The sequence below is a fragment of the Hylobates moloch genome, unplaced genomic scaffold (assembly GCF_009828535.3).
Source record: "Hylobates moloch isolate HMO894 unplaced genomic scaffold, HMol_V3 SCAFFOLD_23, whole genome shotgun sequence".
In the NCBI taxonomy this organism is placed as follows: Eukaryota; Metazoa; Chordata; class Mammalia; order Primates; family Hylobatidae; genus Hylobates; species Hylobates moloch.
In genome coordinates, this window is record NW_026652298.1 from 41,117,922 (window position 1) to 41,234,642 (window position 116,721).

At 57.0% G+C, this 116,721-nt stretch overlaps 1 protein-coding gene across 3 annotated transcripts; it reads left to right on the top strand.

Moving 5' to 3' along the window:
• The first annotated feature begins 8,845 nt into the window (after positions 1 to 8,845).
• LMF1 (lipase maturation factor 1) lies at positions 8,846 to 80,328 on the top strand. 3 transcript variants are annotated; one of them, XM_032144847.2, is made up of 9 exons: positions 8,846 to 8,897; positions 31,029 to 31,177; positions 45,938 to 46,003; positions 58,034 to 58,201; positions 64,823 to 65,003; positions 65,277 to 65,430; positions 66,078 to 66,261; positions 67,082 to 67,194; positions 79,233 to 80,328. In XM_032144847.2, the coding sequence occupies exons 2-9, from the start codon at positions 31,166 to 31,168 to the stop codon at positions 79,405 to 79,407; spliced, it is 1,053 nt and encodes a 350-aa protein (XP_032000738.1). In that variant the 5' UTR covers positions 8,846 to 8,897; positions 31,029 to 31,165; the 3' UTR covers positions 79,408 to 80,328. The 3 variants fall into 3 exon arrangements, with proteins under 3 accessions (XP_032000738.1, XP_058290031.1, XP_058290030.1); XM_058434048.1 differs by lacking the exons at positions 8,846 to 8,897; positions 31,029 to 31,177; positions 79,233 to 80,328 and adding exons at positions 41,838 to 41,966; positions 76,679 to 77,383; XM_058434047.1 differs by lacking the exons at positions 8,846 to 8,897; positions 31,029 to 31,177 and adding an exon at positions 41,842 to 41,966.
• The last annotated feature ends 36,393 nt before the right edge of the window (positions 80,329 to 116,721 follow it).

Below are 116,721 nucleotides of genomic sequence, written 5' to 3' on the forward strand. Positions count from 1 at the left end.
TTTTTTTTTTTTTTTTTTTTTTTTTGAGATGGAGTCTCGCTCTGTCGCCCAGGCTGGAGTGCAGTGGTGCGATCTTGGCTCACTGCAAGCCCCACCTCCCGGGTTCACGCCATTCTCCTGCCTCAGCCTCCCAAGTAGCTGGGACTACAGGTGCCCACCACCACACCTGGCTAATTTTTTGTATTTTTAGTAGAGACAGGGTTTCACCATGTTAGCCAGGATGGTCTCGATCTCCTGACCTCGTGATCCATCTGCCTCGGCCTCCCAAAGTGCTGGGATTACGGGCGTGAGCTACTGCACCTGGCCAAGACTCTGAATCTTTAAAGAAGAGCCAATTGGACATTTTAGAACTGAAAAGTACAGTATCTGTACTGAAAAATCTGTTGCATGGGCTTAATAACAGGTTGGAGATGGGTAGAAGATAGCCTCAATGAATTTTAAGAGAAATCTGTAGAAATTATCCAAGCTAAAGAACAAACAGAAAAAAAGATTGAAATGAGCAGAGCTTCAGTGACATGTGGGATAGCACCAGGTGGTCTAACATACCTGTGATTGGAGCCCCACAGAGAGAGGACACAAAGAATGGGGCATATAGCACCAGGTGGTCTAACATACATGTGATTGGAGACCCGCAGAGAGAAGACACAGAGAATGGGGCATATTAGCACCAGGTGGTCTAACATACATGTGATTGGAGCCCCATAGAGAGAAGACACAGAGAATGGGGCATATAGCACCAGATGGTCTAACATACATGTGATTGGAGCCCCACAGAGAGAGGACACAGAGAATGGGGCATAAAAAGTATTTAAAGAAATAATAGCTGAATGATGTAAATGTGTAAATCCAAGAAGCTCAGCACACTCTAAGCAGTAGAAGTAAGAGAAAACCTTGTCTGGGCACATTGTAGTCAAACTACCGAACACCAAAGACAAAGATAACACCTGGAAAAAAAAAAGACGTTACACTCAGAGAATAAAGATTCAAATATCTCTGGCTTCTTATAACCACTGAAGGCCATAGGATGATGGACTGGCATCTTTAGAGTTCTAAAGAAAAACAATTGTCAACCCAGAGTTCTGTCCAGTGACAATATCCTTCAAAAACGAAAGCAAAATAAAGACATTTTCAGATAACGGAAAACTGAGAGAAGGCTTTGCCAGCAGACACTACAAGAAATGTTAAAGGAATATCTTCAGGCTGAAGGAATTATTGCTAGGCAGAAAGTCATCTGTAGAAAGGAGTAAAATCCACTGGAAATGGTAAAGGTAGGGAAATATGAAATGTTCTCTATTTCTTTTTTTCTTCATTTAATATAGACACAACTAAGGCAAAAACTGTAATACTGTAATATACACATTAGTGCAAAGAAGGGAGGGGATCCTTCCTGAATCTGTAACGTCACTGGCTCTCTAAATTCTACATGAAGCGGGGAAATACTAATCCCAGGTCTGTTGTGAGTAGACGAGATACCTATTGTTGGCCTTAGGGCAATCCCTAAAAGTAGTGCAAAGATATGTAGCTGAGGAGCCCACTGAGTGATTGAAATGGAGTAGTAAACATATTTGCTTCCAGTAAGAAGGCAGGAACAGAGGAACAGGATGAAAAACCAGGTGAGACTCTGAAAACAAAAAATAACCAATCAGCCATATCAATGATTACATTAAATGTAAGTGACTAAATCTTCCAGTTAAAAGACAGAGATGGCCGGGCACGGTGGCTCACGCTTGTAATCCCAGCACTTTGGGAGGCCGAGGCGGGCGGATCACGAGGTCAGGAGATCGAGACCACGGTGAAACCCCGTCTCTACTAAAAAATACAAAAAATTAGCCGGGCGTGGTGGCGGGCGCCGGTAGTCCCAGCTACTCGGAGAGGCTGAGGCAGGAGAATGGCGTGAACCCGGGAGGTGGAGCTTGCACTGAGCCGAGATCGCGCCACTGCACTCCAGCCTGGGCTACAGAGCAAGACTCCGTCTCAAAAAAAAAAAAAAAAAAAAAGACAGAGATTTAGAATCAGGCCAGGCACGGTGGCTCACACCTGTAATCCCAGCACTTTGGGAGGCCAAGGCGGGCGGATCACCTGAGATCATCAGGAGTTCAAGACCAGCCTGGCCAACATGACGAAACCTCGTCTCTACTAAAAATACAAAAGTTACACGGACATGGTGGCCATGCCTGTAGTCCCAGCCACTTGGGAGGCTGAGGCAGGGAGAGTCACTTGAACCCAGGAGGCAGAGGTTGCAGTGAGCCACTGCACTCCAGCCTGGGCAACAGAGTGAGACTCCGTCTCAAAACAAAAATCAATTTAAAAAAATCAAGTATCAAGTATATGCAGTTTTCAAGAGCTATGCTTTAAATATAAAGGTACAAATGAGTTGAAAGAGGAAGGATAAAGATAAAGAAGGATAGACTACATAAATGTACTGGAAAGCTAGAGTGGCTGTATTAACTTTAGACAAAGTAAAGTTCAAGACACGGAATATTACCAGAGGTGTACAGAGACATTTTGTGGTAATAAAAGAGTTAGTTGATCACAAAGACATAAAGGCACCACACACTGAACCTCACAATATATGAAGCAAAAATTGCAGAACTCCAGGAAGAAATACACAAATTCACAATTCTGTTTGGAGATTTTAACATCAATCACTCTTTCAATAATTGAAAGAACAACTAAACAAACAAAAAAAAGAGGACATAGAAGATCAGAACGGTACTATCAGCCACTTTGACATAATTGATGAACCCCTTTACCCTGCAGTACTTCTGGGTGTGTTTCCTAAGAAGAGTGTTCTTTTCATTCCCACAGGGATCAGCTGCAGTAGGTTTAACACGGTTGCCGTTCTGGGACCGCATCTCCCGCTCATTTTCCAGTTTGTCATCTGACCTAAGAATAATCTTTATAGCATTTACTTTCCAGAGTAGGGTTCGGTGTTGGGTTTAGTTGTCCGTTCTCTTCTGGGACGTCTATCTTTTATGATACTGATATTTTAAAGTTATGCGTTCCTTTAAATAAATGGTGTTCCTCTTTGGGGTTTGCCAGCTGTTTCCTGTGGTCGTCGTCCTGGGCAGGATGCTGCCTGCGGGGAGGACCCTCCCACACCACCTGCCTTGTCCTCCATGGTGCTGGTCTCCGGTGGGTGAGCCTGTGCTTCGAGGTGGTCAATGGGGAATGGAGATATGTCCAAACCACTTCCCATGGCCCCGTGAGAGACGCACGGCGGCATTCTGCAGCCATGACAGTGACCACGTGGGGAGGCTTCAAACAAGAAACATTTACTCTCCCACAGTTCTTGAGGCCAGAAGTCCGAAATCAGGGTGTCAGCAGGGCAGGTTCCCCCCAGTCTCTACGGGAGGGTCCTTCCTCATCTCTTCCAGCCCCTGGAGGCTCCGGGCATCCCTGGCTTGTGGACACATAACTTGGGTCCCTGCCGCTTTTCCTCCTCCTCTTTGGTCTGTCAGAGTTCCTGGTACCTCTCTCTGATAAGGATGCCTGTGATCAGATAGTCCAGGAGGCCCTCACCTTGAGATCCTTAATTACCTCCACAGAGACCCCTTTTCCAAATAAGACAGGGTTCAGGAATTAAGATGTGGACCAGTCTTTCTGGGGGCCTCCTTTTAGCCCACTGCCCCGGGCTTCTCTCTAACAAAAATGGGCTCAGACTGCACATTCTGTTTTATTCCCTGTCTATTTGCTTAATTCTTAAACAATTTTCATTACCTAGTCCTTATGACAATATTGGAAATCACAACTTTTTTTACTTCCCATCAAATCACAAGTATCTTCCTGTCTCGCCGACGTCGTCTCACAGCAGCTTTGGTCAGCACGTACTGCTCCTGACAGAGGCAGAGGCCGCGTGGAGAGTGGTCTGGGTCGCCACAGAGGCAGCAGGGTCGAGGCCTGGTGCCGCAGTCTCAGCAATGCACCGGTCAGTGCCTCAGATGCCATGCGCCCGTCTGGGCCGCTGCTACTTGGCGGCACGTGTGGTGGCCACAGGGTAGTCTGTTACATGTGTTTGCTCGTTGTGCCAAGCCCACCGGCCGGCACGTCGGTGGTTGTTCCTGATTTTTATTGCTGGAAGTGGTGCCTCAGTGGCCAGCTTTGTGGCACAGGGATATTTTGCAGGGCTGTGACTTACTGGGTGAACTAAGCTCCTGAGGTGGGCTGCTGGGTCAGGGTGTGCGTGGTGGACGGGTGCCGCCAGCCTGCACCCAGGGTTCGTGCTCACGGTGGAGGCAGCGTGCTGTTGTCCTGTTCCCTACTCAGAACACCCCATTTCCGAAAAACCAGTGAGAGTTTATAAGTGAAAATAATGTTATTTAAATACACATTTCTCTGCCAAGTTATTTTTCTCGGTTTTGCTCTTGTTGTTTCTCTGGGGATTTGTGTTTTGCCCTTGCCGTTCCCCTTTGGTGTGAATGTTCTTTGTTTATCCATCTGTAAGGGGCCCTGCTATCCAGGAAGGTAAATGCACGTGGAAGGTGTAACCCCTTGGCCGCATCCCATTCTGTATGCACAGACTTTGCTTTCCGCACAGGGTTCCTCTTGTGTCCAGTCTGCCCATCTTTCCCCATTTTCATTGCTGCCTTTGGTGCTTCATTGAAACGGCCTCCAGCACTTTTTCCTTACACTTTCAAGGGCTATTTACATCCCGTTTTAAACTGCTCACCTGTAGTGAATGGAACATGTACTCTGAGGTCGGTTTTCGCACAGTAATGGGAGCATCGTCCATCCATCCCTTCGTCTGTCTATCCATCCGTCTGTCCGTGGGAGCTGCGCATACACTTGGTGCTCCCTGCGCTGCCTGGCTTCAAAGCCCGGGTCCTCCCAACAGCCCTGGGACCTGGACTTCCTCTTGGCAGCTCCAGTAAGTGGCAACAGGCGACAGATGTTTGCAAAGACACCTCTTGTTATTACCATTTTATTTTCTCTGTTGTATGAACTTAAACATTAGGGTGGCAGTGGTCGTGTCTTCAGTGAACCAGTTGCCTCACTGGCTCTGCCGACCTGATATGTGTGGTCCAGCCCCATCCCTGCCGTCCCCGCGAGCCGCCATCCAGCCCCGTCCCTGCCGTCCCCGCGAGCTGCCGTCCAGCCCCGTCCCTGCTGTCCCCACGAGCCGCCATCCAGCCCTGTCCCTGCAAGCCACTGTCCAGCCCTGTCCCTGCCGTCCCCACAAGCCACCGTTCAGTCTAGCGCTTCCCTGTGCCAGGCAGGCCATGGCCCTGCACAGCAGGACCCAGCTCCTGGCCTTGCCAGTGCTAGCTGGCACCCCATCCCGTGACTGGGTGGGAGGCACAGTGGTCTGGTGGGTGCTCCACCCCCTCTCCTGTGAGGCGGGTAGACACGGAAGCCCCCCAGCTGCTCTCACCCAAAGGCGCTCCTCTTGTGGTATTTTTTTGGTAACTTCTATAAATAAATCCACATGTTTGGCCTTCACCACATGACAAAGACTTCAGTCTTGATGATATGATCAGCTGCAGACACAAGTCAGGAACCCTGGCGTGGTTCAGGAGGACACGGTTGATGATGTGATCAGCTGCAGACACAAGTCGGGAACCCGGGCGTGGTTCAGGAGAACATGGTTCATGATTAAGTTCCTGCTACACACTCTAGATAGGCCTCCAGCAAAGTTCTTTGTGCTAGGCCAGAAAGTAGATTTCTTACAAATTTACAACTAGCCTGCCCCAAAATGGGGAGCATAAAATTTAACAAATATTTATACATGAAGCCTTTTTACATATGATAAGTAGCTGGAACCAAATGTGCTTTTAAATCAAAGGCTTCCTATAGAAACGGGAGCCCCCTTCAAGTGCAAGGGGCAGGGCCTGTGCTGGGGCCGTGTGCAGCATATGCAGGGCATCGGGGATCTTGCTGCCTCCCTAGCACAGAGACCCCAACGGCCTGTCAGTCAACAGGGACCCCAGCGGCCTGTCAGTCAGCAGACACCCCAGTGGCCTGTCAGTCAACAGGGACCCCAGCGGCCTGTCAGTCAACAGAGACTCCAGTGGCCTGTCAGTCAGGGTGGGGGCTCACAGGGGAGCAGGTTCCTGACCTCACTAGGCAGTCAGAGGGAGCACGTTAACCCCGACCATCCAAAAGCAAAATCTACATCCCGCTGTCCAAGGAAGGACTTGAGTTTCTTTAAAGAACAAAACAGCAGAACAAACCCCAGAAGAACTCCATGGAGTCGGTATCTTCTAATGTGAGTTCCAACTGTTGAAAATATAATAAAAGCTATGAAAGTAATAAGACGTTTTAGTTTTTCATGTCATTACCTTAGCTAAAACCTGCTATTTAAAGAATCTTTTATCAGGCAGCCTTGAAATTCAAAATTCAAAGCAGGTGAAGTGACAGAAGAATGCGTTTTCAAACGCCCTGAGCCGATGTGAAGGCAGCTGCGTCTGGACTTACCCGTTCTCCACACGACGCTTGTATTTTGGTGGCCCTGAGTCACTGAAACTCTTCCAGGCCTTGGTCCCTTCTGATAAAAGCGTGAGGCTGCGTCTTTTTAGCTGGGATCTCCTGCCCTGTCGCCCAGGCTGGAGTGCAACAGTAGTGCGATCTTGGCTCACTGCAGCCTGGAACTCGTGGGCTTAAGCCATCTTCCAGCCTCAGCCCCAAAGTCACTGGGACTACAGGCGTGCGCCACCACACCTGGCTAATAAAAGAGCAAAGCTTTTATTCTCTATGGATTTTAAAAATCAGCTCCTTTTCCTTTCTCCATTCAACTAAGGTTATGTATTGTGAACATTTTGGGGGTAAATTTATTTCTAGCATTAGCCAATGTGTACAGCGGCTGCTTGGAAGATTTTGGTCATGGAAAGGGGGGCAGGGAGTGCAGTCTGCAGCCCACGAGGTGCCCTGTCTCCCAGCCTCCTTCCTCAGCTCACAGGGTGCCCTCTCTCCCTCGCAGCCTCCTTCCTCAGCCCATGGGGTGCCCCCTCTCTCCCTCGCAGCCTCCTTCCTCAGCCCATGGGGTGCCCTCTCTCCCTCGCAGCCTCCTTCCTCTGGAGTGAAAAGCAAATCTGGACTTCGTACTCTGTTACCTATAAAAAGTGTGGATCTCTACCGGGTAAGGGATGATTTAAAAAGATATCAGAGCCACTGGGGCAGCCACACACCTGATGCGGTTGAAGAATGAGCCCTCCCGTGCTCTGTCCCCGCCCACCTCGCCCACGGCTCAGATGTCGTTTGTCATGGCCCTTGCTGTGCTTTTATTGTAATGTCAAGGTGGAAAATCACAGACATATTTAAAGGTTGGACGGTGTAGGGAGCCCTGGGATGGGCAGTGGGCCCTGAGGGCCGTCCCACACCCTGTAGCCTTTCATTCCTGTGGATTTCATTAGGCAACGTTGCTTCTTAATGTCTTTAGTGAGATGTAATTCACATACCATAAAACTGCATTTAAAGCGCTTGTCCACACGCGGCTCAGGATGGCTTTGAATGAGGCCCAACACAAATTCATAAACTTTCTTAAAACGTTGAGTTTTTTTTTTTTTTTTTTTAGCTCATCAGCTGTCACTAGTGTTAGTATATTTTATGTGTGGCCCAAGACAGTTTTTCTTCTTCCATTGTGGCCCACAGAAGCCAAAAGATTGGACAACCCTGATATAAAGTGTGTAAGTCAATGTACATATTGATGGACTCTGAAGCCATCAGCACCAAGTTTAAAACATTCTGGCTGGGGCAGTTCACACCTGTCATCCCAGCACTTGGGGAGACGGAGGCAGGAGGATCACCTGAGTCTAGGAGTTTGACACCCGCCAGGACAACATGGCAAAACCTCTACAGAAAATACAAAAATTAGTGGGGCATCATGGTGTACACCTGTGGTCCCAGCAACTTGGGAGGCTGAGGCGGGAGGATTGCTTCAGCCCAGGAGGTTGAGGTTGTAGTGAGCTTATGCACCACTGCACTCCAACCTGGGTGATAGAATGAGACCGTGTCTCAAAAAAAAAAAATTTTGATCAACCCCAGAATAAACCTGGCAATCTACCTCCTGTTTCTGTGGACCAGCCTCTTCCGTACATTTCATGTCCACAAACCACATGCTGTGCTTTCTGTGTCGGGTGTGGCACTGAGCACCTGAGGCAGGGCTCCTCACGTGGGCTCCTCACGTGGGCATTTGTGCATCCTGGCCGCCTCTTGCGGGACCATAGGTGGCAGAGGGGGTTTCTTCTAGAGCCAAGGGTAGGTCTTGCTGTGAGGTGGGGTGGGGTTAGAGAGGCCAGAGGCTGAGGCAGGTGTGGGATGCGTTGGTGCTGCTTGCCCGCAGCTCTCCTGCCTCCTCTAGACATGCGTGCTGCTTGCCCACGGCTCTGCTGTCTGAGGGTGAGAAGCGGGTCACAGCATCACTGAAGCCCCTTTTGGTTGTGATTCAATAGTAAAGACACAGGCCTTTCCCAGCCTTTCCCACCAATTCCTTTCATTAAAGATCCCTTTTCTAATGATCTGTGCTTGAGGTCATGTGATGTCCTTAAATTTTCAGATTCCAGAGTATGACATTTTCCATGGCATTTAATTGATGCTGCAAAAAAATAAGTATTTATTCACTCATTCGCAAAATACGTATTTTTTAATTTCTGTGGGTACTTAGTAGGTGTATCTTGGAATATGTCTTGGTTGCCTGTTCTGGGCCTGCCTGCCTGTGTGTAAGCTGTGGGGAGGGGCTTCTGTTCCCCTAATGCCCAGCGGGCAGGTCCTCCTGGCAGGACTTCCCTGACCCCACACCGTGCTGGGCGCCAGGGTGGGCTTCACTCAGTGGGGAAACAGTGGGTTGTTGGTTGAGATAAGCCAGTGTTAATACTCGTTTCTTCTTTTGTTTTTCAGGTACTCTTTCGGTAAGTGAGATGCATTTAGAGAAGGCTCTGCGAGAGTTGAGCGTTGTGTGTTTGGTATGTATCTTCACGCACTTTTCCTGGCCTCTCCCGTTCCGTAGCCTCTGCCATCAGCCTTCCCAGTATGCACGGATGGCACTGGTGGGCGCTTGTGATCTGATCCGTGCCTCCTCTCTGGATGTGGGAGCTCCTGGGCTTCCAGGGCCCGGGCACCTAGAGATGGATGGCCGCATGCGTGATTGTGGGCATCTCACAGGTGTGATTACCACCGCTTCCCTGGGGCAGAGGGAAAGCACCCACAGGCCCATCCCCCGTGGACGCTCAAGGCTGTGTGCCCCTCGGCATAGAGAAGGTTCGCGGTGCTCACGGCGCTCACGCTGGCGGGCACTTTGGCTTGTGCTTTGTTTGGTGGAGGGGACCGGAGGTCTTCCCCATCCCACACAACGCAGTCAATACTGGAGGGTGGGAAGAGGGCAGCCACCCAGTGGATAGGACGGGGCCAGGAGGACAGTGGATGTGACCTCCATTGGGCCCGGAGGCCTCCGGAATGTCATGGGACACACGGTGGCTTGGTAAGCGGACCTGACTCCAGGACCTTGGGAAGGATGACCACCCTCCACGCCTGCCTTTCTCCCTGACCTCAGGGCGCAGGCGGAAGGGCCGGTCTTTGCTGGTAAAGGCCCTGGCCTGGGCCTCGCACTCAGGTTGTCTCTGCCCTGACCTCTCTGGCTCTCGGCGCCTTTCCCAGGAGAGCAGGGCGTGGATCTTTGCCTGCCTCCTTCACAGTCTCAGGCCTCAGGTCCTTGTGGTAGAGGTCACTTTCTTCATGCTTTTATTCCTCACATATTGTCATTCCTTCAATATTGAGTACCAGTGATGCTGGAAATTTGGATTGAATCAAAGGAAGAACATCAGAATCTGTTAAAATGTAAATACAAAGGAACCTTATTCCTGATTTTAATCACCTTGAAAGGCAAGTTCCTGTAATTGCAGCTGACCAGGCCACCTTGGGCCACTGTCACTCATGGGTTTCCTGGCTGCTGGGTGCCACCTGGCTCGGGGTGCACCATCAGGGCGTGCGGCTCTGCGTGCTCGCATCTGTTCGTTGTTTCCGTGTTTTTCTTAAAGCAAGAAGCAAAGAATTATTTCAGGAATTCCTTTTCCATTTGCAAATCTGACACAACCTGGTTGGAACCAGCTGGTTTTGGGCCCGCCAGTCCTATGGCTGCATCAAGGGAGCAGAGTGCTCACGAGTGTGGGAGCGAGTAGACGTGAGGAAGCGTGTGCGACGGCCTGAGTCCCCGGGCCTCCCCTGGAGTGCGCCAGGATGCATTCAGTATCAAAATGCCCACAGAGAAAACTACATTCTTCAACATTTAGATAAACAAATCTTTTCTTAGGAAATTTCATTTATTGAAAATTACAGCAGGCTGGGTGCAGTGGCTCATGCCTATAATCTTAACAGTTTGGGGGCTGAAGCAGGATTGCTTGAGCCCAGGAATTCCAGACCAGTCTGGGCAACATAGCAAGACCCTATCACCACAAAAAAAATTTTAAAAATTAAAATCATACAATTACAACAGTATTATTCTTTCCCAGTTCTTATGAGGAGGGAAACATTTAGGTCCTGACACCTGTGTCTAGCAGGAGACGTCTCTGCTGTCTGTTGTTGGGAACTCTGAGCAGTGATCGCAAAATCGAGTCCGTGAGCCAGGAGCCCAGTGCGCAGGTCAGAGGGTCAGCACCGCCAGGGCCGTGAGCGGGCGGGCCGGGGCAGGCTCGGGAGCCGCGGCTGAAGCTTGTGTGTTCCCTGTGAGAGATGGGCCTGCGAGGCCACGGTGCTGCCCTGTCTCAGCACCGAGGCCACAGGACCCATCGCTGAGGATGGGAAGGTCTGGAGCCCACCGTCCCCGTGCCCTCGCCTGTGAGGCCTCCCGGGGAACACAGGCTCTCCTCGAAGTAGGGTGTGGGGGAAGCGCCTGGGGCAGTGGACTCCCAGAGGCAGTGCTGGAGCGGCAGAGGCAGTCGAGGGGCCGGTGACACTGGAGCCAGCCTCCCGTGCTCCCAACCACTTGCTGGAGCAAAAGCAACGGGGTCTGCATCGGGGGGTGGGACGGGAGCCTGTGTGGCCGCCATCAGGGCTGCGCTTGCGCTCCCCGCCGAGGGAAGTCCGTCTTCTGCGTTTGCATCTCCCTGGGGGTTTTCAGGTGAGCGTCACACATTCTAACTGATTCTTTGGTAGCAGGTGGTAATTGTAGGGACTCAGAAGTGAATCCTTGACTCATTAATGTTAATGTTTTCTGCCTGAGAGCCCTCGTGAGCCTGAGTTTCATGTTGTGTCTGACCCTGCAGCGGCTCAGCACGTCCCTTTGGACCGTCGCACAGAAATTCAGAAGACTCATAGTAGCTTCGGCAGTGCTCTCCCTGCCTTCTGAGCAGCCATGCGTCTTTGAACTGTCTTCCCTTCCCTGATTTTGGAGAACATAGAGCTGCCAGTTACTGAGGTGTGACGCCGGGTGCTGGACCTCAGAACAGCTAGACCAAAGGTACTGGAAGGTCAGGCTTCCTGATCTGAGAACTCTGGGGAGGCTCCTTTCCTGTGGCCTCGTTCGGGACGGCCTGGGAGAACGCAGTTTGTGCGTGTGTTCCTCATCTCGTCCGCCACGCGTGTGCTTCTGTGTCCGTCTCAGTGACCGTTCCTCATCTCATCCGAGCCGCGTGTGCTTCTGTGTCCGTCTCAGTGACATTCCTTGTCTTCATTTTGCCCAGTGGGCTTTAGTGGAGGTCAAGTGGCTCAGGGGCGGCGTGGGGTCGGTCACTGGGACCCTGCAGCCCACAAAGCAGCATCCTCGGGCAGTGCGTGCCCCCAGGCAGCAGCCAGCCAGCTCCAGGTGGGCCAGGCTTCCAGGGCCCCCACCCAGCCCGGCCACTGGGCACATGTGTTTCTAAAATTAATTAAAACTAAATGAAATAAAAAGCTGTGGTCCTTGGTTGCGTTGGCTGCACCTCCGTGGCCGCGTGTAGCTGTGGCTTCCCCACTGGGCGGTCCCAGACTTTTTTTTTTTTTTTTTTGAGACGGAGTGTCGCTCTGTCGCCCAGGCTGGAGAGCAGTGCCACGGTCTTGGCTCACTGCAAGCTCCGCCTCCTGGGTTCAAGCGATTCTCCTGCCCCAGCCTCCCGAGTAGCTGGGATTACAGGTGCCCGCCACCACGCCCAGCTAATTTTTGTATTTTTAGTAGAGACTGCGTTTCACAGTGTTGGCCAGGCTGGTCTCCAACTCCTGACCTCAGGTAACCCGCCCGCCTCAGCCTCCCAAAGTGCTGGGATTACAGGCCTGAGCCATTGCGCCCGGCCCCAGACCATTCTCAGCCCAGCAGTCTGCAGAGGCTGCCAGTCAGAGATCCTAACATTTCACCAGCAGCAAACCCTGTCTGCTGAGGGCTCCCGGCTCGGCGTGGGCTCCCCGGGACGTGCTCTCACAGTGCTGTGGGCATGAGCGGGACCCGCCTGAAATACACACAGCTGCTGTTAGTGAACGGCTGCTGGCCGGGGAGTGTGCACAGGCCCGTCCCTGGTGTCTTCCTTTTTCTCAGGATGACCACACCCTCCACAGAATGTTTACCTTTCTTTTCTTTTCAAGGCAGGGTCTTGCTCTGTCACCCAGGCTGGAGTGCAGTGGTGCAATCTCAGCTCCTCGACCTCCCGGGCTCAGGCGATCCTCCCCCCTCAGCCTCCCGATCAGCTGGGACTACAGGCGCACTGCCACGGCCAGTTAACGTTTAACTTTTTGTCGAGACGGGGTCCCACTGTGCTGCCCAGGCTGGTCTTTGGGTCTCCGTTCACATCTCTCTACTGTTGTAAGAGCCCCTCCAGTGAGCTCGCCTGCTGCTGTCCTGGGCCCTGCGTCCCCGTTCAGACGGACACGACCGCTGCTGTCCCGGGCTCTGTGTCCCAGGGCCCTGCACCCCCGTTCAGATGGACTCAACTGCTGAACAGGATGAAGCTGCGTTCGTCAGGGCCGCGCTTTCCAGGACGCAGGAAAACCACAATATTTGTTAAACCCCATTCTGCCGTCTGTGTTTCTGCTGGAGTTTAGATAGAACTGAGCTTTGAGGGCTGCTGAGTTTGGTAACATTCACTTCAAAGAAGGAGCCTGACGGTAATGAATTCCGCAGCCCTGAGTGCGGCCGCTTCCTGCTGCCCTGCAGCGAGTGCACCTTTTGATATTCAGTGAGCCTGGATCTGGGGGTCTCTCAAGCCTCCAGCCGCCCTTGCGCATTGGAAAGGATGCAGGAACCCGAGAGGACCCGCAGCAGCGGGTGGCGGGGCTCTGTGGCGCGGCCTGCTTTCCCTCCAGGACCGGACTGCCTTTGCTGGCGCCCTCCCGACAATGCACTGTCCCCCAAGTGTGGGCCTGACCCCCAGCTTGGCCCCATCCCCCGAGTGTGGACTCTGTCCTCCAGCGTGGTCCCCATCCTCCCCGTCCCCCATGGGGCGCCATGCCTAGCACCTGGTTCTGTACGGAGAGCAGGCTCTGGGAAGGGGCTCCCATCTGCAGAGTTTGGTGAGGTTGAAACAGCAAAGGCCACGGCCGTTGTTCTGGGACTGAGACCAGGGCCTGTCCCCAGTGCTTCTGGAGACGCTTTCTGGCCCCTCCCAGGCCTGGGGCAGCTGGGAGGGATGGCTGGGCTTTCAGGCGCGGGATGGGACAGCATTGTGACCCCACTGGCCACTGAGATGTGACCAGGGGAAGGAGACACTCGTGGTGAGGGGTTCTGGAATCGGGGCAGCCTTGTGTGAGGAGGGGGCGGAGGCCACAGGCGCCAGGGCAGGGCAGGGCTTCCTCAGGCTCAGCTCCTGGGCCATTTTGCAGGGTCTTTGTGCCCAGATAGAGTCCCAGAGGAAGACCAACAGGTTCCCAAGGCCTTTGGAGTGTTTTAGGCTCCCAAAATCGTTTTGTAATTTCTTTGTGATTTTAGCCTGATGGACTTGGGTGTGTACAGGTGTCTACCTCCAGGCGATCCTACCCCCATCTTGCACCACTGGGCCCCATGGGGGTGTGGGGATGGGCTCGTGGGGGCATGGGGTGGGCCCATGGGGGTGTGGGGCGGGCTCTTGGGGGTGTGGGATGGGCTCGTGGGGATGTGGGGAGAGGCTCGTGGGGTGTGGGGATGGGCTCGTGCAGGGGACCAGGCTGTTGATGGTGACTGCCTGTGGGAAGGGGCTAGAGGCCTTTGCCCCCCTGCTCCCTCAGGGTAGTGAAGTGAGGGTGTCAGCTGGGGGCGTGCAGAGGAGTGAGGGTCCCAGGACCCAGGGAAGTGTTCTGGAAGTCTCCACCTTCCCAGGATATTTCTTTGTAGGAAGTGGGTTCTGTTTCTTACTACAGTCCCATCCAGGTGAGAGTTGGACAGGTCAGGGCCTGAGGGAATTTGGGGTCCTTGGAGTAAGAAGCTTCGTTAATGAATGGTTGGTTTATCCTCATCTTCTGGAAGGCCAGTGCTAGCTGACCTGGGGCCTTCCTCCATGCTGGGCCAGGTGTCAGCACCGACACACAGGCGGCCTGGGTCTCATTGGGATTGGACTGTGGTTACGCTGAAAACACGTAGAGGCTGTGGGGGCACGTCCACGTAGCGGGTGTGAAGAATGAATCTCAGCGGCAACGGGCGCTCCTGTGTGAGCCGCGGAGGCGGGACGGGCGGGCTGTCCCAGCGTCGGGGGCCTGTGTGGGGCTGCGGCCCGGGTTTCATTGCAGGTTGTGCTGGAATTCGATTGTTTGTTGCTACATTCGGAGGCTTTCCAAGCACACCAGGCCCCTCCTGGGTTTTGCTGCCGTGCTCTTGCCAAGGGGGAAACTTCCCCACCTCTCAGGTCTGCTTTCTAGGCTGTCCCTGCACAGGCCAGGTGCCACCGGGCGTGTGCAGGGCCCTAGACACTGGGCTAGGGTGTTTTCCATTGCGGCAGTACCTCCCGCCAGCTGTTGTGAATTAAATGCTCTGTGTGACCCTTCACCCTTGCCGCTCTTAAATTCATGCTTTAAAAACAGCTTAATGAGGGGTTTACTGGCCCAACTGGAAGTTTTTATTAAGCCCTATTAGTGCTGGAGCAGAACCTGCCTGCAGGAAGCGATTGCCGGGTGAGCTCCGAGCCGCCTGAGCTGCACCAGGCTCTACCAAGCAGCCCCAGTCCCTGCCCTCCTGTCCCTGCTTTAGCTGATGGTCCTTCCCTCCCCTTCCTAGCTCCCAGGGTCAGGAATGCAGTTTCTTTTAATTAAATTATTCCCAATCAGAGGCAGCTTCGATGGCCTCTGCTGTGAGCTCACCCAGCTGCCAGGCTGCAACTGGCAGGCTGAGCCAGCTCCTCTCTGGGTCCTTTCTCTTGCATTCCTGTGTTGATTTAATTGCACGGCCCCTCCCTGGGGGAGAAGCATCCTGTAGAGTGTGGTTCCGGAAGGTTCCCTCAAACTGAGAGGCAGAGCCCTTCCCTGTCACCTGGGGCTGGAGCGACCGTGGTCCTGGGAGGCAGAGCCCTTCCCTGTCACCTGGGGCTGGAGTGACTGTGGTCTTGCGTGCCTCTGGTCTCAGTGTCTGGTCGTGTTCTTCATAGGAAGGACAGGGGAGCCCACTTGGGTGACTTTTAGAGCCCCCCTCGTGACATGGGCTAGCCGTGAGCCAGCTCCACAGGCCATTTCCAAGGTGAGAAAGGGCTCTTGAACGGCTTCTGCCGCGTCCTCGCCGCGAGCGGCCCTTGGCTGGCCATGAGAGGAGGAGAGGCAGCCCTCAGACTTGGCTCCATCTCTGGCGGCCGCGGCCTGAGTCTTCGCCGGGGTGCAGTGGCCTTTCTGGACCCTCCAGTGCTCTCCACTGGGGTCTCGGGGTCTTTCTTGGCTCCAGGAGTGGTGTTCTCACCTAGTGGCTTCTCTGTCACTACTTGCCAGGCAGTCTTCTTGGGCCACAGGGACCCCAGCGTAGGCCCGGGGTGCTGCCCAGGGAGGACTCCTGTGGCTAGAAGGGGAGGACTTGCAGAGAGGAGAGGCGGCAAGTGGGGACGCGGGGAGCAGCTGACATCCTGGCTGTGACCTGCAGGGTCCCTGGGGTCCTGCATGCAGCCAGCACAGTGAAGGAGAAGAGGAAGGCTCTGGGTGCACGCCGGGGCCCCTTAGGGTGTGTGCCGTGGTGCCGGGTTCCACCTTCTTCACACGTGTGCATGCACAGCTTTGGTGGGCACTTGTTTTCAGGGTGGTCTTTTTTCATCTAATTTTCATCCACCCTGTGTTAACCTCCTGGTTCTGTCCGTCCTTATCTTCATGCCAACTCAGATGTGTACCCAAGCACAGACATATGCAAACATGCATGCGCACATGCGCACACACAAACACACGTATGCAGATCCTATGCAAACACACGAGCACACATGGACACAGGCACACATGCAGATCACATGCAAACTGCACGCGTGGACACAATGCAGATCGTAGGCAAACACGTGCACACATGCACACACGTATGCAGATCATATGTGAACACACGTGCATGTGTGCACACACCGATGCGTACATAGATCGCATGTAAACACGTGCACACATGTGCGCACACACTTATGCAGATCATATGCAAACATGTGCATGCATGCATATAGACATGTATGCAGATCATATGCAAACACGTGCACACACATGCAGATAATATGCAAACACGTGCACACGTGCACACAGACATGCAGATCATTTGCAAACATGCATGCACATGTGCACAGATACATAATTTTTTTTCAGAGACAGGGCCTTGCTCTGTTGTCCAAGCTGGACTGCAGTGGCACAATCACGGCTCATTGCAGCCTCGACCTCCCCAGACTCAAGTGATCTTCCCACCTCAGCCTCCCAAGTAGCTAGGACCACAGACATGAACCACCACACCCGATTAATTCTTTTATTTTCTTTTTTATAGAGACAGGGTCTTGCTATGTTGTCCAGGCTGGTCTTGAACTCCTAGGCTCAAATCGTCGTCCTCTCTTGACCTCCCAAAGGGCTTTAGGAGATTACAGGCATGAGCCACCACGCCCACCCAGAAAATAGATTTTAAAGGCCATTTTGTCTCATTCACATGGTCATTAACATTTTGTTGGTTTTGAATTTCTCCCATCACCTTGTTACCCATTTCTATTTTGAAAACATGGTTATCTCTTTACTATGCAGAATTCTACACTACTGAAGAACTGTTTTGTTGCAGTAATTCATACTTCCTGTGCTGAATCCACTTGGGTGGCTTTAATCTAGAATCTTCGACATTGCCTTTTAATTGTTTTTGTTAGGCTGTGTGGATGCAGGATGTTTGGTGGCATCCGCTATTCATTCGTAGTGGATTAGTGACAGTGACAGGGAGCATGGAGGTTCCTGTGTGGCCCTGTGGTGGCTGAAGAGGGCGGTTTCATCACCACCTATTCTGCAGGGGGCAGCTGAGCCCAGCAGGCGTTAGGGGACTTGCTGTCAGCACTCTGCAGACGAGGGTCTGACTGCACGCGTTCCTCCCCTCCACCCTCCCGCCGCCGGCTGTAGGGCACAATCTGTGCGGTGGCCTTGCCACCCCCAGCAGGTCTGCGTCCGTTCTCCCGCCTGGGGCTTAATACTTGTTTCCTCCTTTTCCTCACTCTCCCTTGCCAAAACCGCCATAGATCATCCCCTTTATGGGTCTTTTCAAAGAGCTGGTTTTATCTATCAGAATTTTAAAATGTACTCTAGCTCATTAATTTTTGCCTCTTGTAGGTTGCTTGCTTTTTCTGGGAGAAAGTGGTTTATCATTTCCAGTGCCTGGAGTTGGTTCAGCTATTTTCTGTCTCTTCTTCTCTGCTAATGAAAGCCACCTGGAGGGCTGCTACCCGCTTCTGGCTATGTCCCTGCCCTACCCCATCATCTGAGACCCCCGGCTGCCCTGACAGTGGCCGATGGTGTGGTTTTATACCTTCAGCCCTAATGCCTCTAGACCAAGGACCACCTGGAGAAATCCTTCGAAACTGCCACATGCTCAGGGTTTTACAGGTGGCCTTTTGTTTCTCAACTTTGATTTTACTATGCTGTGGCCAATGTGGCCTGAAGATTGTTCTTTTAATTATTAAAAAAATTAGGCATGTGCATGAATAGTCAAATTGTATTAGACGACTTATAATAAAAACAGAAGCACCTGCTGTACCACTTCTCAGCCACATGCTGTTCTCCAGACAACCCTTTTATCACTTCCCACACTTATTTGCCTGTCTTTCTGACCGATAGGTTTATATGGATTATTCTTCCCGTACCATGGTTAGACACTGTATATACATGTCCTCTTATGAACGACAGGGATTGCCCTCACACACCCTAATGTTCTTCTCATCATCATCATCAGTATAGCTGTGTCACAAATATAATTTTTATTCGTTTAATTGTCTTTACATTATTTTGACTCCGTAAATATTGTGACTGCTGAGCCAAATAGTGAACTGTAGTAACTTTTTCTCTAATAACTCTTCATTTTTCCTGGAGTTAATAGTTGCCTCTTCTTTTTTGATTGGCTTAGTTTTTCATCTCTGATCATATCTCACTAATTTGTTCCAACTTTACCAGCACAACTGGTCAACCCTTTCCAATACTGTTGTTTTTACAGAATCAAACCCATTGGACAATCCATCAGTTTTTTCTCTCCACGTTGTGAAGATTTCCACTCAGGACCTCATTGTTACTGCTTGGAGCAGATGCTTTGTAGGCCTCTGGATTTGGAGGTTGTGGGGCAGGTTAACTCTGCCAGATTGGGTGCCACTTATGAGTTTGTCCCTCTGCCCATCACAGGGATCCTAAGATGGTTCCCAGGAGCAGATGACCTCATTGTATTGAGGGTAAGGCTCAGAGTCCACAGCCCCTCCTCCACTTCCTTCTAAAGCAGTGTTCTTGAGGATTTCTCTTTTTTTTAGAGCCGGGATCTTGCTCTGTTGCTCAGGCTAGTCTCAAACCACTGGGCTCAAGCTATGCTGCCACCTCAGCCTCCTGAGTAGCCGGGACTATCGGTGCAAACCACCAGGATCCTTTTTGACTCTTTGCTTGATCACATTTATAGAAAGACATGTAAAAGCAGCTGCTGAGATGGGTCCCTCTCTGCTTGTCCAGTGGTGGTGGTCACTGTCTGGTAGGGTGAGCCGTCGTTGTCCTCACGCTGCCCTGTGGGGCTTCCCTGCTGGGCAAAGGCATGTGCACCTGGAGTTGTGCGAGCAGCAGAGAGGCCAGAAGTGCCTTTGGTCTTATGAAACACTGTTGTGGCCATTGGATGGGGGAGACACAGACATGGGTGCAGATTCAGTGCATGGCCCCCAGGCCGGGGGAGACACAGACAAAGATGCAGACTCTGGTCCCCACACCCTCTGCCGCCTGTCCCATGCTTCCCCTGCTGTCTCTGACTCAGGCCCCGCGCCCTCTGCCACCCGTCCCGCACTCCCCCTGCTCCCTGACTCAGGCCCCGTGCCCTCTGCTGCCTGTCCTATGCTCCGCCTGGTTTATGACACTGCCAGACAACCATCTCCTGTTTTTATCTTTCCAGCCCTGGATCAAGCTCTTCCCTGAGAAGCCTGATGTTTTAGTGGGGAAGGTGTTTAGAGACCAAGACATGGGTGCTGGGGTGCCTGTTGCTACCGGGGTGCTGCGGCTTCTCAGCCCCTCAGTGGGCAGAGTTAGGAAATACGTGGCTGTTCAGGAAGGCACGCAATGGGGAGGAATGAACTATGGACAGCTGGGGACCCTCGTAGGCCACAGTGCACCGTGCTGGTGTTAGTGGCTGCCACATCCGCCCCACCCTCCTTGCCCCTGCTCTGTTTTGCCATGAGGCAGATCCCAGGCATCACATTCCCACGTTTGGAAATGCCTCCTCATACACCTGAAGACAGGGCCTTTGCAACAACACGACACCAACACCACATCACACCCGAAAACCCAGGCGACTTTCTTCACGTCCATGTTAGTGATGCCTTTTCGCAGCTGTTTGTCCACACAAGGGCTGGCCACGTTGGGTGGACGCCCTTGCGCTGTGTCCCTGCTTCAGGTCCTGCTGGATCAGTTCCCCGGTGGCCACTCTGCCTGCCACTCTGCCTACCTGGCTACCAGTCGCTGTGGGCTGGGGGTGAGAGCTCACGGCTGGATCAGAACCCCCTCTGTGGCCCCCCTTGGGAGGTGGCTGCCTTCTCCCACCTTGCCGTGGAGGCGAGATTGTGCAGGGACCAGGGGCTGCCCTGATCTGCCCGTGAGAAAGCCCCTGGGTGGTTGCTGCCAAGGAGCACGGCTGGGCCTGCGAGACAGGGTGCCCCGATCTGCCTGGAAGTTTTCTGTCCAGGCCGCCCTCCCTCTATCCCGTGTTGGCTGCTTGGAATGCGTCTCTCTGGACCTCACCTGGGATAAACGGCGGCTTCTCTCCCCTTACTCCTCAGCTGTGGGGGAGCGCTGGTTTCCAGGCCCGCTCACAGGATGGTTAATGTTCCGCCCAGACCTTGCTAACACCTCTCAGCGGCTGAGCCTATTTCTGTAGATTCTCTTACTTATGTTTTGTTTGTAAATTTTCTATGTAGTCAATCTTTTTTACATTTCAAACCTTTTAACCTTTGTTTTTCTCCTAAGAATTGTATAGTAAAACCTGCACAGGGACCGCCTGGATGCCATAGGTTCTGCTTACAGGGTTTGCTGCGTCGTTATGTAGCAGGTCTCCTTGCCCGTGTCCCCCGTCACTGCGTCGGTGCATTGTATAGTAAAACCCGCACAGGGACCGCCTGGATGCCGTAGGTTCTGCTTACAGGGTTTGCTGTGTCGTTACGTAGCGGGTCTCCTCGCCCGTGTCCCCCGTCCCTGCATCGGTGCTTCAGCGCGCATCAGGGTGGGGCTGGTGTCAGCACTCCCCCAGGGGCTTCAGCCTGCACATCGTTAGCTGGAACTCACGGCGCACTGCGTCTTTCCCTCAATAAAGAACTTGCACGAGCCCCATCAAGGTATAGGGAGTGACCGTCACCCCAGAAAATCCCCTCATCCCCCCTCGTCCCCATTTGTACAGAGATACAGCTGTCTTGTTCTGAGGTCAAGCCCCTGTGAGAACGCGTGGAGCGTTTTGTCTCTGCCCCCACACACTCCGCCAGGGGGTTTGGCTTTGTGCCGGTGCCTGGCTCGTGGGTGAACTTTCCACAGGGCCTGTCTAGTCCGCGTCTCTGCAGGGAGCGCAGGTCTGTGTGCCCACCCAGGAGGTCTTGGACCCAGCGGCCCCTCAAGAAAGGCTATGGCGACTGTGTTCACCGCAAGAGGGCTCTGCGCTGTCTGAAAAGGGGAACAGAATGGCCCAGGGGAAGCAGATTTGTAGGTGATATTAGGAAAGCTTCCTCCTGCCTTCTACTTACCCGGACTTCTTATCCTCCCAGGCACTTGACTCACAGTCTTACCTCCTTGAGCTACCTCCAGAGAAAATGGTCTTTGTTTTACTGAGTTCCTTCTAAGCGCAGTCTGTGATGGGGCCCGTTCTGTCCTGTCCTCGCCCTGCTGAGTACTCAGAGACCCGGGCCACCTGCTGACCGAGGCCAGCTCCCGCCACACCTGCTCTGGGCCACGTGGTGCCGAGTTGCTTCCTCCTTCAGGATCTGATGACACTGGAAGTTCCCCGGGGAGAGCAGCGGTGTCCTTTGCTGCTGGAGACGCCTGCAGATGCCCAGACTGCTCTGGGCGTGCAGGAGCCCCTGGGGAAGGATCCGCACCTGGCTCCCTCTCTCCATCTGTCCCTCGTTTCGGACGGGAAGTCGACTGTCATTCCTCGTGTTCCAGTGTAACGTGTTATTTATCTCTGATGGCTTTGGGGATTTTATCTTCGGTTGCCAGTTTTTTGACTATGATATGCCTACTTTTTACCAAATTTGGATAATTTTTGCCAGTATTTGGGGGGGTTGCCCCATGTTCTGTCTCCTCTCCTGTGGCTCCATGGACGTGGACGTCAGGCTTCTGCCTGCCTTCCACGAGCTCCTGGGCCCTGTGCTTCTGTTTGGTGTTTTCTAAAAGCCTCTCGTCTCTAGAGTAAGTCACTGTGGCTCCTGTGTCTTCACGTTCACTGCCTTTTCTTTCTGTTCTCCACTCTGCTGCTGAGCTCAGCCAGGGGCATTTGTGCTCTGGAGATTTTAGTTCTCGCTCTGGAGTAGGCTTGGCCTTCCTCCGAGGCTCTGTGTCTCTGCTCAGCTCTCCGGCCTGCCTGCCTGGCAAGCACGTTTTCCTGTGCTTTCCGGTCCTGATGCTTTCCTGCATCCGTGTGGAGCCAGCGCTTGGGGTGTGGTGTGTAGAGAGGGGAATGTGGACATGCAATGTGTGCTGTGGGGGCTGACAGGCCGGGGCCAGTGTGGATGTTGTGTTGGGGGTTGAGCCGATGGGCTGGGGCCAGTGTGAATGTCGTGTCGGGGGCCAAGCCAACGGGCCAGGGCCAGTGTGGATATCACGTTGGGAGCCGACGGGCTGGGGCCGGTGTGAATGTCGTGTCGGGGGCCAAGCCAACGGGCCAGGGCCGGTGTGGATGTTGTGCTGGGGGCCGACAGGCCGGGGCCAGTGTGGATGTCCTGTCCAGCAAGGCCCTGGAGGTGGCGTCCAGGCAGAGTCTTGACCAAGGCTGGAAGGATGGTGCCAGGGGCAGGAGCCTGACTGCCTCGGAGGAAGGGAGTCCCGGGGTGGAGCTGTGGGGTGGGGAGACCCTTGTGGGTGCTGGCTGCCTCACCCTCACCCCCAAGTTCTGTCTGTGGGTCCCCGTGAGGCTCCTCCCAGGGCGGCCCTGCCACCTCATGTAGCTGAAACCCAGTCCTCTCTGCACGCCAGTGTTTCTAGGAAAACACTTCTGTCTTTCTCCCCAAGACCTCCAGGACGTAGGCCTGAGGATGTCCCTGGCTTCGTCAGTTGCTGCTGCCCGAGGCTCCCCGAGAGTGACCCACATGAGACTGCAGCCCAGACGGCCTCCCTGCCTCCGAGGGCGCACACTGTCCAGAGCGGGTCTGTGGGTGGGACGCCCCCAGCGGCCTCTAGGCCCCTTGTCTGCGGGGCCTGTGCCCTGGCGCTGCCGGCACTGCTGTCCTCACGCGAGCGCTGGAGACGTGAGCTTTCCCGGGGGGCTCAGCGGTGATGGAGGTGGGGTGGGGAGCTCTGTGTGTCCACCATAGGTCCTGACAGAGATGAGGCAGAGGCCACAGGGCTGCCCTGACCCCTGCCCTGGGCATGTGGGGTGATACCAGCCCACTTCTGAGGTGTGCCAATCCCCACGTTCCTTCTCTGTGAGTGTGTGAGCTCACATTACCCCTGGACACACTTCCCTCCACGTGGGGTGGGTTGTGCCTGTCGGCCACACTGAGCACACCTGGAAACGCCGACTGCCGAGTGTCAGGGGAGGGTCTGGAAAAGCCGGGAGTGAAAACAGACTGTCCCCCGAGACTGTGCGGTGAGGGGAACACCTGCTTCTGCAGCCTGGGGGTCCACGCTGACATGCCGACTGCCCACACAGGTGTCACAGCAGGGATGTGGATGCTGCCGGGCTGTGCAGGCTCCAGCCCAGGAGGCCCCGTGGGAGGAGCAGGCAGGTGCCGTGAGCTCCTCCCATGGCTGCTCGGGAGTGAGACCCACATCCCACAGGTGTCTCTGAGCAGGCGCCCACCCCAGGAGTGGCTGAGAGTCAGGGTGCACCCCGGGACATTGGCCCCACATGGTCACTTAAATTCACATCCAACTGAACCAAAGTTAAATGCAATTTAAAATGTGCTTCTCAGCCACGCGGGCTGCCTTTGCGTGCTTCAAGGCCTGAAGGGCTGGGGCCCTTGAGGCACACTGTGACCCAGGACAGCTCCGTGGGCACAACGTCCCCGCAGCCCACGATAGCCAGCACTTTTCTGGGGTCTCATGAGTCGCTTGGAGGCTCGGCACACTTCAGCCATTTTTCATGCCCGGGGCACAGAAGACAAATAAATGGTAATGTGTGGTGCCTGCCAGCCTGACTTAGGTGAAATACTTGGAATACATTAATCCTAAACACTCTTGGCCGTGAAGTCTAATTTCCGTGGACGGGAAGCATTTTGGTATTTATCCAAAACCAATAAAGATAGCTAAGGTCATTACTGCGGATTTGTTTCCCGAGAGCTGGTGACACCTGCACAGAGCTGAGCTACAGGGACACCTGGGGCTAGGAAGTCTGGTTGTCACAGCAACCAAGTACGAACAAGCCGCGCGGCCGGGCACAGGGGTCACTGAGGCCACTTCCTGTTTCTTGGCAGCGCCCACGGACAGCCTTAAAATATGTAACAGTCTGCTAAATTCCTCGTAACTGAGAGCGCGCAGTTAACGTAATTTTATCTAAAGTACAGAAGCCCTTAACCAGCACTTTCAGAGATGTCTGGTTACTAGAAAATGCCCTCCCGTTTGCCGTCTGATCTCTGGTTTAACCCAGCCAGCCACCCCGCGCCACATCCCTACGCCACGTCCCCAGCTCTGCAGCTATATGTCTTGCAGGCAGCAGAAAGGCGGCCGTCCCATGAAACGTCCTCAGGACATGAGACATGGCCAGCGGGCAGATGCAGCTGTGAAGCTTAGGCCGGTTCTGGAGGTTCCCGTGCAGAGCTTGGCTCTGGGTGACCGCAGGCCAGAGGGCTGCAGTCCACTTCCGACACAGCCTGGGCAATCCCAGAGGAGGGAAGGAGCCCACAGTCAGGAGGAGGCTGGGGGTGCCGGGCGAGCACAGCAGCACTCCTGTCCCCTGGGACACCTGTGGGGTGGGGCTGACATCAGGACCTCCCAGCACCCCTGCAAACAGCCCCGGTACAGGGGCGGGCATGTCTCTTAGGGGAGGGCAGCCCTGCCTGGTCATCTCCGGTGAGCCGGAGGGGTCAGCGGGCCTGGACAAGCCCCCAGAATGGCGCCTGCCCACAGTGCACACTTGTGGCGTTTCCTCACCTGGGCCTGCGCCCGCCCACAAGGCACATGTGTGGCATTTCTTCACGTGGGCCTGCACAGCATGTGCTCAGCGCGGCCACACCATGGCTGTGTGTTGCCCGTGTGCTTGGGGGAGGTGAGATGGTGGTGACCTGTCCCCCATGGTACCGGCATGAGAGTGGCTTTGGGCCTGGTTCCCCACAGGATTGCTTCTGTGTGCTGGGCTACAGATGGGCCCAGACGCGTGACTTTAGCTCTGCCTTCAAGATAAGTTTGCAGCATGGCAGCCCCTGGGTGGCGTCTCCCTCCCCGAAGCTGAGCAGTACTCAGGCTCTCAGAGTACTGGCTGTGCAGAGAAATCGCCTAACAGACCCGGAGCTCAGTATTCAGGGGATCCCAGAGCTGGTTGTGCACAGCAACGGCCATAACACACCCAGAGCTCAACACTCAGAGCATCTGCCAGGGGACACCCAGGATATGGCCAGTGGCCAGGAGAGGGGTGTTCCTGACATAGCTTCAGTTGCTGCCAGGGAGCCAACAAGGCACCCCAAGGCCTCAGGCCTCCACGGCAGAACCTGCACTTGCCCCTCTGAAGCCTTTTCAAACATGGTCACAAAAGATGTTTTCCCCATGGCCAGAGACATGGAGAAGTGGGGGCTGGGGCTCTGCATGTGGGCGGATCACAGGCAAGGCCACCTGGTATCCCAGGGCCATGTGGGTGTGGCCTACCAGTGCCCACCCCTGCCACTGGTGCACGGCGAGAGCCGAACTCCCCAGCCCCCATCATCCAGCCCCAGGGGCATCTGTAGCCCACAGCCCTTCTGTTCCGTGATGGTGCAAAGTAAGATTTGCAGTGCTATTTCATAACTTTTCAGCCTAAAATATAACCTGTAAAAATGAAGGAAACTTTTAAAAGCTCCCAGCTCTCTCTGGGGCCGCCATTAGAAGCCCCTGGGGTGGCAGAGGGCGGCCCGGCGCAGAGCTGAGTGACAGGCAGTCAAGAGGGAAGCGCTTTGCTCCCTCGTCCCCGATTTTAACAGCGAACTTAATGGATTTCCTGTTTCTAACGTGGATGGTGGCTGTCATTTTTGAAGGATCCATCTGTGCTATATTTAATGACTCTAAGTAACTAAAATAGTTTCCACAGAGTTAATGAGGCCTCAGCTGGCTTTCTCTCCTACAGTGGCCATCGCAGTGAATTGCACCTCCAGAACGTTGTGTTAAATCACGTTTCTTCCTTGGTCAGAGGCGGCTCAGCCCACAACCCAGTGGCCTCGCATCCCTCCCTGTGCCTGAGGCTGCCCCGTGTCCCTCCCTCTGTCCTGAGGCTGGCTGCCCCCACCCTGCACACTTTCTGCACCCTCCGAGCCTCTGCCCCTCGCTGGTGGCCAAGCAGCGCCTGGGTGTCACCTGCCCCAGGCCCCCGCATCTCACCTGCCGCGGCCCCTGTGTCCCACGTGCCCCGGCCCCCGCGTCTCACATGCTCTGGCCCCCGGTGATGGTGCTCGTCTCACCCGCCTGAGGCACCGGCAGTCACCCCACCCTGCGTGTCTCATCCCACACAGCTGCTGGCCTCCAGGACTTTCATCTGGAAAACCCCAGCTCAGGCTCCACCCCAGCACTCTGCCTGGCCAACAATGCACCCTGTCCCTAGGCTGGCCTGGGACCCTCCATCCTCTGATTGGGGTCCCCAAGGCTGGCGGTGCATGAGTGTGCTGCTGGCCGCCCAGCCCAGTCTAGCCCAGAGCAGCCGCCAGGCGCCCCTCCACATGTTCCCATGTGTCCCAGGCTGCCAGGCACAGATCTCGCCTCTTGGTGGCGAATCTTCTGGTTCTTCAGTGGCAGAGGGTCCCTCCTCAACCTCTGATTCCCATAAATAGAAAAGAAAGGTGAGCACGGACCTCTGCCTGGGTTTTATTTGGGGAGCAGGTGCCTAGGAGATTGGCCGCGGAGTGAGGCCATTGTGAGGATGAAGAGGGCTCTCCGCACCACCCTGTGGTCTCTGCCTGCCCTCTGCCCCCATCCTGCGCCTGGCTCCTCTGGTGTTTCAGACCCATCTATACCCATGCCTCACACCTGTGCACCCAGGGCTCGCTCAGCCTGAATGTCCCCGGAGTCACCCCTTGGTTGCCCCTTGGCTCTGCAGAGCCGGATCTAGGGTGAGTTTTTCTTTGGCTGTTTTTAAATCGGTGGTATTAAAACAAGTAACCCAGGACCCTGCCATCTAGGAAGCGAGCACGGGACAGTGAAAACCCTACAAGCCCTCAGGACTCGGGGGATGCCCTTTCTGGGCCAGCCAAGCAGGCAGCAGCGAGGCCAGAGTCCTCAGAGACGCCGATTTAGGGCTAAGAGCTGTGTGGCCCTCTGCGTCAGTCACTACAGAACATTAGTGATTAGCACTCGGAGATTTAGTTCAGAGAAACCACATTTCCATCTGATTTCAAGGCAATGAAATTTTGTCACCAATGGTCATGGGAGGGAGGGAGGGAGTGTGTCACCAAGGTGTGTCACCAATGGTCATGGGAGGAGGAGTGTGTCACCAATGGGCATAAGGAGAGAGGAGTGTGTCACCAATGTCATGGAAGGAGGATTTGTCACCAATGGTCATGGAAGGGAGGGAGAGTGTGTCACCAATGGTCATGGAAGGGAGGGAGTGTGTCACCAATGGTCATGGAAGGGAGGGAGGGAGGTTGTGTCACCAGTGGTCATGGGAGGGAGGGAGTGTGTCACCAATGGTCATGGGAAGAGGGGGAGGGAGTGTGTCACCAGTGGTCATGGGAGGGAGGGAGGGAGTGTCACCAGTGGTCATGGGAGGGGGAGGGAGTGTGTCACCAATGGTCATGGGAGGGAGGGAGTGTCACCAGTGGTCATGGGGAGGGAGGGAGTGTCACCAATGGTCATGGGGGGGGGAGGGAGTGTCACCAGTGGTCATGGGGAGGGAGGGAGTGTGTCACCAATGGTCATGGAAGGGAGGGAGGGAGTGTCACCAATGGTCATGGAAGGGAGGGAGGGAGTGTCACCAGTGGTCATGGGGAGGGAGATTGTCTGGTTCTGCACTTGGAGGGCTGGAGCGATCACGGGGCTCAGGGCCCACCGTGGTGTGCGTTCTCTCGTGGACCCTACAAGTGAGCGTCCGGTCTGTCCTGCAGAGCAGGAAGGTCGGGTGTGGGGAGCCTCCCCGAGTCTTGGCCTCCCTGACCTTCTCCGCATTTGGGTCAGGGCTGTCTTCACAGGGTGCCGGAAGGGTTTGTACTGAAGCAACCTGCAGTCCCCCTTCAACGTGGAGACGTTTGCTCCCCTCCCAGGAGGGGTCAGGGGCGGCCCAGGTTGCAGTGGTGGGGATGTCCCTGTCCCCAGGGCTCAGCATCTCGTAGGGCCTCAGAACACTGTGCGTGCAGCTGTAGCCGCCCAGGCCTCGCGGCCCATCAACAATGGTGAGAACTGATTCCAAAGTCTAGAGCTCTGGGAAGCCACTCCAAGGGGCGCCATGTGGCATTCGCCATTGTCTGCAGATTTCTCTTCCGAGTATTTCATCTTATAGTTCCATCATAAACCGAGGCCTCAGAATCCCTGTTGGGGTGTCAGAGGCCTGCAGGTCTGACCCTGGCCTCGCCATGCGCCTCGGGCTGCCCCACGGTGAAGCCTCTCTCTGTGTGCCCCACACCTCCTGTGGCTGCAGACATCCAGAGCCTTCAAACCCTAAACTGTCTCCAGCAAGGCAGTTATGAGGCTGCGTCCTCATTTCTGCCTTTTCTGATGCCCCGAGACGCCTGTGAATGGCACGGTACAGTTACCTGCAGCGCTGGCTGGGCCTGCAGGCCGCAGGCTCCTGCCTTGGGCACTAGCCTGGCTGTGGATCTGCGTGAATCCTGAGGGGGAGGGCAGCTGAGAAGCACCAGTGCCCACCTGTGCCTGGGTGCTGAGGCACCTGCATTTCCTCCGCACCAGCATCGGGGCATCCAGCAGGCAATGAGCTCTTAACATGGGTGCAGCGGCGAGGCGCCAGGGCAGGAGTGGGGCGTCGCACCCTGTCCAGCGGGCAGGGCTCAGCCCTGGGCCCTGCACACGCAGCTTCTCCAGTGATTGGGCCAGCGCTGTCTGTGCCCCAGGAAGGAGAGCAGCGGCCATGGAAGTGGATGTTCCCCACGAGAGCTGCTGCCCAGTTCCCCAGGCAGAGCGCACCAGGCTCCTCACAGGGCTGTGCTCAGTCTCCCGGAAGGCCCAGCGCAGCACGAGGTGGAAACGACGCCGGGGCACTGGAGTGGAGCAGGGGCCCTCCCGGAGCCGTCCCCCTGGCTAAAGGGAAGGGAGGTCCCTGGGGAAGAGCAGGGCGTGCAGATGCTGGCGCCCAGCAGGCAGTGCGTGCGGATGCGCAACGGGAAAGGCGCTGAGGAGGGGGCGAGGATGGCTCCTCTCACGGGCAGCGGCAGCGTGTGCTGTGGCCCTGTGTGTTGCCGCCTCGTTCGGGTGCCTCGGGCTCGCTTCAGGCAGCGCTGGTGTTTGCTGGGTGAGAGCTGCCTGGAGAGCCCTGGCCCTGGCCTTGGCGCTGAGGCCGCCCTGGCAGCGCGCTGCTTATTGACTTTGCTGGGGACGCGTCGTCCGCCACGCTGAGGCGGAGAACAATGGGAGCCCTGTGCACGCTGCGCAGCTGCTGGAATTCCACAAGACCCGAGCAAAGAAAACAGAAGCAGGTGGGCCCAGGGCAACCCTTTCCTTCCCAGGGCGTCCGCAGGGCCCAGCCAGCCAGGCGGCTCTGGCTTCTGTGGGGAAGATGGGGCCCAGTGAGCCTGGGGCGTGAGCGAGGTGGAGGGGGTCCCGCTGAGAGACCAGCGGGCATCAGCTTGGCAGCCTGTGCCCTCCACAAGCCGGGACAGCATAAGGACCGACCGTCTGTCCATTCGGAGACCAGGGTCGCGCTGCCTCCATGCACGCCGATCTGTTTATTCAGTAATTGGTGCACGTCAGTGTGGACTTGCAGGCGTTTATTTTTGTACTTTGGGTTACAATCCAGTGCTGCTGTAGCAGCTTCTTCACAGGCTTTTGACTTCACCGTAGTATCTCAAGTAGAGATGAGTCGCACCAATGGTTGGAGGAAGCTCCCCGCGAGCCTCCCTCCGCTTCCACTCCGCACTCTCCCGTCCTTTCTGTGGCGCGTAGACACTGTGGTGTTGTGAGTCCTGTGATCATTGTCATGCTGGGCAGCGGGTGGCCTCTGTCCCATCCGGCATCCTCAGAGCCCAGGAGGGAGCCCGGCCTGTGGGGTCTCTGGGGCCCTGGGATGTGACCTGCCATGGACAGACGCGAGCTGTGGGCAGTTTCCAGCAGCCACATTCACGGTGGCTTCACCTCTAGAATAGCACTGGGATGGCGACCCGCATCTGCGTTCTTATGCGGGGTTTCCAGTGCGAAGAATCTGTTGGGCCCCCTCATGTCCCCCACGTCCAGCGGCAGAACTGCTGCCTCATCCTGGGCCCACGAGGGGCTGACCGGTGTTGGTTCCGTGTGGACCCACCATGACCTGCCTCTGCATCCTTGCCTGGCTTTCATGCCCGCCTGGGAAGGACAGGGCCAGAGGGAGACGCTGCCTCACATGGAGGCTGAGCTGCCTGCCCAGTGCTACCGCCCCAATGCTGTCCCCCCCAGTGCCACCTCCCCAGTGCCGCCTCCCCAGTGCCACCCCCAGTGCCACCGCCCCAGTGCCGCCCCCCCAGTGCCACCACCCCAGTGCCGCCACCCCAGTGCCACCCCCAGTGCCACCGCCCCAGTGCCACCCCCCAGTGCCACCGCCCCAGTGCCGCCCCCCAGTGCCACCGCCCCAGTGCCGCCTCCCCATGCTGCTTCTGGGCTGGGAAGAAAGTGAAAGCTGTTTTCATGCAAACCTATGGGAGGGGAAAGGCTTCCCCCAAGGTCTGCCAGCAGCACGTGTGCAGGGCGCATTCTCAGATGTCAGGTCCATGCAGTCTCCTGCGGGGTGGCAGGTGGCGGACCTCAGAGTGGGGCCTTTCCCTCCAGGGCGAAGGGTGCCGAGGTCACGGGAAGCTCCGACCTAGGCCCCGGGTCCCACGCCAGAGCTCCCACTCCTGCAGACCTGACCTTGCATGTCGACGTTGAGACTAATACGTGGGGGCTGGTGCCTCTCAGTAGCAAGGTCAGCCCTGTCTCAAGGACCGTTTCCATTAAACTGAGTTTCTGAAATGATTTCTTTGTGAAACATGTGGCTTCCATTAACTCAACTTTGGTGTGTCTCGTCGTTTTAGGATGGGAGTCCCAGCTTCTGGAGACGGGGTTCCTGGGGATCTTCCTGTGCCCGCTGTGGACGCTGTCAAGGCTGCCCCAGCACACCCCCACATCCCGGATTGTCCTGTGGGGCTTCCGGTGGCTGATCTTCAGGACCATGCTCGGAGCAGTAAGTGGAGCTCTTCTGTGTGGTGTTTGGGAATAACGGTGGCTCTTCTAACCTGTACGGCTTCTAGGAGAGGTGAGGCTGTTTCCCTCCTCCCCCGCCGCCTTCTGTCCTCCTGTCGGCCTGGCCTGGCCAGCTGCGCACTCTTCTGCCCCTTCAGGGGCCTGTGTTTGAATGCTGGGGACCCGGCTGGCTTTTCCCCGGCATGTTCATCATCCTTGTTTCTGGGAAAGAACCACACCTCTGAGTCCGTTTCAGGAGGAGACTCAGAGAGGAGCACTGGACGCCCTGCTTCCCCCACCAGCCCTCCTGAGCTTCCCCCACCAGCCCTCCTTTGCTTCCTGGAGTGTCTGAAATATTTCAGAACTCGTTTTTAAATGACAGAGTCTCAGGCCATGGTGGGCGCGTTGGCAGACATACTCAAGGGTGAAGGAGGCATGAGACCTGCCATCCTGACCGTCAGGGAAAGCGCGGCCTCCTCATGGTCTCTTGGCTGTGTCCTTCCTCCCGGGTGCCTGGCCTGCTTGGCTTTGGTGTCTCTTAGGACAGCCAGACTGTCCGGGTTCCCTGCCGAGCCCCGGCGTGGGGGTGGCAGGTTCCCTGCTAGTCCCTGGTGTGGGGGCGGCAGGCTGTGCATGCTTCCTGCCCTGCCAGGAGCTGCTGATCTGCGTCTGCTCTGCAAACGGTGAAGACACATGCCAGCCCCCCTGTTCAGCTTCAGTAACGTGACCTCTGAGTTCACAAAAACATGATTGCACTTTAAAAACTGGAACGGCCGGGCGCGGTGGCTCACGCTTGTAATCCCAGCACTTTGGGAGGCCGAGGCGGGCGGATCACGAGGTCAGGAGATCGAGACCACGGTGAAACCCCGTCTCTACCAAAAATACAAAAAATTAGCCAGGCGTGGTGGCGGGCGCCTGTAGTCCCAGCTACTTGGAGAGGCTGAGGCAGGAGAATGGCGTGAACCCGGGAGGCGGAGGTTGCAGTGAGCCGAGATCGCGCCACTGCACTCCAGCCTGGGCGACAGAGCAAGACTCCGTCTCAAAAAAAAAAAAACTGGAACGACGTGGTCCTTTTGACGTCGCCACACTGACCAGAGCTACGCAGCTCTCACCTTCTCTTCCACTTCACATGGTTTGGTAGTAAGATTTAAATTTTGTGCTGGAATGATAAAATCTTCATGTTTTTGTGTTGGAAACCATGTCATACAGATATGCTCTCTGAGCATGTTTGCTTAAGTGTTTTGTGAAGGATTCGCTGAAGACGTACAGAAGAGTTGGGCACTGCCCCAAGGAACTTGTCCCTGCCACACCCGACTGCGCTCACGCCAGGGCCATGGCCAGAGTGTGCCACCGTTTCAGCCACTCCTTCAGTCCAGAACGTTCCTCTTCTCTCCCTGGCCTTGAGGCATGGCTGCTGTGCCTGTGTTCAGCTTCAGGTCATGTTGCAGGGAGGGGGCCCAAATGCTGGGCAGTTCCTCTCTCACCCTGTCCCCCCGGGGCAGCTTTGGACACTTTGGACACCCAGTCCTGAGACGGCACTGGCCGCGGACTCAGGAAGCGATGACTCCACATGGTTTGGGGTATCATGTAGCGTGAAGCGTGGCTTGGTGTAGCATGTAACGTGGTTCTGTGTAGCGTGGCCCGGTGTAGCGTGTAGCGTGGTTCTGTGTAGCGTGGCTCGATGTAGCGTGTAATGTGGTTCTGTGTAGTGTGGCCCGGTGTAGCATGTAGCGTGATTCCATATAGCGTGGCTCTGTGTAGTATGTAATGTGGTTCTGTGTAGCGTGGCCCGGTGTAGCGCGTAGCGTGGTTCTGTGTAGTGTGGCTCGATGTAGCGCATAACGTGGTTCTATGTGGCATGGCTTGCTGTAGCGCGTAGCGTGGTTCTGTGTAGCGTGGCTTGCTGTAGCGTGTAGCATGGTTCTGTGTAGTGTGGCTTGCTGTAGCGTGTAGTGTGGCTTGCTGTAGCATGTAGCGTGGCTTGCTGTAGCGTGTAGTGTGGTTCTGTGTAGCATGGCTTGGTGTAGCATGTAGTGTGGTTTGGTGCACTGTGAGGGGCTGTCTGGGCCCATTCCTCACCGTGTGTTCCCTGCACTGTGACGTCCATGTCTGGGCATAGCTCTTTCCATCTCGTTCAGCTCTGGGCTCTGTCCCCCTGTGGCTCCCATCTTCCCAAACACCTTCCTTTTCCCTCCCCCTCACTCACATCCCTTGCATCTCACCAGCGCCAGCCCTTAGCCAGTGCTGCAGAAACGTCAGCCGTGCATGGAGTGGATTGGCCATTTCTTGAGGAAAATGGGGCTCCCTGGTGGTATGCGAGCACCTAATTCCCTTTATTCCTTTTCTGGGAGGGTTACATGGCCTCTCATGATGAGCACTTGCCGGGGTTGGGAGGGGTCACTGCAGGCTCAGCTGCGCTAGCAGGAGACCCACAGAGAGGGACCTCAACACCAGGGCCCCTGTCACCCCCCAGGACAAGGTGTCCAGAGGGTTGTCCCAGGCAGGGAGCCTCCAGCTTTCCTCCCTGCCCTCTGTGGCATGCCAACTTCAACCCACGTGTTCCTGCCCCAGCCACCCGGGGGTGGTGGGCACCCATCCGCGATGTCACTGCACACCTGTGGATGGTGGGCACCAGGGCATCCCTGACAGGTTGGCTTTCTGGGGCTGTGGGGAGTCTTGGGTGCCTACTCTAGGTCCTCGCTGTTTTTACTGTGTCAACCCTGCAGGCCGGCTCCGCCTCCCAGGAGCCGCTCTTGCGTGCTGCAGTACCACCTGCAGCATGGTGACCTCTGGGCTGGTGAGCTTGGCCTCTGCCCATGAGGCCAGATGTCTGGGGAGGGCACTGAAGCAGCTGGAGGCAGCAGGGCCTGACCTGCCCCATCCCCTCGAGGGCACGAGCAGGCCCCCAGGGCTTGTCAAGGGCCAGGGCCTTCCCATCTCTGCCTCCTTGCCTGGTCGGGTGTGCTCGGGGCTGTGGCACAGCGGGAGGGAAACATGGTGGGTGGGGTCTTTGGAGAGCTTTCTGGACGTGGTGTTGGGCAGGGTCCTAGCTGAGGGGTGGGTGAGTGGCTGCAGAGCCTTCTGGACATGGCAGGGTCCTGGCTGAGGGGTGGGCGAGTGGCTGCAGACAGTTGGCCATGGCTTGTTGGAGGAGGGCAAGAGGGCATAGCTGCAACCTGGCATCCAGATCCCACAGGAAAGTGGGATGCTGTCTCCAGGTTTATTTTTCCATTTAATTAGAAATACTAGAGATGTTTCCATGGCTCCTTTTAATGGGACATTGAAATTCTTCATTGTCTCCAGCCAGAATACAGATACTGTCAACAGGCTGTGGGTCCTGATCTCTCCAGGACTTAGTTTTAGGTTCCACCCTCTGCTGGCTGGAATATGCACAGAAGCGTATGCGGCATTTCAAAGGACTGTGTGGACAGCAGTCGTGCGGGGGAGGCAGTGTTGGGCCGAAGCCCTGGGAGAGAAGCAGAGTTCCAGGGCGAGGAGCCGGCCTCCAGAGGAGCCACCAGGCGGTCATATGCAAAGCTCCTGGTGCCAAGAGTTGAAGAGCTCCCACAATGCCTAGTGGATGCAGGGACTCATCTGCTCATCGGAAGCACCTTTTATGGCATTTCGATTGATTGTTAGTGCCAGCTGGAGAAGAAATTATCAGGTGCACTAAAAGGTATAATTACTTGATAGACTCTTATATTGGGTGTGATGAATGTTCCTTTGGTGGAAAGCAGAGGGCGAGTTGATAAGAAAGAGTGACAGCAGCAGAGTGTACACCTGTCGATGAGGAACTGCCCTGTGGACAGAGCCAGCAAGGAAGGCATGCACACCCCTTCCCCCACTTGTGCACTTGGGTCAGAACCAGCGCCGCACTGTCAGCTTGGCGGATTCACTCAGAAACCAGCACCTGTGGTTCTGTGGCCTGGAGGGTTTCAGATGCCCTAACCATTGGGTTCCTCAGAGCCATCTCAGGGGGAGCTCCATGGCCCTCCAGGTGAGGGTGCCAAACAGAAGGGAAGGAGAAGCCACAGCCTCGGTGCCTGCCTGAGCTGGACGTCAGCTGCAGGCCTCAAGGCCACCACACAAAGTCAGTCACATTTCTTTTTTTTTTTTTTTTTTCTTTTTGAGACGGAGTCTTGCCTTGTCACCCAGGCTAGAGGGTAGTGGCACGATCTCGGCTCACTGCAAGCTCTGCCTCCTGGGTTCACGCCATTCTCCTGCCTCAGCCTCCCGAGTAGCTGGGACTACAGGAACCTGCCACCACCCCCGGCTAATTTTTTGTATTTTTAGTAGAGACGGAGTTTCACCATGTTAGGCAGGATGGTCTCAATCTTCTGACCTCGTGATCCACGAGCCTTGGCCTCCCAAAGTGCTGGGATGACAGGCATGAGCCACCACACCTGGCAAGTCAGTTATATTTCTATATGCTAGGAGAAAATGTTAAGTATAGCATTTATAATAACATTCAGAACCATAAAATAGGAAATTTTAACAAAAGAAATGCAGTCTGTATGCCTCGAAAGATAACCACACATTGCTGAAAGTAAGGAACACTTCAGTAAACGGAGAGGTATACCATGTTCATGAATCAGCCTTCATGTGGTTAAACTGCCCATCGTCACCAATTTGAGCTATAGATTCCATGACACCCCAAACAATCCCAGAAGGATTATTTTTTCCAGAAATAGATAAACTGACTCTTAGATGTATATGGAAATGCCAAGGACCTAAATAGCCAAAACAATTTTGAAGAAGAATAAAGATGCAGGAGTCACACTACTTGATTCCAAGATTTACTGAAAAATGATGATAATGAAGACAGTGTGACACAGGTGTGTGTAGGGTTCCCTCGCGGGACAGAACTAACAGGATAAATATATATATATGGGGGGGTTATTGAGTGTTAACTCCACAATCACAAGGCCCCACGATAGGCTGCCTACAAGCTGAGGAGCAAGGAGAACCAGTCCCGAGTCTCAGAACGGAAGAACTTGGAGTCCGACGTTTGAGGGCAGGAGGCGTCCAGCACAGAAGAAAGATGTGGGCTGGGGGGGTAGGTCCGTCTCACCTCTTCTCCTTTTTCTGCCTGCTTTATATTCGCTGGCAGCTGATGAGATGGTGCCCACCAGATTAAGCTTGGGTCTGCCTTTCCCAGACCCCTGACCCAAATATGAATCTCCTCTGGCAACACCCTCACAGACACACCCAGGATCAGTACTTTGCATCCTTCAACCCAATCAAGCTGACACTCAGTATTAACCATCACAAGGCGTGAGGACAGATAGCTGCATCCGTAAAATAGAGAACCAAGAAATAGTCCCACACCAAAGTCAGGATCAAATGATTTCTGGACAAGCCACCAAGTCAATTCAACTGAGAGAAAGAGCCTTTGCAACAGTTGGTGCTGGGAGTTCTGGATATGCACCTGGATAAGTGAACCCCCCTCCATCACCACACACAAACGTTAATTTGAGATGGATTGCAAACATCAAAGCTAAAACTATTAACACTTCTTGAAGGTAACATAGAATATTTTGTAATGTTATGATAGGCAAAAGTCTCTTAGGACACAGAAAACATTAACCATAAAAGAAGAAAATGGCTGGGTGCAGCGGCTCACACCTTTAACCCCAGCATGTTAGGAGGCCCAGGCGGGAGCGTCCCTTGAGCTCAGGAGTTCAAGCCCAGACTGGGCAACATAGTGAGACCCTGTCTTTACAGAAAAAGAAAAAGAAACAAATACAGACATTGGACTTCCTCAAAATTAAAGTCTTCTGTTCTTCAAAAGACACCATCGAGAAAATGACAAGGCACAGATCAGGAGGAAATATTCACAATGCCGTTATGCCTGACAAGGAACCTGTACCTGGACTACATAAAGAATTCATAAAGTTCAATAATAAAGATAATTTGATTTTTTAAAGAGGGAACGGATTTTAGCAGGCACTTCAGAAAAGGAAATATGCAAATGGCTATCACAGCACTTGAAAAATCCCTCAGATGCATTGGCTGTTAGGGAAATGCCAAGCAAATCTACGTTGAGATAATTCCTCCCCGCAAGAACAGCTGAAATTAAACTGAGATACTTCCTCCCCACAAGAACGGCAGTGCAGAGGTCACCACCACGCAGCAGAGACGGGCGTCCGCACAGGCAGTGCAGAGGTCACCACCACGCAGCAGAGACGGGCGTCCCACGCAGCAGAGACGGGCGTCCCCGCGGGCAGTGCAGAGGTCACCACACTGAGCCAGACTGTCCTCGGCCTTCCGTGGGTTGAGCACCAGATGAAAACCATGTGCTTTGAGCCTTGGAAAGACAATTAGCCCAGCCAGAGCCTGAAACAGGCAGCCCCCAGGGCGCAGCTGCAGGAAGCTGCATTGTCTCGTGGGCTCGAGCAAGGCGGGGGGACGCTGTGTTCCCTCAATGGCTTCTTGGTGCCCCTTGACGTCCAGGAGTGTGAGGTGAGGTGAGGGCTCTGAGCTGGGAAGCTGACAAGTCAGGGAGAATGCCAGGCAAGATGCATCGGCCTGTGGGGGCTGGAGCAGAGCCTGGCACTCACTGTACTTCGTCTCACTCCGGCTGCTGCGCTGGCCCAGGGCTGCCCACCCTGGGCGTGTGGCAGAGCAAGCCTGGCTCCCAGAGCTCCCCTCAGAACAAGAACCACCCCCACCCCACCCCCCACTGCTCTCCACCTGGCTCGGGGCCAGCCCTGGCTGGGCTTTGTGGATCCTCAGGTTGTGCGGGTCATGGCTTCCTGGGGCCGGGCCAGAGCCATCATGGAGTCACCAGGGTCCCTTGCAGACACAGGCGGGGCAGGCGGCGCCTCTCCACCCTCCTTGCCTCAAGCTGCAGGGGCAGCACCGAGAAGCCACGTGGACCCCGATGGCCTCGCCTGACTTCCTGACTCAGGGCCGTCTGCAGCCTGCGTCCCACCGGGGCTACACACAGACGGCTTCTCCTGGAGCCCTGGAGCATTTCCCCCGTATTTCGGCCAGGTTTTCTGCTTTAAATGAGTTTCTTTCAGTCGCGTCAAAGTGAAAGTCTCTTTCACTCAGGACGTGATCAATGGCGTGGCCATCAAGTCACAGTGTTTAAGGCAACAGATGGCCTTTAACGACTCTATTTAAAAAAATAATTTCCTCTTTCTTTCCCCATCCTGGTTTTGTGAGGAGAGAGCATCGGCGTCTCAGGGAAGGGGTGGGTCTGCCTACTCTGTGGCCAGCATGCAGCAGATACCTGTTGGTGGAGCCCACAGCTCTGTGTCCTGGCACCTCTGTGCCACCTGCACAGGGGCAAAGGGTGGGTTTTCCGTGAGGCGCCCTGGAGCCAAACCACCGTTGATCACTTCCTCCTGAACTGGGCTGTGTTGGGGTGCAGAGCTCTCGGTTGCGTATGTTCTGGGAATTGAGCCAGGGTCCTTGTTGCTGGGAATTCTCAGACCTGGACAGTATCAGTAGAGGAGACCACTTGATTTTTAGTTTGACCCCTGGAGAATTGAAAAACTGGAAATCTGTTTTCTGTACCTTCCCCCTCCCAACCCTCCCCCCACTCCCCCCACTCCCCACCTGACTTCTGTCTGGAGGGGGCGTCTGCATGGCTGTCCTGGGTGGCTGCAGGTGTGTGGACGCTCACCGCCACTGTCTCCCCATTCCTGCCGGAGCCCACTTTGGCATGAGTGTTGCCTGGCAGAGGCATCGCAGGCCCACAGGAGGATAAAGAGAAGCCACAGAACTCATAATTCCAAAAACTGGCAAAGTTATTAAAACGTGATGTCTGGCTGGGTGCAGTGGCTCACACTTGTAATCCCAGCACTTTGGGAGGCTGAGACGGGCAGATCACCTGAGGTCAGGAGTTCGAGACCAGCCTGGCCAACATGGTGAAATCCCGTCTGTACTAAACACACACATACACACACACACACACACACACTAACGGGTATGGTGGCGGGCGCCTGTAATTCCAGTTATTCAGGAGGCTGAGGCAGGAGAATTACTTGAACCTGGGAGGCAGAGGTTGCAGTGAGCCAAAATCGTGCCATTGCACTCCAGCCTGGGCAACAGAGTGAGACTCCAGCTCAAAAAAAAAAGAGAAAAGAATAAAATAAAATAAATAAAATAAAATAAGATGTCCAAACTCACACCTGTGCAGCTCATGGCTCCGCGGGGCTCACACCTGTGCGGCTCATGGCCTGGAGGGCTCACACCTGGCTACAGCACCCAGCTGTAGGGCCTTCTGATGCTCCTTGTGTGCAGACTGTCTTGGTCCTTATTAACACAAGAAGGAAAAGGCAACCACTGAAATGTGGAATAGGTAAGCCCACAGTGTCAACAATTTTTAGGTCAGAATCGAGCAAAGGCCAGGGAGCCACAGCCAGGCTGTGTGATTGCAGGCGCCGTGGAAACTCCAGTAACTAAGATGGCACCATGAAGAGCTGCCTGGGATATCACAAAAGCCTTAGGCCAGTCAGTGTGACAACTTAGATCAGATGGACAAAACCCTTGAAGAAGGGTGCAGGGGGAGTGCTGGGTGCACTGACTTCTTTCCTCAAGGAAAGCCAGGATTTGGGACCCGCATCGGAGCTGAGCCCCACGTGTCTCATTACACCCAGACCCGCTCACCTTTTGTGGGATTCAGGCCCGAGTGCGCAGCATCGTGCAGTGGAGCCTCCGACCCTCACGGGCAGGGCAGGAGGTCTCCTGCGTCCAGGGCGCATGCCTCCCACGTGTGTGCTGCCGCCCCAAGCCTCATGGGGTCGGAAGGAAGGTGTCAGGGGCTCAACAGGTTTGCGCCTTCGATGTCTACTCTTTTCCCACAGGCCCAGGACTGGCTGCAAAGCGCTTTACGGCGAGTGTTCTTCACCCCCCGAGCGTCCCAGAGGGTCCGCAGCCCATGGGAGGTTTGGGTCATGGGCAGCGCTGAAAGGCAAATGTGGAGCAGTGCTGCCGACACCAAGAGCTGACTTTGAAGTCCACAGGCTGCTGCTTGGCATCAGAGCCACTGGTGAAATCACATTAAACGTAATGGAATCAATATCAGCATGCAGCTCTGTGAGGCCAGGATCAGGCAGATGTGCTGCCGTTTCCCGGACAGGCCTTCCCTGGTCCTGGGCAGCCATACTCCAGAACGAGAGTAATTATCCTCATTGCTTTATTGCATCAGTGTGGGGACAGCTCAGGCAGCTCAGAGGAAAAGGGGCTTCTTTCAGGGCCCATCGCCTTCAAGGCGACATGCACCACCCGGAAGGGGCAGACCTCTGACTCCGGCACGGAGGCGTCGTGGGAATTTTTAGAAAATGATGTCTATGGCATCCTGACCTCTGGCCCCCAGCTGCAGCCCCCTGTGAGGTTGAGGCCCAGACCAGAGTCCCTGAAAGCGCTTTGTGCCTCTGACCTCTGGCGTTTGTGGACAGAGCTGGGGCAGGAGCCAGGGTGCTCCTTGCGGCTAAAGCACATCAGCCTCCAGGGTGAGGGTGTCTCAGATCCCCGCGAAGCCCCTCACACGGCCCCTGGGACGATCACACAGGACAGTGCTCTCCTGTAATCTTCAAAGGATCTCCTGGGTTGTGGGGGTGCAAAATGAAACTCGGCTACAAAGAGCATTAGTAATTCCTCTTCCCAACCACACAGTTCAGCTCAAGCGATCTCCCGGTAACAGAACCAGCCGCTGTGCTTACCGTGAACACGCGTTTCTCGGTTCACGCCGAAGGTTTCTATTGAAGTGCACGTTGTTTGCCAAAAAATAAAAATAAAAATACAGTAAGTCCAAAATCTCTTCTGTCCGATTTCTAACTTAAAACCGTGATCACAGCAAGAGGAATTGACGTGGTACGGTGACTAGGGCAGCAACTTCCAGAAGGCAAACCGATCCCGTCAGAGGGACAGGCGGCTGAGAGTCTACAGCAGACCTGTGCTTCGGAGACGCCACACCGTGGCGAGAACTGCCCTCCTCTTAATTCCCCAACTGAGCTGCCAAGGCGTGGCGATCCTTGGGGTCTTTGTGGTGTCTGGTGACCTGACAGCATGTGCCCCAAATCCTGGCCCCTGCACGGCCTGGCTGCCACCCCTTGGCTCTGCCCCCGCCTGGGCTGCCCTGGGCCCCAGCGGCCAAGGCCTCGAGGGCACCCAGAGCCAGGGGAACGAGCAGTTCAGGTGTTTGCAGACAGACAAGCCTCTGAGAACAGGCCTTAGGTCCTAGAAGCCCGGCCTCTCCCGGCCGGCATTGGTCAGAAAGTCAGTGCCCTGCCCGCAGCATGGGTCCCCCTAGGCTCTGTGGCAGCCCGACTGTCAGCTTGGGACAGCCTTTTCCAGGTGCTTGGGGAGGAAACAGCTGCCCTCAAACTCATGGGAATTCACTTCCAGGCAGCAAGCGAGCCCAGGGCGTTTGTCCAGGCCCAGGTCCCTTGGTCTGCAAGTTGGAGCCCAGCCAGTGTCGATGAGCCAGTCAGCTGCGTGTCTGAGGGAAGAGCTTTGTCCTCAGTGTGAAGCCACGGGGCACCTGGGTCCCCTTCATCAGGAGCCGTGGAGACCCCAGCCCACCGCACTTTGATGCTCAGCCCACTGTTCTGAGGCATGAAGTGACCCAGAGGCGAGGCCTCTCCTCCAGAGGACACCTGCCACGCAGAGGACGCTTGCCATGCACACAGCTCCTGGTGCAGCTGTGCCACAAGGAAGTCTGCATGCTGAGCTGAAGCACTCGGGGGCGGAGCCCACCTCCCATGCCAGTTCTCTCTTGCATGAGGGCAAGAAAGTGCGGACACCGTCCCAGGAAGACAGGAGAGCCACGGAGCCAGGTGGGACCCCAGGCGCCACCCCTGCTGCGACTGGGCCCCCCTCAGATACGGAGACGAGAGGGTCTTGATAGACCCCGCAGTGCCTCTGCCTACGGAGCCTGCCAGTGGTCCCCTCACCCTGAGACATGGTTTCCACCCACCCCCAGATCGCAGAGCGCTCGGGGAGAAGCAGTAGCTGCTGCAACAAGCCTGCAGCTGCTCACAGGGGCACCGGGCTGTGACCTGGCTCCAGGGCAAAGCTTTCCCCTTTGAGTCTCTCCTGCGGAGGCAGGACCTGTCGCAAGTAATCCCCTGTGTTTACAGGTGGGGAGGAAGGGCCACTGATACGGGTAAGGGGATCCTAATGCCAGAAGGGTGGAGGAGGTTGTGGCTCGGAGGGAGGCCTGGCGGCGCCCCCTCCTCAAACACCACGTTAGCCGGTGCTTTCAGGGACTAGGGGCTGGGGGTCTGTCCTGAGCCATTGTGCAAGGGTACACAGGGGGCTATCACTGCAGGGTGGACTGCAGGCCACTGGGGGCCAAGTGAGAGAAACGGGGTCTCCACAGAGCGTCTCCTTCTCCGCATACGGCTATCAGATGCTTCGAGTTTCCAGATGGCAGATTTGGGGAAGTGTGTCCCAGGACACACGGGCATCAGGAGAGGAGCTGCTGCAGCCACACACTGCAAGGTGGGAACATTGTTGATGGGCCTGGAAAGTTCCGGCATTCCGAGCAGAGCGGGAGGGTGCCACGGGCAGCGTGGGTCCCCGGCTCCCTTTGGGTCTGGTGCGTTTATTGGCCTGTCTCTGCCATTTTTTTTTTTAGAATTAATTTTGGGCTGAAAAGCCTCAAAGAAGGCTTTGTTCCTTTGACACTTGCTCTGGAAGAAAAAAAAATCCGTGGAAAATCTGACATCTGCAATGTAGAGAGAAATCAATAGATGGGAGGAATATAATTATCTTCCACTCCTGAAAGAATTTTTCAGATTTTTAAGTGTCTCATATCAGCTTAGAATTTGAATGACATTTTAATTATTTTGTTTTTTTCTTCTTTTCCTGGTTTGAATCTCCATAGAGTTCCACTCTCGGATTCTGCAGGGAGCAGAGCTGGTGCTCATGCGGGGGGAGCAGGGGCGGTGGCTATGCCCCTGCCCGGTGGAGCCGTGCATTTCATCAGAAGCAGCAGCTCCCCTGGGTATGCGCAGTGCCTTGAGGAGTGGGGCCTGCTCCACCCGGTCAGCTGGACACCCTCGGCTGTTTTCATGCATGTTTGCAGAACAGGAGCCCAAGCAGGAAACAGTCGCCAGTGCTTTTGTGATCTGAGCAAACCTAGCTTCCAGAAGACCTGACTCTTGGTTTTTAAAGCAGTTCACCCTTCAGGTCTTCAAACAGTAACACTCGTGGGTGTTCGGCACCCTCCCTGCCATTGGGGGCGCAGGGCATGTGAGGGCGGGGGCGTGCAGCAAGACCCTAGAGACGGTGATGCTGGACCCAGACGCGGCCCCGCCAGACGCAGCCTTCACAGCGCGCTGGGTGGCTGAGCCTCTGAGGCCCGTCTGTGGACCGCGCAGCCTGCGTGTGGGTGGCGTCCCGTCTGGCTCACACGAGGAGCAGGTGCCTGTTGCTTGGTGTTCCTGTAGGGCCGGGCTGGGCTCTTGGTCCCACTCCCCTGCCGTTTCTCATTCGTGTCCCTCTCGGCGTCGGTCACTTCAGCCACGTGCCATCCTTCAGGGCGCGGCGCATCCTCTCCTGGCTCTCCCACTCCCCCGCCAGTCTCGCGGGCCCCATGTTCCAAACACGTCGGAATTGGACACGCCCCTCCTCTGCCCTGGTCGTCCTGCACAGACAGCAGCAGAGCCTTCTGCCTTCTCGGTCACATGTAGCCAGAGAACCCAGCGGCTCCCGTGCTGCCTGGCCCCGGCTAGAGGCCCGCAGCCGTCCCGAAGGCCCTGCCGTGTGTGGTTGGTTTTGTGTCGGCCTGGCTGGCCTGGGGTCCCTGGTCCATCACCAAACACTGGCCTCCGTGCTTCTGGGAGGTATTAATGTTGCAGATGTGGCTCCAGCCCGTGATGGGCTGACCTGGGGAGGAGGATTCTACTGGGAGCCTGAGGCTGACCCGACCAGGCAGGAGACCGAGGCTGGAGCTGGGGCTCCCTGGAGAGGAGGAAATTCCATCCCAACAGCAGCTCCGGCCCCTGCTCTGGAAGTCCTGATGGCCCCCACAGACCTCAGGCTGCACCCCCCACCATCTGGAGGCCAGTCTCCCGCAATGGGACTGCAACTGGCGCCGTGGCGGATGGGACCCTGCATTCCAGGGGCTCCTGGGCCTCCCCCTGCGGCCTCCTCAGCCCTGCTGTACCCCACACTTCTGCCTGACGAGGGCGCCCTTACCCTCCTCTTCATCCCTCATGGCCATCCCCACCCCGCCCCCGGGCTCCCTGCCCAGGCCAGCCCTGTCAGCTCTGTCCGGGTCCAGGCTGGCCTCTGCTGTGAACAGATCATGTTCCCCAAATTCCATTTCACGTGGAAACCCTGAGCCCAGTGTCATGGTACCAGGATCTAGGCCTGACACCCCAGCACGCCCACGGAGGGGAGCATTCGCTGATGGGAGGCAGCCGTTACGAAAGTGTCCCCAGAGAGACCCTCACCCCCTTCCCACCGTGTGGGCAACAGCGAGACGGCGCCACCTGCAGCCCAATGCAGCTGCCCCAAAGCCCACCATGCTACACCCACCACAGCCGTCGGCTCCAAACCTGTGGCATGGATTCCTGTCCTTTATGTGACACTGTGTCTGCCACGCCTGGTGGCTGTCCTGCCTCTCTGCACCTTGCCGCACCTGCGCCTGCACCATGCGGCCTCTGTGGGGTGGAGCGGGGCCCGGCACCTCAAGGGCACTCAGTGCTTATGTGCCAGGTGGAAGTCGGGTGGACAGGGGGACGGGTGGGCGGACGGCCAAGTGGACAGGGGGACGGGTGGGTGGACAGTCTGGTGGACAGGGGACGGGTGGGCGGATGGCCGGGTGGACGGGACGGGTGGGCGGACGGTCCGGTGGACGGGTGGGCGGACGGCCAGGTAGACAGGTGGATGGAGCCCAGGGGATTTGGCAGGGAGTGGTTGTGCAGGAGAAACCCTGTCATGCAGGAGGCGGGACTCAGTTCCACGTCTGTGCAGTTTCACCTCCCACGCGCCAGTGTGTGAGAGACACTGGATGTGAATGTGTGTCTCAGCGGTGATTTTAGGGTGAGTGGGAGGAGGGGACAATTTGTTTCTGACTTGTGAAGGAATCATCTGAAGCCGTGAGTGCCCCAGGGAAAGCGGACGGGTGTGGGAGCCGACCCCTCCCTGGATGCTTCACTGTGGCCCTGGCACTGCAGAACCCCCAGCCTCCCTGCCCAAGTCCCACCTTCCCCAGTGCTGACGGCTCCCTCTGCAGGCCCCTGGAAGCCTCTCCCATGCCCCAGGCGTCCTCACAGCGGGCGAGCTGCAGTGTGTGGGAGACACACGGGACCTGCGCCTGGGCTCCCTTTGTGCCGCAGGGGGCGGGGCTGAGACGCGTGTGCACTGGGTGCTCGCTCTGACTTTGGGCTCATCCTGGAGGCACTGAGAAGCTTCCCTCTGACACTGTCCATGGGGTCTGTGCAGGGCATGGTGCATTTGTCCTCTTTAAAGACACGAAACTTCTGTAGCGTGATGATGCGTGGAGCTCTGAGAATGAGTGTTGGGGAAGGCGCACCAGGTGCTGACTATAAAAAGGAAGCCGCTGTTGTTCACGCCCGCGGCGTGCACTTAACTCCTGTTGATCAAAGCAGCCCTGAATCTGCCCTTCTCAAATTCTGCCTTCCTGTTTCATACATAAGGTCCCCTCCCTCACGGCGCCTGCAGCCCAGATCCACGGCCTTCGTGGACGGTTCATCTTCCTGGGAAGCTGTTTCTGTCGGGGCTGCGGCGTCCCCAGCCCCCGTGACTGACTCTCCCTCTGCTCTCTTCCTTGCAGGGCCTGATCAAGATCCGGGGGGACCAGTGCTGGCGGGACCTCACCTGCATGGACTTCCACTATGAGGTGAGCGTGCCACACAGTGTGCAGGGTGAAGGCAGGGCACCCGGCCTCACGCCGCCCTGCTCCCACTCTTGATGGGGCTCGGTCCTGCACACCCTGGTGAGCTGTCGCATCACAGGGTCACCCGCATTGATTCAGGACATTCTCTCCCACCCTTCTCCGGGTGGGTGGTCACATGGGGGCTTGCAGGCGACCCCCACTTGCTGGGGCTGCGGGGACGGGGTCTGTGGCCCTCCATGGTCTTGAGTGCAGCTAGTTTGCTCTGGTTCCTGCACTAGCACCCTCTGCTGCTGTCCTTGGTCCTGCCCAGGCTTCCGGGCCGGCCTCTCCTTCCTGGAGTCCACAGCTCCCCACCGTCCCCTGACAGGTGCCTGGCTGCGTGCCCAGCCCCTGCCACATGGAGCTGTGGCTCCATCATTACCTGGACACGGGGAGGTATGTCCCACAGGGCAGGTGTGAACCACAGCACAGTTCCACTGTGCTTGGCCCCCAGGCCCAGGCTGAGTCCCTTCAGACACTCCGGTTCCTGCCAACTGCTCACGTGTTCATGTGGGGGCTGGGAGTGGTCTGGGGCCTGGAGCTTGGATAGTCATTTGCCCTCAGTCCATGTGGGAGCCTCCTGGTAGCACCGTCCCCACCCTGGGCCTGTCTGGTCATGGCCACGGTGCACCTAGAGCATCTCAGGCCTGGACACCCCTTCCTGCATTCGGCCTGTCGCTCACACCTGCACGTGGAAGCCATCATTGTCTGTGTGCCGCCGACAGCCAGTGACAGCTGTCTCATTGCCTTTGCGTTTTCTGCCAGGGTTGCTCTGGCACTCACCGCCTCCAAGCGTGGAGCTGGCGCCGTCCTCACGTGGCGCCTCTGCTGCGATTCCGGGTCTTGGTCCACTTGCCGGCCTGGGACAGGCATTTGTGCCTGCATTTAGTGGCTGTGTCCTGACTGTATTCTTCAGGCTGTTGAGATGTTTCCATACCCCATCAAATGCCCCGCCTTGCTGAGGACCCGTGAGCTCCTCTCTTTGTCCGAGAGCAGGTTCAGCTGATGGTCTGTGAAATACCAGAAGGTGAACACTCTCAGCTCCGTGGCTGGATGGTCCCAACACAGCCGTGACGGGGAGCAGCGGCACAGCACGCGTACATGAGAGGCTGTTGCCAACACAGCTGTGCACACCGCAGCCCACGCCAGCCACCCTGCCCCCGCCAAGGTCCAGCACCCTCAGCCCAGGTCAGGAAAGCTGAGGGGACCCGTGTCTCCAGACACCCTCAGGATAGGTCAGAAAAGTGGGCAGGGGGGCCTGTGTCTCCCCCATCACCCTCAGGACGGGTCAGGAAAGTGGTGGGGGGGTCCCGTGTCTCCAGATGCCCTCAGGACAGGTCAGGAAAGCTGGGTGGACCCCTTGTCTCCAGGCCAGAAGCTCCACAGCGCATCTCACTGAGCCCCCTGGCCCAGCACCGGTGGTGACGGCAGTGGTGCAGTGGGCTCAGGTCCACGAAGGCTGCATGCTGGTGAGGACCATCCCACGCAGGTTTCCATTGGCAAGAGACGCTGAGGCGCCCACTGTGTCCCCACAGACAAACACTCTGATGCCTTCTCTACGGAGTGGCTGCATTTCAAAGCCGGCGTCAGGCATCCTGGGCTGCGTCTCTTCAGTGAATGTGGCTGCTCTGGGCCCAGGAGTGTCTCAGGATCCCCAGGACTCGCCTGGCCAGGACCACCAGGGTGCGGTGTTTCTGGGGGATGGGTCATGCCACAGTTGCGCTCTGGTGAGGATGCAGGTCGCAACTCGGGGAGGCGAGCTGGGGGTGCCCACAGCTGCCTGTCAGCACTGCCTTCCCCTGTGTCCACGTGGCCAGCTGGGATGCAGTGGGTCCCGCCCCCATGAGCACCCAGTTCTTCCTGTGCCTCAAAGGCCCAGGACTGCCCCTCACCAGAGCTCTCTGCTGTGCTGCGTGTGAGGAGTGCTCTGTGTCAGCCATCAACTCCACCAGTTCAGACGTGGCCCGAGACGGTGGTCAGGGTGGGCCCGGCCTGGAGCACACAGGCAGGGGCAGCCTGGGCCTGAAGGATGGCCCTGGATGTCTCGAGTCACCCTCGGTGTCACTGCCACCCAGAGGGTTGGCCGCAGCAGTGTCAGGGCCACAGGCAGGGCCCAAACCTACTCTCCCTGGAGCTTGGAGCGTGGCTTTATCTGGGACCTCCTTGTGATTAGTTAAGATGAAGTCAGAGTGGACTGTGCTGAGCCACAAATCCAGCGACTGTGTTCTTAGAAGAGGACCAGACATATGGGGGGTCCTGTGCCCAGGTGGCTGAGCTTCTGGAAGGTGGAGCCTCCTGGGAGGTTGGATTGTGGCTAGGGCCACTCCCATCTCCAGACACTGAGGCTGCAGTGCAGGGTGTGTGAGGTCAGGGCTGTTTTCATCCACATCTCAGGACAGGCTGAGCCTTAGCTCACAGAGAGCCATGAGCCTGATGTCCTGATGGTCACACAGGGTCCAGGGCCAAGCCGGGCAGCGTGAGGCTCTGGCAGCAGCTGCTATCCCGGTGGGCGGGGCCGGCTCCCTCCAGCTGTGGAGGCTGTCCTCGGGGAATCGCATTTCAAAACCCACTGTGACTCGAAGAGGCATGAGGGAGCCCCGCTGAGTTGGGAGAGGGCCCAGGAGCCCTTTTTCTTACTTCCCGGGGGCCCCTTGGGGCTCCAGGAGCGAGTACCTGGAGTAGCCAGTGTTCAGAGCAGTGCGGCGCCATGCCTGCAGTGGGTGGATCACCGTGACATGGCTCTTTGGGGTTCACTGTGTCTCCTGGGGCAGGAATGGCCCATGTACCGACCTCAGGGGCCTGGACTCCACTCGACAGACGGAGCAGTGGCCATGCCCAGTCCAAGGCCAGAAGCACTGGGGGGTCCTAGGGACAGGGGGAGAGCGAGGACACCACATCTGGGGTGGGGTTTTAGGGACAGCTACATGGGGACCCCGGGAGAGGGACGCACAGGTGGGCAGCAGGGCCAGCCAGTGTCAGGCAGCAGCCGTGAGGCAGGGGGGTCCTCAGCTGGGACGGGAGCTGCATCCCCCCCCATCTCAGACTTGTCTCTCGCACAAGGATGCTCCCTCCCGTGTGTCTTGATGACGAGGCCCTGGTGACGGTTTCAGGAAGTCAGGGTGTCATCTGCGAGTCCAGGGCCCTCCGTGAATCCTCTCTCTGAGGAGGACCTATTCTGGAAGGTGGCAGGCCCCTGCCTGCAGCCCCGGAGCCGTGCCCTCTGCCTCACAGCATTGTGGGCGGGGGCCTCAGGCCCTTTTGCTGTCTTTCCACTTCTTGCTGGTCAGATAAGGAGTCAGAGAGGGGTGCCCCTTTCTCGGAGAGTTGTCTCTATGCTGTGGGGGACGCTGAGCCCCTTCAGGAGCCTGGAAACCTCCGGAAGTTTCAGCAGCACAGAGCAAGAGGCAGCCATGCACCGCGGGGACACCTCCCTCAGGACTCCTCCCTCCGGGCTCAGGAGTTCTGAGTGTGCAGACTTCTCTCCCCAGAAGGAACTGCTCCACCACGGCCATCCACAGCCTCACACCCACACACCCACACTCACCGCTTTTTCATCTGCTGGTAACGAAAGGCAGTTGCCGGCAAATTCAGTCGGTTAAGCCAGAAGCAGCGGGGAAGGTGTCCCCAAGTTCCAAGAGAAGAGGCCAGCCCCCCAGAGGGTGAAAGGCGACCAGGCGGCTCTGCCTCAAACTCCCAACAACAAGCCTGTGGCTTTCCTCGCGTTGTGTTCCCAGATCCCTGTGGACTCCACCGGGTGCCCTGCAGCTAACTCAGTTCTGACGACCTCTACCCAGAGTGAGTGCAGACCCCGCAGGCCAAGGGCTCAGTCCCATGAGACACCAGGGATGCACGGACGGCCACTTGCTCTCAGCCAGCAGAGGGACCAGAGCCATGTCCTCAGACCTGTCGCGAGGACCCCCAGGATCCCAGGGCCAGCACAGGACAAGGGTCGGTGACCAGGGACGGGCGCCGTCCGGAATGCAGCAGGCTGTGGGGAGGGTTGCTGCGGTCCCCACGTCGGAGCGGTCGCCTGACGATGCGGATGCAACAGCAGGTTGTGAATGTGGGGGTCATGCAGCTGCTTTTAGCAGCAGGGATGGCACTGACTGCCGAAATGGAAAATCTGGGCCTGTCCTCTGTCTCCACTTGGGTTTTAGGAAGTCAGCTGTCGTCAAGAAGGATGGAGTGAGGACTCCCACAGATGGCCTTGTTGCAGAGAAAACTCACTGGTTCTGGAGTACATGGACCCTGAACGTTGCAAACAATTCTCCGTTGCTTTTTAGGGGAGTTGAACGTAACTCTGTTGCCAGAGAGCTGCGGGAAATCCAACACTGTCATTCGGTCCCACGGCGCTCCTTCCACTCCCCTTCTGGAGCCACTTCCCAGACGCGGCACAGGGCAGCCCCTGCCAGGGCCTGGGCGGACAGGGACCCACGGCCACTTCCCTTGCTGCCTGCAGGAGTACCCCACTGAGCTCCACCCCGTGCACCCCAAGGCTTGGCCTGAGGCGGGGTCTGTCTGCTGAAGGATGCTCTCAGGGCTACAGACAGGCCCCGTGACGGGCACGGAGCCCCCCAGCGTTGGCTCACCGCCAGGGACCAAGCCATGCACCACAAACCCTCAAGGAGCTGCCTGGCCAGGGCGGGGGTCCCCTGGATCTGCCTGGGGCCACCTACACTCCTGGAGCAAGGGTGTCCCAGCCTGTGGCTGGCAGCCTGCGGCCTGGGGGTGCGTCTCTCGGCTCCCACACATGCAGGGGGAGTTTTAGGCCAGTGGTTAAGTAGAGTGATCCGGAAGCACTGCCCCTGCCTGAGGTCACGGTCTGCACCCTGACTCCGGGCTCAGGTCACGGCCATGCCTTCCAGGGTGCCTGCGACCACCCTGCTCACCCTGAGGTGCTCACGGAGACTAGGGGCCATTCCTGCTAGGAGCACACACACTGCGTGGGGCAGACCACATGGAGCAGCCCTCTCTGGACTGGGCTCGTGGAGTTCTGCGGGGCCTCCAGGTGTGGGTGGGAGTGACTGAGGGGGTGCAGAGCTGCTGTGGACACCCCCGGGGGACATGGCCCTGCTGCCCAGAGCAGCCTTGCTGACGGAAGCCTCGGCTCACGCCCCCCTGCCCGCCGAGCTCCCCCATGGGTACCGAGGCCGCGTGTGCCCCAGCACTCCCAGCGGGCTCTGCAGGAATCCGTGTTGAAGTGCTCAGCCTGGCCCGGTCAGCTTCCACGCAGTGTATCTTGTGGCTGGTGCATCCCCGTGTCAGGCAGGCGCCCCTTTCCAGCCTGCCCCCTCAAGGCTCACACAGAGCACAGCGGCTGGGGCTGCTCCTGGCGGACTCCCAACAGGGAAGCTGAACACAGCCTTTTATCCTCCCGTGTCCCAGGACCCACCCGGCAAGGATTTGGGCCAGGAGATCCTGTAACGCCTTTAACTGCGACCAGGGGCTGTGGGCTGCCAGCCCGCTCAGGCTGTGAGTCACCAAGCGCCCTCAGATACGGGGACTCGCTAATGTGGGAATAATACATACTCAGATTGGCGTCGCCGTGAAGACCGTAAATGTCACCATTAGGGGAACCACGCCTGAATCCCATCCGGCAGGCTGGGAGCCGAGGCTTCTCGCCTTGTCTGCTGGCTGTTTTATTGGTTTTTGTAAGAAGAGAATGTTTTCTCCATGTGCTGGGGGCTGGGGAGGAGGGGCAGTGCCGGCCCTGGGGAACGTCGGGGTCTCGGGTGGGAGGGGCCTGGGGAACGTCGGGGTCTCGGGTGGGAGGGGCCTGGGGAACGGGGTCTCGGGTGGGAGGGGCCTGGGGAACGGTGGGGTCTCGGGTGGGAGGGGCCTGGGGAACGTCAGGGTCTCGGGTGGGAGGGGCTTGGCCTGGCAGGTGGCCCGCTACAGGGTGGTTTTGGCTGGGCCCGGCTCACAGCCCCAGGCCCGTGCCCTGGCATCACTCAGCAGAGCAGCCCACTGGGCAAGTGCAGGCCTGAGGAGACACCGACCTTCCGTGGGCCTGGATTTTCCGCTTCTCCTGGGGTCCTCTTGCCAGGGACAAGCCGTGTCTGGGGGAGACAGGGGTGGAGCCTCAAGGTCAGCAGTGCTCGTGGCTGTTCTACCCACGCAGCCGAGGACAGCAGCGCCTGCATCTGAGCCCTGTTCTCACGCAGCCCTGTGCTGCCCACCCTCCATGCGCCCCTTACTGGCTTGTGTGAACCTGAGTAGGTTCTGTCTTTCCAGCTTTAAACTGATCACCCACTACCCTAGGGCGGTTGTGAGAATCAAATGTCATAACATGCCGTGGAATGAAAGTTCCTTAAAGGCTCCAAAGAGACGGGGATTTTCCAGATATCTTTCTGTTACTGGTTTCTAATTTAATTCCTTTATTGTCAGAATATACTTGATATGCCTTGAGTCTTTTAAAATTTAGTCAGATTTGTTCTGTAGTCCAGAATATGGTTTGTCTTAGTGAAAGTTCCGTTTGAGCTAAAAATGAACAGACAGTGTTCTGTCAGGATTCATTAGATCAAATTGGCCAGTAGTGTTTTTCAACTCTTCTGTACTTCCTCATTTTCTGCCTGTTTTATCAATTATGGAGTTAAGGGAGATTGAGATCTCCAACTATAATTATGGATTTGTCTGTGTCTGCTTACAGTTCTATCCATTTTTGCTTCATGTCTTTGGAAGCTCTATTATCAGGTGCATACGTGTTTGAGAGTCTTCTAACCTCTTGACGAACGTTGTGAAATGGCCTCCTAACTCTTGATCATATTTTCTGCTCTGAATCGTGCTTTGTCTGGTGTGAAGGTGGCCAGTCCAGCCTTCTTGTCACTCGTGTTCATATGGTATGTTTTTCCGTCCTTTACCTTTTGGCCTGTGTGTGTCTTTGTGTTTGAAGCGGATCTGTTAGAACCGGCGTATGCTTGGGTTTTACGTTTAAATCCAGTCTGACAAGTCCTGCCCTTTATCTGGGTGTTTGGGCCGTTTGCATCCAATGCAGTCTTTCCTGGGGAAGGTTTCAGCCTGTTGTCTTGCGATTTGTTTTCTGTTTCTCCCATGCGTTCTCTGTTCCTTTTTGTTGCTGTTATTTTATACCTTCCTCTGGATTAATTGAATATTTTCGTGACTCCTTTTTATTTTCTGTCTTGGCTGTAACTTTTTTGTCTTATTTGTGTGGTGGTTTTAGGGTTTATAGTATATGCCGTTAATCCATCACAGCTCACCTTCAAGTTATACTATGCTTATCTCATAAATGCTGAAAGAATTTTACAACAATATTCTCCCAACAGTATTTTCCCCTCCTGGCCTTTTGCTGTTATTGCCAAACAGTTTGATTAAACGGTCCAGTTATCTTTCGGAGACATTTCATTCAATTGGAAGAACAGCCTCATTGTGTATCCATATACTTAGCATTTCCAGAGCTCTTCACTCCTGCGTGGAGATCCAGGTTTCCATGCATGATCGTTCTCCCTCCACCTATCAGACTTGACATTTCTTCCAGCATAGGTTTGCTGGTGACAAGTTCTTTCAGCTTGTCAATGTCTGACAAAGTCTTTATTTCACCTTCATTTTTGAAAGAGATTGTTGTTGGGTATAGAATTCTAGGTTGACAGGCTTGGTACTTTAAAGATTGTACTCTACTGTTGTCTGATTTGCATTATTTCCTATGACAACTTCTTATCTACATACTCTGTAACATCTTTATTTGCCTGTAAGATTTTTATCACGAGTTTTAAGCAATATTCGATTATGATGTGTAGTTTGTAACACTGCTCTAAGAGATCTGCTTCAAATATGAAGACACACACAGGCTGAAAGGAAAAGGATGGAAAAACATACCATACAAACGCGAGTGACAAGAAGGCTGGACTGGCCACCTTCACACCAGACAAAGCAGAATTCAGAGCAAAGAATATGTCAGGAGTAAAGAAGCCATTTCACAGTGTTCATCGGGAGGTCAGAAGACTCTCATACATCTATGCGCCCGATAATAGAGCTTCAAAAGACATGAAGCAAAAATGGATTGAACTGCAAGCAGACATAGACAAATCCGTGAAGTTGGAGATTTCAATAATAGATAAAGCAGGTAGATAGAAAATAAGGAAGGATATAGAAGAGTTGAAAAACACTACTAACCAGCATGATCTACTTTACATTTATAGGCAGTTTGTGACAATTTGATTCTTTGTCAATCAAACTACAATCAAAGTGATCAATAGTGTCATATTGTCATGCAGCAAAATGTGACCGTTTGGTTATTTGGTGTTGTCTTCCTCATATTTTTTTGTGCTTGGAGTTCGCTGAGTTGCCTGAATCTATAGGTTTATCATTGTCATTACATTCGGAAAATACTTGGCCATTGTTTCTTCAAATATTGTTTCTGTACCTCTCCAGGGTGTGAGGAGGCTTACACAGGTGCGAGTGCTGAGCCCTGTCTGGGGTGGAGGGTGTGTGAGTCAGTACTAAGTATCTGTTACCGAAAGACTCAGAAAAACTTTTACTTTGGTTTCTCTAAAATGGGGTTTTCCCACTAACATCAGAGTTCAACACTGTTTGGCTTCTGGATTCAGGCTGTTTCAGAGATCTGCTATTGCCCAACACACCCCAAGCCTCAGTGGCTTAGAGCAGCAGCATCTTTCTCCTGGTCCTGCGATGGGCTCCGCTGCCGGCTCCTCATTCTCCTGGTCCTGTGATGGGCTCCACTGGCCAGCTCCTCTTTCTCCTGGTCCTGTGATGGGCTCTGCTGGGCGGCTCCTCTTTCTCCTGGTCCTGTGATGGGCTCTGCTGGGCGGCTCCTCTTTCTCCTGGTCCGGCGATGGGCTCCGCTGGGCGGCTCCTCTTTCTCCTGGCCCTGTGATGGGCTCTGCTGGGTGGCTTTTCTGCTGAACAGCAGCAGCTTTCTCCTGGTCCTGTGATGGGCTCTGCTGGGTGGCTTCTCTTTCTCCTGGTCCTGTGATGGGCTCTGCTGGGCGGCTTCTCTTTCTCCTGGTCCTGTGATGGGCTCCGCTGGGTGGCTCCTCTTTCTCCTGGTCCTATGATGGGCTCTGCTGGGCGGCTCCTCTTTCTCCTGGTCCTGTGATGGGCTCTGCTGGGTGGCTTCTCTTTCTCCTGGTCCTGTGATGGGCTCTGCTGGGTGGCTCCTCTTTTTCCTGGTCCTTTTATGGGCTTTGCTGGGTTGCTCTTCTGCTGCACGTGGTGTCAGGTGGGGTCATTCATGAGGTGATAGCCAGGCTGGGAGGTCCAGGAAGGCTTCACTTGTACTGGAACTTAGTGCGTCTCCCAGTGGCCTTGCGACTTGGCCATCATGGGCTTCCTCACAGCTTGGTGGCCTCAGAGTAGAGGGACCTTTAATGGGGCTGGATCTGCCTCTTCAAGGACTGAGCTTGAGAGTTCAGAACATCACTCACACTGCATTCTCTTGGCCAAAGCTGAGTCCCAAGGTCGGCTGGGATTGCAGGGGAGGCGAGCCACGCTCAGGAGGGGCAGTGGCCACCACAGCTGAGCCTGATGCTCTTCTCTTTTTAACACAGCATTGGGTCATGTCAGCCCCATGTCTGTTATATTCGTCACTGTCTTTATCACTCAGTGTTGTTTTTCTCTATCTGCAATTGCCTTGGTGGAAAGGGAGGGTTGCACGTCCACAAAGGCGTTGCACGTCCACAAAGGCTTTGCACTGTGCCCCTGCTGTGGCCCCTTCCCAGGTGAGGTTCTGAGAGCCGGTGGCAGTTACCACTTTGGGACACAAACATCCAAGGGCAGCTTCCCACAGAGACCCTTGTGATTGGCTTGTTCCTGGGAACACATGGGACCTTCTTCTTCATCCCAAGACCCTCACCTAATAAGCATAAGCAGCCTCCCCTCCCCTCCCCATCGAAGCTCAGCCGACACACGTCAGCAGCGTGCAAGAGGGAAGGAGAGGTTAAAGTCCCCTACCCCAAAAGCCAGACCAAGAGCTGGGACTTCGGGTGTGTGGGCCTAGCCCTGGAGATGCTTGTTCCCAACACCTGGCCAAGACTGCCGCCTCCTGCGTGGGTCTTGCCGCAACCCCAAACACCCAACGAGCAGCCTCAAAGGGAGGTGGTGGACCAGGTGTTGTGGTTCTTCTCTGGCTTCTCCCTGTGGGCACTGGGGGGTGGGTCCCACACGGGGCGCTCAAGCCCCAACAGACGACGCTCGTTCTCCCCCAAGATGTGCTGCCTTCCAAGTCCCTAAACAGGTGTCATCCCCTTCACTCTTTCCTCATGTTTTTCTTATTTAAAATTGTCTTTTTAGGAGAAGTTTGCAGGCTGTTTCCTGAGGTCTGGGCCAGCAGCCCCGCCATGCCCTGACCCACCATTCCCCTGGCCACGGGCTGAGTGTCCCGGCCACACGGGAGCTCCTGGCCTTGCCTGCAGCATGCGACACTGCCACACCCACCTCATGGCTCACAGCCGAGTTTCAGGTCGTGATGTTTTCTCCCAGCCTCAGTGTAAACAAAAATAACTCTTTGCTCTCCAAGCAAATGAGCAAAGGCCTCAGGACCCTCCCCAGCCCACAGCTCTTGGGGTGCACTGAGGCCCTGTGCCCGGACGCCCCCTTGGGTGTGCACGTGGCCGCCTCTCCTGCGCTTCCCACACCCCCACCCTGGAGCGAGTGCTGCCCAGCACAGCCCCTATGTGTGCTTTCTGCCACCTGGGGGCCCCGACCTCCACGCAGCCTGTCTGGACCCCGGGAGTCCCAGGACCTGGGTGCGGACTCTGAAGCATCTGGGGGCCGCCTCCCTCCCTGCAGGGCATGTTCACTGTTGTCCCTAGTGGAGTTTCTGCGGCTGTGCCAGGCCCCATGGCTCCCACGGGCTGTGCTAACAAGGCCTTCAGCCCTGAGCAGCACGCAGGCAGGCCCCTCTGCAAAGCCAGGCAGAGTGTGCAGCATCATCCATCTCGGGCACTCTTCCCACCACCACCCTGGGCTCACCGACTCACGCGGCCCTGGCTGTGCCACTCCGGGTCCCATCGTTGGGGGCTTCCAGGAAACAGCGTGTGGGGGCCTGGGCCCCGTTTGCCAGTGGGGCGTTCTCACTCCAGACAAGTCTGCACAACTGCTCTGACCTGATTGATGGATCGACTGACTGATACAAGGTCTTGTTCTGTCGCCGAGGCTGAGTGCCGTGGCACAGTCATGGCTCACTGCAGTCTCCACCTCCTGGGTTCAGGCGATCCTCCTGACTCAGCCTCCTGGGTAGCTGGGGCTACAGGCACACGCCACCATGCCCAGCTAATTTTTTATTTTTATAGAAATGGGGTCTTGATAAGTTGTCCAGGCTGGCTTCAAACTCCTGGGCTCAAGTGATTTGCCTGCCTTGGCCTCCCAAAGTGCTGGGATCACAAGCATGAGCCGCCGTGCCTGACCTTGATAGTTCTGAATTATGGCGCAGGGCAAGTTCCCGCCCTTCCTCCTGGCAGGGCTGCTGAGTGGGACCCTAGGTGTAGGGACTCCTCTGTGCTTTGGCCTGGGAGGCTTCAAGGTCCCCGCAGCCAGGTCCTGCGGGGCCCGGGCCCCATTCCTGCTGGTCCCCAACCGGCACGTCCCCACCCACGTGCCCATCCCTAGGGAGAGGGCATCCTGAGCCTGAGGGGCCGCCTGTGGACCCTGGCTCTTGGGGGTTGCAGCTTGGCTGCCTGTGGGCAGCAGGCGGCGCGTTCTCCGACTGCCTGTGTTCTCGAGTTGGGCACAGAGGGTTCACAGGTGTTGTCTCTCCTTCACCTGGGGTGTGTATTCTTGGCCTTTAGATTGTAAAGATTTTAAGACAAAAATGAACACTTTGCCTTCGCTTCAAAAACTCCCTGAATGTCCCTTGGCCCCTCTCAGCCTGGCAGGTGGTCTCCACGGGTGCAGGCCAGGCGAGCCGGGGGGGTCCTGTGTGCAGTAGGGGCCGGGGTCAGGGCCAGGGAGCCACACGCCTATCCGTAGCCCCACCCCCCGAGATCGGCCAGGCACCTCACGGCCCTCCTGTCCCTGCAGACCCAGCCGGTGCCCAATCCTGTGGCGTACTACCTGCACCACTCCCCCTGGTGGTTCCACCGCTTCGAGACTCTCAGCAACCACTTCATCGAGCTCCTGGTGCCCTTCTTCCTCTTCCTCGGCCGGCGGGCACGTATCATCCATGGGGTGCTGCAGATCCTGTTCCAGGTGAGCCCACGCCGCCCGCCCTGCCCCGTGTCCACAGAGACGCTGCCCCACTGTCTGGGAGGCCCCTGGGGCATTACAGGCCCCCTTTCTTGGGGACAGCCTGTCCTCCCCAGCCTTCGTTTGTGTCAGGGGCCCCACTGCGGCGCTGTCCGGGGCTGGAGGCTGAGGGTTTCCTTCCCAGGCTTCCTCTAAGGACTGGCTCCTCCCAAGAGCGTGTCCTGCAGCTGCAGGAGGCCCGGCCACGTCCTGGGCTCAGCAGTGGGACAGGGTCCGCACGCCAAGGCCATGTGTGGACACCCCCACATTTCTGGGATCTGCTCCTAAGATTCTTTCATTCTAGAGGTTTCCTTTCACGTGTTCATCTCAGTCCACCGGGAACCAGAGTCTGAGAGAGGCCAGGGTCATTCGTCTCCATGAGGGTGAGGGGCTGCCTCCCCCAGCCCCCGGAAACCCCCTAACCCCCGTCCTGCCCACGGTCACTGCCATCCCTGCCCCACAAGCCCCCTGCATTGAGGGCGCCTCGAAGGGCAGGACACCCCCACACCGCCTCCAGGGGGGCTGGGCCAGTCTCGGGCCTTTGCTTTTCCCTGTAAACACTACGTTCCGACTGTCGATTCCCAAGGAAAACGTGGTGGGGATTTTAAAGGTGGTTCTCTCTCTCTCAATTGTTTCGATGGAGGTGTAACATACAGCCAGGGCAATGCACAGGTCCTGGGGTGGCGTTCATGTGCTCTGGAAAACAGATGTACCTGGGTGCCCCATGCCCCTTCCCCTGCCCTGCCCCCGCCATACCCCTTCCCCCACCCTGCCCTGCCCCCGCCATACCTGCCCCGCCATGCCCCTTCCCCCACCCCGCCCGCCCCCCCCCGCCCCGCTCACCCCCACCCCCACCCTGCCCTGCCCTGCCCACCCCTGCCAGAGCACCGCCACCTTAAGGGGCAAAGCTCCGTCAGCAGGCATGGGTGCCACGCCACGTTGGTGCATGTGGGGACGCCCACGGTTGTTGGCCGGGTCCTGTTTCACGGTGCACGCCTGTGGTCGGTTCGTCCGCCTGTCTGTGCACTTGTGGTTTCTGGTTTTCACCACAGCCTGCCATGCACACGCGCAATCTCGTCATGCTGTGGACGTGTTTTCAAGGGCGCTACTATATCATGAGCAGGCCTGTGATTCACTTTACTGGAAGCTGCACGTGTCCCAGGGTGGCTGTGCTGTTCTAGACCCCACCCCCTGGCCGCCGGGGCCCTGAGCAGCTCCTGAATGCCTCGGGCTTTTCCGCATTAGCTGCTTGGAGGCTGGCGCCGGTGCCCATCGGGTGATTTCCCTGCGGGCATCGATGTCGCTGTGAATCTAAGTGGGAAGAATGGACTTGCTCACAGATCGTCCCCCATCCACGACCGCATGTTTCTCTGCAGCTGCTCAGGGCTCCTGGAATAGCTTCAGTTGATTCCGTGTAGCCGGACCCCACGCGTGTTTGGGGGCTCCTGGAATAGCTTCAGTTGATTCCGTGTAGCCGGAGCCCATGTGTGTTTTCAGAAAAACTGCAGAGACTACAGAGGTTCCCTTATCCCCCCTCCCAAACAGTTTTCCTGCTCTCAGCACCTTGCATTGGCCGGGACCTTGTATAGTTGATAGGCAGGACTGATAAATTGTTGCCAACTAGAGTCCCGGGCTGACAGGAGAGCCATTTGCAGTGTTGCTCATTCTGTGAGCTCCGACAAATGCGTGTCCCCATCACAGCTTCATGCAGAGTCGCTTGTGGCTCTGGAAGTCCTCTGTGCCCCGCCGACCCTCCGTCTCAACGGTGCTGCCTCTTCCGGACGTCCTAGAGTGGGAAGCATTGTGCGGCCTTTGCGGACTGGCTTCCTTCCCTCCGCGGCAGCACGTGGGCTCCCCGTGCCTCCTGCAGTCTCCACCGCTCGTTTCTGTTCGGTGCCGAGACACCCGTGGTCCGCACGTGCCCCGGTTTATCTCTCCACTCAGCCTCGGAAGTGCCACAGACGGAGCCCCAGACACATGTGCTTCCCACACGGGGCACAAAGAGGGTTGTGCTGAGCACAGGCATGGGGCCAGGGCCAGCTGTGCCAGCCCCGGGTCCCACTGCCACCCAGGGAGGGGTGTCCAGCCTGAATGGAGGAGTGTGTGCCAGGATTCCTAACCTGGGTGGGGCCACGCCCACGGGTGACCCCTGAGCCGCCTTCAGCCATGGGGTCCCAGCTGCTGGAGGAGGGCAGGGCTGGAGACTCCGGGAGTCCCCCCGACCCCCCGCACCTCCTGCGTGGGCTGTGCTGCCCCAGGGTCCTGCCTGCCCCTGCCGGTGGAGAACAGAGAGCTGCCCACGCCAGGCTCAGGTCTGGTTCCGAGGCTGGTCCAAGGGCACCCCTGGACGCACGGCCCAGGCAGGGGTGTTGGTCCGCTTAGCTCCGTGGTTACCTGGCAGTGGGGGGTGCTCAGCATCCCACCTCCCGCTTCCATGGCCCGTGTACCCTGTAGCGTCCCTCCCTCAGGCCGTGGTGGCGGGTTCCACCACTGCCTCTCTCCAAATAAGCCGATGCTGGCTGGGAGAAGCTCTCATGAAAAGCAAGGTGCTGAGTTACTTAAGTAAATGGAGCATGTGGGAGTCACTTGAGGGCTGAGCTACCGTGACATGGAATGGGGAGGTGACCCTTGAACCAGAGGCTCAAAAACGTCCTTGTTTATTCAGAACGCAGGAACCTGGCCAGAGGGTGAGATAAGAATTGGACCAACGGGCCCCGGTGCGGGGAGACAGGGACCCTCCCAGGCATGACAGCCGGGCTGCGGGTTCCCTTAGTGCCGGTGCTGGCCCAGTTTTGGAGTCCGCTGCCTGGTGGGGTGAGTGGTGGTGGACAGTGGGGATGCTGGAAGGGGAGGGGACAGAGCTGGGCCTCACTGCACCTGGGACTCTGAGCACCACCCCCAAAGACCCGGCACAGGCAGCGCCTCCCTTCCAGGCCTCGGAGGTCCAGCCGTGTCATCCTCTCCAGCCCCACACCGTGTCCAGGATGAGGTGGAAGCACCAGGGTCGTGGTTGTGCTCTGCGGCCTGGCCTGGCGTCCCCCTTGGAAGAGAGGATGGTCGGCCGGCTGTCCCGGCTGCGATGTATCCTGCCCCCTCACAGGCAGTGTGGGGTCTTGAACTAGGGCTTTTGCCCCCACAGGCATACAGGGCAGAGGGTGTTTGGGGGATGATGCAGTGTGGGGCTGAGAGTGACCCGCGTCCTCTAACATTGTAGTGTCCTGGCCAGGGCCACACCCTCACCTGTGCCACGCTGTGCCAGCCGAGTGCCCCGAGCCCTCCGAGCGCTGCCTCCCTGGAGCCCGTCCTGGTTCCGTGTGTTCCCATCTGAGCGCCGCCCCCCTGGAGCCTGTCCTGGTTCCCGTGATCCTTCCGTTGGGGAATTGAGGCATGAGCAGCCTCCCTCCTCCCACGCAGTTTACACAGCTGTTCCGGAGGGTTCCGCAGGGCCCTGGGGCCACTGCCTGCCTGGAGAGGTGCACGTGAGCAGTGACCACAGAGCCCGGCCTCCCAGCCAGCACCCCATGGGAGCCATCAGCCGCCACTAGGGCACTGGGGACAGGGAGACGAAGCCCGGGGCCGCCAGGGCAGGAGGGGCAGGGGCGAGCTCAGGTCTGGAGCCTCTGAGGTGCCTGCTCACAGGGGGCTGTCCAGCCCCACCCCACCCCGCGCTGTCCAAAGGGCTCCTTGCGCTGTGGTGGCTGCACCCGACGCCCCCTCAAGACAGAGGCCCAGAGGCCCTGCCAGCCCCGCACACGCAGGCCGGCTGTCCTGAGGCTCTGTCCCGGAGCTGGGCTGACGGGCCCTTAGCTATGTTTTGGTTGTGATGAAACAACACAGATAACGCCAAGTTCATGCTTTTGAAGTGAACTCGGGGGTGTCCAGTACGTTCACAGCGTGACGCAACCACCACCTCCACCTGGTTCCAGAAGTTCCCATACCCCCCCACACCCCCCGCCGGGCCTCCACCAGCCACTGGGAGCTTCATCTCTGGATTCCCCTGACCCGGACGTTCCATGCAACCGGCATCCTACAATGTGCGGCTTCCGTCCAGCCTCCCTCCCTGAGCACCATGACCCTGGGCCCGTCCCTTTCGGGGCACGTGCTGAACTCCGATTCCTTTGCAAGGCTGGATGTGTTTCTGTGGGTCAGGCACAGGGCTCTGGGTCACTGCTGTCGTGGACGCTGATGGACTTGTGTTAGACCTCAGCAGATTCTCTACCTCCCACCATGTTCTCCATGTTCTTCCGCCCTCATCTCCTCTCCATGACACCGGAGAGAGACCTGGGTTCACGCCCACCAGAGTGCCCACCTGGGAACACAACGCATGTCCTCGGCGGAGGGTCCCCGTGAGTGCAGGCGTGTCCTCGGCAGAGGGTCCCCACAAGCCACCTGTTCTCTGTGGCAGCTGACAGGCAGGAGGCTGCATGCAGAGACCCTGCTCTTCCTTCTTGGGGCCATGCGCCGTTGGCCTTGGAACACCTGTTGCTCCGTCTCTTGGGCCCAGGATTCTATCACCTCCAGCTCCTCTTCCTGTGCCGGCCTTGGGGACCCCCTCTGGCCTCGCCTCCGCTCCCAGCCACAGGCGGGGTCATCTGTGGGCTGCACAGCCTTGTGAGGACTCCGCCGGTGAGGGCGAGCACAGATGGGCTGTGAGAAGATTGATTTCCCTCTGAGGAGATGGCTCAGTGACGCTAGAAGAAAAACAAGGAAGACGAGGTCCCCCAGGAGCGCTCAAGCCGTGCACTCTACGTGGAACTGCGTTTTCGTAACAAAACAGCTGACCAGATGGAGGGCGAGAGATGCACCAGAGCAGCTGAACGGGGCGCAGCTGGGGATGCCTCCACACGGAGCAGGGCCCCGAGCCCTGAAGCTTTCTTAGAAACAGGATCTGACGCCCAGATCTGTGCTCTGTGGAGCCTTAGTTCCCTGAGGCTAGAGTTTCCCACTGAGCCCCACATCAGGATGACCCAAGGGGGCTTTGGAAGTACGCTTAGGCGGGGCCCACCCTGACCAACGCAGGCAGGCGCTCAGGGCTGGGTGCTGCTCAAAGCTCCTGATGGTTCTGGTGTGGCCGAGCATCAGAACAGGCGCTGGCTCAGGCTGTGCCCCCAGCTCGCTTTGGTCCCATCTGCCGGTCAGGCTGACCACAGGGAAGGGCCAGAAAGGCCCGAGCTTTTCCCACCAGGAACAGATGGCAGGACATTCCAGTGTCACCTGGGGCATCCCCTCCAGAGCATCCCCAAGAGTGGGCCCAAAGGTCAGACCTCAGTGCCCAGCCCTGCGCCCTCCCTGTCACGGGAGCTCGGGGGCTCCCAGCCACCCCGCCCCAGACCAGCCCTGGTCACACTCAGGACAGAGGGCATGGGAGTCTGGACTGGCTGAGGGGAGCTGGTGGCAGAGGTGTCTAACCCCAGCCAGGGCAAGGCGGGGCTGTTTTTGGCATTGGGGTTTAGTAACCTTGTAGACAGTGGAGACTAAGATACAACTATTTTGGGGCTCAGAACCAGGAAAGCTATTTTTCCAAATTCACCCAGGGAGAGCCATGAATACACAGTTCATAAAATACCATCATCGCCCATAAAACTGGTGTGGCTGCCCCCGCGAGACCCTTCATTAGACATCGGTATCCCTGCCCTCAACCTTCCTCCTGGGTTATGGGGATAAAGGCTGGACTTTGATGCATCAAATCTGGCCGACGGAGCCATCTGAGGAAGCCACGCCTGGGTCATGCCCGCCCAGGGTCCGCCGGCTCAGCCGCAGATCATCACCCATGCAGGGCCGCCCATCTCCCTGACGCCTCCGCCGCAACAGCAGGGGTGAAGTTTGGCAGCGCACCTGTGACTGACCTCGCCCGACAGAGCTGCAGGGACAGCGGCTCAATCTCGTTTCGTCACCTAACCATCACTGGCCTGCAGGCGTGTCCAGAAGCGGGTCCCTCTGAGTCCCTCCTGCCGCAGGGTTGCCTTTCCTGCCACGGGTTTACTCGCTGCTGCTAAGTCTTTCCCTGGAGCTCTCCTGGCCGTGCTGCTCAGCCAGCCCTGCATGCAGCCCCTCCCCTCTCTTGCTGTTCATCTCTGTGGCACAGGGTCCTGTGCCCGTGTCTCGCTTCCTTGCATTTCATATTTTGGAGTGGGGGCATTACTGGTGGCCCCCCCCATGGCCCCTGTTGTCCGTGTCACCCATTGGCTGAGGGGCGTCCCCGGTACCCACTCTCCAAGCACAGCCTCCTCTGTTTGGACGCACCAGCCCTCCCCGGGCATGACCCCGGCAGGCGCCCTCTGCAGGTGAGGAGTTCCAGGAGGGCACAGGGTCTGGTGGTCTAAGCGAGGGACAGAACCTGCACAGAAACGTGCAGTCATGGGAGGAACGTTCTGGAGGCACCTGCCGGAAGGCACCTCTGAGGCGTCTGCTGTCCCCTCCGTGAAGGCACAGCTGGGTTTCAGTTGTGATGCTGGGGCTGGGGGACAGCAAGGGCAGAGCTCAGAGCTGGGTGCAGGGCCCCCCCTGCTCCGGGAAGAGAGGCGCCAGCCGCCCGGGGGCCCCACCTGAGGCCCTGCACAAGGCTCAGCTGCGGCGTCTCCACAGGCCGTCCTCATCGTCAGCGGGAACCTCAGCTTCCTGAACTGGCTGACCATGGTGCCCAGCCTGGCCTGCTTCGATGACGCCACCCTGGGATTCTTGTTCCCCTCCGGGCCGGGCAGCCTGAAGGACCAAGTTCTGCAGATGCAGAGGGAAATCCGAGGTGCCTGGCCCAAGCCCAGATTCGGTAGGTGGCTCAGCCGGGGGGGCCCTGCCCCAGTGCCCACGGGCATGAGAAAGTCGAGTGGTGCCAGCCCCACAGCCTGCCCGTGTGGTTTGGGATGCCAGGGTAGGCGGAGAGTCAGCGCTGTCCACTGTGTAGCATGCCAGGAACAAGGTGTGTGACGTCGGGTGCTGTTCCGTCCCTGGGACCCAGGACAGCTGGCCCTTAGGGAGCAGCAGCGGGACAGGCCAAGGGGCAGCTGGGAGCCCCACCTGGAAGATCTCACTCCCCTGCCAGGCTCTGTGGTGCGGCGTGCAGCCAACGTCTCGCTGGGCATCCTGTTGGCCTGGCTCAGCGTGCCCGTGGTCTTCAACTTGCTGAGCTCCAGGCAGGTCATGAACACCCACTTCAACTCTCTTCACATCGTCAACACTTACGGGGCCTTCGGGAGGTATGGGCCTAGGGCACCCGTCCCCCGGAGCTGGGTATGTGGGGAGACTCAGCCCTGACCAGCCACATTCAGGCGGGATTAGAGTGCAGGCCCCCATGACCCAAAGTGTCCCCAGCCTGACCCAAGCACAGGCCGTGCTGTCCCCATTACCGGGCCTAGACATGCAGGCCTCCTCCATTCTGGTCCCATGAAGCAAAGGGGCAGGGCTCGAGGTCACCAGGCAGGTGGGCTGCGGCCCTGGAATGCCTACTGGGGGCATAAGGGAGAGGTGACCAGGCCCTGAAACCCTGGGTGGGAATGCCGGGTAGTGCCAGCTGAACGCAGGTGCCCTCCCTGCCCTGGGGCCAGCCCCTTGGCCTCTGCCCCCTTCCTGTCCACCCCAAGCTGCCGAGGGTCATGGGGCACGTGCCGGCTGTGGCTGGGTCTTCAGGGGCAGGGAAGGTGCTCTCAAATGAGCCCCTAGGGCCACAGTTCCCAAAAGTTCTCCTCAGCCCCACCCAGCCTCGCAGTAGCCCCTGACTGGGAGGCAGGTGGAGGCTGTAGACCCTCCACCTGGGCCAGGATGGACAGTCGGGGAACACCCCATCCACCCCACTCAGCCCAGCCGGTGTGTGACGTGGGCCTGGCCTGCCTCGGTCTCCCGGCAGCATCACCAAGGAGCGGACGGAGGTGATCCTGCAGGGCACAGCCAGCGCCAACGCCAGCACCCCCGACGCCGTGTGGGAGGACTACGAGTTCCAGTGCAAGCCGGGCGACCCCAGCAGACGGCCCTGCCTCATCTCCCCATACCACTACCGCCTGGACTGGCTGATGTGGTTTGCGGCCTTCCAGGTGGGGGACAGTCCCTGGCGGGCACATGGACCTGCCTATACCCCACCCTCTTCTGCCCGCAGATGGCAGGTTTCTAGAACGCCCACCGAAGGGGCTGGTGGGGAGGGAGGCAGGGGGAGATGGGACGCTGCCTGAGCTGAGACCTGAGCCCACACGACATCCAGGCCCAGCCTTAGGAGGGAGCCCAGCCCTGCCGTCCCCCAGGGTCTGCCAGGTAGTGTCTCATGCCAGGAATCCCAGCCTGGGTACCATAGCGAGACCCTGTATCTATGAAAAATACAAAAGTTAGCCAGCAGGTGAGGGTGGCGCCTGTGGTTTCAGCTGTGCGGGAGGAGGAAGGATCGATTGAGCCCAACCGCTGCAGCCTCAAATGATGGCAGCGTTGCACTCCAGCCTGGGGGATAGAGCCAGACCCTGTCTCAGAGAACAGGAAAGAAGGAATCCCCAGGGCTGCGGGTAGCACAGGCACCCACGGACAGAGCTGCTGTTTCTGACCTCCCGGTCCCGTCTCAGTCACCAGAAAACTGAGCCTCAAGGAGGCAGGGCCCAGACAGAGGGTGCTGGGGCAGACAGGCTCTGAGGCACCCAGGCAGGGGAGTGAGGCCAGCGGCCGGCATGGGAATGAGTGATCAGGGCCACGAGCACGCGAAGCAGGCAGCCCCTTAAGGGGACCCCAGCCAAAAAACTGGGGTGCGGCCGCCCAGGGAACCCACCTCCAGGAGAGCCTCAGGAGGGAGTGGAGGGCACAGCCGAGCGTCTGGAGGGGCTGTGCCTGGACAGCGAGTGGCACAGCCGTCTCCAGCCCGACCTCTCCTCCCAGACCTACGAGCACAACGACTGGATCATCCACCTGGCTGGCAAGCTCCTGGCTGGCGACGCCGAGGCCTTGTCCCTGCTGGCACACAACCCCTTCGCAGGCAGGCCCCCGCCCAGGTAGGACGCCCTCCCAGCCGCTGCTCAGGGGTCTCCCCCAAATCCAGGTGTCTGCTGGGATCCCACCACCTGTACCCGCACCCCCACCTGCTCACAGGAAGCGCCCCTTCCCTCCCGCAGAGGCAAGAGGTGGGGCCTGCTGGGAGCAAAAAGGGTCCCCCCACATCAGCCTTGGCATCAAGGCTGGTCCCACCCCTGCATCATAGCCCACCTCAAACCAAACCTGCCGTGGTGAGAGGAGCCCAGGACAGTTGCTCTGGGCAGGGTGTCCGCGGCTCATAGCTTTGTTGAGGCGTCCTCCGGGTGCCAGCTCTGCCCCTGGCCTGGAGAGGCAAGAAGGACAGGCAGGGGCCCTCACTCCAGGAGCCCTAGGAGTCCATGGTGAACTGGGCAGGGGACTGCAGTGAGAGCCCTGTGGGCCCTGCAGCCTGGCCCACCCGGGGCAGTGACATGGTGACATTCCAAGGAGCCCTCCGGGGTCAGAGTCTCAGGAGCCAGAGGTGGCAGCTATGGGGGAATCGCCCTCCTCCCCATACCGGGGATGACTTTCCCGGACTCCACGCAGGGGAGCCGGGGTGCAGAGGGAGACACTAAGGACCCTGACATTGTGACCAGAGGACAAGGTTTTGGGGAGAGCTGGGGCCTCCAGAAGAGGAGCAGGAGGCAGGGATGGGGCCCCACTGGGGTATGGGGATCTGAGGACAGTGTGGGGTGGGGTCCGGGGGGCGCAGAGCGTGGAGGACTGGAGACGCCTACATGACCAGACCTGGGGTGGCCGCTCTGACAAGCGTTTGCATCCCCTGCCCCACATGGTTGGGATTGAGCAGCCCCCTGGAAGTAGTAGGAACAGAGCAGAGTCTGGACTGCCCGCCCCTCCCCTGCGCCATCAGCCGCCAATTCTGACGGAAAACACAGCTCTGGATTTTCCCTGCAAGAACACTCGGGAGCCGGGACAGCTGCACCGTCTGGAGTTGCTCCCAGCTGTCTAGAGGCCCCAGCCAAGGAGCTGGAGGGCGGGGATGGGAGGGGGCGCCGAGGTCCACAGAGGCAGTGAAGCAGCTGGGCCCCGAGTCTGGCAGCCCAGGCAGGGTGCTCCTGGCCAAGCGATGCTTCCAGGGCTGCTTCCCCAGCACTGGTATTATAGGGAGCTGGGGCAGAGGGGCGATGGGGTCCCTCTTCATGGGCCCGGCCTCAGGCAGTCCAGGGGAGTCTCCATCCCAGAGCCTCTGGTGGGGTGGCCGCCCTCCTAGCTGGCGCCCTCAGACAGGGCCACCTTCCCGTGAATTCACATCAAGCCCCAGGTGACTTGCCTGCCGTGTGGCTACCAGCAGCCCTGGGAGCCTGAGACCTTGGAGGTGGGACAGGCAGCCGTTCACCTGGCTCACTGGGGACCAGGCCCCAGAGCTCGTCCTTCCAGGCTCAATCCGGGTCTTCTCTGTTACTACCCCATCTCAGCAGCCTTCAGAGCCCCCCAGCCCCCACCCCAGATCGCAGCCTCCTCGGTGCCTGGGGACCCTGGAGCTGGCCCGGAGGAAGGTTTACCATCGTCAGGTCATGACGGAAGCCTCTTCTGGCGAAGTGCACAGTCAGATCATCTGTTTCTCAGCCACGAGGTGTTGGAAAAAGTAATCACGTCAGAGCAGTTTCAGGTCCATCCGTGGGTCCCAAAGTCCACCTGAAAGGATGGATACTGTGAAAACCACGTGTGAAAAGCAGTAACTATTTTATATGAACCAGTAATGAGTTAACATTTAGGGAAGACATTTAAAACATCTGAAATATTGAACATCGCCACACAGCACATCTCTCCCGTCTCCATGATCCACGTGTTTGGCAGCTGGAGCAGGCGGTACCATGACAGGACGTGGCCTAACCGTGGGCCTGCATTTAGTTCATCATCGACTTTAAAACTGGAAGATGGAGAAGACACTTATCCCTGTTCCTCCCACTAAGTGCCACCAAGATCCCTGGATGTTACACATAAAACAGGAAGACTGAAGGTGAGCCACCAGCAGGGCCCTCGCGATGCGACCACAGCCCCAAGATGGCGGGGATTGCCTAGGCTTGCCTTCGGCCTCATTTTCTAGACTTGGAGGTGAGGAAACTGGAAACCCAGTAATGCCAGCAGATACGGACAAGAAACACCTCAACAAAAATCTGCTGTCTCTGGCCAAAGGGCCAGAAAAGAGCAGCCTAGCAAGACAGGAAATGTACAGAAAATAATCACCACTCCAGCCAACACCACAGAAAGATCCATGGCCCCACCCACACCGGCAAGGTATGGAGTAGGGAGCCTGGACTCTCCTCCAAACAGCTCGCTGGGTGCGACCAGAGGAGGCCAAATAGGAAGCTGAGATTTTCATCCAAGTGGGCAGGAAGGACCCCCCGCTTCTGTGGTATAAGTGGACAGGAGGAGCCTGGACTCCCCCAACCCCTGGCAGTACTGAAGGGCTCTTCCCCTCCAGAGTGGTATTACGTAATAACTAGCAGAAAGTCAGGACCTTCACCACCACCCAGCAGTGACTAGGCCACCCCCGCCTTAGTGTCATGGGGGCCTAGTGCGGAGCCACGACTCCCACCCTACCCAGAAACAACAAGGAATACCCCCAATGCGTCCACTGGAGTTCTACCCCAACCTGGCAGGAGCCAGGCAATACCCGTCTCTACCAGCATGATGTCAGAAGTCGTCGTCTAAAGCAGAAGGTTTAAATAAGATCCAAAATCTCCTAATACACAAAGTGTTCAGTTTTCAGTGGAAAAATTACTTGTCACAGCAGGAAACAGGAAGACATTGAACTGGTGAAAAAGGGCAGTCGACGGGTGTTAGCACCAACGTGAGAGAGGTGTTAGAGTGACTTCACAGAGATGTGAATGCAGCCGTCGAAAATGCATTCAGTAAGCAATTATGAACACAACTGATAAAAAAATACAGCCTCAGCAAAGAAATAGATTTTTTAAAGAACCAAATGAAAAGTTTAGAAGTGAAAAATATAACTGATATAAAACACTCAACATCTGAATGTCGAGGACAGAGGAATCAATAAACTTAAACATAGAAAGTACCCAGTGGGAACAAGTGAGAGGACATAGATGGGGAAAAACAGCAAGAGCCTCAGGGGTCTGTGGGACTGAGACTGTAACAAAAGATCCAGAATTAATGTCATCAAAGTCCTAGGAGGAAGAGAGTGAGCTTTAGGGCTGAAAATGTACTTGGAGAAATAAGAACTGAAAACTTCCCAAATTTGGCAAAAGGGACAAGCCTACCGAGTCAATAAACGGAGTAAACCCTAAATAGGAAAAACCCAAAGAAATTCAAACCTAAACACATCAAAGTCAAATTTCTAAAAACCAGAGATAATCAAACATTGCCAGCCTGGCCAACATGGTGAAGCCTCATCTCTACAAAAACAAAAAATTAGCGAGTATGGTGCCACACGCCTGTAATCCCAGCTACTCTGGAAGCTGAGGCAGGAGAATTGCTTGAACTTGGGAGGCGGAGGTGGCAGTGAGCCGAGATCACACCATGGCACTCCAGCCTGAGCAACAGAGTGAGACTCAGTCTCAAAAAAAAAAGAAGAAACAGAAAACATGGGTAAATACAATAGACGTTCCTTCTCTTGAGTTCCCAATCATGTTTGATGGTTAAGCAAAGGCTATAAAACTGTCTAAAGTAGTTCAAAGTTTATGTAGAGGAAGTATTTAAGATAATTATAAATGGATGAGGGCAAGTGGACATAGAGGTGAGGTTTCTCTACTTCACTCGAAGTGGTAAAATGGCATCAGTAGACCGTAAGTTATGTGCCAAGAACAGCCAGTAAAAAACAACCTATACTAAGAGATGCATTGGAACACACCTACTGACAAATCAAAATGGAATTCTAAAACACTTAACATAACGCATAGGAAAGCAGGCTGGGAAAAACAAATCAGAAACAGAACTAATGACAAGAACTAAAATGATGGCCTTTATATTCCATGTAAATGGTCTAAATAAGCCAATTAAAAGATAAAGATTGGCCAGGTGCAGTGGCTCACTCCTGTAATGTCAGCACTTTGGGAGCTGAGGCAGGTGTATCACTTGAAGTCAGGAGTTCAAAATCAGCCTGGCCATCAAGGCAAAACCCTCTCTTTACTAAAAATACAAAAATTAGCCAGGTGTGGTGGTGCATGCCTGTAATCCCAGCCACTCAGGAAGCTGAGGCTACAGTGAGCCAAGACATGCCACTGCACTCCAGCCTGGGCGACACAACAAGACCCCTATCTATCTCAAAAAAAAAAAAAAAAGATAGTAACTTAAATATATGCATAATGAGCTTATGGCCTGATAAATCCAGCATAAGTTGAAAACGTAACTAAAAAATGCGTTTAGTACACCTACCAAACATCAATTGTAGCTTAGCCTAGCCTACTACCTTAAATGTGCTCAGAACACTTACATTAGACTACACTGGGCAAAATCATCTAGCACAGACCTGTTTTATAATACAGTGTTGAATATCTTTGTAATTTATTGAATACTGTATGAAAGTGAAAACAGGATAGTTGTCTGGGCACTCAAAGTGCGGTTTCTACCGAGTGCGTATCACACCACCATAAAGCTGAAAACTGTCCGTTGAACTCTCATAAGTTAGGGACCATCTGTATAGGCAGGTTGAAAGTAAAAGGATAGAAAAAAATATGTGAATATTAATGAAAATAAAGGATTCATTGTATTAACGTCAAAGTAGACCTCAGTGCAAAAATTATCACAGACAAAGACGGACAATGAGAAAAGAATCAACCTGCCAAACAGACGTAGCAATCCTAAGTGCGTGTGCACTAAGCACAGATCTGCAAAACGTGAAGAAAAAAAAGAAGTGAAAGGAGAGCTCGACAAATCAACAATTACGGTTGGATGTTTCAACACCCTTCTCTCAACAGTTGATAGGAATTCAGCAAGAACATAAAGGAGCACCGTCATCGACAGACAGGGCCTAACGATGTTTATAGAATATGCCACCCACTGCACTGAATGACAGGTCACATTTTCTGAGATGTAGTTAAACTAGTGATGAGAGAGAAAGCACCAAATGCATACGTTAGAAAAGAGACGCGAGAGGTTAGAAAAGAGGAAGGATCTCAGATCAACAATCTGACCTCAGCTGGGTGCCGTGGACGCACCTGTAGTCGCAGCTCCCCAGGAGGCTGACGTGGGAGGACTGTTTGAACCCGGGATGTTGACGCCAGCCTCTTGCCATCAGGCAACACAGGAAGACCCCATCTCTTAAAAAAAAAAAAAAAGAAGAAGAATCAAAGCTCAAGATTACATGTATAACTAGGAAGAATTTAAAGCAAGGAGCAGTAAGAAAATAATAAAAAGCAGAAAATGAAATTGAAAACAAACAATAGAGAAACTTATTGAAACAAAGAGATGGTTCTTTTAGAAGACCAATAAAATCAGCAACCCTCTAGTAAGAATAACAAAAGGAGAAGATAAGATTGCCGATATCAAAGATGAAAAAAGAGGTTGGGTGTGGTGGCTCATGCCTGAAATCACCACACTTTGGGAGGCCAAGGCGGGTGGATCACCTGAGCTCAGGAGCTCAGGAGTTCAAGACCAGCGTGGCCAACATGGTGAAACCCTGTCTCTACTAAAAATACAAAAACAGCTGGGCGTGGTTTCGGGCGCCTGTAGTCCCAGCTACTCGGGAGGCTGAAACACGAGAATCATTCAAGCCGAGACTGCACCACTGCACTCCAGCCTGGGTGACACCACGAGACTCTGTCTCGAAATGAAAAAGAGATACCACTACAGACCCTGCAATCTGAAAAGGATAATAAGGGAATACGACAAACATCTACATACATAAATTTTATAAATTGGATGAAATACACCAGTTTCTCAACACAAGCTACCACAACTCACCTGGTATGAAATAATAATTTAAATAGCCCTATAAGTAGAAAATGAATTTGTAATTTTAAACTCCAAAAGGAAATATCCAGGCTCAGATGGTTTCACTGGAGAATTCTAAGATTAATTTCCCAGAAAGTAGCAGAGAAGGAAAAACGTCTATTTATTTATGTATTTATTCAGTGAGACAGGCTCTCATTCTGTCACCCAGGCTGGAGTGCAGTGGCACAAACATGGCTCACTGCAGCCTCCACCTCCTGAGCTCAAATTATCCTCTCGCCTCAGCCTCCCAGGTAGCTGGGACCACAGGCCCACACCACCACACCTCACTAGTTTTTTCAGTTTTTGTAGAGACAGGGTCTTGCCATGGTGCCCTGGCTGGTCCCAAACTCCTGGGCTCAGGCAGTCCTCCCACCTCAGCCTCCCAAAGTGCTGGGATTACAAGCATGAGCCACTGTGCCCAGCCTCAGTTTATTTTATGAAGCTAGTGGTTCTCTGATACCAAAACCACACAAAGATAATACGAGATAATAATATTACAAGCCAATATCCCTCAGTGATATAGACACAAAATTTTTTAACAAAATATTACTAAACAGACTGGGCACAGTGGCTCACACTTGTAATCCCAACACTTTGGGAGGCCGAGGCGAGCAGATCACCTGAGGTCAGGAGGTCAAGACCAGCCTGGCCAACATGGTGAAACCCCATCTCTACTAAAAATACAAAAATTATCTGGGCATGGTGGTGGGTGCCTGTAATCCCAGCTACTCGGCAGGTGGAGGTTGCAGTGAGCAGAGATCGTGCCACTGCACTCCAGCCTGGGCAAAAGAGTGAGACTCTGCCTCAAAAAAAAAAAAAATTACTAAATAGAATTTGGCAATATATAACAAAGAATTCTACACCATGACCAAGTAGGGATTATTCCAGGGATAAAGGTTGGTTCCGTATTTGAGAATCAGTTGATGTGATCCACATGTTACCAGCTAACGAAGATAACTCACATGATCACATTTGTCACTGTGGAAAAGCACTTGACAAGTTTAACATCTATTCATGATTTAAACTTGGAAAAATAGAGAAGGAGAGGAACTTCCTCAGCTGGATAAAGAGCATCTGCACAAGCCCTGCAGCCAGCATTCTGCTCGAGGGGAAGCAATCACCCTTCACCATTCAGATCCAGAACAAGAAAGGACGTCTGCTTTAACCATCGGATCCAGCATGGTGCTGGAAGCACTGGCCGCTGCAGTACAGCAGGACAAAGAAAGAAAAGGCATGTAGATCACAAAGGAAGAAACGAAACTGTGCCTGCTTACAGATGACATCGTTGTCTTTGTAGGAAATCCCAAGGCATCCACCAAAAACACTCCTAGAATTATTGAGGCCGGGCACAGTGGCTCACACCTGTAATCCCAGCACTTTGGGAGGCCGAGGCAGGCCAATCACCTGAGGTCGGGAGTTCAAGACTAGCTTGACAAACATGGAGAAACTCCCTCTACTAAAAAAGAAATACAAATTAGCCGGGCGTGGTGACGCACTCCTGTAATCCCAGCTACTCGGGAGGCTGAGGTAGGAGAATTGCTTGAACCTGGGAGGCAGAGGTTACAGTGAGCTGAGATTGCGCCACTGCACTCCAGCCTGGGCGACAGAGCGAAACTCCATCTCAAAAAAAAAAAAAAGAAAATAAGTGAGTTCAGCAAAGTCAGAAGACACAAGATCAACATAAATGATTCAATAGTATTCCTGTATACCAGCAATGAACACACAGACACCTAAATTAAATACGCAGAACCACCTAAAACCACTCCAAAAAGTGAAACACTTAGGTATAAACCTGACAAAACATGCGCAGAACTTATATGCTGAAAACTCAGCAATGCTGCTGAAAGACGTCAGCACACACCTAGAGAGACGGCCGCGTTCATGGGTTGGAAGGCACAACAAAGTGGAAGTGACAGTTCCTGCCAGATGGATGGACAGGTTTCATGCAATTCCTAAAACACCCTAGCAAGATGTGTTACTGGGTCAGGACAAGTCATCCCAAGTTCTCTATGGAAATGTAAAGGAACGAAAAGAGCTAAAACCATTGTGAAAGAGAACACAGTGGAAGGAATCAGTCTACCCAGTTTCAAGACACAGAACTACAGTGGTCAACACAGTGTGGTATTGACAGAGGGACAGACATGCAAATCCATGGAACACAACAGAGAACCCACAAATAGACCCAAACAAACATGCCCGGCTGAGTTTTTTTGCAAAAGCGCAAAAGCAATTCCACGGACAAAAACAAAACCTTCAACCCAAGTCTCACCCCACACACAAATAACTCAAAACGGATCCTGGACTTCAACATAAAGCATAAGACAATCAACTTTCAGGGCCAGGCATGGTGGCCCACGCCTGTAATCCCAGCATTTTGGGAGACCAAGGTGGGCAGATTGTTTGAGCTCAGGAGTTTGAGACCAGCCTGAGCAACGTGGCAAAACCCCGTCTCTACTAAAAAATACAAAAAATTAGCAGGGCGTGGTGGCGCATGCCTGTAGTCCCAGCTACTCGGGAGGCTGAGGTGGGAGGATCACTTGAGCCTGGGAGGCGGCGGTTGCAGTGAGCCGAGATCACACCACCACACTCCAGCCTGGGCAACAGAGCGAGAGCCCATCTCAAAAAACAAACAAACAAACAAACAAACTTTCAGGAAAAAAAATAGAAGAAAATCTTTGGGATCTAGGGCCAGGCAGAGTCATTATACTTGATACTAAAAAGATGACCTGTAAAAGGAAAAATTGATAAATTGAAATTCATTAAAAGTAAAAGCATTTGCTCCATAAAAGACCCTGTTAAGAGGACAAACATAATTTTTAAGCTGCAGACAAAATATTTGCAAGCCACGTATCTGACAATAGTCTAAACTCTGGAATATATAAAGAAGTTTCATAACTTAACACTAAAATAATGTCATTAGAAAATGAGCACGGGTAGAAAGAGACGTTTCACCAAAGAATGCACAGATGGCAGATAAGCCCAGGAGAAATGCCTATCATGAGAGAAGCAAGAACCACTGTGACACCACTGCACACCCATCCCGTGACACTACTGCACACCCATCCCGTGACACATCACACACCCATCCCGTGACACATCACACACCCATCCCGTGACGCATCACACACCCATCCCGTGACACCACTGCACACCCATCCCGTGACGCATCACACACCCATCCCGTGACGCATCACACACCCATCCCGTGACGCATCACACACCCATCCCGTGACGCATCACACACCCATCCCATGACGCATCACACACCCATCCCGTGACATATCACACACCCATCAAAATGGCTGGAATAAAAGTAGCAACAACCCCACATGCCGGCAAAGATACCGAGAAATCAGGTCACTCGGCCGTTGCTGGGAGGGTAAAATGGCTCCTCAAAAACAACACCCGAAGTTGCTGTGGACTCAGCAGCTGCTTCCATGGACGTTTAAGCCAGAGAGTTGAAACCCAGGTTCATGCAGAAACCCTTGCAGAGGTTTACGGCAGCTGTAATAGACAAAAACTGCAAAGAGCTCAGCTGTCCTTCCACAGGAGAGCGACCGCACAAACTAGGGTGCGCTCACGCCACGGACGCTGGTCAGCGAGAGGAGGAAGGAAGCCTCCATTGCACGACCTGGCGGAACCTGAGAATTGTTCTGAGAATCGCCTGCCCTGCGGGTACGTGCCCTGAGAATTGGCATGAGTGAGAATCGCCTGCCCCGCGGGTATGTACCACAGGGTTCCACTCATTCTTGAAATCATATGTTCTTGAAATCACACAAGGACCCGGAAGGCCGGGGGTGGGTGTGAAAGGACACGCGGGTCCGGGCGTGGATGGGGCCCGTGTCAGTGGCCTCAGTGTCAGGCCCTGGCTGGGATCCCTACTATAGCTGTGCAAGATGCCAAGCTGTTGCCAGTAGGGTCTATTGCAAAAGGGCTGACAGATCCCCTATTTTCAACACTCTCAAGCCCTCTGGGGCGGTGCCATGGCCTTCTTGGGTACTTTGTCTGCAGGAATGAAATGCAACCCTTCAGGCCGCTGGGGGCCTGGGGCCCCTTCCCACCAAGAGGGTTCTGACCCTTTCCAAAACCCTTTCCAAACTGCAGTTCCAGCTCTTGATGTCAGAGACCAGGCCCCAGTCCCCCCAGGCCTTGACCCTGTCCTGGGAAGGAGCAGAAAGCAAGAGCAGGAATTTGGGAAAGATGGGCGATCCCCCTGCAGGAGGCCTTCCTAGGACCCTCACCCTCCCGGCCTCACTAAACGCAGGGTTTGGGAGAGGGTGGGCCTGCGTGGGGACTGCATTGCCCCAGGCGATCCCCCTGCAGGAGGCCTTCCCAGGACCCCCACCCTCCTGGCCTCACTAAACGCAGGGTTTGGGAGAGGGTGGGCCTGCGTGGGGACTGCATTGCCCTAGCAAGGCCCAGGAGTGTGTGCAGGGACCATGCTACCAGCACAGCCCAGCGCCCTCACGGCTGCACCCCAGCGCGTCCCCTCAGCCTGCTGCTGAGCTGCTCAGAGGTTGACCTTGGGGTCCAGTGTGACTTCTCTGCCTGGCACCACCTGGCCTCAGTCCCCTTGCTGGCCGCTGCAGTCCATATAGCCGAGAAAAACCATGGTGGCCTCAGGCCCTGGGGGCCCAGGGCAGTGCCCTCCTGGAGTGGACGGGGACCACCAGCTGCCAGCATCGCCCTCAGTCTTGGCTGCCCGGGAGGTTTTCCGAAGGCCCGACCCCGCTCCTCTCGGAGCTGCTGATCCCTCTCTCCCATCAGGCGCCTCAGGGACCCTCCTCCACCCAGAGGGTCTCTGTCTTTCCGGTTTTCCTGGCGTCATTCAGACTTGGAGAGAGAAGAATCATCATCCATCACACAACCAGACCAAAGAGACCCAAAGCCCCTCACCCTGCCAGCCTAAGGGGCATGGCCCAAGGTCTCCACCCACAGCCCCCAGGGCACAGCTGTATGCAGGTCACTAGAAGCCCCAAATAATGACAGCACCCCAGACAGTCGGCACCGGCCCCTGGTGCAGCGTGAAGCCGCTGGCACCTGCCTGGGTTCATTCCAGGGGCCACGAGAGGGTCCTGTCACGGCTGCATCGTCACACCCACCGGGCAGCTGGGGCCCAGCTCTGCCGTGGATCCCAGCCAGGCAGCAGCCGCCCTGTGGGCTGAGAAGCTTCCACTCCTGCTGCACAACTGCGACGGGGCCCGGAGGGCCGGGAGCTGGTGATGGTGACAACTCTGCCTGGCGCCTCCTCCTCCTCCGGGGCAGCCGAGCAACCCTGGACACGAGGGGGCTTCATCCCACCCCCAGGAGAAAATGCCCAGTCCTCCGAGAGTCCACTGCGGGCTTGCCAGCCAGGGACCAAGACCCAGTGTGGCCTAAACCAGGCCTGGTCACCGGGGGTCAGGCGGGACCTTGTACAGGGCTCAGTGGAGAGACCTGCCCGCTGCCCCGGTCCAGGGCAGATGGGGGTGGGAGCCTTCATCCCACTCAGGCATGACGGAGGAGAGCAGGCAGCCAGCGTCTGCACGTCTCAGGCAGGGAAGGGCCTGAAGCCCTGGGAAGCAGAGGCTGCGCCCTCAGGAAATAGGACCCGGCCTGGCTCCCTCACAGCCTCGGGCTGCCCCGTGGACCGAAACCCCCAGGCACCTTGCGCCAGGGCTGGCCCGATGGTGGAGACACCACACTGAGCAGCAGGTTCCTCTCCGTGTCTTCCCAGGCGGGGGCACTTGGGGCTCAAACTGGGGCCTTGTGAACAGTCTAGGGCCTGCTCAGTGCCACCCTTGAAGCCCCTGGCCTTCCCCAGGCCGGTCCCTCTGCCGTGTGGGCTCTGCCGAGTGGGCCCTGCTGGGTCTCCTCTCCCGGAGCTGCCCCGCGTCCACCCTTGCCCCTTGCTGCACTGTTCACTGCCGAGAGTGTGGACTGGAACAGTCACCCTGCCCGGGTCTGCTGGAGGTCTGCCTGTGCTCAGGGTGGGGGTTCCTCATGCAGCTCCTCTGTCCGTGGGGGACCCCTGTGAGCAGCTGCAGCTCAGCAGCAGGCTGAGGAGCCGGGCTGGGGGCTGGGAGTCCCAGCAGGCCCTGGGCTGACACGTGCCCTCTTGCAGGTGGGTCCGAGGAGAGCACTACAGGTACAAGTTCAGCCGTCCTGGGGGCAGGCACGCCGCCGAGGGCAAGTGGTGGGTGCGGAAGAGGATCGGCGCCTACTTCCCTCCGCTCAGCTTGGAGGAGCTGAGGCCCTACTTCAGGGACCGTGGGTGGCCTCTGCCCCAGCCCCTCTAGATGTGCACAGAAATAAAGGCAAAGACCGAGCCCCTCGGCGGTTCAGCAACGTCTGCCCGGCCCAAGCTCGGCATCGCCAAGAGAGACGTGGAGAGGAGAGCGGTGGGACCCGGCCCCCAGCACGGGGGTCTTGGGTGGGGTCTGCTGTCACACACTGTGGCGGCTCCCAGGCCCTGCCCGCCTGGGTCCGCACATCCAGGCCAACCCTTGTCCCAGGCGCCAGCCTTCTGAGGGGCTCTGATCTCCGGTCCCTCCCACCCTCCTCCCAGAGGCCCAGCCTGGGGCTGTGCCGCCCACAGGAGTTGAGACAATGGCCATCACGACACCTTCCTCCACTACAGCCCTGACCGCAGACCCCGCCAGGGAGCTCTCGGGGTCCCTAGCGCCCCAGGGGCTGGTTTCTGTTCCCCCCTCAATGGTGTGTTCCCAGCCAGGTCCTGACCCTCAGAGCCGAGTCCCCGTCATGTCTGGGGCAGCCGAGCCCTCGCCCCACAGGGACCTGGACGTGCCCGGCTAGGATGTGGGGTTGGACAGGCCATTTTCTGTCCTGTCCCTCGTCTCCACGCCCACCACAGCCTACACGCATCCCACACGTACAGGCACCCACAAGGGCACACAGCCCGTGCACACGTGTGTTCTGGGCCCGGTTTCATCCCGCAGTGACTGGTGCCTGTGAGGTGCAGATGGACACGCCGCACACCCAGCCCCCCACCAGGCTGTGACCACGCTGCCTCTGAGGCCTTGACAAGACCCCTCAGTCGGAGGACAGCCGGCCGTGCACACCTTCATCGTTGTCGGACAAACAGCGTCTACTGCACATTTTTCTATTATTCCTATTCTTATGCCGTATCTATTGCATATTTTTCTACTATTCCTATTATACCGTTTACCAGCTTACTCGAAAACAAACTGCTTAAATGAAGAAGTTATTGTACCTCCCTCCCCTTGGCGGTGGCCGCCGCCCCCAGCCCACACTCCGGTGCTGGGGCAGGTGGTGACCGAGCGGGACTCAGGCTTGGTGGAGAGGTTAACGGGTGCTGCTTTGCCTGGCGACCCTTCCAGTGTCTGCGCGGGAATACTTGGAGTAAAATGGGAATGAGCAGGGGTGCCGGCTCTGCTGGAAGGAGGCAAAGCTCTGGGGCAACGTCCCCCACCCAGGACGCTGTGAGGCTGGGTCCCGGGAGAAGTCAGAAGTGGGCCCCACCATAGGACAGAGGCCCTCCCCTCTCCCCCAGCCCAGGGGGCGGTTCCCCCACCCACCCCTTCCCCCTGCCTCCATCCACGGCACCTGGAGCCGTGATGCCCACGGCTGAGCCACTGTGGGGGGCCCCAGTGGGGACAACATGGTGGTTCAGGCCGAGGAGGCCGGCTGCGGTGGGCACAGTGCGGGTCTGTGTGGAGCCCCCCCTCGGCCTGCCCGGGGGGCAGCCAGCCCAGGTGCGAACAGAGGGCCCGTGTTCCAGCTCCCGGGGAAACAGGGCGCCCTGTGTCTGTGGAGGGACAGACGGGGCCTCGGAGGGACGCGCCAGGAGCCAGCAAGTCTGCCGGAGCAACCACGCGGAGCTGTCGGCCACAGGGGCCTGGGCGGCCCTTCCTGGGGGGCTGTCCCGGGGACTCTGCTGTTGGTGGGGCCCAGCCCTGTGGCACAGCTCAGGGGCGGACATCTCGGGCAGCGGCAGGAGTTGTGGGAACCCATGGGACCATCGCCTGGGAAAGGCTGGTGCCACGGGGTGCCCCTGCCCAGCCTCTGCAAGGGGGAGGCCTGAGGACCCAACAGCCCTCCATGCCCCCTGCCCAGAACCCTCCCGTGTGGCCGCCCTCCCCATGGTGGGTCCCGAATCCCACAGCCCCTCCTCCCTGGCTCCTTCATCCTGCTCCAGGCTCCTCTTGTCCCAGGGCAGCTGTGCACCACTGGTCTCCTGGGGGCCCCATGGTGGGGCTGCAGGTCCTGGTCAAGGGGGGCAGGGCAGGAGCCCACAGCAAGAGTGACTGCACAGCCCGTTCATGGGACCCACAGCCCAGAGGCGCTGCAGCACTGTCCTGGGACCACAGGAAGGGCCTGCAAGAGCCTGGAGCGGGCACCCTCATCCTCCGTTGGGGATGGCAGCTGTGACTTCCCAGGGGACCTGGGGGCGGGGTCACAGGGCGTGTGGGGTCAAATCACACAGCATGAAACAGACCAGGGCCATCACTAAGCGAACAGTTTGTGGCGTGGAGTGTACTCCCGAGGCCGTGCATCCACTACCCCTCCGTCCAGCCCATTTCCATCTTCCGGACAGAGCCCCTAGCCCCAGGGAATCCATCTCACGCCTCTGTGGGTCTCCCTGTTCGGGACACTTCATATAAACGGAATCACGACCCTCAGCCCTCCCATCGGGCATGTCAGCTTCTTCCTTCGCATTTGAACTCTCTCCACAGCGCCTGTGCGAGATGCCCCGCCCCCGGCTGCCTGTGTTCTGTATGACGGAGGGTCCCACCTGCCGGTGTGGGGCAATGGGGCCAGTGGCCCCCACACGTGTCAGGCCGATGCCTGTGGTCAGGAAGTCCCCTGGGGGCGGACGTCTGGGCATCTGGGGTGGGAGTCATGGTGTGATCTGCCCTCCCCATCTCGGCCAGCCTCGGGGGCTTGTCACTGTGGAAGGTAGGTCTGCTACCACTCCTGGGTACCCCACCAAGGTCACAAAATAGGGGGGCCCCTGGACCCAGCTGGGGGCCTCGGGGACCCACTCCATGGAATCTTTGGCTCTGACCCGTGAGTGTCCAGCCCTGCTCAGGGAGACCCCCTCACCCGGCAGGCAGAGGGGCCCTAATGGTGGCGTCCAGTCTCTAGATCCAGGTTCCCAGAGACATCCATTCACCTGGGGCCGACAGGTGACCTGAGGTCGGGTTGTGACAGCCTCAGCTGGAGTGGAGCCTGCACTCTCTGCAGACCCAGAGCCCATCACACCTGACCCTTCCAAGGCTGGGTTCCCCTCACCTCATCAGTTTTTGGCAGATAGTCCCAAGGCCTCACCACACTGAGCCCACCTCCCCCAAATGTCTGGGGTCCCTGTGTGGTCAGGGCCATGGGGCCTTTGCACTAGCAACCACTGCCAGCACCCACACAGCAACCCCCTGGCTCCCCAGGGCCCACTCTGCGCCCTGACACTAAGCTGCCCCTGGTCCCACGCCAGGCCCTCAATGTGGGTCTGCTGGGTCAACCGTGGGCCTGGAGGAAGGGAGAGGCCCCCTGGAGTCCCCGGAGCAGCCTCCCTGGCTGGGTCAGGCCCTCAGCCATTCTCACTGCAGCTTGGAGGTCTCAGGCTGCCCAGGTCCTCATCCGGGCAGGAAGGTTTGGGAGAATGGCGGCTTTGGAGCTTTAGATCAGCAACACACAAGAATAGCACAGGGGCGGCAGCCGGCCCACAGTGGCAGAAAAGAAAGCTCCCTCGTCAAAACAGTGTGGCAGCAGCATGGAGACCTAGAGATGGACGGGGCACAGTAACCACCGAAGAAATCATCCCACATGCATGGCCAGGTACCGTCCGACGAGAACAACCCGAGAAATCGTCCCCCACACGGCCAGGTACCTTCCGACAAGAACAACCCGAGAAATCGTCCCACATGCAGCCAGGTACCGTCCGACGAGAACGACCAGGTACCTTCCGACGAGAACAACCCGAGAAATCATCCCACACGTGGCCAGGTACCTTCCGACGAGAACGACCCGAGAAATCGTCCCACATGCAGCCAGGTACCGTCCGACGAGAACAACCAGGTACCTTCCAACGAGAACGACCTGAAAAATCATCCCTTACGCGGCCAGGTACCATCCGACGAGAACGACCAGGTACCTTCCGACGAGAACAACCCGAGAAATCGTCCCACATGCGGCCAGGTACCTTCCGACGAGAACAACCTGAGAAATCGTCCCACACTCAGCCAATACCTTCCGATGAGAACCAGGTACCTTCCGACGAGAACAACCCGAGAAATCGTCCCACACTCAGCCAGTACCTTCCGATGAGAACCAGGTACCTTCTGACGAGAACGACCTGAGAAATCATCCCACACACGGCGAGGTACCTTCCGACAACGGCTCCGAGACCGTTCAATGGGAAGAGGACAGTCTTTTCAGCAAGTGGTACTGGGAAAGCTTTATCTCCACATGCAAAATAATGAATGAAGCTGGCCCCTTACCTAACAGCATACACAAAAATTAACCGAAAAAAAAACAGGATGAAACACCTAAACATAAGAGCTAAAACTGTAAGACTCAGAATAAAACCTGGGAAAATCTTTAGGACACTGGATTTGGCAGTGATTTCTTGGATATGATACCAACAGCACCGGCAACAAAACAGAAAATAAACTGGACTTCAGTAAAATTTGACATTTCTGGCTGTGTACAGTGGCTCACACCTGTAATCCCAGCACTTTGGGAGGCCAAGGTGGGCAGATCACCTGAGGTCAGGAGTTTGAGACCAGCCTGGCCAACATGGTGAAACCCCGTCTGTGCCAAAAATACAAAAATTAGCCTGGCGTGGCAGGCACCTGTAGTCCCAGCTACTCGGGAGGCTGAGGCAGGAGAATTGCTTGAACCCGGGAGGCAGATGTTGCAGTGAGCTGAGACCATCCCACTGCACTCCAGCCTGGGCAATAGAGTAATATTCTGTCTTACAAAAAAAAAAAAAAAAGTGCCCATAAATGAGACTGCAGAGCTGCCCTGAGCTGCTGTCTGTCTGTCTGTGGAAGCCCTGCCCTGCAGGGCAGCCACAGCTGTAACCCCACCTCTTCAGTAAGGCTGTTTCCTTCCACCTCTGGCTCGCCCTTGAATTCTTTCCCGGGCAAAGCCAAGAACCCTCTCGGACTAAGCTCCCCTTTCGGGCTCGCCTGCCATGCATCAGCATGATGTGGCCATGTGGAGACTGTCTCGGGGTTGCTCAAAATGTTCAGTGTAGACGGATGACCACGTGGCCCCGCAACTCCACGTCTGCACATAGACCCAGGAGAGCCGGAAACGGGGACCTCGGTGTGCGTGCACCGGAACATTTGCAGCAGCCCAGAGGTCGGGACAGCCCAGATGAACAGACCAGGTGTGGTCACCCATGAGCATCACGCAGCCACAAAGAGGAGCGAGGCCCTGACGCTCAGACGAGCCTTGAGAACCTGACGCCTGGTGAACCCGCCAGACACAGAGGACACCGGTCCTGCGATGCTGCCTCTAGAACATCCAGAACAGGGAAACCCACAGAGACGCTGGGCGGGGAGAAGGCGGACGGCAGACTCGGGGCTGCTGGCAGGAACAGGGAGAGCGGGCGTGACGGCTCACAGGTCCAGAAGGTTCTCTGGCGGGCGATGAAAATATCTGGAATTAGGTAGAGATGCCGGTTGCACGTGTGGCGAATGTGTTACATGCACCACACTGCTGACTTTTAAGTGGTTAATTTTATGTAAATGTCAACTTCACCTCAATGTTTTAAAATACAGCAAAGCAAAGCAGAGTGTCTTAAGCATCCTGAGACCCTGGGCCCCCCTGCCTCAGGGCCCAGACCCTCACCCTGCCAGAAGGTCCAGTGGGGCTCAGGATGCCGGGCAGGGAACGCGCTTCGCTCCTTCTCTGTGGCGTGCACGGGGCCGGAGCCGCTTAAGACCAAGGCTCAGTGCACCTGGATGCTGGTTAACCCGGAAGTGCCGCACAGAGCCACCAGTGGTCCCGCGAGCTCTGATGATGGCCTCCGTTGCAGACATGCAAACGTCGATTCACCAAGGACCACGCGAGCAAATGGCAGGCGATGCCGGCGATCCTCAGCCCACTGCTGCCTGGACAGCTTGTCCCTGATGCTGCGAGCCAGGCTGCCCACCCAGCCCTCACCCGGGCCCGCCTGGCGCTTAGCAAATGGCCTTCCCACATCAGGCTCGTGGCTTTCCACACCACCCAGTGTTCACCTGGGCTCCCACACACCAGCAAGAGGCAGCAAGCAGGCACCTCTCTCCCATCTTGCTCCAAGCGCTGTGTGTGGGAGGGACGGAAACCTCCGGGCGCTGGGAAGAAGCACCCCAGGCACTAGGCAGGGGAAGGCGCGGGGGCCTCCGTGCCCACCCCCAGGTCTGAGCGCATTGGGGAACCGGGGGCACTGGGAGGGTCTGTGGACAGTGCCACCCTCCCTGCAGGGCGGCCACCTTACTCTGCCTGGGCAGGGGCTGCAGCTGACGCTCTGCGTCTGGGCTGGTGGCTCACTGTTCTAGGGTCTACACCTGACCCAGTGTGGTCTACACCTGCCCAGGTCGTACCACACTGTCCAAACTGTGGTACGACTGGACTGGCCGTCATAGCCACCTTGACTGTCGTTGGCCCATTGCTGGAAGCAAGTTGGCGGAAGCTTCCGTTAGCTCTGACGCTTGGTGTGCAGACAGATGGCGGGCCGCAGCACCCTTTCCTCCCCGCCCCAAGCCTCTTTTTCATCTTGGGTGGCGCGTGGGGCCATCTCCTCTGCCTCATCTTTTTCCTAACCTGGAAGTTGTCCCTTAAATACCTGCCCACGGTGAGCTACTGCAAAGCCCTTCACCCGCAGCCATGTGGACATGCTGGAAAAACATCAATAAACTCTCATCTGAACCACAAAAAAGAAGAAAGAACACTCAGAAAAGGAAGGAAGAGGCACTGAGCCAGGTCAGCGCCCCAGGCCTCTGGGAGGAGGTACCTTGTCCAGATGACATGGGACATACACGGGTTTGCAGGAAACCAGGACCCATTACAGACACGGGACACACAGGGGTTTGCAGGAAACTGAGACACATTACAGACACAAAACACAAACAGGTTACAGGAAACCAGGACGCATTACAGACACGGGACACACACGGGTTACAGGAAACCAGGACCCATTACAGACACAGGACACACATGGGTTTGCAGGAAACCGAGACCCATTGCAGATACAGGACACACGTGGGTTTACAGGAAACCAGGACCCATTACAGAAACGGGACACACAGGGGTTTGCAGGAAACCGGGACACATTACAGACATGGGACACACAGGGGTTTGCAGGAAACCGGGACACATTACAGACACAGGACCCACACAGGTTTACAGGAAATTAGGACGCATTAGAGACACGGGACACACAGGGGTTTGCAGGAAACCGGGACACATTACACACATGGGACACACACGAGTTTTCAGGAAATCGGGACGCATTACAGACACGGAACACACACGGGTTTACAGACACAGGACACACACGGGTTTGCAGGAAACCGAGACGCATTACAGACACGGGACGCACACACGTTTGTAGGAAACCAGACCCATTACAGACACGGGACACACACGGGTTACAGGAAACCGGGACACATTACAGACACGGGACACACATGAGTTTGCATGAAACCGAGACGCATTACAGACACGGGACCCACACGGGTTACAGGAAACCAGGATGCATTACAGACACGGGACCCACACGGGTTACAGGAAACCGGGACCCATTACAGACACGGGACCCACACGGGTTACAGGAAACCGGGACGCATTACAGACACGGGACCCACACGGGTTACAGGAAACCGGGACCCATTACAGACACGGGACCCACACGGGTTACAGGAAACCGGGACGCATTACAACTTTATTCTAATCAACTCAGCATCCTAGATTAAACGAGGAACACTCCATGAAAGGCGCAGATTACTAAAGCGAACGCTGGCCCAAACCCTAATCCTCTCCCTACAACCGATGAAGAAAGAAAACCCAAGCGTCCCGTCACAATTGAAGAAATTGAATTTGGGCCGCGCGTGGTGGCTCATGTCTGTCACCCAGCATTTTAGGAGGCCGAGGCAGGTGGATCACCTGAGGACAGGAGTTCGAGACCAGCCTGGCCAACATGGTGAAATCCCATCTCTACCAAAAATACAAAAACTAGCCGCCGTGATGGCGCAGGCCTGTAATCCCAGGTACTCGGGAGGCTGTGGCAGGAGACTCGCTTGAACCCAGGAAGCGGAGGTTGCAGTGAGCAGAGATCGCACCATTGCACTCTAGCCTCGGTGACAGAGCGAGACTCCGTCTCAAAAAAGGAAAAAAACAAAGACATTGAATTTGTAATTTAAAATTTTCCACGAAGAAAACTTGAGGCCAAGATGTGTTCACTGGCCAGTTCTATCCAACACCCGGTAGAGAAATGACACTACCCTATCCAAGCTCTTCCAGAGAATGGAGGAGGAGGCAGCCCTCATACGCGCACCAGGACGGGAGGAGGCAGCCACTCTGGAGAAGTGTCAGTTCTGGAAACAGGAAGCGCGAACCTCCTCAGGAAGCAGCCACTCCACTCCTGGGTGTCTGCCAAAGAGAAATGCAAGCACAAGGATGTGTAAGCAGCGTTTACAGCAGACCGATTTACTGCAGCCGGGACCAGGGGTGGCGCCAGCATCCGTCAGCAGGAGGACGGGTGAACTGGGTCATCTCGGAGCCATCGTCCTCAGAAACAGGCACATCTGGCTGTTGATACGCACGGCATCGGACCCTCCAAAGCGCCGCGCGCGGCTAAAGAACACCGACGAAAAAGCTCACAGGTCACAGCTCCACTCGGGGAACTCCAGGGAGGACAGCGGCCCAACTCCAGCGACAGACACAGGCCCGTGTCGCTGGGGCGGGAACACGGGGAGATCTGGAAGAGGAATGTTCTGAGTCTCAGCTGTGGTGCCGGGTACCCTTGTCAGAAACCGTCGGTTACATTTAAATGGGTGCATTTTATGTTTGGAAATCATGCCCGGCTCTCTGGATAAAGTCCTGATTAATGCGGTTTCGAATTTCTGTGATCTAAACACCACGCCTGCCCCCATCTCGGAGTCAAGCCCCCAACACGTCCTCACTCAGCAAGGAGCTGGGCAGACATGCACGACCAGCTCCCACCTACTGGCGCGAGCCCGCCTCACCTTGGGGAGCTGATTTGGAAAGTGAAATGAGCACAGAAACGTGTCAGCGCCAGGCTGGACCCAGCGAGCCGCCGACGCCAGCGAGACGCAGAGCAGAGAACGCTGGTCAAAGAGCAGCTGGGCAGTGTCTGCTCAGCCGAAGCCCAGTCCCGGAGAGGCAGGCTCTGCACCAGGACGTGGAGGCTCCAGGGTCACAAAACCCCGGGGGCCAGAGACAAAGGTAGTGAGTGACCACGGGGCGTCCAGGGCAGAGGGGAAGGAGGCAGCAAGCACACGACGGAGCCTCCGCACAGAGCGTCACGGCCACGACTGGAAAGCCCAGACATGTGTCACAAGCCCACGGCCCAGGTCAGAGGCGGCAGAACGGCGGGCGGCCCCATGCACCAGAACTGCGGCCACATGTGGAGGACGACGGACACTGGCGGCACGTGGACCTGGTGGTGGCCCCGCTGATGTTCACCCTGTGGACATTCTGGAGCTCACCGTCCACTCTGTGCTGCTTTGCAAGAGTTCCAGTCCACGCGGAAACTGTTATCATCAGAAAATCTCTCTCACGGTGGCGGGTGAGCCTCCGGCTCCCGGTGTCCTGCTGTTGTTTTGAGATGGAGTCTCACTCTGTCACCCAGGCTGGAGTGCAGTGGTGCCATCTGGGCTCACCACAGCCTCCGTCTCCCAGGTTCAAGTGATTCTCCTGCCTCAGCCTCCCGAGTAACTGGGAATACAGGGGCCCACCACCACGTCCAGCTAATTTTTGTATTTTTAGTAGAGATGGGGTTTCACCATGTTGGCCAGGCTGGTCTCAAACTCCTGACCTCAGGTGACCCACCTGCCTCAGCCTCCCAAAGTGCTGGGATTACAGGCATGAGCCACCGCACCCGGCCTGGGCTGCACTTCCGAGTCCCTGAAGCTTCCACTGTGTTTATTATGAAGAGCTGAGCTGGGGTTTGTCCTCTAACACGTGTGCTAAGGAAGCGGGAGGAGAACCCGCTCCATGCGGGGCCATCGTGGCTCCCGGCGTCTCTGCCTCTTCCATCCTATTTTGTTTCTGCTGATGGTTGACCCCAGGCAGCCTGAGCACAGCCACCCCCCTGCATCCAGGTCACCGTGTCCTGAGCACAGCCGCCCCCCTGCACCCGGGTCACCGTGTCCTGAGCACAGCCGCCCCCCTGCATCCAGGTCACCGTGTCCTGAGGACAGCCGCCCCTCTGAATCCAGGTCACCATGTCCACCCAGCGATGTGCTCCCCAGGCCGGACTTTTCTAAACTCAGCCCCTGAACCCACCACAGGCCAGACACACAGCGCCTTCCCCCAGCCTCACAGCTTCGAGAGGACCTGGGGGGCCCCAGTGACTGCCTGTCCAGGACACCTCGTTTTAAGGGCAGTGAAAGCCAGGAAAGCCACGGCCAACAGGACCCAGCGAGGCCCACACTGCCCTTGCTCCTGTCGAGGGGCCGGCGCCCGTCTGTCCTCAGGGAAGGTGGTCTTCGCCGCTGGCTCTGCTCAGGGCTGCATCTGGGCCACCAGGATGTTCGGTGCCAGCCCTGCAGCTGCGGGGCCTTCTGTGGTGAGCACGCATTTGCATCTCAATGACCCTGATTAATATTTAAGGAGCCAGCTGTCTGAGCCACATGGAAAAAAAGGGTGGAAAAAAAACGCCTTGTTCCTTTAAAGGGTGGGCTCCAGGCTCTCCATCAGGTGGGCTCATCTCCCCACACGATGTCCACACTCACAGTTCTTCTCCATGCAAGATACGCGGCACCATCAGCCAGATCAGGGCCTGTGTCCCCGCCAGGGCCGGCCCCATTGTGTGCCGCACAGCTGCAGGCTACAGCCCCGGCCCGTCTGCCTGCCCTGCGCTTTCACAGCCCTGTCTGGTGGAGGTGGACAGCACAGCCCACGAGTCAGGGGCCGTCCTCAGGGGGTGCCCCAGCCAACCCACCCCGGGCCCAGGGGCATCCCCCACTCGGTCACTCTCACCCCCGCCAGGGGCCTCCCCAGCCACCCACCCATCTGTCCACAGTGCCTCTGGGGCAGGCGTGGCCATGCTTGCTGTTCCTGTTGTCTGTCCCCTCACTGGGTGTCAGCTCCCCTGAGGAGGGTCTGAGGATCGGCCTTGACCCCAGGACAATGGGGACACTGGGCGGAATGCGGTCTCCCTAAATTCACAGCCACCCGGAATCTCGGAACGGGACCTATTTGAAACTAGGGTCTCTGCAGATGTGATTAAGGGGAGGGCCTTGAGATCAGGTCATCCTGGATTGAGGGCAGCCCAGACCCAGTGACGGCTTCATAAAGCCAGGGATGACGATACACAGCAAGGGAACGAGGCCGCGTGAACACGGAGACTGGAGTGATCCACCCACCCCGGGGCGTCCGGCCACTGGGAAGTGGAAGGGGCAGGAAGCATCATCCCCCAGAGCCTGCAGAGAACACGTCTCCAAGACACCAAGACTCACTTCTGCAGAGCTGGGAGGGGACACCTCACTGTTGCCTGGAGACACAACACAGCCCTGGGCTGCTGCAGGCCCAGGAGACGGGGCCCCAGCAGGAGTGGGAGGCGGTATCAGGAGCCCCACAGACCCGGCTCCGACCGAGAGGAGCACGTGGAGGCCCCTCCTCAGCCAACCACCCCACCACCCCACCACCCCCTCAGCCTCCTGCGTCCAGGCAGCAGCCCCACCACCCCCTCAGCCTCCTGCTGCAGCCCCAACACCCCCTCAGCCTCCTGCTGCAGCCCCACCACCCCCTCAGCCTCCTGCTGCAGCCCCAACACCCCCTCAGCCTCCTGCTGCAGCCCCACCACCCCCTCAGCCTCCCAAGCTGCAGCCCCAACACCCCCTCAGCCTCCTGCTGCAGCCCCAACACCCCCTCAGCCTCCCTTGCCAGCAGCCCCAACACCCCCTCAGCCTCCTGGTTGCAGCCCCAACACCCCCTCAGCCTCCTGCTGCAGCCCCACCACCCCCTCAGCCTCCCAAGCTGCAGCCCTAACACCCCCTCAGCCTCCTGCTGCAGCCCCTAATCACCCCTTCAGCCTCCAGCAGCAGCCCCAACACTTCTCTTCAGCCTCCTGCTGCAGCCCCACCACCCCCTCAGCCTCCTGCTGCAGCCCCAACACCCCCTCAGCCTCCTGCTGCAGCCCCAACACCCCCTCAGCCTCCTGCTGCAGCCCCAACACCCCCTCAGCCTCCTGCTGCAGCCCCAACACCCCCTCAGCCTCCTGCTGCAGCCCCACCCGAGGCCCAGAGTCAGGTCCCGAAGCCCAGGTCGAGTTCCCCAGGCCAGGGTGAGGTCCTGTGGCCCAGAGTCAAAACCCACGGCCCAGGTGAGAACCTGTAGTCCAAGGTCAGGACCTGAAGCTGAAGGTCGGGCTGGGCCTCTGCAAGCCCCACATCCCAAGAGGAGCCAGTGGGCGCCCCCTTCACACACTCATGAGGACCCTGGGGAGGCCAAGACGCAGCAGGCACCGAGAAAAGCACAGGCTCCCCCGGGAGGAAGGCTCTGCCCAGGCTCGAGGCTGCGGCTGCAGGTCGGGGCACCCGAGGCCACCACCTGACGGCCACGGCCCTGAGGGCACCAGTCTCCCGAAACGCAATAGCAGGAGTGGTTTTTTTTTTTTTTGGAGACAGAGTCCTGCTCTGTCACCCAGGCTGGAGCGTAATGGCGCAATCTCAGCTCACTGCAAGCTCCGCCTCCCGGGTTCACACCATTCTCCTGCCTCAGCCTCCCAAGTAGCTGGGACTACAGGCGCCCACCACCTCGCCCGGCTAAGTTTTTGTATTTTTACTAGAGACGGGGTTTCACCATGTTAGCCAGGATGGTCTCCATCTCCTGACCTCGTGATCCGCCCGCCTCGGCCTCCCAAAGTGCTGGGATCGCAGGCGTGAGCCACCACACCCGGCAGGAGTGGTTCTTTTTTCTTTCACCTGCCTGAGGTGCTGAGTGGACAGGTCCCTGGTCCCTTCCTGCCATCCCTGGCCCAAGCGAGTCTGAGAGTTCGGGGGATAATGGGGGCTAGTCGGTGGGGCCTGGACAGCCGCGTGCAGGAACCTGAGAGAGGATCCCCGGGGGATGGGAGCTGGCATCGTGGTTTGTGGCTATTTCCCAGGGAGAGAAACCCCACGTTCCCTGGGAGGGAAGAGGAGGGAGCGTGGCTCGGGGCACCAGGACACAGAGGCGCCGGTGACGCCCCTCTCAGGCCAGGTGGACACACACAGCACCTGCGTGGCAACGCGTGCACGCACCAGCTGACAGCACACATAAGTACACAGCCGCGGGTGCCACACTTCCTGCTAACATCAGTGTTGTTAATTGTGTGAATGGAAAGGTATTTTGGAAATAGGAGTGAGGCGTGTGGAGTTGAGCCTCTGCGCGGCGGTTGCTCTTGACCCCGGAGGTGACCACACCCCAGCTACGTCCCTGAAGCAGCCGCTGCACAGAGCGGCCCCTGCAAGGAGCAGCCTGGCCGAGCCTTTTCCAGTTTCCAGCCCCTGCTGCTGGGCCTGGCTTCTGCAGGAGGAGCCACCAGGCCCAAGACCTCAAGTGCCCACCTGAAAAGGGGCTCAGAGCTTTTCTTTCTCAAGAGGAAACGTGAGCTTCCAGCAGCCACAGGGCACCTGGGGAGCAACCCTCTTGCTGGAACTCAAAGCCTCTTTCAGAGGAAGGTCTGGCCTCTGGGGGGGGTGGGGTCACCTCATCCAGGGCACGTGTGGCACCTCCTGAGGGCTCCTCGGTCCCGCGTCACTCTGACCGTCCTCGGGCTGTCCTGCCCCCCCGTGACCCTCCACGCCCAGTGTCCACTACCCCCTTGGGGGACACTGTCCACGGCAGCCCCCAGCCCCCTATCCGGAGCTGCAGCAAGGCCCCCCAGAAGCCCCCACAGTAGGAGGCCCGCGTGTTTGTTCCACAAACACCGACAGAGCCCCCGCCTTCCGGGGGCCGTGGAGCCAGGCGTGGGGACCCGGCCCCAGGCTTCTGGCTGGCAGGACGCACTCGAGGCCTCTGTTGTCCTGAGGGCAAAGCCTGGGGGCCTCCAGGTGGTGGCAGCTGATTGGACCCATCCACACATCCTTGAGTCCTCACCCTTCTCCTATCCCAGGGCTGGCAGTGGCCACCTCACAGGGGCTCCACACCTCCTTGGGGTGGACCCTCCCCAGCCCAGCCCAGTGATCGCAGCCAGAAGCAGAGCTGCAGCAAGGAAGGGGCCTCACAGCCAGGGCTCCTCAGCCCGACCACACCAGGACGCCACGCCCCTGGGCTTGAGGCATCTGCCTTTCGGGGCCGGGCGTCTGGCTCTCCGGGGAGCAGGATGTCAATGAGCCTCCTCTTCCCTGGGGGCAGGTTGGCAGGGGGAGGGGGGAACAATGAGAGGGCAAGGAGACCGCACCCCACCTGGGGACACGGGAGAGGTCAGGCTGCCCCTCCACAGGGAGTAGGGGTGCAGGCAGGTGAGGGTTAAACCCACAGCTGGGGGGTGCCTCCCCACACCCTTCTCTGGGGCCCTGGAGGGACAGCTGGCCCATCACTGTCCCTGTCGGGGCTCAGGCAGCACAGCTGTGCAGACAGTGTGAGCCCAGGCCTCTGACCCAGGCTGCTCAGAACAAAGTGCTCACACGTCGACCCAGCCTCCCGCTCTGGTCAACAGCAGACGCCAGGCTGCAGGACGGCACAGCTGGCAGCGTTCCCCGGGCGTCCCCCGAACCTGAGTGCCCAGGGCCTCCCAGGCCTCCCCCCTAACCCATGTGCCCCAGACCCAAGTGCCCAGCGTCCCCCAGGGCGTCCCCTCGACCCCGGGTGCCCAGCTCACAGTGGGGACCGTGCTGAATCCTCGCCCTGCAGGCAGCGCCGAAAACCAGCCGGTCCATGTGCCTTGGCCACATCCACTCAGCACAGGCAGCGTGTGACCAGCACCCTCGGCCCTCTCTTGATACCGTCATGGGGACCCCACCGAGCAGCAGCCCCGGCCCCTCGGTGGCAGTAAGGGAGTGACCTGATGGTGACTGAACATGCCCAGCTTCGTCCTCAGGTCCACAGGGTGGGAACCAGACACCAAGCACCTTCTGAATAACTCGCCAGCTCCGCTGGCCTCCTCGTCCCATGACCCCTGAGCTGAGAATGCGCAAAGCCCCCGTGGGCTGCAGAGCCGCCTTCTCCCAGCTCTACAGGTCTGTGTGTCCACACTGGGGGTGGGGGGCACCCCTCTCTGGTCGGGCCGTGCACACCCATACCCGGGCAGAGACAGAGCGGGGCCGGAGCCACCCACAGACCCGGGCAGCAGAGGGGCCGGCTCAGAGGCCTAGAGACCGTAATAGTGGGAGAATGCGGAACCCCAAAAGAGACATCCACGTCCTCTCCCCAGAACCTGTGGACGTTACAGTATTTGGAAACGGGTCTCTCCAGACGTCAGTAGGTTGAGGGCTTTGAGAAGAGATCGTCCTGCAGTAGGGTGGGCCCTAAATCCAGTGGGAAGGGTCCTTCTAAGAGACAGGCGAGGAGAAAACACAGACTGAGGACGTGGTCCAGTGAAGTCAGAGGCAGAGAGGAGTGATGCAGCCACGAGCCGAGGAACACCTGAAGGCCCTGGGAGCTGGAAAGGGCAGGAGGACCCTCCCCTGGAGCCTCCGGTGGGAACACGGCTGTGCCCAAGCCTTGATCTCAGACTTCTGGCCTCCAGGACAGTGGGGGTGGGTTTCTGTCGCTTTAAGTCCCTGAGTTTGCTACAGTAGCCCAGTCCCCATGCCCTCCTGATGGCTGCGCCCAGTCCCCGCGCCCTCCTGATGGCTGCGCCCAGTCCCCGCGCCCTCCTGACGGCCGCGCAGCCGCACTGGGACGGATCCATCTTCTCAGGCCTCGTCTGGCTCCTCCCGTCAGCCTCGGGGCCCAGCTGCCCCTCAGAGGCTCAGTCAAGACTCATCTTTGGTCTCAGGGCTGCTCAAAACACAAAGTCAAAAGCACAAACAACTCCCCTCTAGGCACGTAAATTTTATAACTTAGAAGAAATGGACCAATTCCTTAAAAACCACAACCAAAACTCACCCAGAACGTAACCGATACCGAAGAGCCCTTCAGCTATTAAAGAAATTAAATCTGTAAAGATATGAAAAGGAAACGTCCAGCTGGGCGCAGTGGCTCACGCCTGTAATCCCAGCACTGTGGGAGGCCAAGGCAAGTGGATCACCTGAGGTTGGGAGTTCAAGACCAGCCTGACCAACATGGAGAAACCCCATCTCTACTAAAAATACAAAAATTAGCCACTCATGGTGGCCAATGCCTGTAGTCCCAGCTACTCGGGAGGCTGAGGCAGGAGAATCACTTGAACCTGTGAGGTGGAGGTTGCAGTGAGCCAAGATCATGACACTGCAATACAGCGTGGGCAACAACTGTGAAACTCCATCAAAAAAAAAAAAAAAAAAAGCAAATCAACCAATTAAAAGAATAAGAAAAACCATATGATTTTATCTCTGATAGATACAGGAAAAAACATTAGACAAAATTCAACTCTATTCATAATAGAAACTCAGCAAATTAGGAAGAGAAGGGAAGTTCTTCAGTCTAATAAAAGGCATCTACAGAATCCATAGCCCTCATACTATTTAATGGAGAAAGACTGAAAGCTTCACTGTAAGATCAAGCACAGGACAAGGACATCCAGTCCCACTGTTTCTATTCCATATCACACTAGACTTGCTAGCAAGAGTAATAAGGCAAGAAAAAAGAAAGCAACATGGATGCCGCCAAAGGCACTGACAGAATAAAAGTTTACACAAAGTTTCAGAATTGGTGAAACTAACCTATCGTGAAACACATGCGAGGACAATGGTTCCCTCTGTTTTGGGGGGGTGGTTGCCTGGGGAGAGGTATGAGGAATGTTCAGGGTGTTCGGTCTTGAGTGTTCTGTCTTGACCGAGCTGTGGGTGACTGGTGTCACATTTGTCAAAACTCATCCAGTTATAACCTAAAATATGTGCATTTTATGTTAGCGGGTTGAGGACTCACCATTGCAAACCCTGCACGCTCCATTTGGGGAGGCCCCCCTACATGTGGCTGCTGTGCTCATAGATGCTCATGCAAAGGCCCCACCAGGACCTGGGCCTGTTGGTGCAGAGCCCTGTGAAGCGGAGGCTGCACCCCCCCCATAGGGCAATACCCAGCACCACCCCCATTACAGACCTTCCAGACCACCCTAGCATGTTCTCACACATGCTCAAAGGGAAAAGGCATCTCTGACCTTCGAATGTTCCCTGTTCACCCTCTTTTCTTAATTTGTATTACAAGGTCACCCCTGAAAAGCCCCTTCTGAGCTATCCTTCCCTCCGGGTCCCAGAGATGCACAGCTAGGCACCCACAGGCTGCAGGCAGCTCCCGCCCAGATGACCCTCGGTGCTCCATCACAGGGACTCAGGCCAAGGTGGGGGGAGAACTGTCCAGCCATCTAGCTGTGCAGCTGCTAACTCACCCCACTATTCCCAGGGGCTCAGAAGGGGGCAGACAGTCCCAAGAGACAGGTCGGCCATCGCTGCTGAGAGGGCGAGGCCACAGCTCTGTGTCCCAGACAAAGGCCCAACACGAAGGTCACAAGGCCACCTCACTTGGGCGGGGGCGGGGGTGGGGAGTCATGCCCAAGAACAGCCCCTGTCCTGGCCTGGGGTCTGCAGGGTAGGCAGATGCCCTCCTCTCCCCTTCAGGTCCATCACTTTGTGGGGTCCTCTGAAGCTGGGCCTGAGGTAGCTGCAGCCCCCAGACTGGTTTCCCCCAGTCCAGGCCCTCCTGGAGGCTCATGGCTTGGCACCGGCAGAGACCAGGGAGTTTGTGTGGGGAGGGCAGGGCAGGGCGGGCCACACATGGAAGAGCATCCGCCCTTCCACTCCCCGCCTCCCTCCACAACACGAGTCACGCCCATTCCCCAGGCCAGTCTGGTCCCACAGGCCCAGGGTCACAGTCCACATGGAGTCTGGACAGCCATTTAATTTGGTGAGGGACTTGAGGATGGGATTTTGCCCCTACTAAAGACAAGTCTGTAATAATACGGCCACAAAATTCTAGAAGAAACCATTTTGCTACCCACGGTGACTTAGGCAAGGACCACCAAGGGGGCCGAACTGTTTGGTGACAGGCAATGGGAATCGGAAAGCACAGGGCGAGAGGAGCCCAGCCTGGGCCCATCACAGGGACAAGTGCAGCTGCAGTGTCAGTGGTGGAACAATGTAGAGAGGCAGCACCCAACAGAGGAGCCGGCTGAGGGTGCTGGGTGGAGACTGTGGGCCCAACCCCCTCAACCCCAGCCCACAGGAAACTCAAGGAGTGAGGAATGAGGCAGATGACACAGGCAGACGTCAAAACGCCAAACTTCTGCCAAGACAACCAGGCTGGTACGCGGGCTCTGCGAGCCACTATCCCTCAGTGGGAATTTGAATTCTCCAACTTTGTTCCTTTTCAAGATGATTTTGGCTCTCTGCCATCTCTTGCAATTTGATATGAACGTTACAGTCACCTTGTCCATTTCCGCACACGCAAAAATCAGCTGGGATTCTGATAGGGATTGTGTTGAATCTGTAGATCAATTTGGGAAGTATTCTCATCTTAGCTATATTAAGACTTCCTATCCATGAACAAGGATGTCTTCTCATTTATTTAGACCTTTCTTTCCAGTGTAGTTTCAGTATACAAGTCTTGCACTTCTCTTGTTAAATTAATTTTTGAGACAAAGTTTCACTCTTGTTGTCCAGGCTGGAGTGCAATAGCACGACCTCGGCTCACTGCAACCTCCGCCTCGAAGGTTCAAGCGATTCTCCTGCCTCAGCCTCCCGAGTAGGTGGAATTACAGACCTGCACCACCACATCCGACTAATTTTTGTATTTTTAGTAAGACGGGGTTTTGCCATGTTGGCCAGGCTGGTCTCCAACTCCTGACCTCAAGTGATCCACCCACCTCAGACTCCCAAAGTGCCGGGATTACAGGCGTGAGCCACCGCGCCCAGCACAGATTCATGTTTGAATGCATGCACCTGTTCACTAATTCACTGGATTTGTTCTCTAATGGGAGTGTCCCCACGTCGGGAGATGCTGAAGTATTTACAGTCACAGCATCTGCTGCTTTCTTTGAAATGGTCGGCAGAAAACACAGAGGCACGTGCGTAACGTGTAAAACACATACGGGCAAGTTGCCGAAACGGCCAACCCCGGGCGCTGGGTGTGTGGATGTTCTCCGGGCTATTCAGCCTTTGCTTGAAAACCTTCACATCACGCAGCCGCTGGGAGGTCATCACGTTGGCGCGACCCTCCCCTGGACCCAGGCACGGCTCTGGCTGAGACGACCTGGACGGTGCCCTCGGCTTAGGCACAGCTTGGGGAGGCTGCTTCTCAGGGAGAGGCTCCAGGGCTGCTGTCCCCAACCCAGCCTCCCCATGTGGCTGGCCCCGGGCTGTCCTGCTCGACAGTCCCCTCCCTGGGGCAGAACCTTCTCTACCACGGAGCAGGTGCCTTTGTCCACGGGCTCCCGGGCCCGAGCCCCCTGCTCTCCCCCATCCCAGACACAGACCCCAACCGAAACCGTTGTTCCAGGACTAAAGCGGCAGCCACTGCGGACTACAGGGATTTGTGAGCGAGACTGGCGGGACGGGTGATGGCGACTGGGACACCCCTTCTCCCTACTTCCAGCCTCATGCCTCGCACCCCCTCTCCCCATGCCCCTCCCAGCCTTGCTGCCCCACTCAGCCTCATGCAGCCTGGCCACATTGTCCCAATGCTGTCCTTTCAGAGTAGGGAGTGATGTTCAGCCCCACCCTGGTTCCCCGTGCCGTGAGTCCCCCACAGTTCCTCATACTCCCCGTTAACAAGCACACTTGCAGGGGGCGGCCGTCCACACGCAGAGCCCTCGCTGCCATGACGGGGCCAGCCCAAGAGGCGGGGGCTGCAGCCACTGCTCTCATGAGGGTGGCAGGAGATGCCAGCCCGGAGCCAAAGTGTCCGAAGCGGCTCACAAAAGGTAGCTCACGGGGCGCCGTCCCAACACTATGCTCCACCCAGCTGAGCTCCCTTGTGATGGCCGTAAATGTTCACAAGCACTAAAACAGCTGAGGCCTCACCTCACCCGGGAACAGACTCAGAACAAACGCTGGAGGTGACTGTCCTCCTGTTCTAGGAGCTGCTGTGAAAAGCCTCTGCCGTAGGCTGGACGGGGGGGATGGGCGGGGATGGGGGGACGGGGGGGACGGGGCAGCGGATGGGCTGAGGACCTATGGGGTGGTCAGGGCCCGTCTTCCAGCACAGAAGATTGCTGCTGCTCTGACCACCTGGACAGAGACGGCAAGGACAGGGCACCGGCTGGGGGCAGAGGCTGCTGTGACAGCCGTCCTGTCCCCTCCACACCAGTGCCCTGGCCGCTCCGTCCTGCAGCCAGCCCTCCTGGCTCCGTCCGCTCAGCTCCTTTCAAAGCCCAAACATCCCACAGCTAAACCTGGAGGTGGGCGCAGTGGCTCACAGCTGTTCTCCCAGCACTTTGGGAGGCTGGCCCAGGAGGATCACTTGAGCACAGTGACCACGATCTTACCGCTGCACTTCAGCCTGGACAGCAGAGCAAGGCCCAGCTCTAAAAACAGAAAGAGGCCAGGCACTGCGGCTCACGCCTTCACCCACACCCTGACCACCCCACCCCCTCCCCACCCCCTCCCCACCCCCATGCTCCTCCCCTGCCTCATACCCCCTCCCCCCTCACACTCCACCCCCACGCCCCTCCCCACACCCCTCCCCCAAGCCCCTCCCTCTCATGCCCCTCCCCTGCCCCACCCCATACCCCCTACCCCCTACCTCCTCATGCTCCACCCACCCTGTGCCCCTCTCTAAGCCCCTACCTTCTCACGCCCCCTCCCCCTCACGCCCCTACCCCCTCACGCCCCCCCCCCGCCTCACAGCCCTCTCCCGCCTCACGCCCCCTCCAGTCCCTTTGCCTCCTTATTGTTCACTCTGAGCAGACTCTGGGAGACACCCCTGCCTGGCCCCTTCCTCTTCCATTCTGGAACATTTCCTTCTGAAGCCGCTGGGGGCTTGGGGCAGGGTGGGTGTCTCACCAGGGAAGGAGCTGGGGCCACAGAGCCCTGAGCAGGGCTGGGGCAAGAGTCCACAGGCCCCACCCATTGCCGGGTTCATCCATTTGTTTCTGTGTTGATTTTGCCTTTTTTCCCCTAAGAATTTAATAAACGCCCCCTGCCCCAGCCCTGCCCTTGCCTTAGAGGTGGGTCTCAGAATCCCGGGGCCCAGCCGGGAGGAGAGGCACGCACCCTGTTCTCAGGGCGGTGTGGCCTGGGGAAAGGGGCTGAGGAGCTGCCCTAGCCTTCTCTGTGAGTGCCCCGCTGGCCAACTGCCAGGAAAGGAAACGTCTCCCAGAGAGAAAACACTCACAGGGCGCAGGGTGCCGCATGGCACGAGGGGTTCTGGACCGAGGGGCTGGAGGCAGCTCTTGTCCAAGGAGGACCTTCTTCCCAGGCACCTGCTGGTCAGAGCTGGGGCCCCCACACCCGTTCCCAGCGGGCGAGTCCCCGTCCCCACGTGCCCGGCAGCCTCTGACATTCAGCAGGGCCGCGGAGTGCTCCAGGTGCCTCGCTGGGCCAGAAGTCGAAGGACAGAGGGCTCGGCAGGGCTTTCCTGACCCGTGATGGCGGCGGGCAGAGCCCTCGCTTGAAACCAGCCCAGCAACGCAGGCCAACTTCACCCACCTGGTGGGACTAAACCCCTCTAAGGAGAGGGGCCCTTCGGGGACACAGGCTGGGGTTTTGGGGAGTGAGCAGGCCCACAGGCCCAGGCAGGGGCTGCAGCTACAGGGCCGTGCGGGGCTGGGGGTGCCTCCTCCTAGGACCCCTGCAGCCCCCGCCCAACACTCCCAGGCCCAGGGGCCTCGTCCCCGCCCCACGGTCCCCGCCCCACGGTCCCAGGCCCAGGGGCCGCCTCCCGGATGTTTCTTCTGGAGCCTGACCCATGGGCTTTCCTGCATCTTCCTTGAGATGAAATCAAAAACAAATCTTTAAAGGCCATCTCCAAAAACCACAGAGGCCGGAACAAAGTAAAAATAAAGCTTCCTCTCAGGAGCTTCCTGCTTATCTAAAAACGCTTATGTCAGCAGCACCTTCCAGCCCAGCGGGGTCCCTGGGGCCTCAGCCTCTGGCAGGGGCCGGACCCAAGGCCACGTGAGCCACGGCAGAAGGTGCCGGGCCCTGGCGTCCGGTGCCACGGGAGGGGTACGGTGACCAGCCCTGCGGCTTAACGTCAGCGTCCGTGTGTGTGGAGTCTCCTGCTCAAGGGAAAAATGCCCTTCAGTCCTACGAGGAGGCAGCAAGGTGGCTAAACAGTGCCCCCGACCACTCAAATATCAAAAAGCTGCCTTGCCTGGAAGCAGGGTCCTTGCCGACGTCATTCAGATGCGGTCATACTGGATCAGGACGGACCCTAAATCCAAAGTCAGAAGACACAGCACATAACAACCGAGGCAGAGGCTGGAGCGATGAGGCCACAGCTAAGGCACAGCGGAGCGCCAGGGGCTGGAAGAGGCGGGAAGGCTGTCCATGGCCAGGCCCGCCACCCTGACTTAGGCTCTGCACCTCCTTCACAACCAGGTGGCGGCCATCCAGGGCAGGTTCCCCTTTCCTGTGGTCAGCGTCAACTCTTCCTCTTCTCCTTCCGCCCAGATCTCACCTACCTCGAAGAGGAGGTGGGAGACCTGCCGGACCCGGCCCGGTTGTTTTGAAACAGAGGCCCTGAACTTTTAATGTGGGTAAGGTAAAAACCCATATGGACCGATGGGCCCACATTGATGACAGAAATCCCGCAGCCAGAACAAATCCCTCCCCCGAAAGGCCACAAACCAAAACCTAACACCTCCCACAACACCTCCCACAACACCCACAACACCCATAACACCTCCCACAATGCCCACAACACCCACAACACCCATAACACCTCCCACAACGCCCACAACACCCACAACACACACAACACCTACCCACAATGCCACTCCTGGGTACACGCCCAGGCACCACGAAAACCTCTGTCCAACAAGAGCTGGTGCATGGACAACCACAGCATCTCACGCGCCATGGCCAACAGCCCAACAGCCCGGCATCCACTCACAGACGAGCCACGAACCACACGCAGGCTGGCCACGCGCGGAGCGCCACTCAGCCACGAGAAGGAAGGAGGCTGCAGCACACACCACGCCGGGATGAAACCTGAGGCAGGACCTCGAGTGACGGAGGCTCAGAGGGACACAGTGTCTGATCCCATTTCTACGAAACATCCAGAACAGGCAAAGCCAGAGAGCCGTGGAGGCTCCCAGGCTCGGGAAAGGGTGGGAGGCCAGTGCTGATGGAGACAGGGTTTCCTCTGGGGTGACGAGGACGTTCAGGACTAGACAGAGATGAGGGCCGCCTGACACTGCGATGTGCTGAACGCCGCCCAGGCGTGCACTTTAAAATCAGTTAACACCGGCCGGGCGCAGTGGCTGTCATCCCAGTGCTGTGGGAGGCCGAGGCAGATGGATCACCTGAGGTCAGGAGTTCGAGACCAACCTGGTCAACATGGCAAAACCCCATGTCTACTAAAAATACAAAAAAAGTTAGCTGGGCATGGTGGCGGACGCCTGTAATCCCAGCTGCTCGGGAGCCTGAGGCATGAGAATTGCATGAACCCTGGAGGCGGAGCTTGCAGTGAGCTGAGATTGGACCACCGCACTCCAGCCTGGGCAACAGAGCGAGACTCTGCCTCAAAAAAATAAATAAAATAAAATAAACTTGGCCCCATGGAAACCGTTTTTCTTTCCTAATGGTGGCGGGATGGAGAAGGCTTTTCCATTCCCCGTGCCCCCACGTCACCCCACAAAGAAGTCAGAGGCCCAGGGCCCCTCGAATCTCTCTGAGAGCACCTCGTAGAGACTCCGGGGAGGCCCGTCCACCTCACACAGCAGCAGGAGGCACCTCCGATCAGCAGCAATGCAAACAGCACTGCCCACTCCACAGCCCACCTGCCCACTTCTTCCCAGCCAACAGGACCCAGGCCTTCCCAGGTGCGGGCCGAGTGTGTGCCCGGCTGTGGGGCAGCCCCACCTCGGGGCAGTGCCCGAGTGGGAATGGGTGAAGGACGTACCGGGCTGGTGGTGGTGAAGGGACACAGGACACAGGAAGGACATCTGTCCCTGGCCACCGTGGGTGGGATGTGGGCCCCAGTGGGCAGTGGCCGTGCTGGCATAGGCAAGGCCGTGCATCTTCACCCTGTCCTCACCCCAGCGGCCCTGGAGCAGCAGATGGACTCAGAGAGCTCCCGGGAGCAGCAGATGGACTCAGAGAGCTCCTGGGAAGGGGCTGTCGGCTGATGCAGGAGGAAGACGGAACTGTCACCCCAGGCTGGGTGGGAATGGAGGGACAGGACCCCACCCGCCATCAGGGGCCTACTCATAACATGGTCCCACGGACCCCGTCCAGAGAGCGGAGGACCTTCCCAGAGGGCATGGGGCTGCCTCGGTGGTGGCCCCCAGCCTCCCAGGTCAGGGGCCTTCCCATTGTCGGCCGCCCAGAGGCTCCCAGTCCACTCCCCCCACTCCCCACTCTAGCTCACGGAGCCCCTGAGGATAGAGTCCTGAGCGTCCCCCAGGCCTCGGTCTTCCCACCCAAAGCGGCTCCTGTGCTCCACATCGAACCTCCCCTCCCAAGGTGCCCCGCCCACACACCACCCTGCACCAGTGCGGTCAGAGCCTCCAGGACACGAGGCCTCGGCCCAGCGTCCCTCCCTGCCTCCTGCCTCCAACCTCAGGCCTGAAACACGAACCCTGGGTCCCTTTCATCACACAAGTCTCAGTGTTTGAACCCAGCTTTACAACAGCCCTGTTGTAGGCAGGTGTCTGCTTTTGAACAAACTGTTGGTTCCCGTCCCCAATGCCCTGGGTGCATAAATCTCAGCATTTAATGCACCTGGCTTCCAGCCTCTGGCAGGATTTCAGGATATGTGAGTGACCCGTCTGACCTGGGTCCAGGCACGGTGGTCCCAGCTGTACCCTGGAGGCTGAGAGTTCATTCCCCCCGCTAGGACTGGGCCAGACCCCTGCCTGGCTGCCTGCGCCTCAGGCCTGAGCTGGGCTGTTCCCCGGGCCTGGGACACCCTTCCAGGTCCTGTCTGCTGCAAGGTTCCTGAAGCACATTCTCCCAGGACACAGGGGGGCAAAGAGAGAAACAGCAGGGTCCCCTCAGGACGCACATCCCAGCTCCAGTTGTCACGTGTGTGGCATGAGGAGAGGGGTGTGTTCCTGTGCATGGCAGCAAGTATCCGTGTGTGTGTGCGTGTATTGTGTGTGCGTGTGTATGTGCATGTGTGTTGCGTCTGCACACGTGTGTGCACGCGAGTTGTGCGTGTGCATTGCGTGCCATTGCACCCGTGGCATAAGGTGACACATGCAGCCTCCAGAGCTACCCCGCGGCCTCCAGCACAACCCAGGCAGCAGAGGCCAACCCGTTTTCCATCCTGTGTCTCGGTTTCCTTGTTTGTGCAACAGGGACCCTCCCAGAATCCCTGGGGTGACTCCGGGGAGCAGTGACAAGCAGGTCCGTGAAATACCTGGGTGCAGTGACTGGCACCTCCCGAGTGCAGCCCAAGGGCAGGGGTTCCACCAGAACCCGCTTTGCAACCACTGGGAGACCAACCTGCACGGAAGATCACAGCCTGCAAGGGGCCGCCCGAGAATCAGGCGGCAAAATCCACGAGACAGACGTGGGGAGCCGAGCAGAGACGCCTCGAAAAACAGACGCAGGGCCACGTCTGAGGCCTGAAAGCGACGGGATCAGGCAGGTGGGGAGACGTCTTCACACCTGGCCTGAGAGCCACATCCTCAGTGTTCATAAGCAGAGGCGGAGCCAGGGCCAGGTCTCCCAAAACCACCTCACACACGTGCACAGACACACGTGCTAACATGCACAGACGCACGTGCTAACATGCACAGACGCACGTGCTAACATGCACAGACGCACGTGTACACAGACACGTGTGCGCACCCTCCCCTCCCCGACGGCACAGCCGCTCCTCAGAGAACCTCCCTCCTCCGCCTGGTGAGTCTTGAAACGACTTTTACATTTTTTAGTTTAAAACTCACACATTTCCCCGACCCTCTTATTCTTTTTGGGAGACGGAGTCTCACTCTGTCGCCCAGGCTGGAGTGTAGTGGTTGATCTCGGCTCCCTACAACCTCTGCCTCCCGGGTTAAGCGATTCTCCTGCCTCAGCCTCCCAGGTAGCTGGGACTACAGGTGCCGCCACCACGCCCGGCTAATTTTGTGTGCGTGTGTGTGTGTGTGTCTGTGTGTGTGTGTGTGTGTGTATTTTTACTAGAGATGGGGTTTCCCCACGTTGGCCAGGGTGGCCTCAAACTCCTGACCTCAGGTGATCCACCCGCCTCAGCCTCCCAAAGTGCTGGGATTATAGGTGTGACCCACTGCGCCCGGCCCAACATCTGTTTTTAAAATTCACCATCCACAGACACAGTGGCGGCCTCAGCACACGCAGCCCACAGAAGCCCGGCCGGGTTAAAAAGCAGCAGTTTTGTGGCAAACCCTGAATTCTGTTACAGTGGCCGAAGGAGCACGTTAGCACATCAAGGAGAAAGAGAACTTGGGAGGGAGGAGGAGAGGTGGATGAGGAATCAGATTAATTTATTTTGTGCAGCAAAATATCTTACCAGCTTTCAGCTGTAAAATTCTAACACGCTTTTACCTGAAGGGGACAAATAGACCACAGCGACCCTCGCTGTCACACCCACAGAGCGCGGCGCCGAGAGCCGTCCCGGACTTTAAAAAGTGGAATGAAGGCGAAATCACACAGAAAATAAAAGCAGACGCTCAAAGGAAGCGGTTGTATGTAATTGCTTTCAGCAAATAAACATTCTTAAATCCCGGTTTGACGGGAACCGAGGGAGAAAACTACAGGTTTTAGGAAAGAACGGAGGGGTGGGGGCTGGGAGCTAAAAGAGGCATCTAATTTTATCTGGCTCCTTTCCAACAATAAAATCTAATCCATCATTTTCTCTGGGTGAAGGCTCTTAATGAAAATTTAGAGCGTGTGACTGAAATTTAGAATTCCCCAGGGATCCCGCAAGGAAGCTACCTAGCAGCCGTGCAAACCTCCCTCCAGCCCGAGCTGCCAGAGGGCATGGCCGCGCGGAGGCAGCGGGTTCTCATCTGGCTCTCAGACCACTGTGCCCCTCGCCACACGGGGAGCCTGTCCCTGAACCGAGGCCACGTGCTTGAGCTTGGCAGTCCGGCCTCCCCCTGGGCTGGGCAGACCCAGCGTCTGGCTCTGGGATCCACGGCTGTTTGCGGCTCACAGCACGAAGCCACGTGGGAAGGGGTGGGGGCCCCGGGTCCTCCTCTCAGCCTCTCAAAGCAACACATTTGCCCCGACGCCGTCGGCCATCACCCTCCCGCTCAGAGAGTGACAAGGAGGAACGAAGCCCGCTCTCCTCTGCTTCCTGGAAGCTCTCACGGTGAAGAACAAAAGTCAGCCCACATTCTGGGGTGCACAGAATGGGGTCTGCAGGGGAGGGGGAAGGCAGAGGCGGCCGGCTGAGCACCCGCCAGTTGGTAAGAGGCAGGGCTTTGTGACGCGGATGAAATCGGCACCAGTGCCCCATCGTGGCTTCTCACTGTCCAGAGAAGACCCCGGGTGACTCCGCCCTCCAGGGCACCCCGGGGCAACGTGGGACGTTTCTGCCCATCTCCAATCACAGATGCTCCTGGCATCAGGTGAGTGGAGGCTGAGGAGGCTGCAAACATCCTCAGGGGCAGCCCCCGCGCAGGGATGCATCCTGGACAGGCCAGCAGTGGTGCCACGGATGGGACGGTGGTGCCACGGACGGGACGGTGGTGCCACGGACGGGACGGTGGTGCCACAGACGGGATGGTGGTGCTGTGGATGGGACGGTGGTGCCGTAGACAGGACGGTGGTGCCGTGGACGGGACAGTGGCGTGCACAGCAGGGCTCTCAGCAGGCCCACGCTCAGCCAGCATCAGAATGACTTGTGTTACAGGCTCACAGCTCCCGACGCCTTGCAGGGATGTGGAGCCCCCCTATCCCGTCCCCTTCCCCAGGACCAGGTTGGACGCTCAGATGCATCCCTGCCGCGGCATCCCTTTCCCGACACAGCACGAGGACACTGGGGGTGGCGTCCACTCTCCCTGAGTTTCATGGCTTGGGCAGGGGCTGGTGTCCCCAGACCACGTTTGTCCACACTCAGGGGACCCAGGCCTCCCTGCACGCCGCCAGGCCTGGGGAGGGGATAGCCGCCACCGTGGGACTGGGGGCAACAGGTGGGGGCTGGTCAAGGCGGAGGACCAGGGTCCCCCTAGTGTGACGAGCTCGCTCTGCTGCTGGCTGTCATGGGCCTAGTGTGACGAGCTCCCTCTGCTGCTGGCCGTCGTGGGCCTAGTGTGACGAGCTCCCTCTGCTGCTGGCCGTCGTGGGCCTAGTGTGACGAGCTCCCTCTGCTGCTGGCCGTCATGGGCCTAGTGTGACGAGCTCGCTCTGCTGCTGGCCGTCGTGGGCCTGCTGTGGACAGGCGTCAGGTCAGGTCTTCTGCCCGTCTTTTAATCGGGCTCTTTGCCTTTCTCTGGTTTCCTCTCCTCTTTCTTGAGCCCCTGCGTGTACAAGGCTCTGATGCGACTCCCAGCCCCAGAGGCCCGTGGTGTCCCTGTGGTGTCCCCGTGGTGTCCCCTTGTGTCCCCGGCACTCGGCTGTGAGGCTCGCAGGAGGCAATCGGGGCCCTCCAGCCCTGGCCCAGCCCCTGGAGAATGACAGGACGTTTGCAGGCAGTGGAGACCTTTGGTTAATGCTCCCTGAAGCCGACCTGGGATTGGGGGGCAGTCTCAGGTTTTAATATCCTCTGGGGGTTCCATTTTTAAGGACCTTCTTGGATCAGACGACATTGTCACCCAGGATATTTCACTTTCTCCTGGGAAGACACAGACCCCAGATAGCCTCAAGGGATCTAAGGGATAGCCCAGAGGTCAGGCTGACCATGAGCCAGCGTAACATACAAGAGTGGCCACTGCTTCCAAACTATCTGAGTGCAAGCCCAGCGTAATCCTAAATCCAGCACACAAACCACTACAATCCTAAATCCAGCACACAAACCCACCGCAATCCTAAATCCAGCACACAAACCCACCGCAATCCTAAATCCAGCACACAAACCCACCGCAATCCTAAATCCAGCACACAAACCACCGCAATCCTAAATCCAGCACACACGCCCACCGCAATCCTAAATCCAGAACACAAACCACCGCAATCCTAAATCCAGAACACAAACCACCGCAATCCTAAATCCAGCACACACGCCCACCACACTGCTAAATCCTGGCCAAAGCCACCCAGGAAAGGATTTTCAGAACCAAAATTTGCCGTCATACCAAGAGAAGAAGGGTACTGCCCAAGCTAGGCAATGCAGAGTGACACCAGACCTCACCGTGAAACCCAGCATCGGGGCAGACATCGAATCAAACAAAACACGTGTTCCTACCACATTAACGCGACACCACCAGCTTCACTCTCCGCACGGTGGCTCAAGTCTTCAATTTTCTGCCTGCGATCAACAGAGAATTTGGATTATTTTCCATAAAAGTGGAGCCCACGTAATTCTCAGCAGACGCTCTTGTACGCACACAGGCCGCACCGGCACATGCTGCATTCTAAACCTCCTACAGGCTGAGAATCCTTCCCTTGAAAAGCAGCACAATTTAAAAGGAGCTCCCTAGGCCAGGCGCGGTGGCTCACGCCTCTGATCCCAGCACTTCGGGAGGCCGAAGCAGGCAGATCGCGAGGTCAGGAGTTTGAGACCAGCCTGACCAACACAGAGAAACCCCGTCTATACTAAAAATACAAAATTAGCCAGGTGTGGTGGCGGGCACCTGTAATCCCAGCTACCTGGGAGGCTGAGGCAGGAGAAACGCTTGAATTTGAGAGGTAGAGGTTGCAGTGAGCTGAGATCACGCGACTGCCCTACAGCCTGGGAGACAGAGAGGCTCTATCTCAAAAAAAAAAAAAACTCCCTAAAATTCAAAACCTTCCCTTTTCTGTATCTACATGAAAGTGTGAGTACAACCCCTCACACTCACAAGCTAAAATTTGAGTTTCTGATGAGAAACATCCAGAGTCCTTCTCCCACCTCCACAGCGGCCGAGCCTGGTAAAAAGGGTCGGGGGCCGCGGTGGCCATGCGTGGGGCTGCCCCTGGCCATTCCCGGCGTCTGGGCGTCACTAAAGCTGGCCCAGCCTCGGCACGTGGGCCACACAGGCTCCGTGTGGGTCTAGATGCCAACCCCCCAGACTCACATCGCAGCTGAACCCCCCGAGCTCACTGCTCCTCGTCTGCAGAGGGCCCGAGTGTCCTCCAGGGGGTCTTCCCAGAGTGCTGTCACCAAGTCAGGGAAGGGTGTCCCCGCCCTGTGGGACCTGCCACTGGGTGAGAGAGACCGTGATACCGTGGCTACAGCCCTCAGGACGGCAGGAGCCAGGCTGGTCCCACCTGTACTTGGGGGAGGCCCAGAGGCTCCAGGTGAGTTCACGTCCTGTGGCCGCCACAGAGTGGGGGCTCCAAACCACACCAGTTCATTCTCTCTGGCTCTGGAGGCTCCAGAAACCCTCAGTGCTCCTGGGATGGTGGACACATGGCTCTGATCTCCGCTTCCGTCCACATGGCCAACCTGGGTCTCATTCCTCCTCTCACCAGGACGCTGGTCACGGCACCAATGCCACCTGGCTCCAGTGTGACCTCATCTTAATGTAATTCCTCCTGCAATGACCGCATTTGCAAATGAGGCCATATTTGAAGTTCCCTAGATGAGAATTTGGGGGGCACACCGTTCCAGGAAAGCATGCTGTGGAACCTGGGGTGCCAGATTCAAGGAGAGGCTGGAAGAACATGCAGAGTTTGTCCCCACCCTGGGTCCCAGTGCTGCCGGGGACCCTCCTGCAGGTCCAGCCCTCCCCAAGCTCCTGGAACACCTGGGGAAGCTGAGACAGTGGCCAGCAGGTGAAGAAAGAAGCTTCAGGCCCAGCAATGAGAGCGGGCGGCCGTGTGGGGAGCTGAGCTCCTCAGGGCTGGAGGGGGCGGGGTAGGAGGGTCAAGAAGGGAGGGAAGGTGGAGTCAACCCCAGAGTTAAAAGCTCACAATGAAAAGGTATTTCAATAAAAACTTGACATTGGAAGATGACCCTTCCCACCCTCCCCAGCTCCTGGCTGGTCAGCAGGTAGCACCCAGCTGTCGGGCACAGGCCGCCCCTGCTCTGGTGACAGCTGCGGGTGCAGTGGGGGACACACAGTGGATCCACGCCTCCCCACCAAAGGTCGTATATGAGACATTTCGAAACCAATTTAAAACATACACAAGAAAAAACTAAAACATCTTTTTCACGTTTTCCAATATCCACAGCTCCCCGAGGCTGCCAGGGGTCACCGCCCCATAGGTGTGCACCTGGCCCTCCCCTGCCTCCCAGGGCCTCTTCTCTCAGCCACCTGCACAAGGTGACAACGCTTTGTTCTCATGAAAAGCCACTGTGTCTGCCCGGGGATCACACGCAATCCTCGCCTCCCGCGTTTGCTGGCAAGTTCCATGAGCGTGTCCCACGTAAGGTGAGGGAGCCAGTGGGGCTGTGGTGGTGAAGGAGGCTGTTGGAAAGAAACGACTATTCCTCTATCCTCTTAAATTCTGAGACTGGGGCCTGCAAATTAAACCGACAAAAGACGGATCCATAGGATGAAAAACTTGATTGACAAGCACACGGCAGCCAATGAGAGAAGTGGGTGGTTCAGCAGCCTGGACACCACCGCCTTGTATCCTCACTAGGTCAGGGAAGGGGGCAGCAGCAAAGGCTTCTGAGGGGAAGAACAAATGGGTTTCTTCAAAAAAGACAAAAGGGGTTTTAGAAGGACAATAGATAAAGCTTGTCTGGGCACCTCACGCCTGTAATCCCAACAATGAGAGGCCGAGGAGGGTGGGTCACCAGAGGTTGGAGTTCGAGACCAGCCTGGCAACCAACATGGCAAAACCCCGTCTCTACTAAAAATACAAAAATTAGCCAGGCGTGGTGGCGCACATGCCTGTAATCCCAGCTACTCCGGAGGCTGAGGCAGGAGAACTGCTTGAACCCAGGAGGCGGAGGTTGCAGTGAGCCCAGATCACGTCACTGCACTCCAGCCTGGGCAACAGAGCGAGACTCTGCCTCAAAAAAAAAAGAAAAAAGAAAGAAAGTTTATGATAATACAGGCATAAGCAGTGTTTCTGTCTTGGTCCCCCCAAGCAGAGATTTGGGGCATGTTTTATTCCAATTCTCCCTTCTGGAAATGGAATCACCGTGAAGAAGGAATTTGTAGCAGCCTCAGGTCCCAGGAGTTGCTGGTTTTAGTCAGAAGAGAAGCTCTGAGAAGCCGTTTTTCTGCCTCTGTTGATCTCAGTTGCCTGCAGCTCACGATACTCCTGATGCCAACGTGGCATGTTTTTGGGTCACAAATCTCGCTCCCCTTCGAGGCCCTCAACCACAACACACCGGGCCCGTCGCTCCGTGCTGCAACCCCGTCCTATGGACGCAGATCTGCTTTTCCTCTGAGATGAGGCCCCAGCAGATCTTCTAGGAGCCCCTCAGTCTCCCAAGTGAGGATGTTTCCAACACCCAATGAGGCAGGAACGAGGAGGGGAATGTAGGCTCCACGGTGTGGAGTGAGGGGAGGAGCTGCAATGGGTCCTCACTCTGGGAAGCCACTAACAGAGCCCAGGAAAGGAAGCGCTGGACACCAGACGGCCTCCCCAGGCCAGGCCAGCAGCCCCCAGTTCAGGCTGTGCTAAATAAACGCAGGCCACAAGGACATGCTCAGAGGGAAACCACTCCACTGATGGCTTCCTGAGGGCCCCGCAGTGCCGACAACACACATACATCAGATAAGCATCGCACCTACCGTCACTCCACCCCCCGCTCCAGCATCTCCTGGGTTTACTCTTTCAGTGAAACAGAGCTTGTGCTCTGAGCATCTGATAAATTACCGTGAGTAATGCCTTACACCTGACACCTGGAATAATGAATAAATTCCCTCCCCAAAAATAGGCACAAGTGTTCTTAACTCCCTGAAAGAGACATGGGCTTAGAAAGCACAGACTCAGAAGTTCAACATGCACTGGGGCCACCAGGGAGGACCCAACGGTGAGCCCTTCCATGACTTAACAGGAATCCTCTAAGTTGAGCTTTGTTGCTTGAGTTCACACTCAACTTGCTCTTTTTTAAGTGGGACCCACTAGTACATTCCTTTCTCAATGCCTATTTTCTGATTTAAGGGAAATGACTCTAGGGAGGTGAAAAGGAATATTATTGGCCGGGCGTGGTGGCTCACGCTTGTAATCCCAGCACTTTGGGAGGCCGAGGCGGGCGGATCACGAGGTCACGAGATCGAGACCGCGGTGTAAACCTCGTCTCTACTAAAAAATACAAAAAAAAAATTAGCCGGGCGTGGTGGCGGGCACCTGTAGTCCCAGCTACTCAGAGAGGCTGAGGCAGGAGAATGGCGTGAACCCAGGAGGCAGAGCTTGCAGTGAGCCGAGACTGCGCCACTGCACACTCCAGCCTGGGCAACAGAGCGAGACTCCGTCTCAAGAAAAAAAAAAAAAAAAAAGAAAAGGAATATTATTACTTCACAGCCCACGTGTATTCCATACTGAAAGTCAGGTGGTTCTGCAACATGGAGGTCTGGCATCCTCAGGCTGTGTCATGACAGCAACCTGGACATGGTACAGCCAAGATGGTGAGGGCCATCATCATCACCACCATCACCATCACTATAGCCTTCACCATCATCATCACCATCACTATTGTCTTCACCAACATGATAACCATTGCTACAGTCTTCATCACTATCACTATAGTCTTCACCATCATCACCATCACTATTGTCTTCACCATCATCATCACTACAGTCTTCACCATCATCATCACCATCACTACAGTCTTCACCATCATCACCATCACTACAGTCTTCACCATCATCACTACAGTCTTCACCATCATCACCATCACTAGTCTTCACCACCATCATCACCACTACAGTCTTCACCATCATCACCATCACTATAGTCTTCACCACCATCATCACCATCTCTGACTGACACTTACATGGCACTGACCACTTGCCCTCTCCATGTATCCATTTATCTAATCCTCACACCTGTTAGGTAGGAACCATTAGCCCCAGCTCACAAGTGATGAAACCAGAGCACAGAGAGGTTAAAATCACGTAGGCAGGCTGGGGGCGGTGTGGCTCACGCTTGTAATCCCAGCACTTTGGGAGGCCGAGGCGGGCGGATCCCGAGGTCAGGAGATTGAGACCACAGCGAAACCCCGTCTCTACTAAAAATACAAAAAATTAGCCGGGCGTGGTGGCGGGCGCCTATAGTCCCAGCTACTCAGAAAGGCTGAGGCAGGAGAATGGCATGAACCCGGGAGGTGGAGCTTGCAGTGAGCCGAGATTGTGCCACTGCACTCCAGCCTGGGCGACAGAGCAAGACTCCATCTCAAAAAAAAAAAAAAAAAAAAAAACACGCAGGCAGAAGGTAACACCACCAGAGTGTGAACCCAGGCAGTCTGGTTCCAAAATTAGTCCTGTCCCTCAGCCCCCCGACTCTAGGTGAGCTAGCATTCAGACACGGCAGGCTTGTGGGTGGGTGCACAGTCAGCAAGGACAGCCTTGCTTTCCTTCCTCCTGCCTCCTTCTGCTTTGGCCTGTGTCCTGCACAGAGAAGGCTCCCCCAGGCCCCGTGGGGGCGGAAGGAGGGGGCAAGTGGGCGTTAAAATGGGAAAGTCTCGGGCCGGGGGCGGTGGCTCACACCTGTAATCCTAGCACTTTGGGAGGCCAAGGAGGGCATGAGCTCAGGAGTTTGAGACTAGCCTGGGCAACACGGTGAAACCCCATCTCCACTTAAAATACAAAATTAGCTGGGTGTGGGGCAGGCGCCTGTAGTCCCAGCCACTCAGGAGGCTGAGGCAGGAGAATCGCTTGAACCCGGGAGGCAGAGGTTGCAATGAGCCGAGATCGCGCCACTGCACTCCAGCCTGGGAAAAAAAAGAGAAACGGTCTCAAAAACAAACAACAAAAAAACGGGGAGGTCTGGCTCCTGTCACTCACCCACAGCTGGAACACCCCAAGGAGCCCGACTCAACACGTGCTTTTCTGAAGATGAGCCACAGAAGTTGTTCCTGGGGAGCAGGGCCAGTTCTTTCCTGCTTTTAATGCTATAGGAAACCTCAGCTGGGGAGGCCGCAGGCGAGGGGCTGCAGACAGGCCGAGGGTCTGCAGGAAGCTGCGAGTCGACAGGAGAGAGGGGATGAGAGACGCGCTCAGCACAGGCGGCGAGAAACGCTGCCGCCACCTCCTGCCTGAGCCACGTGGGGCCGCCCGGCCGCCGCCATGCAGTTGTGGTGTGTAAAACCGTCGGTCGGCCCGCGTCTGCTGGTCGCCAGGGAGCAGAGGCTCGTTAAGAACGTCTGTTAAAAGCCAGGAGCCTCCATCGTCACTCAGCTAAAAACGTGTCAGTGGAGAACGGAACCAAATGTGCTTTTTCTAGGGGAGGAAACAGGCTTTTCACATACCAGCTGTCACCAGGACCAGGTAGGTGTGAGGGCCTGGCAGGCGACAGTGGGCAGCAAGGGGATGGCCGGCAGTGGCGCCAAAGGGTTGCGTCTCGCCAGAGCCTTCCTCCTCGCCTCCTGCTCAGATCCTCCCCCTCCCTCACCACTGTGCGCCTGCAGCCACACTCGCCCCTCCCAGCCTTGGCCAGAGCGTCCTCCGAGGTGCGAGGCAGCAGACAGAGTCCCCGTGCCAGCCACCCTCCCCCTCTCGCTCCGTCTTGCCAGGTGACTCCAAGCCTTCAGCAGCAGAACGCGGTCCTCCATTCTCGGGGTCCCTGAGCTGCAACGCAGCCGCCTGAGGCTGGGGACGGCCCCAAGGAGCCCCGTCACCAAGAAGTAGCCTTCAGAAAAGCCGCTGCAGGTTCCGGAGAAAGGCGGCCTGAGCGTGCATTCCCGTGAGACCGCCTGGAGGGGCGAGCCCCGCTGTGGGGGACGAGGCAGGCTGCAGGGCAGGGGGTGCCTGATGGGGGCTGAGGCTTGTGCAGAGAAGCCAAGAGGACACCTGGACCCTCCGGGTCCAGCCACGAGAGATCCAGAGCCCCTGACGAAAGCAGAGCCTCGGGCCGGGCCCTGTTGGCTCATGCCTGTCATCCCAGCACTGTGGGAGGTCAAGGCGGGCGGATCACGAGGTCAGGAGATCAAGACCATCCTGGTTAACACGGTGAAACTCCATCTCTACTAAACATACAAAAAATTAGCTGGCGTGGTGGCGGGCACCTGTAGTCCCAGCTGCTCGGAAGGCTGAGGCAGAATGGCGTGAACCCGGGAGGCGGAGCTTGCAGTGAGCTGAGATTGCGCCACTGCACTCTGGCCTGGGCAACAGAGCAAGACTCCGTCTCAAAAAAAAAAAAAGAAAGAAAGCCTCTGCTCCCTGCTGAGAAGAGGCCCCAGGCCGGGGGAGGAGGCTGCCCCACGTGTTCCTGCTAGGTATACCCCTGCCCCCACCCACAACAAATGGGGCACAGCAGGTGTGGACGGGGCGGCCTTCTGCACCCCTCCTGGTGCTCAGCTCTCTCCCGGGACCCCTGCACCTCCCAAGGGCACCAGGCCTCCCCCAGCCCCGTTCCTTGTTGGCTTCCAGGCCTGACCCTATGTGACCTCTTCTCTGGGGTTCTCCTCACCTCCTCCCAGTGACAGGGGAGGGACACGGGTGCCTACAGGGAAGGTGACAGGTCCCTTCTAGCCTCAAGAAAAGTATGGTAAGCCCCAGTTGAGGGACCTTCTAGGAAATCCCGACCTCCCTCCTCAAAACCGCCCAGACCACCGACCTCCCTCCTCGAAACCGCCCAGACCACCAAAACCAAGGGAAGTCTGAGAAACGGCCACAGCCCAGGGGGGTTCACAGCCCGGGGGGCTCACAGCCCAGGGGCGCCCAGGCAGCCGGATGGGAACCGTCCCGGGACGGGGAAAGGCTCCTCGGTGAAGGCCCAGGACTCGGGTGAACCACGTCGATCCCGGCTCGCGCCAGTGTGAGGTGTGACCTCCACAGGACCCCGCGGGGAGGGCACAGATAGGGGCTCGGCACTGTCTTCTCGGTGTTTCTGAAAACCCACAGCTGCCCAAAAGAAAACCTGTTATTTGTTTAAAGTACTAAGATTCCTGTCATCCCAGAACTTTGGGAGGCCAAGGCAGGAGGATCACTTGAGACCAGAAGTTTGAGACCACCCTGGGCAACATAGTGAGACCTCGTCTCTATCAAAAAAAAAAAAAAA

Bases quoted from the DNA above. Each gene is read 5' to 3' on its own strand.
- LMF1 (XM_058434047.1), top strand. From the start codon at position 41,892: ATGCCAGTTCTCTCTTGCATGAGGGCAAGAAAGTGCGGACACCGTCCC. The intron at 41,967-45,937 runs GTGGGACCCCAG...TCTTCCTTGCAG, and splicing joins CAGGAGAGCCACGGAGCCAG to GGCCTGATCAAGATCCGGGG. The intron at 46,004-58,033 runs GTGAGCGTGCCA...CTGTCCCTGCAG, and splicing joins GCATGGACTTCCACTATGAG to ACCCAGCCGGTGCCCAATCC.